Source organism: Nycticebus coucang, chromosome 9 (assembly GCF_027406575.1).
Source record: "Nycticebus coucang isolate mNycCou1 chromosome 9, mNycCou1.pri, whole genome shotgun sequence".
NCBI lineage: Eukaryota > Metazoa > Chordata > Mammalia > Primates > Lorisidae > Nycticebus > Nycticebus coucang.
In genome coordinates this window covers 146,698-267,573 of record NC_069788.1, presented here as the reverse complement: position 1 = coordinate 267,573, position 120,876 = coordinate 146,698, and the positions used below count along the sequence as shown (strand labels likewise).

The window sequence follows — 120,876 nt, the reverse complement described above, 5'->3', positions numbered from 1 at the left end:
CTGTTTCCTTGTTAGCTCCTGTTGTAACAGTGAGTTTAATGGTAAAAACAAGCTGTCTCTCTCTCTCTCTTTCTTGCACCACCCACATGCCTTTGACAAGTCAGGGACAAGCTGCAGTGCGCAATGGACGAGGTCAGAGGCTGCTAACATCGGACAAGGGACAGGAGAGAAAGGAAAGGAAAACAGGACACCAGGACTGATTTACACTATAAAAGAGAAAAAGCTAAAGAGTAGTTAGCCAGAAATGTGTTCAGAGCAGCAACACTAGCCCCTGACACACAGCGTGGCCATTCCTGTTTCCTGAGATGACTCTGGATCTGCCTCTGTGCTCTTCTTCCCAATACGAAGGTGTCACGAGATGAGCATCTTCTAAGGTAAGCTCTAATTCTAAACCTGCACCTGCTTCTCCCCAGCAATATTCTAGTTACACTACACACACCCAGCTATGGAAAACACAGTGTCCTGGAAGACAGGAATTGATTGTAAGTGGTAAACACAGGACATGTGACATCACTCCGCCTTCAATTCTGAACAATCACAGTAAATCATTCTGAAGTCCAGGCATAAGAACTGCCAGGGAATGAGACAAACCCATACTCCTGAAATTACTGACTCCCAAAGAACAAATATTTAAGGCAATAGTGGGACCATGTGAGCCTTCTCAGCCTCGTCTAAGGAATTTCAACAAAAAATGAGGGCTTTCCAGGGTGTCCAACCTGTAGCCCACGCGGCCATATGCAGAATATCTGAGAACTGTTGTGCTTATCTATGGTGTTGGATATTGCAGAAAGTCTGCACAGACCTTTTCTTGTGCTTGTCAGCTCTCGTCAGTGTCCATGCATTCACTTGTGTGGTCCAAGACAATTCTTATTCTTACAACGTGTAGCAGAGAAGAAAAAAGGTTGGACACCTCTGAGTGAGCAAACAGCAGCTGGAGGTTTGGAGAGGAGTATGTTTGTTTCTTAATGTTTGCAAATACTAAGTACTTGTGATACAAAACATACTTTTAACTTCATAAGATTCCTTTTTTCTTTTCTTTTTTTTTTTTTTTGAGACAGTCTCACTATGTTGCCCACAGCTCACAGCAACCTGAAACTCTTGGGCATAAGCGATTCTCTTGCCTCAACCTCCCAAGTAGCTGGGACTATAGGCGCCCGCCACAACACCCAGCTATTTTTCTGTTGTAGTTGTCATTGTTGCTTAACTGGCCTGGGTTGGGTTTGAGCTCACCAGCCTCAGTGTTATGTGGCTGGCACCGTAACCACTGTGTTAAGAGTGCTGAGCCTAAACTTCGTAACGTTTTTATCAAGGTTGTTGCAGAAAATAATGTCCTCAGTTCTATGCATATATAGATTAGCTACTAAAAAAAAAAAAAAAAAAAACAAGAATGTCAATAAGATTGCATAAGGAAAATTAAAGAAGGTGCATTTGGGCTACTTTTTTATGCTTGGCCAGTAAAATAGGGTAACTCCTATTAGAGCATAATGTTTTAAAAAACATTTTTTGTAAATTTTTTAATTACATGTGTATGTGTTATGCAGTGGTATGAGAAATGACCTTGAGCCACTCTGCAATTATAGATTCCAAACAATAAAACTGAAGACAAGCTCTCTGATCTTTGATCATTGCTGCTTCTCTCAAACACCTGTCACTTAGGACAGTGTGGCGACAGGAGGGAAAGTGATCGTTTCACTGGTGTCCTTGATCATAACCCCTTAACATATGATAACCCTCCACCCTTTCATCTCCAAAATGAGAAGAAAAAAGAGTACTAAATTTCCTGGCTTTGATACACAGCATTTCATGTAGAACTGGTTTTGAGACCTGTACTGGTTTTCTAAACTAAATATGTCAAAGTTAGTGCTATTTTAGTTATCTGGCCTGGTTGTGTGCCCTGACTCTTCCCCAAGGTTACTGATAACACAGTAGGCCAGTTTTGTTACACCTTGATCAATCAGACACATGAAGACCATCTGGTAGCTGTCTCTCTCTGCATGGGCTGCTGTAAGAGAAGTTCACTTCTCACAGTCCTGAATGATGAAGGCTGCAGCATTGGGGCAGAGTCTGGCGAGGCCAGCTTCAAGGTTTACAGACGGCACCTACTGCTGTGTCCTCACACCATGGACACAGCAAGATGGCTTGGGGAGACTCTTATAGCACTAACCTCATTTCAGCCCTCAGGAGCCAGTCACCTCCCAGAGACACAACATAGCTTTTAACACAGGAATTTTGAGGGGATATGAACATTCAGGTCATAGCAGTAGCCACCTTCAACAGTTTGCTACAAATATGGGCTAGTTTCTTTGAAGGAAATTTAGGCTGCTAATAATAGTTGTCTGCTAGAAAAAGTTGCTCCCTCAGAGAGTGTTAGTTCCATGTGCTTGTGGCCTACAAATAAGTCTCTACCACGTACACCATCAGGAGGGATGCCCACGTCAGTATTGGTGTCCTGGGACTGCTGCAACAAAGAGCCACAGACTGGGTGGCTTAAGTGACAATTGACTCACAGTCCTGGAGGCTGGAAATTTGCCATCAGGTTGGCAAGGATGGTTCCTTTTGGGAGTGGAAAGCAGTCTGCTGCTATCCCTTTCCTGGCACCTGAGGGATTTTACATGCTTGACTCATACCTGGTATTATCTCCATGTTGTTACACCCTTGTCCCTTTGTATAATCTGTCCCTAGGTTCAAGTTTCTCCTTTTTTTATTCCTGAGATGAGTCTCACTTTGTCACCATCAGTAGAGTTTGTGGTATCATAGCTCACAGCAACCTCAAACTCTTGGGCTCAAGTGATCCTCTTGCCTCAGCTTCCCGAGTAGCTGGGATTATAGGCTCCTACCACAACTGGCTATTTTTAGAGACCGTGTCTGCCTCTTGCTCAGGCAGGTCTCTAACCCGTGAGCTCAAGCAGTCCACCTGCATCAACCTCCCAGAGTACTAGGATTACAGGTGTGAGCCACCACACCCGGCCTCCAAGTTTCTCCTTTTTGGAAGGCCATCAGGTCCACTCCATAATGACTTCATCATAATTGTCTGTGAAAACCTGTTTCCAAATAAGGTCACACTGAGCCACAGAGAGTTAGTGCCTGTCCTGCTGCAGAACTTTGAGCCTTAACACTCGGCTGATCTCCAACATCAGCAGCAACAGTCCTGAGGTAACCACAGTTCCTGTGTCCTACATATTTTGCTCAAGAAAGCTTATAATTAATGTTGTGTGTGTGGTGCGTATGTGTGTGTGTGCTGGCAAATAGGATACATTTTAAATTCCTTTGGCTCCATTACTGAAAAATGAAAGGAACCAGTTTTCCTTTCTGATACAGTCCAAATGAGGAGTTTAGACTTTTATAACAAATTAGGGGATCTCAAATCTCTAGTGAATAGTAAGTACCTCTGAAGTCTGTAAGAACATACATTAAATAACTTCATGAAAAACACTCAGTTAACAAATAAGCTGGCTGGGCAGGCTTACCATTTAACTCTGATCCATGACAAGGATGCTTAGCATACAAAAAACAGCAATGAATCAAATGCAAAAAAAGTGCCTGGGGAAAAAACCCCACAGCAATAACAATTATACAGGCTCTTTTTTTATTAGGATACTTAGTTGCAAAAAACCCAAAAACCAAACCAAAAAAAAAAAACCTCTGTAAGCAGAAACATCATCAAAATGGTTAGCTGGCTCCCACAATCACCCAGAAACCTAAGGGTTTCTTAGACAGCAAGAAAGCAAAGTGGGTCAGGACTGAAACCTGCCTTGGGTGTCTCAGTACAGGGACCTGGAGCTGCAAGCCAGGCTGGATTGGGTCACCTCTCCCACAGTTCCACCCACAAGGGCCTGGAGCTGTTTTTGTGCCTTGGTACCTGCCTCCATTTGGTAAGGCCTAATTAATGAAACCTGGTTCTACCCCAGGTTGTCTTTACAAAGATGGAAGGCTGAGTGAGGCATTTATCCAGCCTTTAAACAGTGTCCTCATTCACAAGTAAGAGGATCTAGGTCTGGGTAGTCAAGAATGTGAAAGTGCCCCTATGAATAATCTGAGAATTTCCATGTGCCAAAAAATGTATGAAATATTAAAAATAAATTGTTAGCTTCTAAGTATCTACAACACTATAAGAAGTCCTTAGTGTCCCCCGACGACACACATTCATATTTGTGACATTCAGATTTTTATGAAAGCCAAAAATGCCAGGGAAGTGAACAAAATTGTAGGCTTTTTTTGGTAAGACAGTGAGTAATGAAATCAGCTCCTCAGATATTTTAAGGTATTATTTTGTTTTTCCCCAGAGTGCTAGGATTATAGGCATGAGCCACCACACCTGGCTTTACATGCTTTTTTTTTTTTTTTTAAATGTTAATCTCACTCATCTACTTATTTTTATTTATTTTAAAATTTTTTTTTTGTTTTTTTTTAGAGGCAGGATCTTGCTCTGTTGTGTACACTGGCGTGCAAGAGCCCAATCATAATTCATTATAACCTCAAATTTGTGGGCTCAAGTGGTCCTGGCTCCGCCTCTCGAGTAGCTGGGACTACAGGGACTCGCCACCTAAGGTATTCTTTAATAAAAAATAAATATAACTAATGAAATGATTAACTGAGCTTGATGTTTTTAACTGGATCTTAATGTTTTTCAGATCTAGACTCCCACAGATGAAATAAGGAAATCTATACAATTGAAAGATAAACATATGCTTTATGTTACTGGTAAATGTGAAATGCGTAGAGTTTATATATTGGCATTAATAGTGTTTCTGCAGATTTCACTAACTGATCACCTTGTGAAACTTTGATTTTGTGTTGTAACCAAGAAATGCTTCTAGCATCACTTCTGCTCTTGCACCACACAGATGTGTTATAAAATTACCCTGCCTAAGGTTTCTTCATCTAGCCTTGTCATAGCCCTCATCGAAAATCTATCTCTGAATAAAACTGAAAACACAGAGCTACAAAATCACAGATCCCAGACACTACTGCATAATAAAGGCCATAATGAACACACTAGTAACGTCCACCTCAGTAACTGCTATGGTCTACAACTAGCCCCGGTGACATGCTGCTGTGATCAAGCCTACCCTCCCTACCCTGTTCAGTAAAGCTCATACACCACAAGTGAGGAGGGCTTTAGAAGCCACTATGGAGGATGATGTAATTCACATTTGAAATAAACTTCAAAAACAAACCACACAGAAACTACAGTATAAATCACCTGTGAGAGATTACTTGCCACCCTCTTTGAAGCTGATCGAGAGATGCCGAGAGTGCTCAGTGTCAGAGCTCAGACAACTGCTACTCTCTATTCAGTACAAGCCATGAGCTGAACACCAGAGGTGCCAAGAGAAAGGAAAAGAGTTTAACCATTAAATAAATTCTAAAAATTAACGCAAATCCTCACCAACTGTGAAAGGACATTATTCTTACAGCAACACCTTACCTTCTCATCAGTATAGAAAATGCAAACACAGAATAATCATGAGCACTTGGTGCAGGTCCATAGCCACGATGCTTCCATGACACTTGTCTACCCCCCACACATTCTCAGCTCCCCTGACAGCTCACCTTGTGCTACTCAGACAGATCTGACAAACTATAGAAAAGGACTCATACATGTTTCCTCATAAGTGAAATTTCAAAGGCATCTATTTTTTCAAACCTTTTAGCTACTTTTAGAAATTAAATCTCCAGTCTTGGCACCCGTAGCACAGCACCAAGCACATGCACCGAGGCTGGCGGGTTTGAAACCTGGCCAGGGCCAGCTAAAACAACAATGACAACTATAACCAAAACATAGCCGGGCTTTATGGTGGGCGCTTGTAGTCCCAGCTACTTGGGAGGCTGAGGCAAGAGAATCGCTTATGCCTAAGAGGTTGAGGTTGCTGTGAGGTATGACACCATGACACTCTACCCAGGGCAAAAGCTTAAGACTGCGTCTTAAAAAATAATAATAATAATACACTTGCCTATTCAGCACATCTAGTTGGGATGTTTAATAGGTATGTTAGACAATTACATGTTCTAAAATGATTATTGATCCTTTTTTATTATTAAATCATAGCTGTGCACATTAATGTGATCATGGGGCACCATACACAGGTTTTATAGACCGTTTGACACATTTTCATCACACTGGTTAACATAGCCTTCCTGGCATTTTCTTATTGTGTTGAGACATTTACATTCTACATTTACTAAGTTTCACATATACCCTTATAAGATGCACCGCAGGTGTAATGCCACCAATCACCCTCCCTCCGCCTACCTCCCCCCTTCCACCCTCCCTCTCATCCTTCCCCCTATTCTTAGGTTATAATTGGGTTATACCTTTCACGTGAAAGCCATAAATTAGTTTCATAGTAGGGCTGAGTACATTGGATACTTTTTCTTCCATTCTTGACATACTTTACTAAGAAGAATATGTTCCAGCTCCATCCATGTAAACATGAAAGAGGTAAAGTCTCCATCTTTCTTTAAGGCTGCATAATATTCCATGGTGTACATATACCACAATTTATTAATCCATTCGTGGATCGATGGGCACTTGGGCTTTTTCCATGACTTAGCAATTATGAATGGGGCTGCAATAAACATTCTGGTACAAATATCTTTGTTATGATGTGATTTTTGGTTTTCTGGGTATATGCCTAGTAGAGGAATTATAGGATTGAATGGCAGATCTACTTTTAGATCTCTAAGTTTTCTCCAAACACCTTTCCAAAAGGAATGTATTAATTTGCATTCCCACCAGCAGTGTAGAAGTGTTCCCTTTTCTCCACATCCACGCCAACATCTCTGGTCTTGGGATTTTGTGATATGGGCTAATCTTACTGGAGTTAGATGATATCTCAAAGTAGTTTTGATTTGCATTTCTCAGATGGTTAAAGATGATGAGCATTTTTTCATATGTCTGTAGGCCATGCGCCTGTCTTCTTTAGAGAAGTTTCTCTTCAAGTCTCTTACCCAGGCTGCGATGGGATCACTTGTTCTTTTCTTGCCTATACGTTTGAGTTCTCTGTGGATTCTGGTTATTAAACCTTTGTCGGAGACATAATCTGCAAATATCTTCTCCCATCCTGAAGGCTGTTTGCTTACTTTACTTTACTGTGTTCTTGGCTGTGCAGAGGCTTTTTAGTTTGATCAGGTCCCAGTAGTGTATTTTTGAAGCTGCTTCAATTGCCTGGGGAGTCCTCCTCATAAAATACTCGCCCAGACCAATTCCTTCAAGGGTTTTTTCCTGCACTCTTCTAGTACTTTTATAGTTTCATGTCTGAAGTTTAAATCTTTAATCCAGTGAGAGTCTATCTTAGTTAATGGTGAAAGGTGTGGGTCCAGTTTCAGTCTTCTACAGGTTGCCAGCCAGTTCACCCAGCACCATTTGTTAAATAGGGAATCTTTTCCCCACTGAATGTTTTTAATTGGCTTGTCAAAGAACAGATAACAGTAAGTAGCTATGTTCATCTCTTGGTTCTCCATTCTGTTCCAGACATCTACTTCTCTGTTTTTGTGCCAGTACTATGCTGTTTTGATCACTATCGATTTATAGTAAAGTCTGAGGTCTGGTAGTGTGATTCCTCCCACTTTGTTTTTATTTCTGAGTAATGTGTTGGCTATTCGAGGTTTTTTCTGATTCCATATACAACTAAGTATTATTTTTTCAAGATCTTTGAAGTATGACAGTGGAGCTTTAATAGGGATTGCATTAAACTTGTATATTGCTTTGGGTAGTATGGACATTTTAACAATGTTGATTCTTCCCAGCCATAAGCATGGTATGTTTTTCCATTTGTTAACATTTTCAGCTATTTCTTTTCTTAGAGTTTCATAGTTCTCTTTATAGAGATCTTTCACGTCCTTTGTTAGATAATCTCCCAAATATTTCATCTTCGTTGGCACTACTGTGAATGGAATAGAGTCCTTAACTGTTTTTTCAGCTTGACTATTGTTGGTATATATAAAGGTTACCAATTTATGAATGTTGATTTTGTAACCTGAGACGCTGCTGTATTCCTTGATCACTTCTAAGAGTTTTGTAGTAGAATCCTTGGTGTTTTCCAGATATACAATCATATCATCTGCGAAGAGTGAAAGTTTGATCTCTTCTGACCCTATATGGATACCCTTGATTGCCTTTTCTTCCCTAATTGCGGTGGCTAAAACTTCCATTACAATGTTAAAGAGCAGTGGAGACAATGGGCAGCCTTGTCTGGTTCCTGATCTGAGTGAAAATGATTTGAATTTAACTCCATTCAATATGATATTGGCTGTGGGTTTGCTGTAGATGGCCTCTATCAGTTTAAGTAATGTCCCTTCTACACCAATTTTCTTAAGTGTTCTGATCATGAAGGGATGCTGGATATTATCAAAAGCTTTTTCTGCATCAATTGAGAGAATCATATGGTCTTTGTTTTTTCATTTGTTTATGTGCGGAATTATACTTACAGATTTATGTATATTGAACTAGCCTTGAGACCCTGGGATCAAACCAACTTGGTCATGATGTATAATTTGTTTAATGTGTTGCTGGATTCTGTTTGTTAGGATCTTGTTGAATATTTTTGCATCTATATTCATTAGTGATATTGGTCTATAATTTTCTTTTCTTGTTGGGTCTTTTCCCGGTTTGGGGATCAGGGTGATGTTTGCTTCATAGAACGTGTTGGGTAGTCTTCCTTCTTTTTCTGTATTTTGGAACAGGTTGAGTAATATAGGTAGTAGTTCCTCCTTAAAGGTTTGGTAGAATTCTGACGTGAAGCCATCTGGTCCTGGGCTTTTTTTTTTTTTTTTTAAGAGAGATTTTGTATGGTTGATGCTATTTCAGAACTTGATATGGGCCTATTCAACATTTCCACTTGATTCTGGCTAAGTCTTGGAAGGTGACATGCTTCCAAGTATTGGTCAATTTCCTTCAGATTTTGGTATTTCTGAGAATAAAGTTTCTTGTAATATTCATTAAGGATTTTTTGAATTTCCGAGGAGTCTGTTTTTATTTTGTCTTTGTCGTTTCTGATTGATGAGATTAGAGATTTTACTATTTTTTTCCTGGTTAGGTTAACCAAAGGTTTATCTATTTTATTGACCTTTTCAAAAAGCCAACTTTTTGATTTATTGATTTGTTGTATAATTCTTTTGTTTTCAATTTCATTTAATTCCTTTCTAATTTTGGTTATTTCTTTTCTTCAACTGAGTTTGGGGTTGGAATGTTCTTCCTTTTCCAGTTGCTTGAGATGTCCCATTAAGTCGTTAACCTCCTCTCTTTCCGTTCTTTTGAGGAAGGTTTGCAGTGCTATAAATTTCGCTCTTAGGACTGCCTTTGCGGTATCCCAGAGGTTCTGATAATTCGTGTCTTCATTGTCATTTTGTTCCAAGAATTTGGCAATTTCCTTCTTAATCTCATCTGTGACCCAGCTATCATTCAGCATAAGGTTATTTAACTTCCATGTTTTTGTATGTGTATGCAGATTCCCTTTGTTATTGAGTTCAACTTTTATGCCACGGTGGTCCAAAAGATGCAAGGAATAATTTCTATTCCTTTAAATTTACTGAGGTTAGACTTGTGACCTAAGATGTGATCGATTTTGGAGTATGTTCCGTGGGCTGATGAGAAGTATGTGTATTCAGTTTGGTTGGGATGAAATGTTCTGTAGATGTCTGCTAAATCCAAATGTTGGATGCTTAGGTTTAAATCTAAAATTTCTTTGCTCAGCTTCTTCTTGGAGGATCGATCCAACACTGCCAAAGGAGTGTTAAAATCTCCACCTATTATGGAGCTGGAGGAAATCAAGTTGCTCATGTCTGTTAGAGTTTCTCTTATAAATTGAGGTGCATTCTGGTTGGGTGCATAGATATTAATAATTGAAATCTCATCATATTGAGTATTACCCTTAACAAATATGAAGTGACCATTCTTATCCTTCCTTACTTTTGATGGTTTAAAGCCTATTGTGTCTGCAAATAGAATCGCAACACCTGCTTTTTTTCTGATTACCATTTGCTGAAATATGGACGACCATCCTTTCACCCTGAGTCTATATTTATCTTTTAAGGTAAGACGTGACTCTTGTATGCAGCAGAAATCTGGCCTGAGTTTTTGTATCCAGTCAGCTAACCTGTGCCTCTTTAGAGGACAGTTTAAGCCATTCACATTAATGGAGAATATTGATAAGTCTGGTAAAATTTTGGGTATCAAATTTTTTGTAAATCCAGTGGACATTTTTAATCCTTTCGACGCTGTGGAAGTTTGAGTTTGATCAAAAGTTTCTGAGTGAGTTTACTTTTGTGGTAGAGGATTGGGCTGGTCATTATGGAGGATATGTCTGAGAATATCCTGAAGAGCTGGTTTTGTTATGGCAAATTTCTTCAACATATGAATGTCATTAAAGTATTTAATTTCTCCATCATAAATGAAACTCAGTTTTGCTGGATACAGGATCCGCTGTTGAAAGTTATTTTACTTTAGGAGATTAAAAGTCGATGACCACCCTCTTCTGGCTTGAAAAGTTTTAGCAGAGAGATCTGCAGTCATTCTAAAATTCTTCCCTTTGTAGGTAATGGATTTCTTACGTCTGGCTGCTTTCAGAATTTTCTCCTTCATATTAACTTTAGTGAAGTTAATTATGATATGCCTGGGTGATATCTTATTCGGATTGAGTTGTGCTGTGATTCTGAAACTGGTATCTGAATTTCAGAATCTCTTGGCATGTCTGGAAAATTCTCTTTCATAATTGCATGGAGAAGGGCCACTGTGCCTTGCAAGGCCACTTCATCACTCTCAGGGATTCCAATGAGGCGGATATTAGCCTTCTTCGAATTATCCCAGAGCTCTCTGAGAGAATGATCCATTTTTGCTCTCCATTTCTCTTCCTCTTTGAGAGTTTGGGAGCATGCAAAGGTTTTGTCTTCAATGTCAGAAATCTTTTCTTCTGCTTGCTCCACTCTGTTACGGAGGGATTCTACTGTATTTTTCAGATCTTTGAGGGCTGCAAATTCTTGCTTCAGAGCATCAAAATCTTTGGTGGTTTTGTCTTTAAATTTGTTAAATTCTTGAGACTTTTGAATTTCTCCTCGAATTTCTAATTCTGACTTTTGAATTGCTCCTCAAATTTCTAATTCCAAATTTTCCTCCATTCTATTAATCTTGTTTGCATTCCAAATCCTGAATTCGATTTCTGACATCTTGGTCAGCTGTTTATGAATGGGATCTTCAGTTACATCTACCATATCTTTCTTTGGGGGGGGGGGTTTGACCTATTCTGGTTATTCATGTTACCAGAGTTTTTCCACTGATTCCGCCCCATGATTGTTTTATACTGTTTGATTTTTCCCCTGGAGCTCTGTCGAGGACCCATACAGTGCTATGGCCTGAAAAACTGGCAACCTGTTTGGTGTAGTGGGGCTAAGTGGTTCTGTCTTGTTTTCAGCTGGTCTCTGTTCGACCCTAGTGAAATAGTTATTCTGGGTTGAAGTCTCAGCTGTAGAGAAATACCAGCTATTAAGTCACCCCCGCCCCCCACAGGCAACAATTGGAAAAGGAAAATCAAACCGTCATACAACCACATACCCAGGGCACCACCTGCATAGTCCTCGGGCGAATGGCTCAGTTGAAAAGGTCCAAATCAACTGTCTCAGTCAGCACCTGCCTCAGGTGGGAGAGTTTAAAAGGTCTCTGGCAACTGGATCACAGGGGTCTGGTGACAACTCAAATATGGCTTGCTCTGGTGCTCCATGGAGTTAGGAGGACCCATGTAGCAAATAGATCAGTCTGGGAAGGTTGATGCCTCCTTCCCCACCTTGCACCTCTGTCACACCCAGTCACTGATATCCCCGCAGGGCTGTGATCCATTTGCCTGTAGTGAACAGATACTCCAGTGGGTTGCACCTGCCTGAATCACAAGGAAATCTATTTCTGCTCAGCCAGGCTGCTGTGGTCTGCCTCTATCTAGCAGGGGGAGGTAAGGCCTGACCACCTCGGGCACTTGATGGAGGCTAGTGGGTGTTCACTCAGTTCCAGCCCCGCCCCTGATTGATGTTACTGACACAACAGAACAGAACAACTTTGCAGGGATTTGTTTCTCTCCCTGTTAAATTCCCCTGCAGAAGAGAAACTGTTTTGAGTTCCCAGAACCTGCGCTTTAGGCCCTGTCTTTGCTCCTGCAGGTTTGTATTCGGTTAGCTGTCAGTTCTTGCCTCGTGTCTTCCTTTGTCTATAGGCTGATGATCCCCTGAGAGCTGGGTGCATCTTAGGCTCAGTAAAACGGTCCTCTGGCTCAGCCCCACCCTGGGAACTTCCTGGCTCTGCATGTGCATTTGTAGTCCCCGCACTCCACCCAGGCCGGTACTGCCTCAGGAAAACCCTTTAGTCCTGGGGCCTGTGTTCCCATCCCAGATATGTTCCGTGGTGGTTGCCATCTGAGTAGATGCCCGGCCTCCTCTGGTTGCCCAGGGAGACAGGGTGTGTGGCTTTGGAATATCCTGGAGTGAGCCCTATTGTAGCCAAAAACGGCTGTTGCTGTGTGCCTCGGGGCACCACCACTCTGGTGTCATTCCCTCTCAGCCAACTGTCCTCTCCTAACTCCCATTTAGGTCCTGTCCACACCCCTTGAGAAATCGCCCAAGAATCTGGACTCCTGGGGGACAGGCCTCCAGACATCAGAGTGAGAGTGGAGGGGAGTGCTGGGAGCTCAGAGTTGCAGGTAGAGAATACATACAGTTTTATGCCTGGCAGGAGAATGCCGTGGCACCCTAGTAGGGGAGGTAGGTCCAGTTTTTAGAGGGTCTCTCCCATGAAGTGGAGTGGACCTTTGAACTCTGTTTGTTTGTGGGGCACTCCGAGCCATTCTCATGGGGGAAGGGACTTGGTGATGGATTTTGTACCTTTTGTTTGTATCCTTGGGCTCGCGGCTGGCCTAGCAGGGTTGATGTGCATTCTTCAACCTTCTCTTTTGGTGCAGCTCTAATCCACCAGGTTAGTTGCTAAATTTCTGTCCTTTAACTCTCCTTCTGGACATGAGCCTCTTTGGAAAGGTGGCTTCAGTCAGCCATCTTGTCTCTGCCCCCCTGAATTATTGATCTTAATCTTCATCCCATCCATCGGACCCGTTATCCTTCCCATTGCTCAGGACAAACTTTGGGTCATCCCTGCTGCTCAATTTTTCTCAAACTCAAGTCCTGACCATTGGTAAATCCTGTTGCCTTATTTTAAAAAGTAATAATACTTCGTGGGTTGGAGATGGTGACTTGTGCATATAATATTGGTGCACTGCAAGGCCAATGAGGAAGGATCACTTGAGGTCAGGAGTTTGAGACCAGCCTGGGCAACACATCAAAACCCTGTATTTATAAAAATTAGAAAAAAACCATAAAAGTAGCTAGGTATAGTACAGGTACCTTTACTCCCAGCTTCTCGGATGGTGGAAGTGGGAGGGTCCTCTGAGGTCAGTAATTCAAACAGTGAACTGTGACTGCACCACTGCACTCCAGCTTGGGTGATGAAACAAGACCCTGTCTCTGAAAAACAAAACCAGAAGCCCCAGTGCAGCTGGACCTGCACTTCTCAACAACTCCGCAAATACTAATTCAAATTGCTGTAATCTCCCCCCGAATCACTCCAACAGCTCTCTACAGGGGCTCCTCGCCTCCACTTTCATTCCACCTTAGTCTATTTCCCCTCAATGTTCTCAGTATAGCACACATTGTGATTTGTTAAATACATCATGTTAGCAGCTCAGTGTGGTGGCTCATGCCTTTTGTCCCAGCAGTCTGGGAGGCCAAGGCAGGTGGATGCCTGGACCTCAGGACTTTGAGACCAGCCTGAGCAAGAAAGAGCAAGACCCCTTGTCTACCAAAAATAGTAAAAACAAACAGGGTGGTGGTGGTGGGTGCCTGTAGTCCCAGCTGCTCAGGAAGGTAAGGCAGGAGGATCACTTGAGCCCAGGAGTTTGAGGTTTCTGTGAGCTATGATGACACCACTCACTCTAACCAGTACAAGACTGAGACTCTGTCTCAAAAAACAAAACAAAATAAAAAGCCTAGGTATCACAAGGGCCTCCAAGGCTCTCTGTTCTGGCTTTTGATGACCTGACACTTTGTCTCCACACTAGGAGCTGGCTACACCCCACCACACCCACTTCTGCACCTGCCTCTCCTCTACAGAGAACACTCCTGATTCGACTAGTCTGCTTTCTCACCTCCTTCAGATCTTTTTTTCATTGTTCGAAACTACTAAAATATACCCTCGCCCATACCACATGGTTCCCTTCCTCCGTGTGTTTCTTCTGAGCATTTATCACTTCCTAACATACTGCTGATTTCAAGATTTTTTTTCTTTTTTGAGATAGGCTCCCTGGTGTCAGCACCAAAGGAGATAAGGAAAGCTTCACCTTTCTTTGCTGCCCACCTTTGTTTTTTTAATTTTTGAGACAGAGTCTCAAGCTGTTGCCCTGGGTAGAGTGCCATGGTGTCATAGCTCACAGCAACCTCAAACTTTTGGGCTCAAGCCATCCTCTTGGCTCAATTTTTCTCTTTTTAAAGACAGGGTCTCGCTTTGCTCAAGCTGGTCTTGAACTCGTGAGCTCACCTCACCTGCCTTGGCCTCCCAGTGCACTAGGATTACAGGTTGAACCACCACACTCTCTGCTGCCCCCTTTTAATAGAAGGATGTATTCTGTAAAATTTGGATTCAGTCAAAAGGTGCACAAATACTACATGTATCCCTAGCATTTAAAATTGCTTGGTACATAGTGAATGCTCAATACTTTTTGAATACAATGAAAAAAAAGTATGCATAATTCCTCCTCTCATACCTCTCTACCACTGTCCTCAGTTCTCAAGTCCCAAAGTCCCTTCTCCAGTATCACTCCCTGCAGAGAAAATGATCAACTAAGGAATAACTTTGCTACCTAAACAAAATACCCTTTATTTCATCATGCTCGAGTTTGACTCTTTATTCTAACCCTTCTGCAACCAAAAAGATATTTCCAACAAGGATGGCTGCCTTCCCTCTCCTTCCTAATATGAAGGTGACTGCAATTTTTCTGAAGTATCTCTTCTCTCTCTCTTTTCTGTCATTCTATGTCAGGGCTTAGCAAACTACAGCCTGAGGGCCAAATTCTGCCTGCCACTGCTTTAGGTAAATAAGGTTTTGTTAGAACACAACATGTACTACTTGGAATAAGATAATATTTCAATAATAAAACTTAATGAAAAAAATCAAATAATATCAAACTAACAAAGAAAAAATAATAGGGAACCCTGATGGGGAAGAAGATTGTCCCAAACGAATGGAAGCCCCACAAGAGACTATCCCAAATGAAAACTTCCCAAGTCTTACTAAAGACTCCAACACAATCCTTTAAGATAGATATTGAACCCCAGGTCATCTCAACTCAAACAGAGCTTCTCCAAGACACCTTGTAATGAATCTGTCCAAAGTCAAGATGAAAGAAAAAATTCTGCAAGCAACCAGTAGTTAGCACCAACTCCTCTACAGAGGCAGAGCCATTAGGATGGGATGACAGCACTTTCTAAATGAAACTTTCCAACCCTTCTTAAGAGAATGGTCATTCACCTTCAACCTTCTTACAAAAAAAAAAAAAAAATTTATGCCCAGAATTCTGACTTCTGCTAAACTAAGCTTCAAAATTGATAGAAAAATCAAATCATTTGCAGATATATAAACACTGAGGAAATTTGCTACAAGACCAGTTCTATAGGAAATACTTAAGACTTACTCTCTTTTTTAAAAAAATTGAGACAGAGTCTCACTTTGTTGCCTCTGTAGAGTGCTGTAGTGTCATAGCTCACAGCAACCCCCAACTCCTGGGCTTAAGCAATTCTCTTGCCTCAGCTTCCCTAGTAGCTGGGACTACAGGTGCCTGCCACAATGCCCAGCTATTTTTGTTTGTTTGTTTGTTTAGCAGGCCCGGGCTGGGTTTGAACCCCTTAGCCCCGGTGCATGTGGCTGGTGCCCTTCCTAACTACTGTGCTAAGGGCACCCCTTAAAACTTATTCTCAACACTGACCATCACAATGGACCACCATCAAAGTAAACACTCAAAACATAGCTTCCACAATGGCACAAAGGATAAAATTTCACAAAATAAGATGAACAGAACTCCACCACAGTTATCAATTCTCTCAATAAATGTCAATGGATTGAATTCACCACTGAAGAGGCATAGATTGGCTGATGGGATAAAAAAGCACAAGCCAAACTTATGCTGTCTCCGGGAAACACACCTGGCTTTGAAGAACAAATCAAGACCCAGAGTTAAGGGATGGAAAACAGTATTTCCAACAAATGGAAATCAGAAGAAAGGAGGGGTTGCAATCTTATTTTCAGATACAAGTGGATTTAAAGCAGCTAAAGTTAAGAAAGATAATGATGGACACTTTATAGTGGTCAAAGGAACAATATAACAAGAAGACATTTCAATTTTCAATATATATGCACCCAACTTAAATGCTCCTAGATTTATGAAACAGACCTTGATGGGTCTGAGCAATATGATATCCCGTAACACCATAATACTGGGAACTTTAACATCCCTCTGACAGAACAGGACAGATCCTCTAAACAAAAACTAAACAAAGATACAAAGGACTTAAATGTGACTCTACAACAAATGGGATAATAGAGATATACAGAACACACCATCCTAAAGCTAAAGAATATACATTTTTTCTCATGAGCCCACGGTACATACTCCAAAATAGATCATGTCCTAGGATACAAATCAAACCTCAACAAAATTTAAAGAATAGAAATTATACCTTGTATCTTCTCAGATCACAAGCCAATAAAGGTGGAATTCAACTCCACAAAAATGTTCATCCCCACACAAAGACATGGAACCTCATGCTGAATGATAGCTGGGTTCAGGAAGAGATAAAAGAGGAAATTGTTAAAATCCTCAAATATAACAACAATGAAGACACAAGTTACCAAACCCTATGGGACATAACAAAAGCAGTCTTAACAGGTAAATTTATCACATTATAGATGCCTACATTCAAAAAAACAGAAAGAGGGCGGCGCCTGTGGCTCAGTCAGTAGGGCGCCGGCCCCATATACCGAGGGTGGCGGGTTTAAGCCCGGCCCCGGCTGAACTACAACCAAAAAAAATAGCTGGGCGTTGTGGCGGGCGCCTGTAGTCCCAGCTACTCAGGAGGCTGAGGCAAGAGAATTGCTTAAGCCCGGGAGTTGGAGGTTGCTGTGAGCTGTGTGATGCCATGGCACGCTACCGAGGGCCATAAAGTGAGACCCTGTCTCTACAAAAAAAAAAAAAAACAGAAAGAGAGAGCATCAACAAACCCATGAACCATCTTATGGAATTGGAAAAAGAAGAACAATCTAATCCTAAACCCAGCAGAAGAAAATAAATAATCAAAATTAAATTAAGAGATTAACAAAATTGAAAACAAAAGAATCATTCAGAAAATTAATGATACTTGGTTGGTTGATTTTTTGAAAAAAATAAATGAAATCGACAAACCTTTGAACAGATTAACTAGAAACAAAAAAATAAAATCTCTAATAATCTTAATCAGAAACAATAAAGGGGAAATAACAAGAGATGCCACAGAGATACAAGAGGTCAAGTCTGAGTACTACCAGAAACTCTATGCCCAGAAATTTGAAAATGTGGAGGAAATGGATCAATATCTGGAATTGCACACTCTCTCTCTCTAGACTTAACCAAGAAGAAACAGATCTCTTGAACAGATCAATTACAAAAATTTATGTTGAAGATACAATGAAAAATCTCCCAACAAAAAAAATGCCCTGGTCCAGATGGCTTCACACCAGAATTCTATCAAACCTTCAAAGAGCTTATTTATACCCATGCTTCAGAAATTATTCCAAAAAATTGAGAAGGAAGAAATCTTCTCCAACACGTTTTACGAAGCAAACATCACCCTGATACCAAAACCAGGAAAAGACCCACCTAAAAAGGAGAACTTTAGACCAATTTCACTAATGAATATAGATGTAAAAATTCTCAATAAAATCCTAGCCAACAGATTAGAGCTACACATTAAAAAAATCATTCATCATGATCAAGTAGGTTTCATCCCAGGGATGCAAGGCTGGTTTAACATACATAAGTCCATAAATGTAATTCACCTTATCAATAGAAGCACAAAGACCATATGACCCTCTTAGTTGATGCAATACAATCAGGCAAGAGAAGGAAATAAAGGGCATAATGGAGGCAGAGGAGGTCAAACTCTTGCTCTTTGCTGATGATTTGATCTTACATTAGAGAAACCCAAACACTCAACCACAAGACTCCTGGAAGTGATAAAAAAATACAGTAATGTCTCAGGATATAAAATCAATGTCCACAAATCAGTAGCCTTTGTATATGTCAATAACAGCCTAAATGAGAAGCTAATCAAGGACACAATTCTAGCCCCTGTAAAATGGAGTACTCAGGAATATGCCTAATAAAAGAGGTGAAAGACCTCTATAAAGAAAATTACAAAACCCTAAGAAAAGAAATAGATACTATTTCTATTCAGTTAGATACTATTTCTATCAGAAGATACTAACAAATGGAAGAATATACCATGCTCATGGCTGGGAAGAATCAATACTGTCAAAATGTTTATACTTCCCAAAGCAATGTCAGATTTATTACAATCCCCATTAAAATACCATCATCATACTTTCAAGATTTGGAAAAAAACAATTCTTCTTTTTGTATGGAACCAGGAAAATACCCATATTACCAAGGCAATTCTTACTTCAAAACCAGGAGTATCACCCTACCATACTTCAGGGTGTACTACAAAGCCATAGTGCTCAAAACAGCCTGGTATTGGCACAAAAAGAGACATTGACATTTGGAACCAAATAGAAAACCATGAGATGAAATTAACGTCTTACAGCCACCTGTTCTTTGATAAACCAAATAAGAATACACACATTTACTGAATCCCTATTCAATAAATGGTGTTGGGAGAATTGGATAACCACTGAAACTGGACTCGCACCTCTTACCACTTACAAAAAAATTGACTCAAGATGGATAAAAAATTTAAATCTAAGGCATGAAACAATAAAAATCCTCAAAGAAAGTGTGGGGGAAACACTTGAAGATATCAGCGTGGGGAAAGATTTTATGAAGACTTCCATGGCAATTAGAACAAAAATAAACAGTTGGGACTTAATTAAACTGAATAACTTCTGTACAGCTAAGGAAACAACCAAAGCAAAAAGACAACCATAAGAATGGGAAAAGATACTTGCATATTATGAATTGGAGAAAAGCTTGATAGTGGAATCTACAGAGAATTCAATTTAATCAACAAAAATGAGCCAACAATTCCACGTATCACTGGGCATGAGACATGAACAGACCTTTTCTAAAGAAGACGAATGGCTAACAAACATGAAAAAATGCTCATTGTCCCTAACCATCAGAGAAATACAAACCAAAACCACCCTGAAATATCACCTACCTCCAGTGAAAACGGCCTACATCACAAAGTCTCAAAGCTGCAGATGCTGCCATGGATGTGGAGAGAAGGAAACACTTTTACACTGCTGGTGGGACTGCAAACTAATACAATCTTTCTGGAAAGAAGTATGGAGAATCCTCAACTCAAATTAGACCTCCCATTTCATCCTGCAATCCCATTACCGGGCATCTACTCAAAGAAAAAAAGTCATTTCCTTGTGAGAACATTTGCACTAGACTGTTTATCTCAGCTCAAGTTACAATTGCCAAAATGTGAGAACAGCTTAAATGCCCACCAACCCAGGAATGGATTAACAAGCTGTGGCATATGTAAAACTATGGAAAACTATTCAGCCATTAAAAAGATGGAGACTTTACATCTTTTGTATTAACCCAGATGGAGGTGGGACACATTCTTCTTAGTAAAGCATCACAAGCATAGAGAACCAAGAATTGAATATACTCAATTCTAATATGAAGGTAGTAGATGAGCTAATACAAGGGGTGGGGTAGGGGAATGAAGGAGTGGGGAGTGGGGAGAAGGGAGAGAGGAGGAGGGAGATGGGGTGGCCACGGTGTATGGCACATCACTTAGGGGCAGGACACAATTATAATAGGGACTTTTATCTAAATGCAATTAGTATAACCTAATTCTTTGTACCCTCAACGAACCCCAAACAACAATTAATATATCAATCAATCAATCAGTTAATCCCAGTGTCACTACATATGAGGACAGAGCCTTTAGGAGATAATTTAGGTTAAATAAGGTCATAAGGATAAGACACTAATCCAGTAGGACTGGTAGCCTTTCAAAAAAAGATCAAGTGATGGTCTGGGGAAAGACGCCTGTGTTGTTGAACCTGGCCAATTGTGGGTAAATTGTACCCACAGAGTTGTGGCAACTTTGTACCAGATAGCACAATTCTGACCTAAAGAAAATTCCCAGAAGTTTCCTGGGATGTGAATTTGTAGTAACAGGTGTGAGCATTCTAGCAGCAGTTTGATGATCAGGTATGATACTGCAAATAAGGCAAATAAAACAAAAAAAAAGAGCAAGTGCACCAAGAAGTCATCTGTGCACACAGAAGGAGTTGGCCACCTACAAGCTGAGAAAACAGGCCTCAGAATAAAATTTGACTTGCTGGCATACTGATCTTAGACTCCCCAGCTTCCAGAACTGTGAGAGCTGAATCTCTGGCTGTGTTAGCTACCATTCTACAGTATTTTGTTTTGGCAATCCAGAGAGACTTGACCCACCCATTACTTGTTTTCATCTAAGTAAACAGAATATCGCAATTCAAAGAATAGGTTAAGGATGGCATAAGCAGGGATGTAAAACATTTTATTTTTCCAGTTCACCAGTAACATTTTAAATAATGTTCAAATTGCTATGGATTTAAATTAGCCTGGTTAATTTTCTACCTGCCCCTGAGAAGTTAGTAAATGTGTAAGGCTTGGTATTAAATTACTAATCACAAAAAAACTCATACATATTCTAGAAACTTCAATCATTTTAAAACAGAAATGCTAACTAAACCTTTTCAAAATTGTGTAGCACATAAGGACCATTTTTTTGAAACCCTGGAAAGAAAATTAACAAATAGTGTTAATAATGTGTTAGCTTTCCAAATTATATTCAGAGTTCTCACATTACAGAGCTTAGCATCTAATATACGGCTGAAGCACAGTAAACACTCTCTGAACAAACACTATACCTAGTGACCAGATGCAAAACATCCAACACTGACAGACATTATTTTAAGGAGAAATGCATGGTGAGGAATACCAAGAATTCTAAATAATGAATCCTTAAAAAATAATCTTTTAAAATTAACTTTCAAGAAATACAGTTGGGTGGCGCCTGTGGCTCAAGGAGTAGGGCGCCGGTCCCATATGCCGGAGGTGGCGGGTTCAAACCCAGCCCCAGCCAAAAAAAAAAAAAAAAAAGAAGTTATTTAAGGGTGGCGCCTGTGGCTCAAGGAGTAGGGCACTGGTCCCATATGCCAGAGGTGGCAGGTTCAAACCCAGCCCCGGCCAAAACCCACAAAAAACAAACAAACAAACAAAAAAAGAATTACAGTTAATCTATGTTTTTCTCTTAAAACATAAACCAAAAATTTACTTATCTAAATTATTTAAATGAGCTTTAGGAAGACAGTTAACACACAATTCAGGAAAACACAGTTGCAATTACGCAATCACAAAATATCTGTTCATAGTTTTCACACCCAATGTCTATCACCTGTCAGTCATCCACCAAGAGTAGGAAAAAATCTCGTTTATTATGAAAAATTCATATTACATGTTTTTTGGGGTTTTTTTTTGTGGTTTTTGGCCAGGGCTGGGTTTGAACCCGCCACCTCCGGCATATGGGACCAGCGCCCTACTCCTTGAGCCACAGGCGCCGCCCCATATTACATGTTTTATAGATACAATTATCTATGTACAAAATGAAAAAAAGAAAACAAATATACTGAAATGTATCAACTCTACATAAGAAAAATCACACCTTACTGTTCCTCCACACTAAACATAATTTTCAAAGTGATACATGTACGATACACAAAGGCTATGAAATTCAACCACTTTTAATCATTATTAAATTTGTATAAGTCTTTATTAAAACCAAAAAAAATCAAAATTTTAGCCACTGAAGTACATGATATATATATATATATAATATATAAACGTAAAAGAAAAATGTACATTTCTATTACACTAGCAGAAACAGCAGAAATTTCAATGGATGATTCTATACCAAATCCAAATGTTTATATCCAGGATGACACAGAGGTAACTTCTTTTTGTACCTAAAGTAAAAATAAATCTATTTAATAAAGACAGTAAGATAAAGGTTCACTTGTGAGTTGCCTAATAGCTCTAATGTATTACAAGTCTAACCCTAAGAAACAGGTTTTTTTTTGTTGTTGTTTGTTTTTTTTGTGGTTTTTGGCCGGGGCTGGGTTTGAACCCGCCACCTCCGGCATATGGGACCAGCGCCTTACTCCTTGAGCCACAGGCCACCGCCAAGAAACAGGTTTTGTAAACCAAATAAAGTGGTCGGCATAGGCAGCATATGATGTCTGTATTAGGGACAGTGACAGACCTTACAAAGTCTCAGAGGTGAAAGTGTACTGGAGTTGATTCCCACCTGAATTGAACATAAAATGTCTGTAATTGCCAGTCTGTTTTAATATACCCTTACAGCCCAAATCTGATTTCCTCACTCCATAAAAGTGATACTTCATGGTGATACCACAGCCTCGAACAGTATTTTTTTTATCTAAGAGGATTAGTCAAAAAATGAAATGGAAAATAATGACACTTCAGCTCAAAACTCAAAATCCTCAAGATTCAATACAGTAATAATATTGCTGTACTCTAATTTTAATTCATTTGTGCTTCTGGGTTTATATAAACTCAACTGCTTCCAAAACTACATCTGACTTACACAGTGTACAGCACTGCAGACTCAGATTCACAATTCTCTCTCGAGGGGACTGTAAGGGGACCCCATGTGCTCATAGGAAGGAAGGGATGGATTCAAAGCAGAGGCTACTCAGCTCCTGTCCCCCCAGATCCACTCTATGTTTGGGTACACTGAATAAAGAATTATTTAAAAAGCCATTTGTTGAGGCTGTTCATTTTCGAAAGGATCATAGAAACAAGAGTTTCCTTTTGTGTCCCTAATTAAAATAAATGCCAGCACACCATTAAGAGAGTAACAAAAATTTTTCAGTTACCTTGGTCAGTTCTGGAAACAGCTCCTGTATCACAATGTCCAATAACACATAAGTAAGCTAAAGCACCAAAATAATAATAAATTTTAAGGCACTAAACATAAAAACCACTAAAATAACCAATTTTTAAATGATAAACCATAAAAATGATGAAAATGTAGGATGGTGGTAACCTCTAAATAAAAAGGCAGGAAATATTACTGACAATGTAAAACAAGCACAAAAGTAGCTTCAAATAGTATTCATAATGTTCTATTCTTAAAATGGGCCCTGGCACAGTGGCTCACACCTGTAATCCCAGCATATTAGGATGCTGAGGCAGGTGAATTGCTTGAGCTCAGGAGTTTAAGACCAGCCTGAGCAAGAGCAAGACCCCATTTCTACTAAAAATCAAAAAATTATGTGGGCGTGATGTAGTCCCAGATGCATGTGAACATTTTACTATTATACCTAGTAACTCATTTTTATGTTGACTATTTTATATGTAACAAAAATTTTTATAGAAACAAGCAGAATACAAAATTGCAACTGCATTAAGATCTCAACATTACAGACTATAAACATAAAAATGTTAATTGTAGTTATTCTGTGACTTGAATGATAGAAAACAATTTTTAATTTTTTACTGTATTTTAAGAACTTGCAATATATTCCAAATTTTCTACAATATCCAGGGTGGCCATAAAATTTCTGTGCCATTTGATGTAATTATTTAATATAACTATTTAAATTGTATGTGAACTTTATGGGCACACGGAATATTAATTTTATTTTAATTTTTTTTTCTCGAGATAGTCTTACTTTGTTGCCTTCGGTAGAGTGCTGTAGCGTCACAGCTCATAGCAACCTCAAACTCTTGGGCTCAAGCAATTCTCTTGCTTCAGCCTCCCAAGTAGCTGGGACTACAGGCACCTGGCTATTTCTTTTTTCAAGTAAACCACCCACCTCAGCCTTCCAGAGTGCTAGGATTATAGGCGTGAGCCAGCGTACTCAGCCCTGTATATTAATTTTAAATGAAAACAATTCATGTGTTACTAAGAAAAAGGAAATCAGCAAAAGAGTAATACAAATAAAAACCATCATCTGAATGTCTAGATTATGCTGCGTTGATGCAGTACAGCACCACTTCACAGTTAACCCTAATGGTTAGATGGCCTTCACCAATCCCAGTCAACACTCACCTCCCAGCACCAATGAATTTTACCTGCTTGTTGAGTACTGGCTGCTGGAAGCCATCAAATAGAAGTCTGATGCTTTCATACTTGGTTTCTTCACCAATACACTTGACTATCACATCTGAACAACAATAAACAAACCACACGTGGAACAACTTTTATCATAAAGTGATTCATCATTAACTAGATCATAAAGCAAAATCTCCACCCTGTTTCCCAGATATTATGCAAAAACTATAATCAGTGTTTCCAAAACAGTGTCTTCTGCAAAAGGCTCCTGGAAAAATAGGTTCTACGGTTGAGAAATAACAATATCACGTAACCCATTTTTGGAGACTTCACAATACAGAAAATACACTGAAGCTCTATGGAACGTTGCAGTAAAGAAATCTGCTTATTGGCTCGGCACCCATAGCACAGTGGTTATAGCGCCAGCCACATATACGCCAAGGGTGGTGGGTTCGAACCCGGCCTGGGCCAGTTGAACAACGACAACTGCAACAAAAGATGGCCAGGCACCTATAGTCCCAGCTACTTGGGAAGCTGGGGCAAGAGAATCACTTAAGCCCAAGAATTTGAGGTTGCTGTGAGCTGTGACACCACAGCACACCACTGACAGCAACATTATGAGACTGTCTCAAAAAAAAAATAATAATAATTAAAATGTTTAAAAAACTGCTTACGCTATTACGTGGTAAAATAGAGTTAGAAAATAATACAAACCATATTATTCTATTAGGGGAAAAATTATTTATCCATTCACTTAATAAAGGGTGTCTTGCTTGGCTCCAAATCTTGGTAATTCTGAATGAAATTGTTATGAACACACGTGTTTCAGTGAACATGTTTTCCTCCTGTGGATGAATACAAGCAGCACGACTGCTGGCTCTTACAGTGAGAGTACATTTAGTTTTGTAGGAAACCAGCAAGTCATCCTCCCAAGTGGCAACACAATTTTGCACTCATGCTGACAAACAGTGAAGAGCTCTTACTACTTCAGACCTTCTCCAGCAAAGTGGTGTTGGTGTTCTAGACTTTAGCCATTCTAACAGGTTTGCAGTGCTATGTCGTTACTGTTTTAATTCATGTTTCTCTGATGACATATTAGAACATCTTTTCATATGCTTACTTGCAATCTGTATATCTTCTTTCATGAGGTGTCAAGGTAATTGGCTCATTTTTGTATCAGGTTGTGTTCCTTTTTTTTTTTTTCAGACAGAGTCTCAAGCTGTTGCCCTCAGTAGAGTGCTGTAGCATCGCAGCTCAGAGCAACCTCAAACTCACAGCCTTAAGTGATTCTCTTGCCTCAGCCTCCCAAGTAGCTGGGACTACAGGCACCTGACACAACACCTGGCTCTTTTTTTTTTTTTTTATTGTTGTCATTATTGTTTAGCAGGCCTTGGCCGGGTTCGGACCCACCAGCCCCTGTGAATGTGGCCGGTGCCCTAATCACTGAGCTGTGGGTGCCAAGCCAGGTAGTGTTCTTATTGTAGACTTGTGAGATTTCTTTTTTTTTTTTTTTTTTGTAGAGACAGAGTCTCACTGTACCGCCCTCGGGTAGAGTGCCGTGGCGTCACACAGCTCACAGCAACCTCTAACTCTTGGGCTTCCGCGATTCTCCTGCCTCAGCCTCCCGAGCAGCTGGGACTACAGGCGCCCGCCACAACGCCCGGCTATTTTTTGGTTGCAGTTTGGCCGGGGCTGGGTTTGAACCCGCCACCCTCGGCATATGGGGCCAGCGCCCTACTCACTGAGCCACAGGCGCCGCCGGGATTTCTTTGTATATTTTGGGTAATAGTCCTTTACCTGGTATGTCTTTTTGCAAATATCTTTTCCTAGTGGCTTCTCTTTTAATTCTCTTGATATTATCTTTCACAAAGCAAAACTTTAATTTTTATGAAGTTTATCAAATTCTCTCTTTCACAGGCCATGCCTTTGGTGTAGCAACTTACGGTCATCTACATTTTTTCCTATGTTACCCTCTTATACTCTATGAGTTTTATAGTATTTTTTTTTAATAGTTAGGTCTATAATAGATTTTGAGTTAAATTTTTTGAAGAATGAAGAAAGGTCTGTGTTTGGATCTTGGATCATTTTTTCTGCATGTGGATAGCCAGTTGTTCCAGAACTATTTGTTGATAAGACTGTCTTTTGTATTGTCTTTGCAACTTTGTCAGGGATCAGGTGACATTATTTATGTGGGTCTATTTCTGGGCTGAGTTTCCTGGATTTACCTGATAGTCTTTTGCCAATGTTACGTTGTCTTGATTACTGTAGCTTTAGGGTACAGCGAAGCAGTGTCAATCCTCTGACTTTGTTCTCCTCGACTCAGTACTGAGATGGCTATGCTGGGTCCTTCTGCCTCTCCATACAGACTTTAACATGTTTGTCGATAACCACAAAATAACTTACTAGGATTGGAGTTGGTACAGCACTGAGTCTCTAAGTTAGCTGCAAAGACACTAAGTCTTCCTATCCATAAACATAAAATCTCTCTCCATTTATTTAGTTCTTGTTTCCTTTCATCAGTTTCGTGGTTTCCCTCATATAGATTTTATATATTGTTAGATTTTTACCTGTCTCATTTTTACAAGTGCTAATGCAAATGGTTTTATGTTTCATTTCAAATTCCACTTGTTCAACTACTGATATAAAGAGAAGTGACTGACTCTTTTTGTGTGTGAACCTTGTATCCTACAACCTTGCTATGACTGATTACTTCTAAGAGTGTTTTTATTGATTTTTTTGGATTTTCTACACAATCTTGTCATTTCTAAACAAAGACAGTTTTGTTTCTTCCTTCTCCAATCAGTACTTTTTCCTTTCCTTGTCTTACTGCATTAGCAATGACTTCTAGTACAATGTTGGAAAGTAAGTGGTGAGAGGGGACATTGTTGCCACATTTCTGATCTTAGTGGGAAACCCTCAGGTTTCTCATCATTAAAGTACAATGTTAGCTATGGTAATTTTTGCAGATTGTCAAGCTGAGGAAATTCCTTTCTATTCCTAGAGATTATTTTTTAAATTAGGTGTTACACTTTATCAAATGCTTTTTCTGCTTCTATTGTGATAATCTCATGCTTTTTCTTCTTTAGCCTGCTGGTGTATGGACTACATTAACTGATTTCTGAGTAAGTGTTGAACCACCCTTGAACATCTAGGATAAATTCACTTGGTCTGGTGTGTAATTCTAACAAACATTCCGGCTCTAAGTCTAGTTCTGACACTTGGTCTTTCTCTCCACTATGTTTGCCTTTAGCATGCCCATAATTTTCTCATGACTGCTGGACATGATGCACTGGGTAGAAGAACCTGCTGTGAATAGGACCTTAGGAACATGGTGGTAAGGTGTGCAGGGCAAGGAGAATTTCTATAGCCCTTAGGGTGGTCTCAGTCTTTCAGTGAGCCTGTACCACTGGACTGTGAGCTCCACACACGCGTCAGGAGTCCACACACTTCTTTAGGTCAGGATGGCTGAAGTGGACTGGAGTTGGGCATTTCCCTTCCCTGATGTCAGTTAGGCTCTGGATAGTTTCTTCCAAGGGCAAGTCTTGGTAAGAACAGAGTACTCTGATGTTTTCAAAATGGCTCCTTTCCCCCCTTCTGTGTTTGAAACAAGAGGGGACTTTTCTCCAATATTCACCTTGAGAACTTGCCAAACCTTTGGAGGTAAACTCACAAAAGTGTGGCAGGCCCTCATGACTTGGTTCCCCTAGAGTTTTTAATCTCTCACATTTATGTCCACGTTGAACCTGCAGAAATTCATCAAAGTTTCCCCACATAGGTTTGAGGTCATGGACCTCTGCTTCAGCTGTGACTCTGTTATTTGCCTACTTATTTTTCCCCTGTAGGAAGCAGTGATTTGACCAGTGACTCTACCACTCCAATGATCTAAAAGTAGTTGATTTTTTTAACTTTTCCAGGTTTTTACTTACTACTAGGATGGAGTAGAGATTTCCAGCTTCTTATGTGGTAGACCAGAAACTGGAAGTCATCCTCTTCTTACTCTGTCTTTTCTCATTAGTATCCATTCACATGTGGTCAGAGTTCACCTAATCTACCCAGTACCACCTTTCCTCTAACTTTCACGTCTAGATACACAATTGCTTATCAGACATTTCCTCCTAAATAATTTATAGGCACTTCACATTCAAAATACCCTAAACTAATTATCCTAGGATTTGATCCTTATATTTTCACCATTCATTCACTTATTGGTCCAAACCTAACAACTCTACAAGACAGGTAACCACCTCCCTCCTTTGTGATGCCTCTGCAACCTAAGGCTCCATCAGTACATGTATGTCTTATCTACAGGTCTCTCTTCCTGCCAGACTAAGCTACTTAAGCACGTTTTTTATATCCCTTGGACTTTTTGAATAGTGCTTGGAACATGGAAGGTGCTCGATAAATTCGGAATGAATAAATGAATTCTGATGTTTTAGTCGCACACACTAACACAGCTGTTCTGATGGTGCAGCAGGTGTAGAACTCCATTAACTGTTCCATAACATGTCACTCTGATCAATATGATCCTAAGTTACTGCTGAAAGAATGTGGCTATTGTGAGTAGAAACTGCTTTGCCTTACAATTCGTAGGGCTAGCATGAGAAAGAAACAAATTTTATTTAACTAATGAGTTAATTTTAATTAACTATTACAACTATTCCTAAAATGAAAATCCACAGTAAAAAATCAGCTTCAATAATGACTATATATTGTGACCTCAAAGGGATGCTAATCTGTATGAAATTAAGTCTGAAATATTACACCTGGAATATAATTCATCATTTCTTCAAAAGTCTGCTTTGCTCCTTTTTGCTTTTCCTGGGGAGAGCGAGGCTCAGTGTTTTCACAGAATATAGCATCTAAAAAAAGAGTAAAAAGAAATATTTCTGGGACTTTCACTTATTTATATATAAACTATTTACTTATAATACAAGTACTAATAAACCAAAGAAAAACAAGACTTCTTAGTCTCTTAAATCCAATTAAAATCATGAAGTACATAAAACATAAACACATGAGAAAACACAAACCTCTGAGAAGTGTTATAAGTGAGACCAAACGGTGCTCCTGAAAGAGCTGTTCTAATTTACACTGAAGATAGTAGTCAGTGTACATTTCTAACGTGTTTTTGAAGAGGATTCGTGTTCCCATTAAGAGATGATGAAGCCAGTCAGGAACCTGGAAAACCACCCGTCCTGAAATGGATCAAATGGAATTCCTGTTGTACTAAATCAATTGTTATTTTGAACATCTTCCAATACAGAATATACTAATGACAACAGTCAGTCTTTTATCGTAAATGCTAGCAACTTTAATATGTTTAAGACCAATTATATTGCATTCTTATAAAAGAAGTACCTTTAATAAAAAATAACTAGGATGGAATGACATTCCAGATCATCATTTACATCACAGAAATCAGACAGATGAAAGAAAAACAAGTGTTTACACAAACCACTTAGCTCTTACCTACATACATCAGGTAATCGTAGACTCCTTCTATAGTCATCACCTCCATAAAATAATTCTGATTTTGCTTTCTCTCCGTATTGTCAGCACGATTTGCATTATTCTTAAACAGATCATTGAAAAGCTAAGATGAAATAATAAAGACATAATTACCTGCTGTTGATAATCACTAGATAGACATGGAACAAAGGCATTTTAACCTTTTCCAATCAAAACAGAGTAACAGAATATGTTTCCAAAACTCTACATTTACACTCAAAATTACATTAAGAAATACATGTTACCCCCCCAAAAAAAATGTTATATAAAAACCTACATTCATTTTAGACACAACAGATAATACATTATATATAAAGAACCACTCCTTTGTTTTTATATACAAAAAGAAACAAAATAACATATACAAATATATAAATATACTATGGACAGTTAATTCTAAAACTAACATGACCTAAAAAATGTTCAATTACTACTTAATTAGTAATTCAGTTGGGGTGAAAATTCAGCTTAAAGCCAAGTTTATCTGGACAATAATGTCCAAAACCCAGAAAGGTCTAATTAAGGTAAACAAAAAACGGATAATGAAGAATTAATAATACTAAATATTATGAAATGTAACTAATTCTCACCTCTACTTACCCCAAAACTATGCAAAAAGAATCTACTATCAATAATAATAACGAAATATATCTTAGGTAACTAATTAACCAAAGCACTATTTTATTCATTCGTTCATTCACACATCCATTCAATAAGCACTAAGTAATTTCTATATGGCCAGGCTCAGTGGCTCACACCTATAATCCCAGCACTCTGGGAGCCTGAGACAAGAGGAGCCCTTTAGCTCAAGAGTTCCAGCTCTAGGCTGAGCAAGAACAAGATCCTGTCTCTACTAAAAATAGAAAAAACTAGCCTGGTGTTGTGGTAGGCACCTGTAGTCCCAGCTACTTAGGAGGCTGAGGCAGGAGGATCACTTGAGCACAGGAGTCTGAGGTTGCTGTGAGCTAGGTTGAGGCCACAGCACTCTACCCAGGGTGAGAGTGACAACAGAGTGAAGAGTCCATCTCAAAAAAAAAAAAAAAAAAGTAATTTCTACATGCCAGATGAGATAGTGTGCCAAGGACAAGGAATACAAAAAGGGTCTCTGTTCTCCAAAATATTTAACGTCTAATAGAAATAGGTCAAAAACAAATGAAATGATTTAAGATAGACACTATGAAAGAAGCAAAGCACAGAGGACTGTGGAAGAAAGTATGTTCAATTTTATCTGAAGATGAATGTTTTGAAAGCTTCCTAGAAAACGAAGAGAACAAAGACCATAATTCTTTTGTCAGACTGTCTCAATGTGGAGGCATAAGTTAAAAGCATTTTTCTCCAACCAAAGAAATATGAAAAGGGCCCTCACTCCTGATACATTCCCCACATTCTTCTACATTCTTATTTTTTCATTAAAAAATAGTACAGTAAGTCTTGAAAAGAAATACAACTCAACCACCTAATAGAACTATTACACTTTTGTATATGCTCTTCTACTTTCTATGTATGCTACAATCAATGGGGTTCAAAATTTCTCTATTTAGCACATCAAGTATCGTTGTGTTGCTTCATTGTTTTCGTAAGCAGACTTACAGACTGTAATATATTCCCTGAGCAGATGTTACTTAAAATAATTGATCCTTCTTATAATGTTAAGAGTTTTAAGTTGTTTCTAATTTTTTCATTTCTATAAACAATACTTTAATGAACATATTCATATGTTATAGACCAGCAGTTCTCAACCTGTGGGTCACGACCTACAAGAACTGTATTAAAGGGCCATGGCAATAGGAAGGTTGAGAACCACTGTTAGAGGCATTAGGAAGGTTGAGAACCACTGTTATAGGCTCTTCTATTATTTTCTTCTAAAACATTACCAGATTCAGGTTGTGAGGTCAAAGAGCATAAACACCTGACGGATTTTGTTATATAGTACTAAACTCCTTTCCAAGAGATCCCAGAAAGTAATTTTTGTGTTTGACCAAACTTTCTTTTTTTTTTTTTTGCAGTTTTTGGCTGGGGCTGGGGCTGGGGCTGGGGCTGGGTTTGAACCCACCACCTCTGGCATATGGAGCCAGCGCCCTACCCCTTTGAGCCACAGGCGCCGCCCTGACCAAACTTTCATAAACTATTTGGCAGACATGTGCCCTATGTACTAAGATTCATGCTACAGTATAATGACTCTTTCCTTAAGTATGTTCCCCTAGAAACAACATTAACATAAAACTAAGTTTTCAGCCACTACCTTCTTTAGAAGAATAGTTGACAGATTAGCATCTGCTCCTCCCACCACTGTCTATGTTCTAAGCAGGGTTTATAGCACAATAAACTCAATTCCTGTTTTGCCTGAAAATGCTGGTAGGGAATAGTAAACCATTATTGAAAAACAGTAGACTTGGGGGGTGGGGGGAGGAGGAATCAAACAAACTCTAAAAACAAAAATCACAATTTTTTAAAAGTTTGGATAGGTTTACAAATTGGGGGGGGGAGGAATCAAACAAACTCTAAAAACAAAAATCACAATTTTTTAAAAATTTGGATAGGTTTAAAAAGCAGATCAGGCATCACTAAAGAGGTAGAATTAGAAGACAGATCAGAAAAAATACAGTCCGGAAACAAAAAAGATAGAAAATATGAGGGAATAGTTAAGAAATCTGGGAAACAGAAAGAAAAATAAATTAGTATTCCAGAAGTACTTAAGAAAGAGAATAAAGAAAAGGCAATATCTAAAGAGACAATAGCTGAGAGTTTTTCAAAACTGGAAAGAACTGTGGTAGGCTGTGAAAGTAATAGCTCCAATGACCATGCCTCTCTGTAGCTGCACTTTTATGCAATCCCCTCCCACGTCAACTCTGGACTTGACTGAAAGGATGGTCTTGCTAATAAATGATTTTTTTTTTTTTTTGTAGAGACAGAGTCTCACTATACCGCCCTCGGGTAGAGTGCTGGCGTCACACGGCTCACAGCAACCTCTACTCTTGGGCTTAGGCGATTCTCCTGCCTCAGCCTCCCGAGCAGCTGGGACTACAGGCGCCCGCCACAATGCCTGGCTATTTTTTTGTTGCAGTTTGGCCGGGGCTGGGTTTGAACCCGCCACCCTCGGCATATGGGGCCGGCACCCTACTCACTGAGCCACAGGCGCCGCCTGCTAATAAATGATTTAATGTAGAAAAATAAACTAATAGAAAAAAAAAGAGAGAAAACTCACAATGTATAATTGCCCTCTTGAAGAAAATGATCACAAAGTACAATTGCCCTTCATGTGATTAACCACCTGGGGCTTAACTCATTGTCTTTATTTTTATTGTTATTTTTTGAGACAGAGCCTCAAGCTGTCACCCTGAGTAGAGTACTATGGCGTCACAGGTCATAGTAACCTCCAACTCCTGGGCTTAAGCGATTCTCTTGCCTCAGCCTCCCAAGTAGCTGGGACTACAGGCACCCTCCACAATGCCCAACTATTTATTTTGGCAGGCCTGGGCTGGATGTGAACCTGCCAGCTTTGGTGTATGTTGCTAGCGCCTTAGTAACTTGAGCTACAGGCAGTGAGCCAACTCATTGTCTTTATGATTAACCACTTAAGTAAGGGTTTGTCTTCAGCACTTGGAAAGAAATGAGAAGACAGAAGGAAAACAACCCTTCCTCAGCTCACACCCTCACTTTCCAAGGGCTCTGATAAAACAGCCTCATAGAGAAGAGGAAAAAAAAAATAAGAAGGAAAAAACAGATGCAGCTGCTTCACAGCTGCCTTATTGCTATCAGCTGGCAACAATCTTTTTGTTTGTTTGGAGACTTAAGTCTCACTCTGTTACCTTGGGTAGACTGCTGTGACATCATAGCTCACAGCAACCTCAAACTCTTGGGCTCAAGTGATTCTCCTGCCTCAGCCTCCCAAGTAGCTGGAACTAAAGGCTCCAGCCATGACACCCGGCTAATTTTTCTATTTTTAGTAGAGACAGGCCTCACTTTTGCTCATGCTGGTTTCTAACTCCTGAGCTCAGGTGATCCTCCTACCTCAGCCTCCCAGAGTACTAGGATTATAGGCATGAGCCACCGTACCCAACAATAATTTTTTTTTTCTTTTGAACTGGAGGTTGCTGTGAGCTGTGTGATGCCATGGCACTCTACCAAGGGTGACAGGGTAAGACTATCTCTACCAAAAAAACAAACAAACAAAAAACCAAAATAGAGTCTGATAGAAAACATCAACAAAGCCAAAAGATATTATAAAACAGATGAAATCCTGGCAATGCTGATCAAACTAAAAAAAAAAAAAAAAAAAAGAAAGAAAAAACAGAAAACAATGCTAGGAATAAAAGGAGACATAATAAGAAATGTCAGAGACAATAAAGGGAGATTTTATTGACAACTTCACTCCAATAAATTTTCAGATTTAGGTAAAATGAAAATTTATCAAAAATTATAACATCAAAATTGACACACAAAATAATAGAGGAAAAATTTTATAATTGTTAGGGAAATTATATTGGCTGTTAATGTAAATCTTCCCCTATGGGGCAGAGCCTGTGGCTTAGTGGGTAGGGCGCCAACCCTATATACCGAGGGTGGTGGGTTCAAACCCAGCCCTGGCCAAACTGCAACAACAAAAAAATAGCCGGGCATTGGGGCAGGTGCCTGTAGTCCCAGCTACTTGGGAGGCTGAGGCAGGACAATCACATAAGCCCAGGAGTTGGAGGCTGCTGTGAGCTGTGTGATGCCATGGCACTCTACCGAGGGCGATAAAGTGAGACTCTGTCTGTACCAAAAAAAATCTTCCCCCAAATAAAATTAAAAGCCTAGATGACTTTGCCAACAAATTCTATCAAATATTTGAAGAACTAATAATTTCAATTATAAAAATGTACCAGAAAATAGAAAAGGCTAAGATAAATTTGATATCAGAACCTACCAAAATATGGATAGAATGAAAAAGAAAATTTATAGGGCTATTTCTACCCATAAATATTAATATGAATGTAAGTCTGTGTAACCTTATAAAAAACATCCACCAAAGTTACACTATACTACTTAGTGTTAAAACAAAGAAACAATTTCCTTTATATAATAGGTCCTAGTCAGGAATGAAATAAAACTGCCATGATTTAGAGGTAATTGTGCAAATCTAAAAGATTTAGCAATAATACAAGTCTAACAAGACTGCTGAATAAAAATTAACTATTTCTGTTTACCAACAATAAAGTTATAAAATGAGAAAATACATAATATTAAAGGTACTATTCATAGTAATAATAAAGATAAAGGTGGGGGGGTGCCTGTCCCAGGAGCTCCCACAGCTCCCTGTGCAGGGCCCTGCACTGGCACTAAGCAACTTTTTGAGGACGAAGAACATGTCTTTATGTCCCTAGAGCCTAGTACTCAATAGGAGGCACACAATGTCTGTTTAATGAATGGATGAAATATTTTATAGACCATTAAAATTAGGTAATAGCATCAAATAAACATAAACTACAATAATTATGCCCTTAATTTTTGGAAGTTGGTGATTTATAAACAAAGAAAAACTAAGAAAACCACTTTTAAAAATCTCTCAAATACAGAAATGATAGATGTAAATACAATATCTAAAGAAACATTTAACACATTAAAGAAAAAAAACAAGTAATTGCACGCAATTACCCCTGTATTCTGTGCAACTGATCTCCATATAAAGGAAATGCACAGTCCAATCCATTTCATTAATAAGAGATTCATTCTCTATATAATTGAAAAATCATCTCAAGTGGGGCAATTTTAAAATTAATGGCTCTTTATTGTAATATGCAGTACCTTCTTGTTGTTTTCGGAAGTGGGGCTGAGAATGGTCAGTTCTGGTCTACTTGGTTTAGGCTTTGGAGATTCACAAGAATTAATGAAATTCATGATAAAAGGTTCCAAATGCTGACCTTTCTGTGGTGATACAGAGATCATTTTAAGAAAATTAAAAATCAAGATAATTTTGAATATAATACAATCCATCAAAATACATTTATATTTAAATATGGTTAAGAGTATCTTTTATAAAATACACATAAATCAGTTATTCACCTCTTTCATTAGTTTTCCAGGAACAGATTTTATAATTTTTCCTGCAATTAGAAAAGTAAAAATTATTTTTATGAAGGCATAATATACTTCATAATTGCTCATATTTCACTAGTTAATGGAAAATACTACTTACTTAATAGCCAAGTAACAACAGTATGAAGCATTTATGATTAACTATTTCACACCCAACAGAATTTTTTTTTTTTTTTTTGCAGTTTTTGGTCAGGGCTGGTTTTAAACCCACCACCTCTGGCATACGGGGCTGGTGCCCTATCCCTTTGAGCCACAGGCACCGCCCTATAAATTTTTAATAAATATGGTATTCTGACCTATTTATAGATATGCTTTAGAATAATCCAGGAAGGTAGGAGGTAGGCAAGAGATAGAACAAAGTGTTGATAACTTTGAAACAGAGTGAAAAGTTTATATACAGTTTTCTGTACTTTTGTGTTTACTTGAAATTTCTATAAGAAGTTTTGTCATAAGATTTTAAACAATGGTAAATATGTACTGGTTTATAAAGATTGGCAAAAGAAAAAGTTTTAAGAATTGCTACAACATTTAAATTATTTGAATAATTTATACTCTAAATTTTAGATTAAGAATTTCTAGTCTAATCCTATGTTTGCCTAAATTACTTCTTAGTTTTACCTCCAGGTTCCCTTACTGTGAATTATCAAACACCTTGAGATCTCCTCAAACATTTAGAAGTGACTTTTAAAAATTAATCAAAATTGACAGATATTACTTAAATTTCTGTCAGGTCAATTTAGAAAAAAGAGTCAGGGCAATAGCAGGAGACATTAATAATACTAATAAATGAAAATAGAGATTATTCGATGACAAACAGAAAAATGTAAACTACCCAACCTTCCCACCTCATTATGTCAGGTTCGTGTGCCTCTGGTAACATCCTACCCCACTCCTTAGAACGTTCCCAAGTTCCTTAACTACAGGGCTTGTTGTGCTGTGCTTTTCTCTTCTATGTGTTCTTCAGGAGCCAAACTATTTGCTCAATCTGATTTCAAATAAAACTCAAATTTCTAATTCTTACCAGTCCCTTGGGTTCTCCTACCTAATAAAATTTCTTCAGCTGGATTTTATAAATTCAAAACTGCTCTCTATTTATTCCCCTTTCCCCAAAAGTAATAGCATTCATCTAGTTATTTAAACATACATTTTTTTCTCCTCCAGTCAAACCTAGTCAGTAACCAGATCTACCCAACTCTATCTCCTAAACACCACGCATGACCAAATATAAAATGTCCTCACATTTTTCTTCTCCTCAAGACCCATATACACCAAATATTTTGGCTCTACTATATGTATTAATGTTGGGTAATATAAACAGAAGCCAAATATCTACTTGTAATATTTAATAGTTCCACACATATATGATTATTACATAAAATTTAGAAATATTGTTTTTACCCCATATTATTTTCAATAATTTCATTCTAGCTTGTATCAGTTAGGTTTGCTTTGAAGTTTATATAAAAAAGAATCATGCTGGATGGATTATTTTGTGTCTTGCTTCTTTCATTCAACATTGTGACACTTAACAGTAGCTTTCTGCTATAGGCATTCTTTGCCATAGGTATTCAGTGTTACAAATCTATTAGTTTATTTGTCCATTCTATGGCTGAACAACATCTGTGCTTTTTCTAATTCTGGCTATTAAAAACAATGCTGCAGGCCAGGCATGATGGCTCATGCCTGTAATCCCCTCCCTGTGGGAGGCCAACGTGGTAGGATCCCTTGAGGTCAGGAGTTCAAGACCAGCCTGAGCAAGAGCCAGACCACATTTCTACAAAAAAAGAAAATAGAAAAATTAGCTAGGCATGATGATATGCTTCTGTAGTCCCAGCTACTCAGAAGGCTGAGGTAGGAGGATTTCTTGAGCCCAGAAGTTTGAGGTTGCTGTGAGCTGTGCTAATGCCACTGCACTCTGCCTGGGGCAACAGAGCGAAATTCTGCCTCAAAACAAAACAAAGTAATACTGCTATAAACATTCTTAAAAATGGATATGCAATTATCCTGAGTATCTAGCTCAGAGAAAAAGTCCTGAGTCGTTCAGTTTTTATACCAAACCAGTTTTTCACAGTAACTTTCCAATTTACAGTCCTACTAACTGTACTTGAGGTATAAGAGCAATATGGAAGAGCTCCTATTTATTATCTACATAAACACCAGCACTTGGCACTTGAGATTATCAGACTTTCTAAATCTTTGATCAATATGGTATTACGTCAGTATAATTTTAATTTGCACTTCCTTGATTATTAATGTAATTAAGCACTTTTTTCACATATTGGCAATCTAAACTTCCTCTTCTATAAAGTGCCTTTTCTTCTATTTTTCTATTGTAATGTATTCTTATTGAATTTAGAATATTTCCAAATATTTTCTCCCTTTCTACAGATTGTTTCTTCATTCTGTTGCTTGTTTCCTTTGCTGTGTAGAAGGCTTTTCATTTAATACAGCCCCATTTGTCTATTTTTCTTTTTGTTGCCTGTGCTTTTGAAGTCTCAACCATAAAATCTTTTTTTTTGAGACAGAGTCTCACTATGTCACCCTTGGTAGAGTGCCATGGCATCACTGCTCACAGCAACCTCAAAATCTTGGGCTTAAGCAATTCTCTTACCTCAGACTCCCAAGTAGCTGAGACTACAGGTGCCTACCACAATGCCTGGCTATTTTTTTTGTTGTTGTTGCAGTTGTCATTGCTGTTTAGCTGGCCCAGGCCAGATTTGAACCCACCAGCCTGGGTGCATGTGGCTGGTGCCATAACCACTTTGCTACGGGCACCGAGCCTCAGCCATAAAATGTCTGCCTTAACCAATGTCCTGAAGTGTTTAGACCTTACATTCAGGTTTTAATCTGTTTGGGGTTGATTTTTGTATATGATGATAGACATGGATCTAGTTGCTTCTTCTGCATATTGACACCCAGTCTTCCCAGCATTAGTTATTGAAGAGGGTACCCTTTCCCCAATGCATTTTCTTGGCAACATGGTCAAAAATTAGTTGGCTAAACAGCTGGGTTTATTTCAGCAATTTCCCAAAATCTTCATAGGACTCTAATTCACTTACATTGTTTTTCTGTCAGAGTTCAAATGTATACCCACTGACCCAGCAGCATTTCTTCAAAAGCCAGTGCCCTTCCCTCTCTGCACAACCTTGCTCACAAGTGTCCTCAGACACACAGATCTGTTTTGGGCCCTCTGTTCTGCTCCATGGGTCTAACTGATTAATACAGTGTTTAAGTCAAAATATATGACAGAGTTCTCTCTGTTCCTCTAAAGTGTATTAGCTATTTGGTCCAATGCATGTTCATATAAATGACAGATTCAGCTTGTCAAGACACACACACACACACACACACACACACACACACACACACACACACACTCTCTCTCTCTCTCTCTCTCTCTGTTTGATCTTGATTGGCATTGTATCTAGAAATCAACCCAGGGGAAAATTTTAATCTTTACTATATTGTGGCTTTTAAATAATGAGTATAATTTTTCTCTATTTACTTGGGTCTTCGTTAATACCTCTCAATAAAAGTTTATACTTTTCTCTGTAAGGGTCTTACACATACATACTCCAGGTTTATTCCCAGATATTGATTCTAAATGCCTTCAGTATTGTCCTCTAATCTCCTGGCAGGGGGGTACTGCTAAAACCCAAATCTAACTGGATGATTCCATTATTAAAAACCTACCAATGGCTCTTCCTCCTTATTTGTAGAGGATCAAGTCCATATGTCATCATGACACATCTAGCCATAAGTTATCTGTCTAGCCTCACTCTCTTACATGCTGTCCCTCCAAAATAATCTCATCTATTTATATCTACTGATCAAGATGTAGACAAATGTTATTCCCTGATTTGCTGAGCAGAACCAAGTGTTCCTTTCTTTCAGCTCAATCTTCAAAGATGAGTAGTTGTAAACATACAGCTACAGTGGAAAAGCATTTAATGTGGAAACATACAAAAGTACTGGCGCAAAAGGAACATAAAGGTTCAGCTTTGCTACAAAGTGTGAAAGAAGTAGTAAGATGTACTGGTATCAAAACACATAGTGATTGTCAAAGGATTTCAGATTAGGTAATAAAGACTTTCTATGCTAACAGAAAGCTATACTTTACCTGTTAATCTGGCTGTGTCAGGTGAGATAATATGGGTGAGAACAGTAGAACAGTGAGCATCTAGGAGACTGGTCAGAAAAGTTAGTGAAGTTCAAGTAAGAGGCAGTGACAGGCTGGGCATAGTGGCTCATGGTTATAATCACAACACTTTGGGAGACTAAAGCAGGAGGATCACTTAAGGCCAGGAGTTCAAGACCAGACTGGGCAACACAACAAGATGCTGCTATCTCTCCCCAAAATTTTGAAAATTATCTGGGCATGGTGGCACACACCTGTACTCCCAGCTACTTGGGAGGCTGAGGCAGGAAGATTGCCTGAGTCCAGGCATTTGAGGTTGAAGTGAGTTATGATCATGCCACTGCATGCCACCCTGGGTGAAAGAGAAAGATCCTGCCTCTTTCATTAAAAAAAAAAAGCACTGAAAACCTGAATTAAGGAAATGGTAAAGGGTACAAACAAGATAATGTGAGTTAGATACCAAAGAGATAAAACTAGCAGAATTTGGGAACTAAAAAGACGAAAATCCAAAGTAATGCTAAACGTTTCCAGCATGACTGAGGTGACTGCATTACCATTTATAGAATTAGCTTTCTCAATAGGTAGCAAGAGATCAGGTGGTGATGTACAGATGGTTATGGAAATAATGTAACTAAAGGTCAGACTGCATTTGGAAACATAAATGGGTAGGTAGGCACTGAAGTAATACATGATGCTGAGACCAGGAGGAGAAAACTGAAGACACACCCTTGGGAAACACCAACACTACTACTTAGGTGCTGGGAACAGAGAGGGATTGTGCAGGATCAAAATGGAGGAACAGAAAGAGTAGTAAGCTGGTTAAGAACAGCATGCACTAATGACTGCAGAGAAGGTCCATAAAAGAGGGTAAGAAAATGCCTCTGCCTTTGGTAGCAATAAGGTCACCAATTGTCAGCATGTGTGATGGAGATTAGGAACAATTTTAAGCTAAGAGTCTCCAAAGCAGAATGTGTACACTCCAGGGCCTCTATGAGGTAATTCTCTGGAAAATTCTAGAACCATTATTTATTTAATTGAATCTTTTTTTTATATTTTTACTTTTGATGTATACTTACAATGTACGGAATATATTAATGGTTAGAGAAGACAATCTATCTGGATTTCTGTTGACCTCACTGCTATTTAGACAAAGTATAATAAATAATACATCCAAAAGTGACAGCTGGAATTAGGTTCAAATATTACAACACAAAAATTATTTTTTTGAAACATTATCTTTAGATAGCAATTTCAGTCTCTAATAGTAAAAATTAAAATGTCTTCAGATTCCAAAGACTGTGTTTTGACTATGAATTTTATATCTGTCACAATAAAAATTAAGTAACTTTTTTTTTTTGAGATGGAGTCTCACTTTGTTGCCCCCAGTAGAATGGTGTGGCATCATAGCTCATAGCAACCTCAAACTCTTGGGCTCAAGAGATTCTCTTGCCTAAACTTCCCAAGTACCTGGGACTATAGGGCCCACCACAATGCCCCGCCATTTTTAGAAAAGGTGTCTACTCTTGCTCAGTCTGGTCTCGAACCCGTGAGTTCAGGCAATCCACCTGCCTCAGCCTCCCAGAGTGCTAGGATTATAGGTGTGAGCCACCATGTCCAGCCTTAAGAAGTATGTTTTAAAAGAGAACTAATTTCTTTCTGATGCATCTTTAATTTCCTTTAAAATAACACACATTGAAAATAAAGCAATCTACTTACTGAGAAATGGTTTTACTAATTACAAAGTTACCTTGAAACAAAAGATCAAGATTTTCATTTACCTAAATTATTTTCTTCCCCCCCATCCCCCCCCCCAGTGGTAAGATAGGACTTTTATTATAAGTTTGAAAGGAATACAGAAGAAGTAAAAAAGCACCAGATTTTCTGGAAGGGGAAAGAACTGAAGAACTCCCTTGGGAGTCTCCACATGGACTCTTTTATCTAGGGGTTTTAAGTCTAGAGGATTACACATGGCTGGCATTTGGTCCTTTATAGTCTTTGTATTTTTCTAAATTATTAATGAAAAAAATCAAAACAGGCTTGGCACCTGTAGTTCAAGTGGCTAAGGCACCAGCCACATACACCAGAGCTGGCGGGTTCAAATCCAGCCTGGGCCTGCCAAACAATAATGACAACTACAACCAAATAATAGCCAGGCATTGTAGCAGGTGCATGTAATACCAGCTACTTGGGAGGCTGAGGAAAGAGAATCACTTAAGCCCAGGAGTTGGAGGTTGCTGTGAGATGTGATGCCACGGCACTCTACCCAGGGCAACAGCTTGAGGCTCTGTCTCAAAAAAAGAAAAAAAAAAATCAAAACAGTCAATGCAGTGACTCACACTCGTAATCCTAGCACTCTGGGAGAACGAGGCAGGTGGATGGCTTGAGCTCATGAGTTCAAGACCAGCCTGAGAAAAAGTAAGACCCCATCTCTACTAAAAATAGCCAGGCTTGTGGCAGGCACCTGTAGTTTCAGCTACTCAGGAGGCTGAGGCTGAGGCAAGAGGATCATTTGAACCCAAGAGTATGAGGCTGCTGTGAGCTATGATGCCATAGCACTCTACTGAGGGTGGCAAAGTAAGACTCTGTCTAAAAAAAATAAAAACGAATAAAAAACACTGAGATTCAAAGTGGTATTTTCCTGTATAGGATATCTCATGTATATATTCCATGTCAGAGTTTTATAGCCAATAATTAAACTTTAAATTAAAAAAAATCATGTATGAAAGTACCATAAAATGAAATTTGTTCAGAATGCTATTAAGATTAATTGAAGTTAAGTCAGTTTATACAAAGTTTACTTATCTGAATTACTACTATAAGCTATCCAAAGAAAATCAGGCTTCAAGGAATATTTATAATGCTAAGAATACAAAATAAGGAAATATCATATAACTTAAAGATTAAGGAAACAACAGCTAAGCCTTAAACAGCCAAATGTCAATAGATCTGGTCTTTTTTGAGGTATTTTATGAGAAATTCAAATATCATAACTATTCATATATGCTGAAAAGACATGTTCATATATGCTAAAAATGCCATCCCTACTTAATATTTAAGTTTACAAAATAAGGGAATTTAAATAAAATGAATAAATAAAAAGTGCATTGGCTAATGTAACGTAACTTTTCGTGATGGGACATACGGCTAGAAGTGACTGCTTAAATAATCATTACTCACAAAATGGACGGGTTAAAGTTGTCATGGAACCCTGACTCTGAATGTATGAGGTCCTTGAAGCTCACCACACGGTTATACCATCTAAACTATTTTTCTAAACTAATCTGAAAATGCTGATTCTTTTCAGTATTTCCTTTTATATATGATTCTTTAAATTGACTTACCAAGATTTACATCTGGTAATATCTTATCGAGAAATTGTGTCTCCCCACCATTAGGGGAGAGAAAGTCAGCTAGAAGTTGACTATTACTTAGTTCTGGATGCTGCAGAAGTTTCTTGAATGAACAAAAAAAGAAAAACAGTTCAGAACTCTCTAAGAATAAATCAAAACTATCTTAAAATGATTTTTAAAAAATCTTAAATCCCCCAAAGCTATTTTATAGTTAGAATAACAACAAAGAACTATATTTATAGAGGGAATAGTAAGGGTAAGAACTTTTCAGCCCTTACAGTCAGACATGTATGAATTTGAATTTTGGCTCTTTTATAGGCTAGTAGGTGACCCAAGAGAAGATCCTATATTGCCCAAAAGTCTGTTTTCTCATGTATAAAATGAAGATAACAACACTACCTACTTTATAACATTGTTATATAAAGCATTTTACACAGTATCTGATATACAGGAAGTAAGAGTAACCATTAGCTAATAATTTATTTTCTAGTTTCTCAACATTATATAATACATATAAAATATTATATAACTTCCTTGATAATTTTTAAAGGTCAGCATAAAGAGTTTTGCAGTAAACTGAATGTAAATTTTTGAAATAATTTGGAAAATCTGTCGTCTGTTCTTACAACACTACTTTCTAACAAGACAAACTGACTTTTAAAAGTCAAAATTAAACTAGCCTTATCTAATCTTCTTTCTTCTTTTTTTTTTTTTTGAGACAGAGTTTTACTTTCCCACCCTCAGTAGAGTGCCATGGCATCATAGATCACAGCAATCTCAAAGTCTTGGGCTCAAATGATTCTCTTGCCTTAACCTCCCATGTAGCTGGGACTACAGGCGCCTGCCACAAGGCCTGGCTACTTTTAGAGTCGAGGTCTTGCTTTAGCTCAGGCTGATCTGGAACCTGTAACCTCAGACAATCCACCTGCCTCAGCCTCCCAGACTGTTAGGCCGACATGAAATAGTTACGAAAGTTTAAGAGCAGAAATCAACATAAAATACCAGTAGAACAATCTCTAATGTAAATCCATATTACCAGAAAATATCTGTTCTAGAATGAGGTACTCTAGTTTTTAAAAAGAGTCAGTTAGGGTTAGGGTTAGATGGATCAACAAAGAAACAAGTTTATATTATATATCCAAACATCCCTACACCAATTAAGTTATTTTATATTTCAATCTTTGTACCACCTAAAAGCTATACAGAAAATACCTTACGTTGAAAGCAATCAATAGTTCAGCTAGAGGAAATAAAATGCAAACTTGTTTACATTGCTGAATACTTTTAATTTAAAAAGGACTTATTTTTGTCTAGAAGGCATCCAAATTTAACTGAAACTAAAATAAAAAGCTGTAAAATTCCATGTTCAAATAAAAGAGACTTTTTAAAAAAAGCAAATAAGGCTTGGTGCCTGTGGCTCAAGCAGCTAAGGCACCAGCCACATACACCTGAGCTGGTGGGTTCAAATCCAGCCCAGGTCCACCAAACAATAATGATAGCTGCAGCCAGGTGTTGTGGCAGGCGCCTGTAATCCCAGCTACTTGGGAGGCAGAGGCAGGAGAATCGCTTGAGCCCAGGAACTGGAGGTTGCTGTAAGCTGTGATGCCACAGCACTCTATCCAGAGCTTAAGGCTCAGTCTCAAAAAAAAAAAAAAAAAAAAGCAAGTAAAATCCTCCTCTTTGGTCTCATACACTTGATAAAGAGAACCAGATGTCTCAAGTAAGTAACTTTTATGCTGACCATACCATCTGTTGAAATAATATAACCAATTACATTTTAACATAATGTAATGTGCACACACTCAGGAAAACAGAACTCAATTCCAAGTGGCAAATGAGAGATAGCTGATCCCTCTCCCAGGAAACTGAAAAAGCATGAGAACTGCAAAAGAAAAGGTACTGAAGAATAGAATAGGAGGAAAGATTCCAAAAGTACAGAAAGTGCTAAACACAAAACCAAACAAAGGAAACAAAAACCACCCAATATTCTTATACTGCATTTCATCTTTTACACTGAAGTTTTAACTTCCCATACCAAACTTTAATTAGCTTACAATTAAGAAACTTTTTTCCCCAATAAAATGTTTTTTATTGGTTATCAACAAAGTATACTCTTTTTTTTTTTGAGACAAGAGTCTCACTTTTTCACCCTCGGTAGAGTGCTGTGGTGTCACACAGCTCACAGCAACCTCCAACTCCTGGGCTTAGGCGATTCTCTTGCCTCAGCCTCCCGAGTAGCTGGGACTACAGGCGTCTGCCACAACGCCCGGCTATTTTTTTGTTGTTGCAGTTTAGCCGGGGCTAGGTTTGAACCCCCACCACCCTCGGTATATGGGGCCGGCGTCCTATCCACTGAGCCATAGGCACCGCCCCCAAAGTATACTCTTAACAAAAATTCATTTTAAAATCCACATGGAAAAAGCTGTTTTAAATTAAAAACAAAAAAACAACTAAGTCCACATGGACAGGTTATTTATAAAGCAAAGCATAAACATGTAGGAGAAAAAGAGACAAATGAGAGACTACAACAATTACCAAAGTTTTAAATTAATATAGTTGGTGCTATACCTGTAGATATTCCTGAAATTCTTCTCTCTTTGACTTTAAGAATTCATAGTTTTTGGGGCCAATAATCCTCTTAGAAGGAAGCTGAGCATCAGGAAATGTGCCTGAAATAAGTATATACTTATAAGTTATTACTGTATTTCCTACTATTTTTAAAACCTAATACAAACTCAGATTTACAACACTGCCTTGTAGAGATGTGACGTTATTCTTTAAGTATTCTTCACAAAATCAGAGTTTCAAGCTAGAAGTCCAGACCAAAGAACTTGAGTCTGATATCCCAAACACTACTCTCAACAACTACTCTTTATTGACACAGACTTGTTAGCCTTCAATACTAGCAAAACAACTTTTAAAAGTTATATTATTTTAAAATTAATAGGATATTATAAGATAAAATCTTACAAAGAAGATTGGGCTCAAATGATTCTCTTGACTCAGCCTCCCATGTAGCTGGGACTACAGACGCCCACCACAACATCCAGCTATTTTTAGAGACGAGATCTCACTCTGGCTCAGGCTGATCTCGAACCTGTGAGCTCAGGCAATCCACCCATCTCAGCCTCCCAGAGTGTTAAGATTACAGGTGTGTATACTCTTGACAAAAATTTGAGTTCTATGTGTGTGTTGTGAATCCCTTTTATTTTAGAAAAGTTATTTATTTTAAAAAACCAAATGAAGGCGGGGCGCAGTGGCTCATGCCTGTAATCCCAGCACTTGGGTGGCCAAGGCAGGTGGACTGCCTGAGCTCACAGGTTTAAGATCAGCCTGCACCACAGCGAGACCCTGTCTCTAAAAAAAAAAAAACAAAACCAGCCAGGCACTGTGGTGGGCACCTGTAGTTCCAACTACTTAGGAGGCTGAGGCAAGAGGATCACTTGAATCCAAGAGTTTGAGGTTGCTGTGAGCTAAGATGCCACAGCACTCTGTATCAAAGGTGATCACATAAGACTCTGTCTCAAAGAAAAAAACAACAAAACCCCCCCCACGCACAAATGCAAAAACCACAGATAGGCGTGACTTTGAAAATTTGGCATCAAAAAAAAGAACACTAGCCCAATGCGGTGGCTCACACCTGTAATCACAGCACTCTGGGAGGCCAAAGAAAGTGGATAGCTTTAGCCCACAGCTGAGTGATGGTGAGAGTGAGACAGTCTCTAAAAATAGCCGGGCACATGTAGTCTTAGCTACCTGGGAGGCTGAGGTAAGACAATCACTTGAGCCAAGAGTTTGAGGGTGCTATGAGCTATGATAGTCACAGCACTATACTGAGGGTGACAAAATGAAACTCTATCTCAAAAAAACCCCCCAAAAACAGAAAACAATAATGTTGGGAACCCAATCAACTTTGGTTGATTCCAGAACTTTAAAGCATGGAGATGAATAATCTTCTCTCGGCTTCAAACAAAAGTTTGGATAAAGAATAAGACAAGGATCGTACTGTACCAGATTGGGAGAGAGAAAGAGAAAACTATTTGAAGTAAAAACTCAAAATCTGGGCAGCGCCTGTGGCTCAGTGAGTAGGGCGCTGGCCCCATATGCCGAGGGTGGCGGGTTCAAACTCAGCCCCGGCCAAACTGCAACAAAAAAATAGCCGGGCATTGTGGCGGGCACCTGTAGTGCCAGCTGCTCGGGAGGCTGAGGCAAGAGAATCGCCTAAGCCCAAGAGTTAGAGGTTGCTGTGAGTCGTGTGACGTCATGGCATTCAACCCGAGGGCGGTACAGTGAGACTCTGTCTCTACAAAAAAAAACAAAAAACAAAAAAACAAAAAAAAACTCAAAATCCAGGCAAAAACTATGGAGTGGTGCCTTGCATTCTTGTTTTCCTATAACCATCACCTTATCACAGGCTTTGCTTCACTGCAGGTAAAGAAGGTTTCTTGCCCTTCTCAATTCAGAATCAACCTGAATTTGGATTATGGGACACTCCACAGAGCTTTTCTAAAATAAAAAGGATTCAGAACACACAAATAGACCTCATCAACCTATAAACTAAATGTATGGAAATACTTCATAACTCCTACCCCAACATCAATTAAATAATTGACTAGAGAGTGATAGGAAGAACTAAGAAGACAGCTCTTTTTTCCCAGTGGATTTTCCCTCAAAAAAAAAAAAACGAAACAAAACATTCAGCCAAAAGTTTATTTTACATAAAAATCTAAAAACCAATCAAGATATGTGCCACAATGCAAAGCAAAGTTGTTTACTAAAGAAGGTAGTAAAAGAAAGCAACTCTGATACGTCTGGTTTAAATTCTCTGCCACACCAAGGTAAAAATTAAATATCGTTAAAGAATAGACATTTTTAAAATTTTAATTTAATTTTTAAAAATGTATGAATGTATATTATAAAAACTTTAAAAATATAGATAAGCAAAAATAAGAAGATAAAAATGGTACATTCCTATTAACAGCAAAAGTATACACAATGTCACTGTTAAAATTCTTCGGTATAATTATTTTAAAAAATTGGGCGGCACCTGTGGCTCAAAGGAGTAGGGTGTGGCCCCATATACCGGAGGTGGTGGGTTCAAACCCGGCCCCGGCCAAAAACTGCAAAAAATAAATAAATAAATAATTAACTGATATGACAGCTTCTAAGAATACTAATGCTAAAATGTATGTAATGTTTTACCCAAAACAAACAACGTACCATGAAATTCTGTTAGTTTTGATTCAAGTACATAAAACTCAAGGTATCTTCTATAGACAGACCAATGTTCAGGCTCATGCCCAACTGTAAATTGAACAATTATAGATTGAGTAACAACTTTATAACCCAACAACAAAAGAATGAAGTATTTAAAACATTAAGATATACAATACAAAGCTGGATATTATTCCACAGTCTTAGTAATTTATTATTTTTGGCATCGTGTTACTATATTATTTTATCCCATATTCTAATTACCTAGAAGAGACCGATAAGTTTCACCTATTTATGAAGTCATCTCAGGAAAATATACCTTTTTTTTTTCTTTTTTGAGACACAGTCTCAAGCCATCGCCCTGAGTAGAGTGCTGTGGCATCACAGCTCACAGCAACCTCATCAGCCTCCGAAGTAGCTGGGACTACAGGCGCCTGCCACATGCCCAGCCATTTTTTTTTTTTTTTTGGCAATTGTCATTATTGTTTTAGCTGGCCCGGGCCAAGTTTGAACCCACCAGCCCCAGTGTACATGACTGGCACCCTATCCACTGAGCTACAGGTGCCGAGAAAATATACTTTTAATACAACAGAAAGAGAGCTTCAGAAATTTTAAAAAATTGTGCAATTATGGTTATTTTTTAAATGTCACCAAAATGATGTTTTTCATAAAAATTTGTGATCGATCTTGGGTCTCTCAAGTATTTATCATACTGTCTTGGTCTAATACAGTATCAAGTACGGAGCAGTGTGATCTAATAGACCTTTCTGCCATTACGAAAATGTTTTATCCATCTGAATTAATATAGTAACCACTAGTAAGTATCCTGTTGCTACTGAATGCTTGAAATGTGGCTAGTTGAAATTTTAATATAATTTGACTTAATCTTAATTACCACATGTGGCTAGTAGCTGTCAAGCTGGACGGCACAAGGTAATGGTTTAAAAGAGTGAGTCTGGAGCCAGAGCACTTACCCCAGTCCCAAACCATGTGCTTTGAACAGGTAAGTTCACTAGCTTGCACAGATGTAAAATAATTGTACCTGCCACTATGATAATTCATGTATAACACTTTTGTACAGTGCACAGTAGAGTGAGCATGCCCCAGATGTTAACTGCTCCTGTTAGCACGTCCTATCCCTCTTGTGCAGATGAGAGAGGGCACTGGATCGAGTCAGCCAACACCATAACCACCCCAAATATCATTTCTTTCTGCTCAGAAGAAACATTTGACAATCTATAAAGCAAACCATAGTTTTCTTATTATAAACTGGTCTTAAACCTCTATGCTACATTTGTTTTTAAAATCCTGACATTGCTACTTTGCTAAGTCATAAAATCAGTCTAGTAAATGATACATTTTTTTCCTCCCTCAAAGGCCATGGTCTCCTAAGAACATGTTACACTGACAGAAGTCTGCAACACCACGAAACACTGCGGACAAAAATCTTACCTTTAGAATACAAGTTTTCAGATTGTTTGTAATTTTATGTTTATATTACCAAGCCACAAATTTTACTATCATTTACATTTAAATTATTTATGTCTTAAAGCACAGATATTAAAAGTGGTTGTCCTAAAGTCAAAAATCAAAAGCAGCACTGCCTATAACCTGCACATAGCAAGACCTTGTCTAGTAAGCAGCTACAACAGGAAAATCACAGATAGCTACCCTGGGCACTCTTCTGTCTCCATTCTGTTTTATGTTTTTGAAATAGGATCACAGTTTCTAAGAAAAAAAAAAAAAAAAACAATCAGAAAACTTATTACCATTTGAAAAATAAAAATGATTAGACCTTCACACTACCACTCAGTTACTCTTAGAACCATTTGCTAACATTGTCAGTTTTTTCCTTCTTTCCTCACAGTTATGTCTTCCTAAGCTCAATCATTCCCCAAATGTACACAACTTTTGATTGTGCTTTCCCCACCGAATGCCTGACCTCTTAGACAAAGCCCTGAGTGGTGACTGGTTATGCTGCTACAGAAGCTGAATAACCTTTGTCTCCACCACAGTCCACATCTGAAATAACCAAAGGAAAAAAATACAGAAAAACAAGAAGAAAACTTAAGAGTTGTGTCTGACCACATTTTCACAGATTCTAACTAGTCCACAAAAATAGGGATGGGGAAATTTTGTCTTAATTAAATTGCTATAATACCGCATATAGTCCTATCTGCATTAATGATAGGCAATTAAGCATAATGGCTAATGATGATGGCAACAAAACCATTTTAAAAACATTACATAAAATGCCCTGCTGGACTTGAAGGTGTCTAACAGGCATCTACTTAACAAGTGTTGGCTGAATTAATTAATTAGTTAACTGCTAACACAGATTACCTACGAAATCCTAAGTTTTCATTAATTTTTTGTTCTGGACATTTACCTTTTAGATATATAGTCATATTCTGTGGCCAGCACTTTTGAAGAAAGGGATCCATAAACCTTCTTACCTGCTCTTCTATCGTTTCTTTCAACATCAATACAAAACACAGGAATTCTTTCCTTTTTCTCTTTCCGTTCAGAAGAGGGATCCTCAAAGAAATCTACATATGGAATGCTGATTCTCCAGGCAGCCAAGTTCCGGAGAGTATTAGGTGTGCTCACAGCTTCAACTGGAGAGTCATCTTCCATCACAACAATACCTTCCTCAATCTGGAAAAATATTAGAAGGATTAACATAATATTTCCAGTACCTTTAAGACTACAGCATATGAAATACAACTTTACTATCAAGTAATAAGCCCACATTAAATTTGATAATTTTTAAGACTTTGAAAATTAGGTAATAATGAATTTTCTACTAAAAAAGTAAAGATGAAAAATTAAAAAAATTAACAAGTTACCAGCATCAAATCCAAGTTTTATTATATCACCTATACATGATAATGCAATAAAAAACCCCGAGAACAAACATTTCAAGATTATGAAAAAAAATCAAAAATACACAAATATAGAAAAATGTTCAATCTTCATAAAAAGAAAAAAATTAATGTACTTCTGCCTACTGTCTTTCACTTAAAAAAGGAAACAATTAATGCACTGATATTTTGCCTTTAGAAATGTGTAATTTTATAAATGATAACAGCTACTGATAGAAACTATACAGGTATGTGACACACTACTGGTTACAAGGTACACTGGCACAACTCTTCTGGAAAAGTGTTTTGGCAATACGTACCAAACACAGCCATAAAACAGTTTTCAATAAGTAAAGAAAAACAGTTTTCTATTTCTGAGGTTTATTATAGTCAAAATGTTCACTCTAAAATTTTTTTTCAAACTTTGAAAAAGTCTTAAGTATAAAATACATTCACTGCAGCATTAAATAGTATAAAATTGGGAAAAGGTCTGAAAGGAACCCATCTCTATAGAATTGTTTTTTTATTTCCTCATTTTTAAAGTTTTAGCAACATAAATGCTTGAAACACTAAATATTGTTTCAAAGACAATTATTTTTAAAAAGAAAACTCTATGTTCTAGAAATATATACACCACACAGGAAAAAATGACTCTAATTCTTTAAGTTGGAAGAGATTCTTTCACCCTGACATAATTATAAAAACCTAGACATCTCTTATTCATGTTACAGCAGCCAAAATATTATAGATAGAACACATTCATCTTTAACCACACTTTTTTTTTTTAAGTCAACAGGTCAAGTCAATGAGTCACTCTGTAGCACTTAAGAGAATTCTGAATAGTCTAGTCAGAGCACACCAGTAGTGAGAAGGAATTTATTTCCAGAATTCTAACATCCTACCTGCCTACTGTCTTTCACTTAAAAAAGGAAAAAATTAATGCACTGATATTTTGCCTTTAGAAATGTATAATTTCTTCCTACCCCTAGTACCTACCTCTCTTCTCAGAAAAAAAATCCCTTCCTCCTACCACAAAGCCCCTATTGCTTTCTTTCTGTTCTTGTCCCAAACTGGCCATTCGTAATCCCAAATAAGACTGTTAATGAATTTAGGAGGACTTTGGCTTCCTTTTTTTGAATTTTTTTTTTTTTTTTTTTTTTTTGAGCTAGAGTGTCACTCTGTCACCCTGGGTAGAGTGCCATGGCATCATAACTTACAGCAACCTCAACTCCTGTGCTCAAGAGATCCTCCTGCCTCAGCCTCCCGAGTAGCTAGGACTATAGGCACTTGTCACAACAACCAGCTAGTTTTTTTATTTTTAGTAGAGAAGGGGTCTCGTTCTTGCTTAGGCTGGTCTCGAACTCCCGAGCTAAAGTGATCCACCCACCTCAGCCTCCCAGCGTGCTGGGATTACAGGTGTGACTCACTGTACCCCGCCTGTCAATCAGCTCTGAACTTGGACATGAATGCATTTTCAGACAGATGAAGCCAACCTTATATACTGATTATTGGGCCAGAATTCATACGTTGATTTAATCCAAACTTGCACTCACTTTGTAAGAATCAATGGTACTGTAACACCACATAGTGCCTACAGCACTTACTATGCACAAGGCGCTGTTTTCAGAACTTCACACATATTGTTTAACTCTCCTCACAAAATGCCTCTATAAAGACAGATACCACTATCTCCATCTCACTGTGAGAAAATGAAATCACAAAATAAGACTTCTTGACCAAGTTCACAGAGCAAGTAGGTACTGCTGATAATGATCACAAGGTTTCTGAAAGTCTTCCACATCCCAGTACAGGATCCCAAACCATTTTAGCCCTGGCGGTGAGACTGGCAACTCTTTCCCCTCAACTTCCTAATGGACAAAGAGCATCTCCAAGGTCCCACAGGTTAATAAAAAATGCTTGAAACACTAAATATTGTGGGTTTTTTAAATTTTGATAATATATTTTGTGTAATGCAATATATCAAAAATACCATTTTAATATACAATTGATATAAATATCATAAATGAGATATTTTACTTTTTTTACATATACACGTGTTTATTAGGTTTCCATTTTTTTGCCTTCACAAAATTAAAAAGGCTTAAATTTTATTAACAATAACAATGTTTAAGATAAGGACTAGAAACAAAAACCTCGTAAAGAATGAATGAACATAAACACATTCAGAAAAGGAATCAGACAATTGCTACATTGAAATGTTAAGCGATAATAATAATAATAATGCAAAGAAAGTAACATTCACATTGTGAATATTATTATAAATATTGTGTTTTATATTGGGGATATCCTCAGGGCCTTCTAAACTCCAGATGGCTCCATCTTAGTATCTGACTGCTCCTGCCTTCTCTTTGAGAGTTTGGGTTATATATTAGTTTGCCTGCTTCTCCTACTTTCTGTTGTTGCTATCTTTACTTCTGCTCAAGAATTTCCTTCTTCCTTGGGCCACTACAAAACAGAACTAACACTTTCAGCTTTTTAAAGCTACCTTGCTACTCCTAAAGGAAAAGTACAACTTATATTTTAAGAAACAAAGAAGGCAGAGTGGCGCCTGTGGCTCAGTGAGAAGGGCACCGGCCCCACATACGGAGGGTAGCGGGTTCAAACCCGGCCTCGGCCAAACTGCAAACCAAAAAATAGCCGGGCGTCGTGGCGGGCGCCTGTAGTCCCAACTACTCAGGAGGCTGAGGTAAGAGAATCGCTTAAGCCCAAAAAAGCTTGGAGGTTGCTGTGAGCCATGTGACGTCATGGCACTCTACGGAGGGTGGTAAAGTGAGACTCTGTCTCTACAAAAAAAAAAAAAAAGAAACAAGGAAGGCAAAAAAATAAGTACATCTTCCCCCACAAAATCATGTTCTGAAAGTTCACAATTACATAAGTAAATAAGTACTTTTGTTTATTAGTTTATTGTTATTAATTGGGAAGAAAGCAGGAAAACAAGCTGTATGTATAATATAGTCTAATCTACAGGGGTAAGAAAGATAAAAAAAAGAAAATCACCGAACTATTAACAGAAGTGGTTATTAGGTAATTGGATTGTGAATGGTATTTAAAATTTTTGTCCACTTTTCCACATTATTAAAATATGAGACTATAATAACATGCCTAAAATTAGAAAAGAAGCATTATTTTGGAAAGACTCCTTTCTTTTCTTTCTTTTTTTTTTTTTTTCTTGAGAGAGTCTTACTATATCCCCCTTGGTAGAGTGCCATGGCATCACAGCTCACAGCAACCTCAAACTCTTGGGCTTAAGTGATTGTCTTGCCTCAGCCTCCCAAGTAGCTGGGACTACAGGTGCCCACCACAACATCTGGCTATTTTTCCTCTATAGTTGTCATTGTTGTTTAGCTGACCTGGCCCGGGCCCAAAACCACCAGCCTCGGTATATGTGGCTGGTGCTGCAACCATTGTGCCACAGGTACGGAGCCAAGACTCCTTTCTTTGATCTATTCTTTCTCCTATCCACACTTCTAATGAAAAATAAGGGCATAAAAGAAGAAAAATCCTGTATTCTGATTATCGAAAAAGGGTTTAAATAGGTTCTCTTCCATTTAAATTATTATGAAGAACTGGTGAACCTCCTCAATAAGTTTTCAATGCATGAGGACAGAAGTGAAAGGAAGAGGTAAAGAGGAAAAAGGGATTTGTTCACTCTTCCCTCCCCACCTCTCCTTCTACTTGGCCACTGTCAATCCAATCAGTATTATATATCCCTTTTATACCCAAATTAGTGAATTACTTAACAGTAAGGTCTATGTCATAATCATCTTTTTATCCCCAGTGCCCAGGGTTATTAAAAGGTAAAATGAGAATCCAAAAATCTGTTCAACAAGATTTGTTCAACAAATAAAAAGTACAGCGCAGCGCCTATGGCTCAGTGAGTAGGGCAACGACCCCATATACCGAGGGTGGCGGGTTCAAACCCCGCCTGGCCAAACTGCAACAAAAAAATAGCTGGGCGTGTGGCAGGCGCCTGTAGTCTTAGCTACTCAGAGGCTGAGGCAAAAGAATCACCTAAGCCCAAGAGCTGGAGGTTGCTATGAGCTGTGACGCCACAGCACTCTACCAAGGGTGACAAAGTGAGACGCTGTCTCCAAAAAAAAAAGAAAAGAAAAGTACAAACAAGACATTACCTGCCTTTATGAGACTCATTTTCTCACAGGGGAGAGAGGGCACTCTACTGAGGCTACAAAGTAAAACTCTGTCTCAAAAAAGCCCCCAACCATACCAAACACATGATGGTACATGCCTTAACATACCTCTCGTATGATATAACAGGGGCACAAATAGAGGAAATGTTCAGTTCTACTTGGCACTCAGGTAAGGGTCTTTGGGGAACAGCCGAGTTTAAAAAAATATATATAAATTTTCTAGGTAAATAAGGGAAAGAAAGGCATTTCAAACAGGACAAAATGTACAAAAGCACACAGACATAAAATGTAGCACAGTAAGTGAAATGTGTATATAAATTACTGGAGTCTTTGTTAAAATGCAAACTGAATCGTAAGTCTAGGATGGGGCCTGAGATTCTGTAGTAATACAAGTTCTCAGGTAAAGCCAGTGCTGCTGGTTCACAGACCACAGTCTAAGAAGTAGGGGCTGGGGCCTCTGATAACAACGCTGTATACAGGACATGTGTGTTGGGATAACAGTAGGATATGCAGTCTCTCCAAAGGACAGTAAATTGTTTAACTACTAGAAGTATCTCAGCTTAACAAGGACACTCTGCCTTAATAAGCAATAATGGTGTACTCAGGAATTTTAAGATTAGTACCATAAAACCATGACAACTAATGAAAGAATGAGAAAGATAAAGGAAGTCTGAAGCAAGCAGATAAAATTGGAAAAACAACAAGCGTATCTAATTTTTTATGCTATAGTAAATCTGAAGTTATACATGAATCAAAATGAAGAATTTTTACTTACAAAATCATCTTCACCTTCTGCTAAACCATAATTAGGTAACATAGCTCCCTCCATTGTGGTACTCTTAAACACTCCCTTAATTTTGCTCCCTATTCTGCTGATTCCAAATGATTCTCCTCTTTTCTGTGTGCTCCTAAATATTAAACAAAAATGTATCAAGCACATAGCAAATTATCACAACAGTCCAGTTTATTATAAAAAACCATAAAGAAAGATAAATAGTTTTGAAAATGGTAAACTAACTGTATAGCTAATATAACTTTTGGAGTTTTCAAACAGATTTTTTCAAACATCTCAGAAGTCAAAAAAAAGCATTTAATGTTTAAATTTGGGGAATAAATACATGAAACAATATATTTTTTTTTGGCCGGGCCTGGGTTTGAACCTGCCACCTCTGGTATATGGGGCTGGCGCCCTACTCCTTTGAGCCAGAGGTGCCACCCAATATTTATTAATAAATATTTGAATTTACCTACTATAAACTTCAAAACATTAACTGACCTAAAATTTTTAAAAGGTGAAAGCCCCCTACTGGTATAAAGTTCTTACTGCCATACATATTTTGAAATGCATGTAATGTACAAAATTGTGTAAGAACTGTTCAAAACAGAACATCTATTTAGAAAAACTATACAGCTAATATAACGTAATATAAAAATATACATATAAAACTGATCTTCTCAGTACTTGATTTTCAGATGAAACTAATAAAAACTTTGTTCTCTATAACTGACAAACATTTAAGAAAAATTCAACTTTATAATCACATAAATACTCAAAAGAGGAACAAATATAAAATACATCTTATTTAACTTCAAGGTAATAAAAAAAAGATAAAATGCCAAAGGGAGGGATTGGCAATGAATGTAAGGATAAAAGCAAATGTTGTACAAGGAAACAGCTGACTGTTCCTTAAATATTAAATATCAGCAATTTTTTAAAAAAGTGAATTTCTACAGTCCGAGCTACGCGAGAGGCTGAGGCAAGACAATTGCCTAAGCCCAAGAACTGGAGGTTGCTGTGAGCTATGATGCCACGACACTCTACCGAGGGCAACAAAGTAAAACTCTGTCTAAAAAACAAACAAAAAAAAACCCATGAATTTCTAAAAGCAAAAACAGCTGAAAAACAACAAAATTAAAAGTAACAAAAATTTCCTCCATCAGAGGCTATTGCCTCTTGTTTCAGCAAATAAAACTGTAACATTTATCCAATTTAAAACTCACGTTCACTATGTAATATACTCTTATACAAGCTCTCAGGTAAGCCAATGCTGTAGGTCCACAGACCAGTCTGCGTAGCAGAAGGCCAACACACCTATTAACCTTGTTGTATACCTGTGTGTTTTGAATGCTTTACTTAATATATAGCTATTATTCCTACAAGCAAAATTTAAGATATCTACTGATGTAATACAACAACTACAAAAATGAAACTAAACTGATCAAGTTTCAAATATACCAACTATATAATGATGTGTATTTTACATATGTCTGAGAAACACATCAAACTTACTTTAAAACTGGAAAAACACTAAATAGTTAAGTAGCAAAAAGGGTTATCTAAACAAGCAGAAAAATTTTTTTAATCCACAATTGTAAACACAGTTCTGACAGAAGAAATGTTTCCAAAGACAAGTATGAAAATATCATTAACATCTCTAGAACCAAGAAAGATTATTACAGTCTCTAGAATATAGAGATTACAAAACAATTAGTTTCTAAAATATAACATTTTAAAAATCTCATTTGTGATTATGCCCAGAAATACAGAATCATTATAATGCTTAAGAAAAAAAAAGCTCTTTAAACATAAAAAATTCTAAAAATCCTAAAAATAACTTAGTAAAACCAACAACGAATGAGTCAACAGCCTTGAAAAGATACCAGCAAAATACGTAAAGTATAAGGACGTCCTTATTTTATGATAAACTATATCATGCTATTTCAAAAAGGAAATATCAAGAATCAAAGCAGAGATTTACTCTAAAAGGTCATCCCAAGTAACTGATAGGAAGGGAGTAAACAGTACTCTGTCTTTCCCTTTCTAGTTATAATTAGATTGTCTGGAATGTACTTTCTGGATTTAAACAGATAATACTGAAAAGAATCACATGCTGAAGACTTACCGAAAATCATCCAAACTTAGGCTACCTCTGCAATAACAGATATGTGAAATTATATAAGAAGGGGAAAGAAAACCCAAGTATTAAACAAATTTCACTTTAGAACACAAAATTTAAAAGCTTTACAAGTTACACAGGCTAGCATTCATCTTCGTAAAGGGAAGAAATCCTTAGGAATAACATGATAAAGGTAAGGGAAATCAAGCACACAACAGTTTTTGTGTTTGTGTGTAGGAAGTCTACATTATTAAAAATGTTCTTCAAAATTAAAACAATCGAAATAATTCAGTCATTTTTGTTTTTAGGCATATCATCTGACACAGTGGAAAGTATGAAAGAGAGTTAGCTACCAAAACTTTAGCACAAAAAACAAACCGGTATTTTCCAATATGGAATTCATGTCCATGTTAGATATAATCATCTCAGACTTCACCTTTCTTTTAGGTTCTGGGTTTATTTTTCTGTTTGTGTTTTGTTGTTTTTTGAGACAGGGTCTCACTCTGTTACCCAGACTACAGTACACTGGTACCATCACAGCTCACTGCAATTTCCAACTCCTAGGCTCAAGCAATCTTCCTGTCACAGCCTCCTTAGAATCTGGGACTATCGGCACACACATACCCAGCTACTTTTTACATTTTTTTGTAGAGAAAGATTCTTGTTCTTGCTGACTGGTTCTCAAACTCCTAATCTCAAGCAATCTTCCCACCTCAGCTACCCAAAGTGCTAAGTTTTACAGGCAAGAGCCACTGTGCCTGGCCTATGATTCACATATTAAGAACTGTGTTTTAAACTAAGAAGCAAAGTTAATAAAAGATCCCTAAATATTATTAAAAAAAAAAAAGGTTATGCTTTGGGTATAAAATGAAACAGACAACAAGACAAACAATCTGTATTAAGATTTTACTTTTAAAATATAAACTGTAGATATAAAATGTATGAATAAATTTTATATATCTTAAGTCATCTGACAGCAAACTAGCAAAGCTACTCTAAAATTCCAATTAAAGAGTATTATGAAACTCATTTACTTATTCTATACAGGTAAATGAATCATTCACTATCCCACAAGGAAAGTTTTGACAAGACTGATCATGTTAAAATCAGATCAATACTAAGAAAAAGATACTTTGGGCAGCACTCATAGCTTAGTGGGTAGAGCACTGGACACATACACCCAGGCTGGCAGATTCAAGCCTGGTCAGGGCCAGCGAAACAACAATGACAACTGCAACCAAAAGATAGTTGGGTGTTTGCAGCGGGCACCCGTAGTACCAGCTACTTGGGAGGCTAAGGCAAGAGAATCACTTAAGCCCAAGAGTGTGAGGTTGCTGTGAGCTGTGATGCCACCGCACTCTACTGAGGGCAATAGAGTGGGACTCTGTCTCAAAAAAAAAAAAAGTTATAATCAGCACCCAGAATGAAAAGAACCCATATTTCCTTCCCCTTTTTTTTTACATTTTAAAGCCAACAAAATTAGTGCCTTAACATGCTGAATAGGTGTTCTCAAAGTAGCAAAGAAAGCTTTCCATCTTTGAAGTTACAACCCTGACTTAGATTTAGCCTCTAAGATCGCAGAACCACTTTCCCTCAAACAGTCCTATACAGGTGTTTCATTAAGTTAAATATAAGTGTATGAGACTCCAAAAATCCTAAGTCTATAAGAAAGGATGAAGTCTACCTGCTTCTCAAGTATGCTGAAAAATGTGACAGAAGTCCTTAAAAAGTATTCCAATGAAAGAAGAGGCATATAGACTGGGCAAAGAATGGTATTTTAAATAGCAGGGATATGATTCTTGTTAAAAGTTTATGCTTCACGGCTGTAACCGATACTTAGGGAAAAGCAAAGAAATATTTTCACCGAAAAAATAAGGATATTTTTCATCTTTCAGAAAAGTTAATACATGTATATTTCTACTCAAGCATCAAGAATATTTAACATTCAAAAAAATTCAAGCCAGACATGGTGGCTCATGCCTGTAATCCTAGTACTCTGGGAAGCCAATGTGAGAAGATGACTTGAGGTTAAGAGCTCAAAACCAGCCTGAGCAAGAGCAAGACCCATCTATACTAAAAACAGAAAAAATCAGCCAGACTTGGTGGCAGGCATCTGTAGTCTGAGCTACTCAGGAGGCTCAGGCAGGAGGATCGCTTGAGCTCAGGAGTTTCAGATTACAGTGAGCAATGACGATGCCACTCACTCTAGCTGAAGCAACACAGCAAGACTATCTCAAATTTAAAAAATAAAAAATAAATTTACATCTATTCCTACAATACTTAGTTCTGTAAAAAAAAAAAAAAAAAAAAGAGAAAAAAGAAATCTATTTTCCACGTGCCTACAGTTTTTACACATTTCTTTGTATCACCTATCTAAAATCTGCCCTGTTTTTTGATTTACCTACTTCTCTTTGTACTACACCTCTAATTTATTTACATATGTATCAGATACTTGCTCAAACAGGAAGATGTTGAGAATAATGTGAACATCAATTTTTTTTTTTAACCTGCACTTAATATTTATTGCAGAACAATTCACAATTGCAAGATGTAGAATTAACTCAAATGCCCATCAATTCATGAGTGGATTAACAAGATGTGTTATATGTATACCATGGAGTGCTACTCAGCCATAAATGAACATCAAATTTGTAGATTTACAGATTTGATGTCTTTACCAGTTTTGAACATATAATATTTTAAGACAAATCAGAACACTGATTGCTTAGTTTATAGATCGATAAAGCTTCTCTCTTCTGTTACTTTTCTTTAGGTTAAGTGCACACTTACATTTCCAAGGGGAAAAGGAGAAAAATCTCACCACTTTTATACCCTATAAATATTCTAACAAAAAGTTTCTTCTTCCAGATACTCAGGAGGCTAAGGCAGGAAGATCGTTTGAGCCCATGAATTTGAGTTTGCTGTGAGCTAGGCTGACATCATAGCTCTAGCCTGGGCAACAGAGTAAGAATGTAAAATTAAATTAAATTAAGTTAAATTAAAATTAAAAAAATAAAATAAAATGTTTCCCTTAAAAAGAAAACCACTTTCTTAAATTCTGAGTTATCTTTGGATTTCATTATGTATGTAGTCCCTAAATACTTACTGAAGATAATGCTGTATCATAGAATGATAAGCATCAGCAAATTTAAACAAACACACAACCTACCTGTTGAATTTTGAATTGCGTGTTGGTGATTCTGCACCTCTTAAGAGTTGTCTGAAATACTTCAAAAAGTGAATAATAATTATGGTTTATTAAGTTAGTATTTAAAAATGAAACATGCTACTTTATCTTACTACTTTGCAATTAAAAAAAAAAGATATTTAAATCAAGTGAATACAACCAGAGTCAAATAGGGTAAGGATGAAAATAATGCAAATGGAGATGATGTCCATAGGTCTATAAATAATGTAAGTACAAGAGGAATGGAGTTTCTATATTATTGCAGTACTACAAAGCTACTTGGGCATACAGCAAATCAGGAAGACCAATTTGGTCCCAATCTACCTAGTCACATAAACACAAACATGTTTCTGGTATAGGTATTGATTTTATTAATAACTTGGAATCTCCATTAAATTATAGAGTAGAAAAGAGGATTCACTTTGTTAATAGTTTTTTCTACTTATTTTGTTATTTGAATCATTCATCTAACAAATCAGAGCCACTATTAAATTCTACATGAAAATCCTCAAAGTTAATATTTCAACTTACCTCATCACTGTGGCAGAACATAGGGGTGAACACATTCTCCAAGAGAGAAAGAACATGTTCATATGCTTCAAAAAGACATCTCATTGTTTGAAGTTTCACAACATCTACATACGGACCTTCAGCAACTATTAAAAAAATAATATTGCAGAAATTATTTATAGATAACATATATTATATATTGTTTTGAAATTCATTACAGTGAAAGAGCATAAAAAGAATCTTAAAACTATGTTTTACAAACATCACTATAAGTATACTAGAATGAGAAATTAGAACACAAAGCTCTAGTTCTGACAAACTTTAGTCATGTCAATCATGAGTAAGTTTCTTCCTCAAAACTTTCCTCTTATAAGCAAAATAGCTACCCGTGTAACTCACCCAGCTATTGCAAGGACAGAGAATTTGTGGGTAAACTCTTTGAAAACTGTAAAAGAGCTGAAGAATTCGTTCTCATCATCTTTGACTTACTTCTTTGAATCTCTTCTACAATGAAGGGATCAAATCTAATTTTGTCAATACTTTCATCCAAACAGTAAGTTTTATAAATCTTCTGCAACTCTTCATGAAGAGATAGCATTTCATCATTTGATAACTCTGGTCGCAAAATTCTATCATTAAATTCCTCTAACAGATGAGAGAAAGAATGAGAAAAAATGAATTATTTTAATATAAAGCTATTAATGAAACCTTTACACTCCCATTCTAACTAATAGCAGCAATGAGAAGCAATCTAATTAATTTTAAGTTTTTAAAAAAGATTTGAGTAAAATAACTATTCCAATAATAGAGAAATAGTCAATTTTTAAACAATATGAAAAACCTGAATATATAAATAACAATACAAGTTTGCTAAAATTTAGAATAGTAAACACACTCCAAATAGTTTATTTATTTTTCTGCCCTGGGTAGAATGTCATGGCATCATAGCTCACAACAACCTCAAACTCCTGGGTTCAAACAATCCTCCTGCCTTACCCTCCTGCCACAATGCTTAGCTAGTTTTTCTATTTTTAGTAGACATAGGGTCACACTCTTGCTCAGGTTAGTCTTGAACTCCTGAGCTCAAGCAATCCACACACCTCAGCCTCCTGAGTGCTAAGATTACTGGCATGAGCTACTGCGCCTGGTCTTCACATAACTTCTTTAAAGAACATATTGGATTAATTTCCTTTTTTTTTTTTTTTTTTGTAGAGACAGAGTCTCACTTTATGGCCCTTGGTAGAGTACCGTGGCCTCACACAGCTCACAGCAACCTCCAACTCTTGGGCTTAAGCGATTCTCTTGCCTCAGCCTCCCGAGTAGCTGGGACTACAGGCGCTGGCCACAACGCCCGGCTATTTTTTGGTTGCAGTTTGGCAGGGGCCGGGTTTGAACCCGCCACCCTCGGTATATGGGGCCGGCGCCTTACCGACTGAGCCACAGGCGCCGCCCTGGATTACTTTCTTACACCAAAAACTTTTAATGTTTGAAATTAATTTACTAAATAAAAATGAAGACTTCTTTTAGTTCCTAGTGATGCTTTTTAAACCAGCGGTTCTCAGTTAACCTGTGGGTTACAACCCACAGGAACTGTATTAAAATGCCACGACATTAGGAAGGTTGAGAACCACTGTTTTCAACAATAATTCTATCATGGAAGTTGTAGTTTAGTGTCAGAGCTAAAGAAACTCATTTTTCTAAAATGAGACATGGCAAGCTGAGCATGGTAGCTCACGCCTACAATCCTAGCCCTCTGGGAGGCCAAGGTGGGAGGATCACTTGAGATCGGCCTAGGCAGGAGACCCTATCTCTACTAAAAACAGAAAAAATTAGCCAAGCATAGTGGCAAGTGCCTATCATCCTAGCTACTCAGGAGGCTAAGGCAGGAGGATCACTTAAGCCCAGGAGTTTGAGGTTGCTGTGAGCTAGGTGGATGCCATAGCACTCCACCCTGGGCAACAGAATAAGACTCCTTCTCAAAAATAAAATAAAATAATTAGATACATTTAAACTAATCTTTCACAGACAGTCCATGAAGTTTTCATAAATTCAATAATCCACAATGTTACAGAGTTTATAATCAAAATGAAACATTTTTATATTTGATAATTTTATCAAAATAATCCTTAACAAAAACTACAATAGAATGACGTTGATATGGGCTACTCATTGAGGTCTTTAACAGTCTTTTTTTTTTTTTTTTTGTAGAGACAGAGTCTCACTTTATAGCCCTCGGTAGAGTGCTGTGGCATCACACAGCTCACAGCAACCTCCAACTCCTGGGCTTCAGCAATTCTCTTGCCTCAGCCTCCAGAGTAGCTGGGACTACAGGCGCCCTGCCACAACGCCCGGCTATTTTTTGGTTGCAGTTCAGCCGGGGCCGGGTTTGAACCCACCACCCTCGGTATATGGGGCCGGCGCCTTACCGAATGAGCCACAGGCGCCACCCTTTAACAGTCTTTTAAAACTTTTTTAAAGAGACAAGAGTCTCACTCTGTTACCCACACTGGAATGCAGTGGTACAATTCTAGCTCATTGCACCTCAAATCCCTGAGCTTAAGCAATCCACTGGGCTCATCTTTCAAAGTAGCTAGGACTATAGGCACATTCTGCCACACCCAATTATTTTTCAGTTTTTTGTAGAGGCAGGGCGGGGTTTCACTGTGTTGCCCAGGCTGGTCTCAAACTCTTGGGCTCAAGGAAACCTCCCTCCTTGGCCTCCCAAAGTGGTAGGATTACAGGCATGAACCCCAATGAAGGAGCTATATTCTCATTATGCAAAATTTTTAGATCTCTCTTGCTACCAGAATTTAATCGAAATCAATGAAAGATTATAATCTTTCCCATGGTGGTAAGGAGTGAACACTTGAAAAAAATTCACAGGTGCTCTGATTATCTAACAAATCACTGAAAGATGGCAACCACAATGTTCTGATCTGAACATTCAACTACATTAAAAAGTTTAAAAATTAATTCAGTAGGATTGGTGCCCATAGCTCAGTGGTTAGGGTGCCAGCCACATATACCAGGGCTGGCAGGTTCGAACCTAGCCCAGATCTGCTAAAAATGATAATTACAACAAAAAAAAAAAATAGCTGGGCACTGTGGCAGTTGCCTGTTCTCTCAGCTACTTGGGAGGCTGAGGCAAGAGAATCGCTTAAGCCTAAGAGTTTGAGGTTGCTGTGAGCTGTGATACCACAGCACTCTACCAAGGGTGACAAGAGTGAGACTTTGTCTCAAAAAAAGAAAAAAAATTACTTCAGTAAAATACACAAGTAAGCCTCACCCACAGTCAGACAAAACTGCAGGACGTGAACTGCTCCTTCTTGTTTCAGAAAGTTCATGAAGCGAAACAGAAGATCCTGCTGCTCTCTGATTTGTTTCAGTTCTAACTTTAGCACCTTGACACGTTATGGGAAAAAGAATATGTTGAAGCTATATAAATGCGTTCTAAACTTCTTTATATTAAAAAGAATGTTGCTGAAAATACTTACAGATGGCTTTTTATTTCTAGGTTCGGCAAATTTCTGCAAGAATGGAACCAAAGGAGAAGCTGGTTCAGTTGCTTTTTCAGGCTTTAAAGAAAAGAATTATTCTCTCAATAACATCTCCACTTGATATACAGAATCAAACTGCAACACAATCTTAAGTATCCTCCCATATTTTCAATACTCACTGGACTGTCATCTATGAAGATGATAAGCAAATGATTCACAGTATCCTAATGGAAAACAATAAACTAAAGTCAACGTAATTTCACTACTGTACTCTGCCCAGAGTTCTCAGGACTTTTATCCTATTATGAAAATTTTTAGAAAAACAAAGAAACAAATGGGACAGTGGCAAAGCATCTGCATTTATGTATCACAAAGAGACAAAAACTTTGCAAAAAATCTACAATTCAGGTTCTTAACCTTTGTGGAAGTGTGCAAAAAAAGCTATTCTGATTTTGGCATTTTAAATGTTTATAAATTATTCCTGTTTCTTCACAATCTTATTGGATCAATGGCAGAAGCATCCCAAGTGCCCATGGATGGATAAATGGGTAAGCAAAATGTGGCAGATGCACACAATGGGCTGACGTCCAGCCTTGCCAAGGAAGCCAATTCTGAGGCAGGCTACAGCAGGGACAAACCTTGAGGACATCATACTAAGTGAAATAAGATGTTCACAAAAATACAGATACTATGTGATCCCACTTATATGAGGTGCCTCGGGTAGTCAAATTCCTGGAGACAGAAAGCAGTTGGTGGTCATTAGCTGCTGAAGATGGGATAAGGAATTATTGTATAATGTGTACAGTTTCAGTTCTGTAAGAGTTCTGGAGATGGGTAGTGGTGATGGCTGCAGAACAATATGAATATATTTAATACCACTGAATTTACACACAAAAATGTTTAAGATGGTCAATTTTATGTTAAGTGTATTTTACTACAATATAAAAAAATATTTTTAATCTTACTGGATCAGCTAGGAAATCCAAAGAAGGAAGGAACACAGAACCAGACAGAATCTCTCTTATAAGTAAGGTCAAGGATCTGGAAAAAGACAATAATTATGTGTCTGTATATATATACACATATATAGCAATTTAAATTTGTTCTTCACTTTCTTTATATATGTTATTTTTTTTGAAATAAAATCTTGCTCTGTTGCCCAGGCCAGCATGTAGTAGCATCCTCACAGCTCCCTGCAACTTCCAACTCCTGGGCTCGAGTAATCCTCCTGCCTCAGCCTCCCAATGTGTCGGAATTAGAGGTGTGAGCCACCACACCCAGCCAGTCTTAACTTTTAAGTACACAGGATTTACCCAAGAGTCTTGTTACGATACAGTCTGTAATTCAGTAGGTCTGGGGTAGGCCCTAAGATTCTGCATGGCTGACAAGGTCCCTGGTAACATTCATGCCCTTGGTTTACAGATCACACTTTGAATAGCAAGGACTTAGAATCCTTATATGGCTAAAAAATAATACTATTTTTTTTTTAAGACAGTCTCATACGCTGCCCTCAGTAGAGTGCCGTGCCATCACAGCTCACAGCAATCTCAAACTCTTGGACTAAAGTGATTCTCTTGCCTCAGCCTCCCAAGTTGCTGGTACTACAGGAGCCTGCCACAATGCCCAGCTATTTTTTTTGTTACTGCTATCATTGTTGTTTAGCAGGCCTGGCCGAGGTTTGAACCCGGCAGCCCTAGTGTATGTGGCCAGCACCCTAACCACCGAGCTACGGGTACCAAGCCAAAAATAATACTATTTAAGAGAAAAAAAGTATTCCCCCTATAGGAAAGATTTGAGGGACATTAAAAAAGAATTCCTATCTAAGAATATTTTAAATGTTTAATATATATTTAAATTAATGTTTAAGACTAATATGTTTAGGCCAGGTATAGTGGCTCACATCTATAATTCTAGCACTCTGGGAGACCCAGGCAAGAGGATCCCTTAAGCTCAGGAGTTCAAAACTAACCTGAGCGAGAGCAAGACCCCATCTCTACAAAACCAGAGAAGTTAGCCAGGCATCATAGTGCATGCCTATAGTCCCAGGTACTCCAGAGGCTGACCCTAGGAGTTTGAGGTTGCAGTGAGCTACAATGACACCACTGCACTCTACTCTGGGTCACAAGGTAAGAATTAATCTCAAAAAACAAAACAATAAAATAACTAATATGTTTAATAGTATAATTACAATTGTAATTATAAATATCATAAATTAGGATAATAATCTTTTAATTATTAAAATATTTTTAAAAACAAAATAAAAATTTAAAGTACACCACTAAAGAAAAGCTGTGGCTTCTCCTGCAAGGATTATTAGAGTACGAGCAACAAAGTAACTTCTAGAATAATCTAAATATGCTCCTGCCAGAAAAAGGGAGCAAAGACTAGAATTATTTTTCCTAGTTAAATACCTTGAAACCCAAACTTATCTATATAGTTTGTTCAAAGGTTTTTGCCCTTAACAGTTACAATGTGCAAGCCTTTAAAAAGCAACACTAAAGAAATAAAATATAATGTTCTCAATAAGAAAATCAATTTTAGGCTGGTGTGGTGGCTCAAGCCTATAATCCCAGGAGTTTGGGAGGCCAAGGCGAGTGGATGTCCTGAGCTCAGGAGTTGGAGACCAGTCTAAGAAAAGTGAGACCCTGTCTCTAAAAATAGTGGGCACTGTGGTGGGTGCCTATAGTCCCAGCTACTCAGGAGGCTGAGGCAAGAGAATCACTTGAGTCCAAGTGTTTGAGGTTGCCGTGAGCTATGACACTCCACCGAGGGTGACAAAGTGAAACTCAGTCTCAAAAAATAAGAAAAAATTTAATTTTATTCAAATTTATTGACATCCAAGATCAGTTCTCAAAAAAAAATCTAGGCAACATAGCATACCACAAACACTTAGCACCTCAACTGGCATTTTAAGACCCAATAAATTACTTTTTTCAAATGAATAATTGTTCATATCATAGGCTAACTTCAACTTATAGTGCTCTTCTACCATAGTCAAGAACAGAAGAACAATACTACGGTATCTTCTAGTGTATTTATACCTGCAGTCTGTTGCTTTAGGAGGCAAAATATAAGGAAAAAGTAGTTCAGTAAGTTTCCTTAAATAGTGTAATTCATCTCTTCGACTTCTCAAAGCGACGTGAAGCTCTGGACCATATTCTTCTAAAGCAGCTTGCTGTAAAAACTCTGTATTTTTTACTATAAAAAGAGGTTAAAAATAAACACTGAAAACCTTGTTAATGTTAATGAAGCAACATTAAGTCACTTCAACCATTTCCACCAACAGAGAGAAGAGGATCTAATCTAATCATTCCTTTTCTAGCCCCTTTTGAATATATATTCTACAGGGAAATTTTTCAGAAACAGATTATAAAGAGATTCCTTTGTATTTTGCTTGAGTACATGGACCTTTTCTCCCTTGAAAACAAGAATTTAAACTCATGGTTCCACTTTATAAATTACATAAAATAATAGCAATTTTTTTTTAAATAAAAGAAAATCTAGAAAACATCTTTTAGTATACACAAGGTTTCTGTTACCAAATGTTACAACTTGTTCATCCTCCATAAATACAAAAAGTGCCTACTCAAAATTCTTTAATTATAACTTCTTTCACATCAGTATCATCCAAGTAACTTTTTAAGCAATTACATTAATTGGGTTCTTGGGTTAAGATCTGGATCTTCTGCCCAGAGCACAGAACACAAATATAAAACTATATAAGGCAGAAGTCTGTAAATGAATAGATTTCTTAATAAATATTAACTAATGACAAAAGTTGTATTAATACAAAGTTTTTTAAAAGCCCAGGCATTAAATTAATATTTTGAAACTTAAAAGTAATAGTATTCACTCCTTTTTATATACCTCAAAAGACTAAGTGGAAAGATAAATCATGCTTTCCCTTTTCTGCACTCTGTATCACGTTTTAAGACCATGGAGTCTGTGTAGGGAATCTTAACCCTAATTCGATGGCATTTACTTTAAGACTATTTCCTTCTATTTTATGGAAAAGAAAATGCAAGCATGCTCACACACACAAAAAGTCAATATATGCATTCTGCAGTTGAGTACTAAGAAGGTAATGAAGGCTATCTGTGCTTGCAGTACTAAAGCAGGACTGGCAAAGAATGTAGTTTTTATAAGAAATCTATTTTAGGGCAGTGCCTGTGGCTCAAAGGAGTAGGGTGCCAGCCCCAGCCAAATACTGCAAAAAAAAAAAAGAAAAGAAATCTATTTTAAATTATTTATCAAGTTTTTGTTACCCGCAAGAACATAAGGCCCAGATCTTTTAGTAATTTTTTTTTTTTTTCTGAGACAGTCTCACTTTATTGCCCTCGGTAGAGTACCATGACATCACAGTTCACAGCAACCTTCAACTCCTGGGCTTAGGAAATTCTCTTGCCTCAGCCTCCCAAATAGCTGGGACTACAGGCACCCGCCACAACGCCCAGCTATTCTTTCCTGCAGTTTGGCTGGGGCTGGGTTCAAACCCGCCACCCTTGGTATAGGAGCCCAGCGCCTTACCCACTGAGTCACAGGCGCAGCCTGCATCTTTTAGTAATTTATTGTCATACACATAGGACTTAAAACCAGAAGACTAATCTGTGCTAACTTCCCAGCTCTGCTTCTCTACTGATATGATTTTGAACAAATAACATAATCCCTTTGAGCCTTAGAATCAAAATCAGAAAACAGTTATTAAATAGTTATTAAAACTGAAAAGTCATCATGTAAAATATATAATTATAGTATTTGGTATGATTAAGCATTTATAGATAACAAATTAAACCACTAGAGTGGAATCTATTCAGACATAAGAGATTTTTGTAGTTCTAGGTAAGAAATTAAAGGGATAAGGCTAAACACCAAAAATGTTGGAAGGAGAGAGACATCTTAAGTGGGAATATAAACACAACAGAGACACTGGAATACAGAGTATGGATTAATCCCCACTAAAGACTAGTACATTTAATGCCTATTGGTGACCATAAGAAGAAAGGTACTCAGAATCTATGACAAGGAGGTATCTTTAGGCTGAAAGACTGGGGGGTCCTTCAGCACAATCATTACTAAATCTAAATTAAGCCAATGCCTATACTGTATGTGTGTGTGTGTATTTTTTTTCAACATTTCTAAGAGCCATAGACAGAAAACTTTCATATCCCTATACCCAAGAGGCACATTAAGCAGAGAAATTAAGCGAGTAAGGACAGCAATGTATGAAGAGATGAATGAGCCTTTACCTCCAACTCAGAGCCAAAGAATTTAGGAAACAAATCTATACATTAAAGAAATAAAAAATCCAAAATTTGAGTATCTTTTTTATAAGTCTGTCTAATTCCCTGTCGTAATATTTAGAACACTGGGATCTTAGGATAAAATTGGAGCTCTACTAATTCTTTGGCCTTTTGCTTTTATGGACTTCATTAATTACAATCTTACTTGTAAAACCAATCTAGCATTTTATGGTGATTTTATAATTGAGGATGATTTTTTTTAACATGAATAATAGCAAATTAGCAACTCCATCTTGCAAAGACTCAATAATAAATTTCAATCAAACTAGTCTGCTTATGTTTATCATATTGCTCTCATAGAGATGAAATAATTTAGGGATTTTATTCAACTGATGAGGTAATATTAAAAGATGGTTCTGTCTGGCTTCGTGTCCATAGCACAGTGGTTACAGTGCCAGCCACATACACCAAGGGTGGCAGGTTTGAACCCGGCCCGGGCCAGCTAAACAACTGCAACAAAAAAATACCCAGGAGTTATGGTGAATACCTATAGTCCCAGCTTCTTGGGAGGCTGAGGCAAGAGAATCACTTGAGCCCGTGAGTTGGAGCTGTGAGCTGTGACACCATGGCATTCTACTGAGAGCAACATAGTGTGACTTTGTCTCAAAAAAAAAAAAAAAAGAGAAAGAAAATAGTTCCATCTACTGAAGCCTGAGTGGTGTTTTTTATTTACTTTTTTTGTCTTTAGAACAAAATTAAAACTGTATTTAAAAACTCTTCTTGCACAAAAACTTACCAAAAAAATGTTTATAGCAACTTTATTTGTAATTGCCAAAAACTGGAAGCAACAAAGACACTCTTGAATAGGTAAATGGATGAAAAGTTTGGTGCACATCCATACAGTGGAATGTATTGAGTAATAAAAAGACAGGAGTTCAAACCACAAAAAAGACAGGGAGGGATCCTAAACCCATGTTGCTAAGTGAAAGAAGCCAGCCTAAAACTACATGTACTGGAAAAGTCAAAACTGTGGAGATAGTGAAAAGATCAGTGATTGCCAGGGGTTCTCAGAGGGATGAAAAGCTGAAGCACAGGGGATTTTTAGGGCAATGAAACTATTCAGTAAACCACTGAACTGGTGACTAAATGATCATACATTTGTCAAAACTCACAGGATGTACTATACAACCCAAAGTGAACCCTACTGTAAACCAGGACTTTAGTCAGTAACAACGTGTGAGGTGGTGCCATAGCTCAGTGGGCAGGGCGCCGGACACATACACTGAGGCTCATGGGTTCGAACCCAGCCTAGCCAGCTAAAACAATGACAACTGCAACAAGAAAATAGCCGGGCATTGTGGTGGGTGCCTATAGTCCCAGCTACTTGGGAGGCTGAGGCAAGAGAATAGCTTGAGCCCAAGAGTTTGAGGTTGCTGTGAGCTGTGATGCCAGGGCACTCTACCCAGGGTGACAGCTTGAGACTCTGTCTCAAAAAAAAAAAAAAAAAAAAATGTCAATATCAGTACATCAATTGTAACAAATGCACCAAGTTATACAATATGTGAACACTACGAAAAGGAAGGAGGGTATGAGAATTCTGTGTACCCTCTGCTCAATTTTTCTGTAAAGTTAAAATTGCTCTAACATATAAAATCTAGTAATAAGACACAAAATTTTTCCTATAGTTTCTTCTGACAATAAAGTAGCCATTACAAAAGGACTACAACAAAGATATTACCTTTCTGGTGTGTTTTTGCCAGTGACAAGACAATAATTTTAAAAGTTAGTTTTGTTATTCAACAAGTTAAATGTACTGGAATTCTTCAATGCTCATGTCTTTAACTATATTGAAGATTATTTTTTCTAAGATGAACACAATGTAATTTGACATGCTTCTCATAGCTGAGGAATTATGCATACTGAAGGGCTAATAAACTAAAAATTTCATTTAATTTCAATTCTACCTATGGCATAATTTCCCAAAATGTGCCGATTATTATTATGAGGCAAGAAAAAAATGGTTACCTCCTCAAATGAATTTGAGACAGACTAGATTAAAGCTAAAGCTATTTCTTTGCTGCAAGACTACTCAGAGCTTTTGGTGCACCAGTACTTACTGAGAATGTCCAGAAGGGGAATACAAGAGCAATTACCAAAAAATATGACTATGAAACAACTTCTGGTCATATGGTCATCTATGTAGAGTAGTATTCTTTAGAACAAACTGCAGAAAGCAATTATAAAAAAGAATTCCAAATGCAAACACAAGGAAAATCTCAGTTTCACACAGAACTAAGTACAGAGCATACAGAAGTAATTTTGTTAAAAAGGCATATTTTCACTTGATCAAGAGTAAGGAAAGTCCCTAATGAAGATTTCACATTCAATCTGAAAATAATTGCTCAACATATGCTATGTGTAAATCATGACAGTAAAAAGGCCAGGGCACACATAAGAAAGAGCAAATAGGTCATCCGGGCTAAGTCATAAGACCCATATGTATTAAAAGTCAAGACTAGATCAAAATATGACAAGATAGAAATGAGTTTACACATACAGTTTAGATACCTTGGGCTAAAATAGGTCAAAACTGGAAATCATTAAAGAAAAAGTAGGAAGTGACATGAAAGATACCACAAAGAAACTATCCCACCGATGATGAGTCTTCAATTATGGATCTAAAAGCTAACTATATTTAATTTTCAAAGATTTTTGAGTTTTCACAATTAACAAACTATTGAAAGGGATTGCGGTTTAAAAGAATAGTCTCACAGTATTTGTGAATGTATCAGTTAATGTACCAGTACTCACATTTTTAGGTGAAAAGTTGATGTATAAAAGCAAAATCACCAAAACTGTAATAAAGAAAACTATATTACCTTTCTGTCTGGCTTTAACTATTACTTCTATATGCTTCATTGTTGCTTTTAATAGTTTCTTGGTTATAATAGACGGAATATCCACCTAGAAAAATTCAACATAAAAGTTTTAAAGTAATTATTACTCTATGGAATATCTTAAAAATTACAAGTATTATGCAAAATCTTTCAAAATATAACTTACAAACTTTATATTCTTAGATCATACAACTGTAACATGAGTTTTTTTTATCAAAGTATTGAAAATTTATCTGAAATGCCCATTTTATATATTTTATTATTTTTTTCTTTAATTTCAGAGTATTAACAGGGCTACAAATGTTTTGGCTACATGAATTGCTTTTGTGAAGTTTGAGTGAAAGATGTTAAGTGTGCCCAACATCCACATAGTGTGCACTGTACTCATCAAGATGTGATTTTACTCATTCTCTCCTCACCTTCTCACCTGTCTGATAGCTGTGGAAATTTGTGCACCTAAGCGTTGATCAGTTAGTTCCAATTTAACAGTGAGAACATGTGGTGTTTGCTTTTCTATTTCTCATAATACTTCACTTAGAAGAATGGTCTCCAGTTCCATCCAATATGCATACTCTAAAAACTAAATTTTCCCCACAAAATAATGTCTTTATTCCTAGCTTATTTTTTAAGTGTTCTTTGTGTTAAATGCATGCAAGGAAAACTCCAGTAACTTATCATCTTGATATTGCAAATTCTGTTGGTAAGATGCTAGTTGAAAATGAACTTTTTCCTTTAGCTTACAAGATAAATTCTGGATTTAAATTCTCTGGAAGCATCCTATTTTATAATAATATTAAGTTTCATCATTTCCTACCAACATCTTTCAACCTGAAAGTTAGATTCTGTAGCAGTAATAGGAGGTCAGTGAGGGAGAACTGAGGACTTATATACATACCCAGAAAAGCAGCAAAAAATAACTAAAATTACAAATAAAATCACCAAAAAGAAAATTTATTGGACTTTAACAGGCTCATCTTCCACCATATAACCTAACACCTTTATAACTTCCCATTATCAAAGGCATGAGAAAATTCCATCATAATAGTGTTAACTTCCTAATTCTCTTTAAATTTCTTATTAGAGAACAAAATTCCAGGGTGCAAAGTCTAGCAACTATGATACATTACAATTCCTCACATCCTAGTGACTTGCTGAAAACCCAGAACAAAGATCAATCACGTTCACTAAGAAAGAATTTTGTTTTTCTTTTTGAGACAGTCTCACTATGTCACCCTGGGCAGAGTACCCTGGTGTCACAGCTCACAGCAACCTCAAACTCTTGGGCTTAAGTGATTCTCTTGCCTCAGCCTCCCAAGTAGCTGGGACTACAGGCACCCACCACAATGCTCAGCCATTTCTTGGTTGCAGTTGTCATTGTTTTAGCAGGCCTGGATTGGGCTTGAACTGGCCAGCACCCTACTCACCAAGCCAAGAGAGAACATTCTTGCTAGTACTATGCCTCGTTGCAAAGTAACTCATGGGCATACAGTAATCGATGATTATAATTACTCTCGTATTTATCAAATAAGCTGTTTTAGTTTTGAAATATTTTATGTAATCTTTTCTTCTGAGAATACTTATGAACACTTTCAGTTACAAGCTCCAATTTCAGGACTTCAGGTCAGAATTAAAATGGTAAAATATGGCAGCACCTGTAGCTCAGTGGGTAGGGCGCCGGCTACATACACCCAGGCTGGTAGGTTTGAATCAGGCCCAGGCCAGCTAAACAACGATGACAACTGCAACCAAAAACAAACAAACAAACAAACAAAAAAAATAGCTGGGTGTAGTGGCAGGTGCCTATAATCCCAGCTACTTGGGAGGCTGAGGCAAGAGAATTGCTTAAGCCCAAGAGTTTTAGGTTGCTGTGAGCTGTGATGCCAAGGCACTCTACCAAGAGTGACACAGTGAGGCTCTGTCTCAAAAAAATAAAATAAATAAAAATAAAACGGTAAAGTAACAGGTCCCTCAATAAACTGATTTAAAAAAAAAAAACAAAAAAACTGTTGACCTTAAAAAAAATCTTTATTTTCACTATTCCCAAACTTCCAATTTACATTATTCAAGCAACAGTCTCAAGGACAGAACACTGTAGGTAATATAAGATGACCCAGGCCTAATTCACCACCCATTAACTACCTCTGACACTTTGACATTTCTAACTTTCTTTAAAAAGAGTATAATGACTGATTTATCTCCTAGGACATTGATGCAGATAAATGAGAAGAATATATAGCATAATAACCCAGAGACTGGAAGAAAATATTTGCAAATCATTTATTTGATAAAAGAGTTGTATCTAGGATAGATAAAGAACTCAGTAATAAAAAGGCCAGATGCAATGGCTCACACGTGTGATCCTACCAACTCTGGGAGGCCAAAGAGAGAGGATCCCTTGTGGTCAGGAGCCTCAGACAAGTCTGAGTAAGAGCAAGATCCCATCTCTACCCAAAACAGAAAAAATTAGCCAGGCATGCTGGTATACACCTGTAGTCCCAAGTACTCAGGAGGCTGAGGCAAAAGACCAGGCTTACACATACATAGACATGCACGCCAACATACACTGATGTGCGCGCGCACACACAACAAACAAAAAAGTGAGGTAATAACTAGCTCTGGCAAAGATGTGGAGAAACTGGAATCCTCATACGCTGCTGGTGGGAATATAAATGATGGAGCTACTTTGGAAACAGTCTAGCAGCTCCTCCAAGAGTTAAACACAGAGGTACCATTGGATCATGTAATTATACCCCTAGACCTAAGCCCAAATAAATAAAAATTTGTATTCAACAAAAAAACTTACACACAAAAGCGCATATATGAATAATAGCAAAATGTTCCTCAACTGATGAACAGACAAATGTTAGTATAGCCATACAGCAGAATATTAATCAGCCATAGAAAAGGATGGAGTGCTGATACATGCTAATATATGCTACAACATGCTAGGATGAATGAGCCGTGAGAACATCAAGCTATGTGGAAGAGGCCAGTGACAAAAGGCCACATACTGTACGATTCCACTTATGTGCAATGTTCAGAAGAGACATAAAATTCATAGAGACAGAAAGCAGACCTGTGGCTGGACATGGGTGAAGGGGCAGGAGGTGCTACTACTCTGAAACTTGGTAAGCTACCTCAAAGCCTAACACAGCAGAATTGTTCTATTAACTAATGCCTTTTCTAATTCAATGTACTAAGGCAAACAAAATTAATTTTAACAAATTAATTTTATTTGACTTATCCCAAGTTGGAATTTAAATGGTTTATCATCAACAAATTGATATTTCTTCCTAAATCTTTTATTCCACTTAGTCTATTGAAACTGCCCCACAACCAATTTTTAAGCAATACCATGTGTATCAATCTCCAAAAATGATAAACGCTCAATGCAAAAAAAAAAAAAAGACAAATAGAAGTAACTGGAAAGAACTAAAATTCAGCATCAGCCCACCACCACAATAAGAGTTAATAGTGATAATGATGTATATAATCTTAACATATGTATTAATGTGCTTCATTATATAAACTTTGTTTTCAAAGTGGAAAAATACCATATATTATTTTCTAGCCCCTTCCACTTGACTCTTTAAGATAAATATTTTCACATGAAAATAAGTACTACCCTATAAAATGTTTTTCATAGCTGTTTAGAATTCCATAGTTAAGATGTACTATATATACTCAACACACAATCCTATCACTAGACATCAGTTTTTCTTTTCAGTTTTATTATAGTGTAATAAATCTCTGTACATAAATTTTTAAATATATCTTTGATCATTTCCTTAAAATATATACCAAAAATTGGAATTAAATTTGGAGTATAGACATTAAGTTTTTTTTTTTTTTTAATTTCAGGTTAATGTGAGGGTACAAGGAACTAGGTTACAATATGTGCATATCTTAGGTAGAGTCCCCTTGTAGTTATGTACCACACCCAAAAGGTGTGCCATATACCCTAACGTTGTCCCCGTTAAGTGGCAGCACACCAATCCCCTACCTACCTCTGCTCTCCCTCTCCCCTCCCCCAACTTGAATTGCGTTTTTCTCCCATATGGGCCATGTATTAGATCGTTTAAGGGCCTCATATTAGTATTAAGTACACCGGATATTTCCTTTTCCATATTTTTGATACTTTACTAAGAAGAATGTGTTTCAACTCCATCCAGGTTAATACAAAAGATGTAACATTTCCATCTTTTTTATGGCTGCATATTTTTAAGACTTAATAAAGATTACTAAACTGCCCCCAAGTGTAAGAATTATACCAATCTGGATTTGCACTTGTTTTGCCTATTTCCACACAACCACCATTATTGGATAATAACGTTCTTTTTCACCTTTCCCAATTTGATAAAATAATATTTCATTAAAAATTTTTATGGGCTCGGCGCCTGTGGCTCAAGCGGCTAAGGCGCCAGCGGCTCAAGCGGCTAAGGCGCCAGCCACATACACCTGAGCTGGCAGGTTCGAATCCAGCCCAGGCCCGCCAAACAACAATGACGGCTGCAACCAAAAAATAGCCAGGCATTGTGGCAGGTGCCTGTAGTCCCAGCTACTTGGGAGGTGGAGGCAGGAGAATCGCTTGAGCCCAGGAGTTGGAGGTTGCTGTGAGCTGTGATGCCACGGCACCCTACCCAGGGTGACAGCTAGAGGCTCTGTCTCAAAAAAAAAAATTTTATGTACTTAATATATTTAAGTGCTCATTGGCCATTATATTTTTCTTTTGTGAACTGCTCATTTGTATTTTTTGCATATATTTTCTGTAGTGTCTGACTGTACTGTTCATTTTTTAAATAGGTACAGATACATTTAACAACATTTATTTTATTACTAATGGCAGAGATATATACAGGGGTGTCAAAAATAACGTATATGCATTGTAAGAGATCTTGTCAGAAGGAAAATCCATCATTCCCCAAAGTGCACAAATTAGAGGTAAAATGGTTGTACACAGCATGTCTAGGTATACTTGACCAGTAATGGTACCTTCAATTCAACTTTGAAAAGTAATATATAGGGCGGCGCCTGTGGCTCAGTGAGTAGGGTGCCGGCCCCATATGCTGAGGGTGGTGGGTTCAAACCCAGCCCCGGCCAAACTGCAACAAAAAAATAGCTGGGCGTTGTGGCGGGCGCCTGTAGTCCCAGCTGCTCGGGAGGCTGAGGCAAGAGAATCAGGTAAGCCCAAGAGTTAGAGGTTGCTGTGAGCTGTGTGATGCCACGGCACTCTACCTGAGGGTGGTACAGTGAGACTCTGTCTCTACAAAAAAAAAAAAAAAAAAAAAAAAAGAAAAGTAATATATAGATAACATCACTTAAAATGGGTATACATTGGCTTGGTGCCCATAGCACAGTGGTTATGGTGCCAGTCATATACACCACGGGTGGAGGTTCAAACCTGGCCCAGGCCAGCTAAAACTACAATGACAACTGCAACAAAAAATAGCCAGGTGTTGTGGCAGGCGCCTGTAGTCCCAGCTACTTGGGAGGCTGAGGCAAGAGAATCGTTTAAGCCCAAGAGTTTCAGGTTGTTGTGAGTTGTGACGCCATAGCACTCTGAGGGTGACATAGTGAGACAGAGACAAAAAAAATGTGTATATATTTTCTAACACCCTCTGTATATAACACTAATTCACTGTCAATATGTTCAATCCTACTCACAAAGCAGTAGACAATGTCTACAGCCAACATACTACATTATGTATATGGCCAAAGACCCAAATATATACAAAATATGGCTCAAAAAAAATTTTTTTTAAGTAGATCAAACTAAAATTGGGCAAGGTAGCTCACACTTAAAACCCTAGCACACCCTGGATGGAAGTGGAAGACATTATTCTTAGTAAAGCATCACAAGAATGGAGAAGCATGAATCCTATGTACTCAATCTTGATATGAGGACAATTAATGACAATTAAGGTTATGGGGGGGGGAAGCAGAAAGAGAGAGGGAGGGAGTGGGGTGGGGCCTTAGTGTGTGTCACACTTTATGGGGGCAGGACATGATTGCAAGAGGGACTTTACCTAGCAATTGCAATCAGTGTAACTGGCTTATTGTACCCTCAATGAATCCCCAACAATAAAAAAAAAAAAAAAAAAAAAAAAAAAAAAAAACCCTAGCACACTGTGAGGCCCAGGATCCTTTGAGCTCAGGAGTTCAAGACCAGCCTAAGCAAGAGCAAGACCCATCCCTATTAAAAACAGTCAAGTGGGGCGGCGCCTGTGGCTCAGTCGGTAAGGCGCCAGCCCCATATACCGAGGGTGACGGGTTCAAACCCGGCCCCGGCCAAACTGCAACCAAAAAATAGCCGGACGTTGTGGCGGGCGCCTGTAGTCCCAGCTACTCGGGAGGCTGAGGCAAGAGAATCGCTTAAGCCCAGGAGTTGGAGGTTGCTGTGAGCTATGTGAGGCCACGGCACTCTACCGAGGGCCATAAAAGTGAGACCCTGTCTCTACAAAAAAAAAAACAAAAAAAACAGTCAAGTGTTGGCACAGGTGCCTGTAGTCCAGCTACTCAGGAGGATGAGACAGGAAGATAACTTACACCCAGGAGTTTGAGGTTGCTGTGAGTGAGGTTAATGCCATAGCACTCTAGCCTGGGCAACAGAGTAAAGTAAATAAGTAAGTAAGTAAGTAAGTAAATAAATAAATAAATAAATAAAGTAAATCAAACTCATTGCCATTTACTCAATAAATTCATGTACCTGGAATATGACTTTTTTCTATCGTTGCCTTTTTGTTTCTAATTTTCACAACCCCAGATAACCAAACATTAACATTTAAAAAAGCAAAACTGATCAATGAATAATAGTGATTCAATAATTTTTTAGCCAAAAAACCCCCCAAAATGAAGAGAAAATACATGTGATAAAAGAGAAAGTAAAAATAAGATTTAAAATAATCTTTCATAATGAGAAAGCCCCAGCTTCCCAAATTTCTCATTACAAATACATACCTTGTGAATTCTTCGTATTAAAACAGATGCAAAAAACCGTAATGTTATTCTCAATTCATCAACAAAGGACTCATCATCTGTCACATCCCTTCAATTGAAGAGAAAAGCAAACATTCAAAAGCTTAAAGAAATACAGTTTGCACCTTTTAAGAACCAAGGGAAAAATTTTCTTTTCTTCTATATTTAACTATTTTTCTGTTTATTTATAATGCATTTTATGCAGAACAAAATACATAAAAAGGCATAATAAGTATTAACTAAACTGCAGTATATATTTTCCTGCAGATATACATATGTACATAGTCCCATTTGTACAATATTAAGATCGTTTTCTATGCATCATTAAAGAAACTTCAAAGAAACAAAAAAATGAATAATTTTGGAGAAACAGGACACAAAATTTTAAATTAGTTTAAAATGTTTACAAAACAGCAACATAAACTAATTCTAAGATTTAAAAGGTGTTCTACTTGAAAGAGAAAATGAACTGAAACACAATTTTTAATAGAAGTTTTGACACTCTTCATGTGAAGGGCTACTTTTCGTTTTCCTCTTATTTTAAGGTTCCCAGAATTAGGACACTTTCCTAATAAAAGGCAAGAAAGAAAGGTATGTACAATGGACCTTAAAGATGATGCTGACTGTTATGTCCCTTGGCAGAGTAAAGAAGATAATTGTACCAACCATGCATCCTATCATTAACCCCAGGGAAGGGAATATTATAGGATCAGTAACTAGACTAAGGAGAAAACACACACTTCAACACTTAGAAATAAAGCAAGATTTTATGTCTGAAGTGTCATAATATAGAGGTAGGAGAAGGTAAAGGAGTCTTTACAAAAGGATTTATTTTACAAGTGGCTTCACCATCAGCTTTACCTAAAAGGCAAATGTGGCTGGGCACAATGGCTCATGCCTGTAATCCTAGCACTTTGCAAGGTCAAGGTGGAAGGATCACCTGAGCACAGGAGTTCAAGACCATCCTGGGCAACATAGTGATACTGTATCTCTATAAAAATTAGCCAGGCATAGTAACATGCCCCTATACTCCTAGCTACTCAGGAATCTGAAGCAGGAGGATCACGGGAGTCCAGGAGTTACAAGTTGCAGTGAGCTATGATGACACTGCACTCTAGTCCAGGCAACAGACCAAGAGCTGTCTCAAAACAAAAAAGACAAAACAACAAAAAACTTTAAATAAAAATGGCAAATGCAGCTAGGTACAGTGGCTCACGCCTATAATCCTAGCATTCTGGGAGGCTGAAGCAGATGGACTGCTTGAGCTCAGGAGCTTGAGCAGCCTGGGCAATAGTGAGACATAGTCTCAACTGAAGATAGAAAAACTAGGCAGGCATCATGCAGGCGTCTGTAGTTCCTGCTACTCAGGAAGCTGAGGCAAGAGAATCACTTGAACCCCAGAGTTCGAGGTTGGTGTTCGAGGTTGCTGTGAGGTATGATGCAACTATCTCCAAAAAAAAAAAAAAAGAAAGAAAGAAAACAAATGCCTGACATTTAAGACAGAACACAATATAAAAAAATTAATTTACACAGCTTTTCAGGAAAATATGGTATATAAACTGGATATCAAATCTGTTAACACAGTCTGGATGAACACAACTAGTGTATTTTTCTTAATTAAAAAACACAAAATTAGAGCAGTGTCATTAAACATACCTTTAAGTCATATAGGTGTAAGTGTTCAAACATACATTAATGATGCTTAAAGGAAATAGGTTTTGATTAAATGATGTAAGTTGTATCTCTCATCAATTCTCAAGCCAGATGTTTTTTGAGATCTTTACAGAGATTGTACACCTTTACAAAATGCCTTCAGAGCATTTCTGTATCTGGAAGGCACAGGGCACTGTAGGTACATGGGGTGTACTTAAAACAAAATTACTTTGGAAAAAAAAGGTATTAATTTTCTAGGAAAACTATTGAAGTTACCTTTCCATTTAATGAAACATCTGAATATAGATTTTTTTACCCCAAAGGTATAATGATTTCAAATATGAAAATTGTGTATGAAATTAATAAGTCACTAATAAGTCACTACATTTAGAGATGACAATTTCTAGAAGTTATTTCTCTTTCAAAAAACAGCCTAGGTTTTCTTCCTCTTTGCTATCACTCAATTACCTACATCACTGGTTCTAACTGGGGCCAATTATGCCTTCCAGATATCATCTGGCAAGCTCTGAAGATCTTCTTAGTATTTACAACTGGGGGGTGAAGCGGGGTAAATGTGTGCCTACTACTAGTATCTAATAAGCAGCAGCCAGGATGCTGTTAAATATCCTATAATCAAAGTATAGCACTCCACAACAAAGAATTATTTGACCTAAAATGTCAATAGTAACAAAGTTGAGAAATCTTGGCCTATACTAAAAACACATCATTAGCATGCTTAGCTTAAAAGATCTTATAGAAAGAACATACCTGTACCATGGATAAACAAAGTTTTCCAACACTAATTCAAGAACCTGTGCAAAAATGATTTTTAAAGAAAAATAAAATTAATTCTGGGGAAATAAACTGTACTACTTGGTTATATATAATATTATCAAGAACCAATTTTATAACAAATAATAGTAAAGTCATACTTTCACATTACATCTTGAGATATATCCTCACATATACAATTGTGAGGATCAAAGAGAACATGTGAGAAAACACTTGGAAAATCATCAAACTTCACAAAAAGGAAAAATTATTATTGAAACACACATACATATTTCTAAATATTCCCATAATCAGACAAAAAACTTCAATAAACTATTCCTGACTCTGAAGCATCAATGAACCCAAAAAGATCTAGGAGAGGAGGAAAATAATAAACTAGTCTTTTGCATTCCTAACTTTTAATAAGTCAGTATTCCCAGAACAAAATAAAGAAACAAATAGGGGGTCAATTTTAGGTGTTAGTGGTTACCTTTGAAGGGAGGATAGTATCTTGGAGGGGACTGAGAAGGGGAGTTCTGGAACACTGATAATTTTTTAAATGTGGATACTGGTTGTATAGATATGTTCACTTTATAAAAATGTTACCTGTACACTTAAAACCAGTATATACCTTATATGTTAAAAAGTAACAAAACTAAACAAATGCTGGGTGTTACACTTTCCATTTCTTGGGTCTGAGTGTAGCAGTATGTTATAATTTTTAAAAGAGTTGCAGCAGTGGACCATAACTTAAAAAAGCAAAAAGTAGTAGGGCGCAATCAGACCATGTATCTTCTGGCAAAAATTACAAAGGTTGGGCGACGCCTCTGGCTCAGTGAGTAGGGTGCCACTCATACCCCATATACCAAGGGTGGCGAGTTCGAACCCGGCCCCAGCCAAACTGCAACAAAAAATAGCCGGGCACCTGTAGTCCCAGCAACTCGGGAGGCTGAGGCAAGAGAATCACCTAAGCCCAAGAGCTGGAGGTTGCTGTGAGCTGTGATGCCATGGCATCCTACCAAGGGCGACAAAGTGAGACTCTGTCTCTAAAAAAAAGTTACAAAGGTTATGAAGTCCCTAGTTTGAATATTAAAGCAACAGTAACTTGAATTTTTTACTACAAAAACCAAGCATTAGTTATATTAGCTGGGAAATGAAGATGCATATAAAACAGCCATATCAATGAATAGGATAGACAGGAAACTAGAGATTATTGTTAAAACATATGCTCTGCTTTTATTCCCCACATTCAGTTACTCACCAAATCTGACTGATTTTACACCCTAAGTAGGTTTCTTCTACAACACAATTGTTAGGGTCCTCATCTTCTTATCCCTATATTGCAGCAATACCCTCTAAATCAGTGTTTTTTAACCTTTTTAAAAATCTCATAGCACACTTGAAGGTGTAGTTAAACTTCTGCGGCACACTTAAATTACATTGATCGAAAAAAAAGAGCGAAAGAAAGAATATACTTAACTGCGGTTTGAACTTGTTTTGAAAATAATTTAATGATCTTTCAAAATCTGCGCAGCACACCTAAGATCTCATGGCACACCTGTTTTAAATCACTACTCTAACTTGGTATCTCTGCTTCTAAGCTCACACCCTTTCAGCCTCCATAGCGCTGCCAAAGTGATCTACAACATGTTTGACCACAGGGCTTCCCCGAATGCAATCCTCCATATATCAAAGCACAAAACATGAAAAAGGTGAAGCTGCACTGATTTTGAAAGGGAGCTGCTAGCATGCAGCAGCTGTGACCACTTAACTTCCTTTTCACTCCCCACTGCATCCTGTGAGTCACATCTGAAAGCTCAAATTACACAGGTTGAAATCACTGTTTTCCAGGATTAATTAATCTAAACTCTATTAGTATAGCCTTTGAAATCATTTGATGATCTGATATGTAAAGAACCGGTTCTAAGCAAGACCCGTTTTTGACTGAGTTCTGCAATCAGATATGAAACTTGAGAAAATTATTTAAACTTTCTACACTTCTAAATTTTACCTTTGTAAAATTGTCAATAGCAACCACTTAGTAGATTATGTACAGATCATACAAATAATGTAATTTGTAGGTAGCCACACTGCCTAACATACAGCATATCATTAAACCATAACTACTAGGATGTAGTTTCTTCATTGACATCCTCCCTCACATTTTCCCCTCCCGTTTACTGAACATCCCACCTTATTTCAAGCTTTTTTTTCCTTTCAAAATACCCTTTCCCACACCATTATTAGCTTGGCAAACTTCTAGTTGTCCAATCTTGACTGCTCCTCTCCACAGTTGTACACTTCCTCCTCTATACCAATTCTATACACCTTGTACATTTTTTCCAATAATGCCTGTATTACATTACATTGTAATTATCTACTTATATGTACACCTCTCCTACTAATCTGAAGTTCTTAGTAAAGAAGGAACTTAGTTCTCTCTTAATCCCTTAGGGATAGCCTGCCTATAGCAAGATCTCAAAACATTTTTTAGTGTAATTCTAGTTTTACTGATGCTTTATTTTTCACAAAGTACAGTAAACAAAATAAAATAAAAAAGCTTTGAAAATGTGTATATATTTCTGAGATTAAGATAAGTTACTGATGGGCGGCGCCTGTGGCTCAGTCAGTAAGGCGCCGGCCCCATATACCGAGGGTGGGCAGCCCCTCTTCTCATCCACCGTGGAGTTCAGTATGGGGGTCCTGCCTTGATCTGCTTTGGGGTCTGCTAATATAGTGTACAGGTTTTTCTGTTTTGGGTAGGGAAATAGTCATGGGATGTGTACCACTATAAGCACATGAAATATCCACTGCATCTAAAGAAGTAATGTTCATTCTGGATGGTTCTGAGTTATTGGATGCATTAATATGACTGTTAAAAAACTTTAAAAAACTACAGCATTTCTTTTAGAGGTTAACATTTTCAACACCTCCAAAGGAGCTAACAATTTTTTGGTTACTGTCTTGGACAACAACAGGATTCGCAACACCTTTTGGAAAGGTATTTTCTTAGCAGTTTAGCAACACATTAATTACATCTTCAATATTTGATTCTTCAAAAGAGGTTTCTTTGATGCTTTTATCTGGATCTAAGAATTGCCCTTTTTGTTTGTTTGTTTAGCAGCCCTGGAGCATGTGGCTGGCGCCCTAACCACTGACCTATGTATGGGTGCCCAGACTAAGAATTGCCTTTCTAATAAACTTTGCATTATAGAAATTCCAGGAAAAGATGAATCAGAGTTCATAAGTACTTGCAGAAGCTCTATCATCACCAGAACATGGAAAACTGGAACTTAAGTTGTCCTTATTATTCTTTTCACAATCTTCACCCAGTTCACACGTGGAGTTTTGCTATCATTGGTATAGGTATTTTCTGTTGTTTGCTATTTATCAATAAGAAAATAACAATGCCTTTATTAGCAGTCACTTCGTTGACTTCTATTTGCTGACAGCTCATGTTCCTGAACACCAGCTGTTAAGCCTGTACTTAGATTTGTATTAACAGTCTACCATTTCATTACTATTCTTACATTCTACACAATTTTTTTAATTCTGCATGATTTCCTGACAAGGACTAGAGTCAAGCAACTCAAAATTTCTTTTTAAACTTCTTTTCCCAAGATGCTCTTCAGACACCTCAGCAGAATCTACAGCCCACTGATATGCCTGATGTAAACCAGACTGTTTTGTGTCAGTGGCTGTTATTTATTCTCATGTTATTTACTTACATCTAGTTTTCTTGCTTCACAAGAAACCTCCAGAAGATTTTTTAGCAAGATTTATACAAGAGCTTCCATCAGCAGGAATGGCACTGCTGTTATGAATGCGAGAAAGGGCTAACTCAAGATCCTTTTTTATTGAAACTTTTGGTTTCCATGGCATTTGTAGATTTTGCACATAGCTTGTCAACTATATTCAAACCCATCATTGTAGAGCCCAATGTCTCGTCACTTTCTTGGTAATCCTTTTCCAATCTGGGACTGCAATGGCATTCTGATTCCACACTGGATATGAAGATGCAGGACTAACTACTGGCACTGGATGCAGCCAGCCTTTTCCTATACTGGAGTAGATTAAAAATTAGACATTTCACAGGTATTCCTGGGTTAGAGGCAAGTGTTTCAGGACATGATTTCAGTAGTTTGCTAGAATAAGGAGTTGTGTGCTTTTCATTTATAGACATTGGACAAATGGCTCCTTGAGAAAACTAATGTTTCAGATAAATGGGTTGAAAGGATATCTGCAGAGTCTTGATTTTTTTCTGTGACTAGTATATTAAATTCTAAAGAGCTAATGAGAAATAATACTTGTCCTGTGGTTCTTGAATAATCTTGTCTAGGTTTCACGATCGCCAGTGTTGTAAGGATATCCATCATATTAATTTCTCTGTTCAGATTAACTTTTGGAAAGGCCCAAATCTGTCAGTTTAATACAGCGGTTCTCAACCTGTGGGTCACGACCCCTTTGGAGGTCGAACGACCCTTTCACAGGGGTCACCTAAAACTATCACATACATCCTGTACAAATACAGGTGTATGAAAATAATTTTATGGTTGGGGGTCACCATAACATGAGGAACTGTGTTAAAGGGTCACGGCATTAGGAAGGTTAAGAACCACTGGTTTAATATAACCCTCATGGCCAGGTATGTTGGCTCACGCCTGTAATCTTAGCACTGGGAGGCCGAGGCAGACAGACTACTTGAGCTCAGGAGTTGGAGATTAGCCTGAGCAAAAAGAGTGAGACCCCATCTCTACTAAAAATAGAAAAACTAGCCCAGCATTGTGGCGGGCGCCTGTAGTCCCAGCTACTCAGGAGGTTGATGTAACAGGATCATTTGAGCCCAGGAATTTGAGGTTGCTATGAGCTATGATGCCACAGCACTCTAGTCTGGGGCAACAACAACAGGACCCTCATTAGATATAAGCATGTTGTCTGATTTCAAGTCTCTATGGATGATTCCACGCCCATGAAGTAGTCTACAGCCAATGCTTCAGAAATGTATTTCAAAGCCATCTCTTCATCAAAATAACCATATATATGTAGGAGAGACTTGATATCTCCGCCAATAAGATACTCCATTATCAGGACTCTGGGAGGCCAAGGCAAGTGGACTGTTTGAGTTCAAGACCAGCCTTAGCAAGAGTGGGACCTGTTTCTAAAAACAGCCAGGCATTGTGGCAGGTGCTTGTAGTCCCAGCTATTCTGGAGGCTAAGGCAGAGGATGGCTTAAGCCCAAGAGTATAAGGTTGCTGTGAGCTATATAACCCTGTGACACTCCACCAAGGGTAACAAAGTGAGACTGTCTCAAAAAAAAAAAAAAAAAAAAAAAGATACTCCATTATCAACCAGGCATTGCTTGCCAAATGCAATAAATAATACAAATGAACAATGAACAGGCTTTTGCTTAGCGCTACTGCATCTCTCTCAGCTTGCACCTGATGAGTCATATTTTTATTGATCAGGTCTGTTTTGACAACCTCCTTTCTTCAAGAAAACTAAGGAGAACTGATAAAGAAAGTCTGAAATATATTTTACCCATCTTCCACTGGGTGTGAGGACATGTTTGTTTTGTCTACCACTGTTCCTCAGATCCTGAGGTTGGGGGTATTCAGACGGGAGGGACTGAAAATGGCCAGGAGAGATCTTTCCTGAACTATGGAAATATTCTTCACTGCATACAACTTGCTGCCTTTCTGCCCCAGATACAATTCCCTGAAGGTGCCCTGGGCTACTGGGCTTCACTATGGTGAATTCTTCAATAGAAGGCTGTCTTGGCACTGGGATCCTATTCACACATACCCATGTTGCCACACCTCTTCCACTCTCCTTCTTGAGGGCCCCATCGCTGGACAGCTCAGATGGAAGCCTGCAACAGGCCAGAGGCCCAAACCCCTTTTAAGATATCAGAACTTTCGGGCGGCGCCTGTGGCTCAGTCGGTAAGGTGCCGGCCCCATATACCGAGGGTGACGGGTTCAAGCCCGGCCCCAGTCAAACTGAAACCAAAAAATAGCCGGGTGTTGTGGCGGGCACCTGTAGTCCCAGCTACTTGGGAGGCTGAGGCAAGAGAATCGCTTAAGCCCAGGAGTTGGAGGTTGCTGTGAGCTGTGTGAGGCCACGGCACTCTACCGAGGGCCATAAAGTGAGACCCTGTCTCTACAAAAAAAAAAAAAAAAAAAGATATCAGAACTTTCTAATTATTTATTGAGCATGAATATATGCCAGGCCCTAAGCCAAAAAACTTTACACAAGTTAGTTCTTTTTTTTTTTTGAAGAAATGAATGACATGTCAAAGTCACAAATAATACTCTTGCTAGAGATTTTCCTCAACAGACTTCAAATGATCACTCTCCAAAAGAAATATAAGGTAAGCCACACATTAATTTTAAATTTTCTAGTAGCTACATTTCTCAAAAAATAAAATGAAAAGACCAAAAAAAGGCCAGGTGCAGTGGTTCACACCTGTAATCTTAGTACTCTGAGAGGCTGAGGCAGGAAGATCCCTTCAGCTCAGGAGTTCAAGACCAGCCTGAGCAAAAGCTAGATGTGGCAGATGGCTGCAATGCCAGCTACTTGGGAGGCTGAGGGAAGAGGATCACTTGTACCCAAGAGTTTGAGGTTGCTGTGAGCTATAACACCATAGCACTCTAGCCTGAGTGACAGAGTAAGACACTGTTACAAAAAAAAAGTGAAATTAATTTTATTTAACCCAGTATATACAAAATATTATCATTTCAACATGCAATCAAAATAAAAAATGAGTTATTTAAACTCTTTTTTCTTAATAAGTTTTCAAAGTCCCAGTATAGATTTTATATTTGTAGTATATCTCAATTTGGACTAGCACATTTTAACTGATTATTAATAGCCACATGTGGCTGGTGCCTACCATATTAGACTGCATAGTTTTTTGTGTTTTTTTTTTTTTGTAGAGACAGAGTCTCACTCTATGGCCCTCGGTAGAGTGCCATGGCATCACACAGCTCACAGCAACCTCCAACTCCTGGGCTTAAGCAATTCTCTTGCCTCAGCCTCCCGAATAACTGGGACTACAGGCGCCTGCCACACGCCCGGCTATTTTTTGGTTGCAGTTTGGCCGGGGCCGGGTTTGAACTCGCCACCCTCGGTATATGGGGCTGGCGCCTTACCTACTGAGCCACAGGCGCTGCCTAGACTGCATAGTTTTAATCAGGGAATCCTGAACATGAAAAAGGCCTTAGAAAAGAAATAAATAAGAAAACTGTCAAGAGTTTGAATGGCATTTTATACAGATTACTGTTAGTCAAAGGAGGATACAAACTAGGATAAATTAGGCAAGAGTTAGATACCTAATGCTATTCCTTAATTAATTAGCATCCAAGTTAATCCAGTACATTTCTAGCAGCTACCAACAATATATGTGACCCCAAGTTGGTGCTGGGAACAAATAAGACCCAATTTCCTGCCTTTAAAGACTTTACCATTTCCTCACATCCACTGAGAAGACAAGTCTCTAGAACAGATATGTATGGTACTAAAAATGTACATGTAAAATGTGACTATGCACAGATAAGAGAGAACATGCTTTCTATTCCTATATTATGCAGAAATGTGAAAATTATCCCATTCTCTACTCTACCCTTCAGTTAGTGTCAAAACTGGGGTCATAATTCAATAAACTATACATCTGCTTCTGGTAGTCCAGGGCTCCTTTCAGAATTTTAAAATGATTATTTCTACTATCCTATTATAAAGATGACTGTTTTTATACAAGGTAAGAAATAACCACATAAAACAGATCTTTTTCATTGCTAAAATGTCTATTTAAATTAAACATGAGATCCAAAAACATTCAAGTTACTATTCAAGTTGCTTAGTTTGTAATAATCAACTACTCAGTCCAGAATTGATTGGGTGGCATATACGGAGATGCTCCACAAAAAAAAAAAAAAAAAAAAAATTTTTTTTTTTTTAATGACGGAGTCTCACTTCGTCACCCTCTACTAGAGTGTCATGGCGTCATAGCTCATAGTAACTTCAAACTCTTGGGGTTATGGGATCCTCTTGTCTCAGCTTCCCCAGTAGGTGGGACTACAGGCACCCACCACAATGCCCAGCTATTTTTAGAGAGAGCAGGGTCTCCCTCTTGCTCAGCCTGGACTCAAACCTGTGAGCTCAAGCAATTTACCGGCCTCGGCCTCCCAGACTGCGAGGATTACAGGCATGAGCCACTGTGCCCCATGAACCAATTTTCTGATGAAAATATCTGGAAAAATGTTTCATAGGTATTGAATATTTTCTGTTAATAATACTAAATCAGATACCTCTGAGAGAGATGCATCAACCTTGGAAGGAATTTTCAGGTCTAGCCATGGCTGGTAGTTTTCAAGCAGCAAGGATGGCCTAAAGAAAAAAAAAATCATACAATTAAATCACTTGAAATCCAAAATATAATTAGAAGAATGAACAAATAAAAATTATTTAACTTACCTATGTCGTTTACATTTCACTTTACCACAAACAGCACAGCTATGACCTTGAGGAAATAATTCTTGAAGTGCTAACTGTTAAAAAGGAAAATAGGAATGGGGGTGAGATTGTCCTTACTTTACATCTTTACTAAAAACCATTAATCAATTTGTTAAAGTTTTTTTTATCAATGTATGAATTCAGAAGACATTTTTTAGTCTGTTGTAACAGCAAAACCATTCTTGGTAATAATACTTGCTAAAATCCCAATTAAGAGAGTAAAAAAATAACCTGATGAAATACTTCCAAATACCTAAGTCAAATTTCCAAGCTTAAAGTTAAAATCAATTGTTATCATCACTTATAAAAAAATAAATCTACATTTCAAAGTGATACTCTACCAAAAAGGTATAAGAAAAATTATTTTCTATTTTTCCAAAACCTTGAATTCAACTAAAAAGAAATGTGATAACTATTATAGTAAGATTCCCGACCAAATATGGAATACCACTTTCCCTTGTCTTTCCTCTGAGTAGAAATACCAACAAATCTGATACACAGGGGACTGTATCAACTTAAAAGAAGACTTCAGAATGTCCCACTAAACCCTAATTTATAGACCAAAACCCAGCCTTACAGAGGTAGACTCAATACAATACCACTTTCATTACATTTCAGAAATACAAATTACTTGGTTATATAAGCTACCTAAGTAGTTCTTTCTATGGAGCACAGATATTTAATAATTTAACACGGTTAAATCATTTAATCCAGAGTTCCCTAACTGTATCTGTGCCTTAGAATCACCTTAAAGCTTTTGTCTTTTTCTTTCTTTTTTCTGAGACAGGATGCTGCTTTGTCACCCAGGGTGAAGTGCCGTGGCAACATCAATGCTTACTGCAGCCTTAAAACTTCCAGGCTCAAGTGCTCCTCCAGCCTCAGCTTCCTGAGTAGCTGGGACTAGAGGCAGGTGACACCATGCCTGGCTAATTATTCTTATTTTTTTTGTCAAGACAAGGTCTTACTCTGCCACACAGGCTGGGCTTGAACTCCTGGGCTCAAGTAATCTTCCTACCTCTGCTTCCCAAAGTGCTGGAATTACAGGTGTAATCTGGAATTATCTATTCTAGAATTTCAAAAATTCCCCCAGGAGATTCACTGCACAACCAGCTTTGAGAACCTCTTCTTTTTATTTATTTATTTTTTGAGACAGAGTCTCACTGTCGCCCCCAGTAGAGTGCCACAGCGTCATAGCTCACAGCAACCTCAAACTCTTTGGCTCAAGTGATTTTCTTGCCTCAGCCTCCCAAGTAGCTGGGATTATAGGAACCCGCCACAACGCCTGGCTACTTTTAGAGATGGGGTCTAGCTCAGGCTGATCTCTACACTGGTAAGCTTAAGCAATCCACGTACCTCGGCCTCCTAGAGTTCTGGGATTATAGGCGTGAGCCACCACCCCCCCAGGCTGAGGACTTGTTTTAATTTATTGTCCTCTCAGTTAAGATGCAGTTAGAGGATATCATAAAATCATGAATCCCAACTTTCTGAAAATTACATCCTTTATTTTCTTTTTACAGCTCCTCCTAGGAGAACTGTATACCTTAAATATATATATATATAAGTAAATTTCATTTTGCAAATTTTCTGACCAACTTCTTATCTTCCATTATTAAATCATATTAAACAACTTTTTAAAAAGTCACTGCTTTAACATGCTTTCAATAATAAATATTAAAACAACATGGGGCATCCATATGACTCTTAAAAATAAGAACACATAATTTTACCTTGGGTTTGTATTTTATTGTGAAGAATATGTTTGGTAAGAGAGAATCAGGTCCAAATGAGCAGTAGAATGTGACGACTCCAGCAACAAATGACCAGAAGATCATTAAAACATGAAGATACCTTAGAAACAAATTAATCATTAGAACTGAAGAAAATGTATAAATTATCCTTTCATTAAGTTAACAAGTATTTGTTAATCACCTAACATAACAGAATGAAGAAATTTTTCCAATCATGATTAATTTTATGAAATGTTTATTAAATATAAGGAATCAAAAATGTGTGCTATCAAATGTGTATTTCATTTAAAGTGTAAGGGGTATAAATTCTCAGAATTTCATCATTTGGTACCTATGTGTTTTTTTTTTTTAATAACAATATTTAATATAAGGACTAGAAACAAAAACCTCATAAAGAATGAACAAACATAAATACATTCAGAAATCAGAGAATTGCCGCATCAAAATATTAAGCAATAATAACAATAATGCAAAGAAAGTAACATTCACATTGTCAAATATGAGTATGTCTATTATAGAATGCTTTGACTCTGAGATTCAGTATGGAGTCATCAGTTAACGTCTTATATTTTTTTAAGTCTCAAAAAATAGACAACTAATATTTATAAAGAAAAGTAAAAGACAATTTCAAAAAACAGATCATGCCAAATCTTATAGACAATAGAAAAAGAAGGAATACTTCAAAATCATTCTACTTGATCTGGGTACACCTGATATTAAAATCGGAGAGACTATTATTATTATAAAGGGGAAATTACAAACATATTTCACTTATAAATGAGGATGCAGTATCCCAAACAACATATTAACAAGGTAAATTAAAAATTAATGTTTAAGTAATGTACTTTGGTCAAAATTAAATCCAATTTATGTGAGAATTAGTCACTATTTTCTTGTCTTTTGTTCTTTCTTCCTTTCCCTCACCCACTCCCTCCTTCTCTGTCTGGTCTCCCCTTCCCCCATACCCCACTGTGTCATTAATTGTCCTCATGTCAAAATTGAATACATAGGATTCATACTTCTCCATTCCTGTAATGCTTCACTAAAAATAATGTGTTCCACCTCCATCAAGGTTAGTACAAATGCTGCAAAATCTCCATTTTTTATGGCTGAATAATATTCCATGGTATACATATACCACAGCTTACCAATCCATTCCTGGGTTGGACATTTAGGTTGTTTCCACATTTTAGCAACTGTAATTTGGGCTACGATAAACAGCCTAGTAAAGTGTCTTCATAGTAAAAGGTTTTTTCCTGGATAGATGCCCAGTAATGGGATTGCAGGATCAAATGGGAGGTCTGGGTTGAGTTCTTTGAGGTTTCTCCATACTTCTTTCTAAAAAGGTTGTATTAATTTGCAGTCCTACTAGCAGTGTAAAAGTGTTCCTTTCTCTCCACATCCAGGCCAGCATTTGCAGTTTTGAGATTTTTGTGATCTAGGCCATTCTCACTGGAGTTAGATGGTATCTCAGGGTGATATTTGCATTTCTCTAATAATGAGGGATGATGAACATTTTTTTCATTTGTTTGCTGGCCATTCGTCTGTTGTCTTTAGAGAAGATTCTATTCATCTCTCTCCCCCATTAATGTATGGGATTGTTGGTTTTTTTCTTATGGATTAATTGAAGTTCTGTATAGATGCTGCTTATTAAGCATTTGTCTGATTCAAAATACGCAAATATCCTTTCCCTTTGGGTAGGTTGTCTATTTGTCTCCTTGGCTGTACGGAAGCTTTTCAGTTTAATTAAATCCCATTTGTTTATTATTGCTGTTGTTGCAATTGCCATGGCAGTCTTCCTCATAAAGTCTTTCCCCAGGACAATATCTTCCAGTGTTTTTCTTATTCTTTGAGAATTTTTATTGTTTCATGCCTTAAATTTAAGTCCTTTATCCATCTTGAATCAATTTTAATGAGTGGAGAAAGGTGTGGGTCCAGTTTCAGTCTTTTACATGTGGATATCCAGTTCTCCTAGCACCATTTATTGAATAGGGAGTCTTTCCCCCAGTGGACGCTTATGTTTGGTTTATCAAAGATTAGGTGGCTGTAAGTTGTTGGTTTCATTTCCTGGTTTTCTATTTGATTCCAAACGTCTATGTCTATTTTTGTGCCAGTACCATGCTGTCTTGACCACTATGGCCTTGTAATACAGCCTGAAATCTGGTATGGTGACACCCCCGGCTTTGTCTTTATTACTAAGAACTGCATTAGTTATGCAGGGTTTTTTCTTGGTCTATACAAAATGCAGAATCATTTTTTCCAAATCTTGAAAGTAGGATGTTGGTATTTTAATAGGGATGGCACTGAATCGGTAAATTGCTCTGGGAAGTATAGACATTTTAACAATGTTGATTCTTCCCAGCCTTGAGCATGGTATGTTCTTCCATTTGTTAATGTCCTCTGCTATTTCCTTTCTTAGGGTTTCCTAATTTTCTTTATAGAGGTTCTTCACCTCTTTTGTTAGGTATATTCCTAAGTATTTCATTTTCTTTGGGGCTATGGTGAAGGGAGTTGAGTTCTTAATTAACCTCTCATCTTGGCTGTTGTTGGCGTATAGAAAGACTACTGACTTGTGGACACTGATTTTATATCCTGAGACATTATTGTATTTTTTGATGACTTCCAAAGTCTTGTGGTTGAGTCTTTAGGGTTCTCTTAAGTATAAGATCATATCATCAAGAAAAAAGGGAGTGTTTGACCTCCTCTGCTCCCATTTGGATGCCCTTTATTTTCTTGTCTTGTCTAATTGTATTGGCTAGAACTTTCAGGACTATGTTGAATAGTAATGGTAACAGAGGACAACCTTGTCTGGTTCCAGTTCTAAGAGGAAAAACTTTCAGTTTTACTCCATTCAGTAAAATATTAGTTGTGGGTTTGTCATAGATAGCTTCGATCAGTTTCAGAAATGTGCCACCTATGCCTATCCTCCTCAGTGTTCTAATTAGAAAAGGATACTGGATTTTATCGAATGCTTTTTCTCCATCTATTGAGAGGATCATATAGTCTTTGGTTTTGCTACTTCTGATATGGTGAATAACGTTTATAGACTGGTGTATATTAAACCAGCCTTGCATCCCTGGGATGAAACCTACTTGATTGTGATGTGTGACTTTTTTGATGATAAGCTGTAATCTATTGGCTAAGATTTTGTTGAGAATTTTTGCATCTATATTCATTAGTGAAATTGGTCTGAAATTCTCCTTTTTAGCTGGGTCTTTTCCTGGTTTTGGTACTATGTGGTTATTTTTAACTAGCCTCACCATATTCTTCCAGAATACCTTCTAAACACAGTGTAGTATTTACATCCACCATAAATTTTTCATTCAATCAAAACAAATTTACTAAGTGCTTATTTTTGCACTAGATAGTGCTAGGCTCTGGGAGTACTATAGGGAATAGCACTGCTATGTTCTTTACTTGCATGGAAATACTGTCTAGTAAAGGTTAACAGGTAAGTAAATGAGCATGATTTAATATGATTATGTGTTTTATATTATGACAAAGTACCCATGATAGGGGAACACCACAGACTGACTACTGAAAACAAATTTAAAAGGACAAAAAAGCATTTTTCAGAAAAAGTAATGTCTACAAGAAAACTTAAAGCGTAAGTAGGAGTAAAGAAACAGAAGAGGATAGTATAGAGAAATGGGGCTCTGGAGAAGAGGTAGAGGAATTCAAACTTGAGAGAAACACATGGCCTAATTGTTAGGTAGTCAATTAGACATGAGCAAGGGAATGCCAAATGTGGTTAGGCCATTTTAGACTTGTCTGGGTCAAGTTGACCTGACCTACTACATGAATGGGGCCAGTCAGGATCTTGCAAGTAGAATGCCTTGACATAGAGGCTGATTAACCTCCTAGGGATTTTCTGATATTTTCAGATGCAGTCATGCTGACCTATGCTATTTTGGAAACAGAGTTGATTAAGATACTGAGAGATGGAGGCGGAGCAAGATGGCAACCGAGTAACAGCTTCCTTGCATCTGGGCACCGTGAGTCTGGGGAGATAGGACTCCAGGCATCTCTGGCTGGTGGGATCTGCCTATCATCACCCCTGAGAGGATACAGGGAGTCAGTGAGAGACTTCTGGACCCCAAAGGAGGACTAAAACAGTGGAAAACCGGCAAGTGGTTGCGTGTGTTCAATCCGTCTAAACCCGCCCGCAACTTCCACAGGCACGAGAACTTAAAGAGCAAGAGGAAGTGAAAGGAAAATTAGGGCAAGGAAACAGATAAAAGAAATCACTCATGAGGAAGAATCAGCAGAAAACTCCAGGCAACATGAAGAACCAGTCCAGAACAACCCCGCCAAGGGACCATGAGGTAGCTACTGCAGAGGATTCCACCTATAAAGAAATGATAGGAATGACAGAAAGGGAATTTAGAATACACATGTTGAAAACAATGAAAGAAATGATGGAAACAATGAAGGAAACTGCTAATAAAGTGGAAATTAACCAAAAGGAAATTCAAAAACAGAATCAAATAAGAGATGAACCACATGAAGAATACAAAAAGGATATAGCAGAGCTGAAGGAAATGAAACAGTCAATCAGGGAACTTAAAGATGCAATGGAAAGTATCAGCAACAGGTTAGACCATGCAGAAGAAAGAATTTCAGAGGTAGAAGACAAAGTTTTTGAGATAACTCAGATAGTAAAAGAGGCAGAAAAGAAGAGAGAGAAAGCAGAACGTTCACTGTCAGAATTATGGGACTTTATGAAGCGTTCCAACATATGAGTTATAGGAATTCCAGAAGGGGAAGAAGAATGCCCCAGAGGAATGGAAGCCGTACTAGAGAATATTATAAAAGAAAATTTTCCAAATATCACCGAAGATTCTAACACACTGCTTTCAGAGGGATATCGGACCCCAGGTCGCCTCAACTCTAACCGAGCTTCTCCAAGACACATTGTGATGGACCTGTCCAAAGTCAAGACAAAAGAAAAGATTCTGCAAGCTGCCAGGAGTAAGCGCCAGTTGACCTACAGGGGCAAATCCATCAGAGTGACCGCAGACTTCTCTAATGAAACTTTCCAAGCAAGAAGACAATGGTCATCTACCTTTAATCTACTTAAACAGAACAATTTCCAGCCCAGAATTCTGTACCCTGCTAAGCTAAGCTTCAAAATTGATGGAGAAATCAAACCATTTACGGATATACAAACATTCAGGAAATTCGCCACAACAAGACCAGCCCTACAGGAAATACTTCAACCTGTTCTGCACACTGACCACCACAATGGATCAGCAGCAAAGTAAGAACTCAGAAATTAAAGGACAGAACCTAACCTCCACACTGTTGCAAAAGATAAAACTAAGCAATGGACTCTCACAAAATAAGACGAATAGAATACTACCACACTTATCAATTATCTCAATAAATGTTAATGGCTTGAATTCCCCACTGAAGAGACATAGATTGGTTGACTGGATTAAAAAACACAAGCCATCCATTTGCTGTCTGCAAGAAACACACCTGGCTTCAAAAGACAAATTAAAGCTCCGAGTCAAGGGTTGGAAGACAATTTTTCAGGCAAATGGAATTCAGAAGAAAAGAGGAGTTGCAATCTTATTTTCAGATACATGTGGATTTAAAGCAACTAAAGTCAAAAAAGACAAAGATGGTCACTTTATATTGGTCAAGGGAAAAATACAACAAGAAGACATTTCAATTCTAAATATCTATGCAACCAATTTAAATGCTACCAGATTCTTGAAACAGACCTTACTCAGTCTGAGCAATATGATATCTGATAATACCATAATAACAGGGGACCTTAACACTCCTCTTACAGAGCTGGAATAGATCCTCTAAACAGAAATTAAGCAAGGATATAAGAGATTTAAATAAGACCCTAGCACAACTGTGCTTGATAGACGCATACAGAACACTCCATCCCAAAGATAAAGAATATACATTCTTCTCATCACCCCATGGAACATTCTCCAAAATTGATTATATCCTGGGACACAAAACAAATATCAACAGAATCAAAAGAATTGAAATTGTACCTTGTATCTTCTCAGACCAAAAGGCACTAAAGGTGGAACTCAACTCTAACAAAAATGCTCGACCCCACCCAAAGGCATGGAAATTAAACAATCTTCTGTTGAATAACAGATGGGTGCAGGAAGAAATAAAACAGGAAATCATTAATTTCCTTGAGCATAACAACAATGAAGACACAAGCTACCAAAACCTGTGGGATACTGCAAAAGCAGTTTTGAGAGGAAAATTCATCGCTTTAGATGCCTACATTCGAAAAACAGAAAGAGAGCACATCAACAATCTCACAAGAGATCTTATGGATTTGGAAAAAAAAGAACAATCTAAGCCTAAACTCAGTAGAAGAAAAGAAATAATCCAAAATCAAATCAGAGATCAATGAAATTGAAAACAAAAGAATCATTCAGAAAATTAATGAAACAAGGAGTTGGTTTTTTGAAAAAATAAATAAAATAGATAAACCATTGGCCAGACTAACGAGGAATAGAAAAGTAAAATCTCTAGTAACCTCAGTCAGAAATGATAAAGGGGAAATAACAACTGATCCCACAGAGATACAAGAGATCATCTCTGAATACTACCAGAAACTCTATGCCCAGAAATTGGACAATGTGAAAGAAATGGATCAATATTTGGAATCACACCCTCTCCCTAGACTCAGCCAGGAAGAAATAGAGCTCCTGAACAGACCAATTTCAAGCACTGAGATCAAAGAAACAATAAAAAATCTTCCAACCAAAAAATGCCCTGGTCCAGATGGCTTCACTCCAGAATTCTATCAAACCTTCAAGGAAGAGCTTATTCCTGTACTGCAGAAATTATTCCAAAAAATTGAGGAAGAAGGAATCTTCCCCAACACATTCTATGAAGCAAACATCACCCTGATACCAAAACCAGGAAAAGACCCAAATAAAAAGGAGAATTTCAGACCAATCTCACTCATGAACATAGACGCAAAAATTCTCAACAAAATCCTAGCCAATAGATTACAGCTTATCATCAAAAAAGTCATTCATCATGATCAAGTAGGCTTCATCCGAGGGATGCAAGGCTGGTTTAACATACGCAAGTCTATAAACGTTATCCACCATATTAACAGAGGCAAAAATAAAGATCACATGATCCTCTCAATAGATGCAGAAAAAGCATTTGATAAAATCCAGCATCCTTTGCTAATTAGAACACACTAAAGAGTATAGGCATAGGTGGCACATTTCTAAAACTGATTGAAGCTATCTATGACAAACCCACAGCCAATATTTTACTGAATGGAGTAAAACTGAAAGCTTTTCCTCTTAGAACTGGAACCAGACAAGGTTGTCCTCTGTCACCTTTACTATTCAACGTAGTGCTAGAAGTTCTAGCCAATACAATTAGGCAAGACAAGGATATTAAGGGAATCCAAATGGGAGCAGAGGAGGTCAAACTCTCCCTCTTTGCTGACGACACGATCTTATACTTAGAGAACCCCAAAGACTCAACCACAAGACTCCTAGAAGTCATCAAAAAATACAGTAATGTTTCAGGATATAAAATCAATGTCCACAAGTCAGTAGCCTTTGTGTACACCAATAACAGTCAAGATGAGAAGCTGATTAAGGACACAACTCCCTTCACCATAGTCTCAAAGAAAATGAAATACCTAGGAATATACCTAACGAAGGAGGTGAAGGACCTCTATAAAGAAAACTATGAAATCCTCAGTAAGGAAATAGCAGAGGATATTAACAAATGGAAGAACATACCATGCTCATGGATGGGAAGAATCAACATTGTTAAAATGTCTATACTTCCCAAAGCAATCTACCTATTCAATGCCATTCCTATCAAAATACCAACATCGTACTTTCAAGATTTGGAAAAAATGATTCTGCGTATTGTATGGAACCGGAAAAAAACCCCTATAGCTAAGGCAGTTCTCTGTAACAAAAATGAAGCTGGGGGCATCAGCGTACCAGATTTTAGACTGTACTACAAAGCCATAGTGCTCAAGACAGCATGGTACTGGCACAAAAACAGAGACATAGACACTTGGAATTGAATTGAAAACCAAGAAATAAAACTAACATTTTACAACCACCTAATCTTTGATAAACCAAACAAGAACATACCTTGGGGGAAAGACTCCCTATTCAACAAATGGTGTTGGGAGAACTGGATGTCTACATGTAAAAGACTGAAACTGGACCCACACCTTTCCCCACTCACAAAAATTGATTCAAGATGGATAAAGGACTTAAACTTAAGGCATGAAACAATAAAAATCCTCCAAGAAAGCATAGGAAAAACACTGGAAGATATTGGCCTGGGGAAAGACTTCATGAAGAAGACTGCCATGGCAATTGCAACAACAACAAAAATAAAAAAATGGGACTTCATTAAACTGAAAAGCTTCTGTACAGCTAAGGACACAATAACCAAAGCAAAGAGACAACCTACACAATGGGAAAGGATATTTGCATATTTTCAATCAGACAAAAGCTTGATAACTAGGATCTATAGAGAACTCAAATTAATCCACATGAAAAAAGCCAACAATCCCATATATCAATGGGCAAGAGACATGAATAGAACTTTCTCTAAAGATGACAGTCGAATGGCTAACAAACACATGAAAAAATGTTCATCATCTCTATATATTAGAGAAATGCAAATCAAAACAACCCTGAGACATCATCTAACCCCAGTGAGAATGGCCCACATCACAAAATCTCAAAACTGCAGATGCTGGCGTGGATGTGGAGAGAAGGGAACACTTTTACACTGCTGGAGGGCCTGCAAACTAGTACAACCTTTCTGGAAGGAAGTATGGAGAAACCTCAAAGCACTCAAGCTAGACCTCCCATTTGATCCTGCAATCCCATTACTGGGCATCTACCCAGAAGGAAAAAAATCCTTTTATCATAAGGACACTTGTACTAGACTGTTTATTGCAGCTCAATTTACAATCGCCAAAATGTGGAAACAGCCTAAATGCCCACCAACCCAGGAATGGATTAACAAGCTGTGGTATATGTATACCATGGAATACTATTCAGCCATTAAAAAAAATGGAGACTTTACATCCTTCGTATTAAGCTGGATGGACGTGGAAGACATTATTCTTAGTAAAGCATCACAAGAATGGAGAAGCATGAATCCTATGTACTCAATTTTGATATGAGGACAATTAATGACAATTATGGTTATGGGGGGGGAAACAGAAAGAGGGAAGGAGGGAGGGGAGTGGGGCCTTGGTGTGTGTCACACTTTATGGGGGCAAGACATGATTGCAAGAGGGACTTTACCTAACAATTGCAATCAGTGTAACCTGGCTTATTGTACCCTCAATGAATCCCCAACAATAAAAAAAAAAAAAAGAAAAAAAAAGATACTGAGAGATTTCCAAGAAGTAGGTGGCATCCTCTAAGTTGTGTATAAAATCTCATAATTGTGCCTTCCACAGAGCCTGCAGTCACTAGGGCAGGGCCTGGGTTGTTGTACAAACCATTAATAGTTAATAAACCTTTCTTTACTTGCTAAAACTTTACTTATTCTTTTCTATTATTTTGGCAACTACCCTAAATCATCATTGTGCCACTCTAACACAAAGTCTAATCATAGCTCCAAGAAGAAGTAGTCTTGAGATTAATCTTAAAAAGCAAGCCGAGGTCAAATAATAAAGTGACACATAAAGGGTCATGTTAAAGTGTCTTTACACAGGCAGTCCTCTGATGTGCAAAATTTTCATTCACCATTAAGTAACACTAGTTTCCCACAACACAGTTTAAATTCCAATGAGCACAGTATCTTTATTAACTATGAATAGCTGCATAAAGTACACATTTTTGTTAACTCTTCAGTCCACAAATTACTACTGTTTCCCCGAAAATAAGACAGTGTCTTATTTTAAGGTGTGCTCCCAAAGATGCACTAGGTCTTATTTTCAGGAGACGTCTTATCTTTCCTGTAAGTAGGTCTTATTTTCGGAGGATGTGTTATTTTCGGGGAAACAGGGTATATAACAGACATGTATCACTATCAGTGACCAATCACATGACTTCTGTCAGTGACTGGTCAGTCACTCACTGAACACCTGTTGTCATTCAGTTCATGGACAGCAAAGCATTAACTTGTGTTACCTCCTTGTCCTCCAGTAAAAAAAGCCACATGACATTTCACAAAAAAGGATAATTTAAAGAAGAAATAGGCCCACAAGCAAGAAAGTACAACAAAGGAATAAACAGTGATAATACGAGAAATGAAATTCAAATCAAATGTAAATGAGTTAAGAAGAAATTGGTAACTGTGGGGATAATGCCAAAGCTGCTGTTTACCAGACTCTAGATATGCAGCCAAACTTAGTGAAGGGAACTTATCAACATCAGTGAGGAAAATGGTTGTGACAAAAAGGATAAAGATGTCCCAGAGGAAGTGACAACAGCCAAAATTCTCACATTAAAGGAATTCTTGGAGATTTCGTAACATTAGATAAAACACTGAAAGCTGATCCAAACTTAGAAGATGGAAATTCACCTAGGTACAGAAAATATACTCCATATCCTATATTGTACAATGAGAAGATTAAGATCACTTTGCAGTTTCTACTTACATTTTTTACAGCTCCATACTACAGACAAAACGGGGATTGCCTTGCATTATATTACAAGAAAGTAAGATAAGTGCACTGTAGAGATCTAATAATTTGTAGACTCAGTGGAACTACTTCTGCAAAATGTCCTTTCTTCCTACCCAGCGCGAAGATCAAATGGGAAGAGGAGCTGCACCTCCTTACAGATTCTATCTCCTTCACTCAAAACTAGATTAAGAATGAACATAAAACCCCAAATGAACCAATCACAGCATCCTCTTCACGGACAACTACATAAGGCAAAGGGTGACCGGTCGCCTGTCTCAAGCTACAGAAGGAACGACCTGCAGACGACAAACCTGAGAATAATTACGGAGGAAAGTTCTCAACTACCTACCACATCTCTGTCATCTATTGTAGCAAAAATGAGAGAAATCTACAAGTTTCTTTCAGAGGCAGAACCTTCCAATTTCAAATGCCAATAGAATTTAACAATTTTATCCTTTCAGAATATTCCAGCTTTTCCTACTGGGGGTGAGGGGAGAAGGAAAGAGAAAACATGCTCGTGCTATAGTGAGGAGAATTTGCCTAAAATTGCGGTTGCGACCGGACCTTAACCCAACTTCCCCCCCACCCCCCGTCAGCTGACTGGACTGCCCGCGCGGCCTCGCACTGAGCCCGTCGCTCGGACTTCACTGTTTCGGAAAACATCCGCCAAGAACCCTTTCTGAGAAGTGGTGAAAAGAAGGTAAGAATCGGCGCGGGCCTTTTCTGAGACGGAGCCTCGGGAAAGCGACACTTCCCCTCCCACCGACCGCTGCACCCGGCGCCCGCTTCCTCCCGGGGGCGCCGTCCCCCATGAAGCCCCTTGGCCCCCACCTCAGGCTCCTCCACACTGAGAACCCCAGTATCCCCAGGTTTCTCCCCTCCAGGGAGCCCTTCCCGTAGCCTAGAGGCTCCCTGACCTCCCCCAGGCATCCTTCCCATAAGGTCCTCTTGCCGCCGAAGTCCCCCTTCCTCTGCGGGCTCGCTCCCCGCCCCGCCGAGACCGCACCAACCCCAAACTCCCGTCCCTGCAGCCCGGAAGGGACCTCCACACAGCTTCGGAAACGCCGCCGCCCCGCCTGGCGGCCTCACCTGTGGAGAAGCAGGGAGGCGGCGCTGAGGCCAAGCAGCAGGAAGCAGAACAGCGGGTACTGGCGGCAGAGCTCGCGCCCTGCGTCCAGCCGCAGTCGCTGCCTCAGCCTCTCGCCCACCGCCCGCGCGCGGGGAAGCATCTCTGTGCGGGCGGCGAGCGCTCGAGGCGACCCCACCGACCTCCTGTCGGCGCGCCCGTGGGCCCCACCGCGCGTGCGCAGCCCAGCCCCGGCCGGAAGGAAGTCCGCTGCCGCCCCCAGCCCCGCCCCCGGCGAGAGCGGCTCGCAGTCCACGGCGCGGCCGGAACTCGGACAGCCTCGGTGCCCGGCAGCCGCCTGCATCGCGGAGGACAAGGATAAGGCGGTGCTCGAGCGCAGCCGGAGCCCCGGAATACGCGGAGCCTGCTGAGGGCGGAAGGCGGCGGGCGGCCTGCACCACCCTCTCCGCGCGCTCTCTAGGGGGCGGGCCCGGCCTCTCAGTGGACGCGCGAGCGAGGGGAGGACGCGCGCGGGGCCCTGGTTTTTCTGGGGCAGGTAGAGGCCGCGGACGCAGCCGCGGAGCCCTCGGTCCGTTGAGTTCGATCCTGCGAGGCGGAGGTCTGGTCACGGCTCCCCGAAGCCTGACCAAGTGCAGGGGTTTGGATGAGGCAGCTTGGTTTAAGTCTCTCTTGTAAGATTTCTTGGGCTTCCCTTTTACTAATTCTTCACATTTCTAAATTTTATTGTTTATATATTTTATTTGGTGTGGCATCACAGCAACGCATCAGACTCTTGGGTTCAAGCGATTCTCTTGCTTCAGCCTCCCAAGTAGCTGAGACTACAGACGCCCGCCACAACGCCCGGCTATTTTATTTTTTTTTGTATACTGGGCCCAGGTCGCATTCGAACCCAGCAGCCCCGGAACATGTGGCCGGCGCCCTAACCATTGAGCCACAAATTTTAATTTCTATATTCTCTGCCACTCAGAGAGATGCAGGAAGACGTTGTAATAGCTAAAGTTGTAGGCGGCGCGGTAGCACTTTGATTTAACCTTCACACGTTCACCAGTACTCCAGTTACAACCGTTTTATGCCTAGTTTGCCAAGACATAACTTAATCAGCATCATGCAGCTAACGAAGCCCGGATTCTACATGGTCTTAACTCCAGAGCTGTGCTTACGCGGCCAAGTCTGTCTCCATACGCGCTTACACTCTAAAGTGGGGGCACAAACTAGCTTCAAACGGTGTACGCGGTTTCATGGACCTTTGCCCAAGCTGTCCTGAAATCACATATCATCTTTAATGATTCCTATCTTCCTTTATCAGAATGCACCATCCTTTATTCCACTTTTAGGTACAGGGTCACGCTGTCGCCCCGGCTGGAGTGCAGCGGCGTGAACCACAGCTATCTGCAGCCTCAAACTCCTGGGCTTGGCGATGCTCCCATCTAGCCCTCTAAAGTAGCTGGGACTACAGGGGTGCACAACCTGCTCAGCTAATTTTCTAATTTTTTGTAAAGACAGAAGTCTTGCTAAATCGGCCAAGCAGTTCTCAAAAACCTAGCCTGAAGCCATCCTCCTCCCTTAGCCTCACAAAGTTCAGACATTACAAGTTTCAGCCACTGCACAGGAGCTTCCTTTATTCCATTATTGCTAATCACTTAACTGCACTGATGCTATGACCACAAATCTATGCAGCCCATTTCTAATTATTTCTTTAGGATCAACTTAAGTTACTGGGTCAAAGGGCAAGAATATTAACATTCTTGGTACATACCGATAAATTTGTTTAATCCTTGTACCAGTTCACATTGGTAGTGAAAAGTGAACATTTTGCAGATCCTCCCCATTAGGTATTACTGTTTAACATCACAAATATACTCACACTTTTCCATTTGTGATTAAACCACTTAAAATACTAAGTGCAAAAGTCATTGGAAAGTTAGCACTTTTTAAAAATGTTTTGAGGTACTTATTAAAGTTATTTCACTTTTGAGTTAAACATCTTTGAGTTATCTATTAACATACTGAAGTATAGAAGGTATATATTGATCTATATGTATCAAGTGCCTACTGGGGACTTGAGTACTTTATACTTTCCTAAGTTACTTTATTAACTTTGGGTGGTAAGTTATGTTGCCTCTCTTTTATTCTGTTTAAAACTTGCTTCCTTAAAGGTTTATTCTGAAAGTACTGTTCAACTTTTCACCAAGACCCACTATATTTTATTGACAAAATATTTTCAGTTCTGTTCAAATTAGACATCTTTACATCCAATTTTAAAACTCATTATTTATTTATTTTGGAGAGTCTCATTATGTCGCCCCCGGTAGAGTGCCATGGCGTCGCAGCTCACAGCAACCTCAAACTCTTGGGCTTAAACGATTCTCTTGCCTCAGCCTCCCAAGTAGCTGGGACTACAGGTGCCCGCCACAATGTCTGGCCTGTTTTTTGGTTGTAGTTGTCATTGTTGTTTGGCAGGCCAGGCCGGATTCAAACCCACCAGCTCAGAAGTATATGGTCGGTGCCCTAGCCGCTGAGCTACAAGCACTGAGCCTCATTATGATTTTCTTAGCAGAGGCAATTACAGTAAGCTAACTAAAAAACAGATCATTTAAACTTCCATATTGCTCATTATCAGAAAAGGAAAAACAGTGATAAATTTTTGCCATAAGAAATTTTTTGAAAATCCACACCTAAAGCAAGACTTAAATTTCTCTTACTACAGACCTCATCTAAGGAAATAAAATGACCTGTATTTTCATCAAATGTTCTCTCTTTAACCTTATAGTCTTGTTTTCACTTTTGCAATGCCAGAGCTTGAACTTTTTTCCAACCTTGTGATTAGATTTTGAGCTTCCTAAAGAGGACTATGGGATTTCACTATCACAATCCTGGTACTACACCCAACTCCACCTCCTACTAGCAATGTCCTTGAGCAAGGTTAACTTGATCTCACTCCTGCCCCAACTCTAAAAAACAGAGCTACTTTCGAAAAAAAAAAAAATCTTTGGCTTAATACATATTTTTTTTCCAAGTTTGACTGACTTATGAACATGGAAAGAAAAACTGCTAAACCAATTAGATTTTATTTGTATTATAATAATAAAAAATGAAAATAACATGAAATCAAAGCTGTAAAGATACCTTACAGGAAACTGAGGCCTGGAGAGGTTTATTTCCTACCCTAACTTCTAGACCTGCACTACCCACTGCAATAGCCACTAGCCATATGTGGCTTACTGACCACTTGAAATATTACTCATTTGAATAGATGTACTATAAATAGACATGATATGTAAAATACACACAGATTTTCAAGACTTAGCATGAAAACTATCAATTTAAAATAGATTACATATTATTTTGGAAATAATGGGCTAAAAATACTTTTATCTGTTTATAATTTAATGTGGCTAGAAAATTTGAAATTATACATGTGGCATTATATTTCTACTATACAGCACTGTCTAGATCAGCAGTGCTCAACCTGTGGGTCATGACCCACAGGAACTATATTAAAGGGCTGTGGCATTAGGAAGGTTGAGAACCACAGGTCTAGATGTTAAATGTGGAGAACCTATACACTTAAATATGTAAATTTTTGATAAATGCTACAATTATCATATGTGCTAGGGGTACATTTACTTATAAATGTAACAAAAATTTACATTGCATTCATCTAAAGGGCTCATAGACATCAAACCACAGTCCAATAATATGTCCATTATTTTAATAAATATTTATTGAATAGCAAATAAGTGTAAGGCACTGTGCTAGATGTGATGGCAGATACAATGAATTCAAGTGCATTCTTTTTTTCTGACCTCCAAAGGCTTACAATCTAGTGAAGGAGACAAGTCACACATAGAAAAAAATGTATAAAAGGGTGGATTTATATATAAAGACTAATAGAGTTTTTTTTTTTTTTCTTAATGATAGATAATGGAGAAAGGGAAACTTTGAACTGGTAGGATCTGAAAAGAACTGTGAGAAGACAATTTGAGCACAGAGGACTCGTTTCTGCTTTCACTTAATTTTCAAAAGTCACACAGCACCAGGCAAACGCTTGCACTTAATCCCATTCTCCCCCACCCTACCAGGAAACTGTTTTTTTATGTTGGTACAGGAATTTTGCAAGGTAATGTTGAATACCTGTTCCCAATATTTAGGTCTACTTAACTCTGATGACCCTGAATGTAAACCACATTTCAACATGTTGAGGGCCATGACTGTGTGTGTGGGGCGGGGGGGAAGGGTATGAGACAGAACAGATACGCTACCCTGGAAACCATTTTAGTTCCTCCCTCCCTCTCACATATGCCTCCTGTAACTTGGAGCTCTCCTCTTGACAGGATAAGCATTTTCAGAGTCCTCATTCCCCAACCCACCTCAAATAATCATGGTTTATATTTACCTTTTTAGTATCCCTGATGTTATTTTTACAGTTTAATTTTATTTTTCATAATACCTTCTTTTTCCCACAGTCCATCACTATGTATCAACTTCTGGATATATTGCCTGTTTAAGAGACCCTGACATTTAAAATCCAGTTATTTTTACATTTACCCCGCTTATTTTTATGGCCATGAGGTAAAACCTCTGATCGGGAGATAACTACAGCTTTATAGAGCCAGCAGCTCAACTATAGATACTCCCTGGGTAAAAGCTATGACCAAAAAATTCTGGATAGTCTCATTATCTTAGCACCAAAAAATTCAGCATTTCGGGCGGCACCTGTGGCTCAAAGGAGTGGGGTGCCGGCCCCATATACCACAGGTGGCAGGTTCAAATCCAGCCCCGGCCAAAAACTGCAAAAAAAAAAAAAAAAAAATATATATATATATATATATAATAATAAGCATTTCATATTTATCATCTTATTTCTAAGTTATGATGGAATAACCATCCCTTTAAAAACACGTTCATGGAACTTCTAGTTGGTCTTAACTTTAGAAAATGTAAATGAATTTAGTAACTGCTTGGAAAATATACTTATTTGATAAATATTAAAGACTGAAGAAGGCACTTACAATCTAACCATTATCTTGTATAAGATGGTCAATGCTTTTCTCTACATTTTAAGTTATTCCTTAAAAATAAGTAAATCGCTCTATCTTATTTCTTAGGTTAACTAGAGACAATGGCTTTCTTTTATACAAATGTTGTATCACTTTTGATAGTTTTCAGATAGCTTTCAAATGACTTCAGTAACTTTAGAAAACATCTTAGAAAGGCTATGCAATCCTTAATTTTCACTAGCTATTTCCTAAAACATGAAAATTCAAGCGTTTAACATATTACTATGAACTACCATGCTTAGTTCAGAATTTTGAAAATTACTAATATTGTGACTTCAGTTGTAATACTACTAGTAAGGTTGCTACCAAATAATTAAAATCAGTCTTTTCTTTCAATAAAAAGAAACTTTTCCCATTTTGATAAGTGATTCTGGAAAATAAACTCAATGTACTCTAATTAGAAATCTTCAATAACTTTGGAAATTTTCATTGAAAAATTTCCCCTGTGGATTCAAAGACAGTTGCCATTTACTTTTATTTTAGACAGAGTCTCTGTTACCCTGGGTAGAGTGCCATGGTGTCACAGCTCACAACCTCAAACTCCTGGGCTCACAAGTGATCATCCTACCTCAGCCTCCCAAATAGCTGGGACAATAGCTGTTGTGCTTGCCACACATCTGGCCAGATTTTCTAATTTTAATAGAGACAGATGGAGTCTCCCTCTTGCTCAGACTGGTCTTGAACTCAGGGATCTTCCTGCCTCTGCCTCCCAGAATGCTAGCATTACAGGCAGTACAGACAGGAGCCACCGTGCCCAGCCCCTGAATATTATTGTAAAGCATAGAAATATCAGACATTCAAATGTTGCCAGATGTTTTAAAACTATAAGGTTTTACTCATAAAGCTGCCTTTAAATAGAGGTTGATAAATTTTACTTTATGACCCCTATAGCTAAATTACAAACCTACAGGACAAATAATACAAGAAAATCAAGCTTATACCCTTACTTATCCCCAGAAGCAAAGCCAGGACATCCATCTTGATATTCTCCAAAGTGTGTATGTGTTCCTCAGGAATATGATGTTGATAGTGTTAATGGCAAGGAAATTTTACTTATTGTAGTTGAAGATTTTTGCTTGAGGTGTTGGGTAAGGTATAACTAATTCCAAGATACCAGAAATGTTGAGGTGAGCCAAAGAAACTTAAGGGAAGTGGTTGGTTTAAAGACAATAATTAATTGAAGATAAGGGTAGAAGGATGAGTGGGCACCAAATTATGAAACTTTAAATTATGTAAGTGCATTGCATTTTATTTCTATTGGACAGTGCTGTTGTAGACTCTAGAGCTAGATGTGGAGAACAAGTAAAATTAACTGTGCTACTTAAAATTTTGGTCTTTAGAAACCACTTATTTGAAAATATGGAGTTTAGCCAGATCTGAACTTCCTAAACTCAGTATTCAGGAGGTTGAGATGGAAAGATGGCTTGAGCCCAAGAGTTTGAAGTTACTGTGAGCTAAGACACCACAGAACTCTAGCAAGGGGGACAAAGTGAGACTCTGTCCCAAAAAAAAAAAAAAAAAGAAAAACTAGAAGGACACCTGCTGACAGAGAAAAGCACCCTGATGTGTAACACCTAACTGCAGAAAACAGAAATCAAGCATGCCAGACATTTCACCAGGAGTCCACACAGAAGTGACATGAGGCTATCATATAGATAAATTCAAGGAGACAAATACGGACAGGAAAAGAGAAATAAAGACAGGTAAGAATGTAGTAGTCAGAGATTAGAGAACTAGCAAACTGCCAAGGAGACTTTTCAAGAAGACAGTCAATGTAATAAATGCCACAGTGGTTAAAACTTTGAAAAATATCTCATTTTCATGTAAGGACACTTGTATACTGTGAATATCTCCTGAAAATAGAGGGGAAAGGAAAACCCACTTAAAAGGGGCCTCATTCCAAAACCACAAGCTCATTAGAAAAGGTGCAATCAAATGGCTTCACACTTAGAATCAGGTAGGGTTTCAACCTAAAGACAGTTGGGAGGGAGTGCAGAGACAGAAATTACTGGTACTTACGAAAACACTCAGGCTATTATGAATTATATGCTGGCCCTGTATTTTGAAGAACAATTATGAACATCACATAAAATTTAAGAAGTTAATAATAGCCGGGCGTTGTGGCGGGCGCCTGTAGTCCCAGCTACTCGGGAGGCTGAGGCAAGAGAATCGCTTAAGCCCAGGAGTTGGAGGTTGCTGTGAGCTGTGTGAGGCCACGGCACTCTACCGAGGGCCATAAAGTGAGACTCTGTCTCTACAAAAAAAAAAAAAAAATTTAAGCAGTTACTTTAACAGTTAAAAACTGCTTTGTATGCCCTTATCAGGTTAATATAGTCACATAACACTAAATGAGAACTGACTAGAACTTTAAAACTAAGACTTGGAATAAATGAGCACTTATTCCAAAAACTCTACAAGGTAGTTACCACCACACACCTAGTGCAGTAACACAGTAATTTTGGGAATTTGGGAATAAATTGAAATAAAGCTTTGAGGACTATCTAATGAGGGCTTACTTTCTTCCTCAAAATGTAAAGTTCTCCAGTATTAGCTTAACTATAAGAGAACTAATTCAACGTACTGTCTTTCTCTAGAAAGATAGAATAACTATCACAGAAACAAAAAATCCTCCAGGCAGAATTTTACTAAAAGCACAAGCCGTATGTCATAGGATGTGGAGAACTAGAAAAATACCAGGATGTCAGTCTTTTACAAGTAAAGAAACTCAGGCCAAGAGAAGTTAAATACATATTAGGTTATTAAGTAAAAAATGTATAATTTCCTTAAGTGCTAAGCTTGAGAGTTGTTATCTCTCACATTTCACTTTGACATTTCTTGGTATTTATTATTATAAAGGTCCATCTCCAGTCTTTCAAATTCATGTTTCGGCTTGTCATCTTTCAAAATTCTTTTTACAGCTATTTTTGTGAAACTATGAATAAGTCAAAAACTTGTGTTATTTTTGAGTATGAGTTGTCATTAAACAAATACAGCACAGTTTCAAATATCAACAAAGTGTTTGGTAAAGATGTGGCTAATGAAGTTTGAGAAGTTCATTCTAGTGACTTTAATCTTGAAAATGAGCCACATGGGTGACCTGAGACCAAGATGGATCATGATGAGCTGAAAGCTGTAGTGAAAGCAAATCCATCTCACCCTGCTGAATTGGCAGCAAGGCCTGACGTTACTATTCCCAGTAGTAGACCATTTGAAACAAACTGGCCAGGTAAAGCAGCTGGATAGATGGGTTGGTTCCAAATGAATTACAAGCGTCAGAGGAGAAATACTATTGAAGCTTGCCGTTTTTTGCCTTCATGACATAAAGATGAACTATTTCTACACCTCATTGCACGTGATGAAAAATGGTTTCTTTTTGATAATTACAACCGTTTGGCACAATGGTTAGATAAGGAAGTGCTGAAACAGTTCAAAAAAAAAAAAAAAGCTAATTCATAAAAAAAGCTAATAGTGTATGTCTGGGGGACCAGGGCTAGTATTACCCACCACAGCTTCACAAAGCATGGTCAACGGATCACAGTGAATGTCCATTACAACCAGGTGGATGACATGATGAGGATGCTTGTGCTTAAGCAGCTGAAACTTGGTCAATAGGACAAGCTGATCCTCTTTCAAGACAATGCTCAACCTTGCTCGTCACACAAACAACGCTGCTTATTCTACAGAGGGTGGACTTGGACACTCTCTGTCATCCACCGTAGTCACCAAACCTTGCTCCAACTGACACTTCCTCCAGGCTTTAGACCACTTGTTGCAAGAAAAAATATTCAAATCTCAACAAACTGTGGGAAACGCCTCTTGTGATTTCATTGCCACCCGCACTCCAGGATTCTTTATTGCTGGCTACACAAAATTGTGTCAGTAGTTAAGGCACATACTTTGATCTATTATGCTGCTTGAGACAGAATAAGCTATTGATTGGAAATCAGATATTTCATATTTAATGACCTAACATGTTTGTATAGTTCCTTCCATGAAATTCTTCAATGACTTAGGAAAAAATATTTTTACTGTTTTTCACCTAGACTATTAGAAAAAAGGGAATTTTCCCAGCCTTGAGCAAAAGTGAGACCTCATCTCTATAATTAGCTGGGTGTGGTGGTGGGTGCCTGTGGGTGGCCGAGGCAAGAAGATTGATCTCTTGAGCCTAGGAGTTTGAGGCAGCTGTGAGCTGTGACACCACTGCACTCTACCGAGGGTACTTGATAAATATGACTCAGTTTCCTGGAGGGGTGTATACATTTGTGTACACATGTATAAATACTATTACCATTAAAAACTTAGCCAAGGCTCGGTGCCTACTGTAGCTCAGCAGCTAGGGTGCCAGCCACATGCATTGGGGCCGACGGGTTCGAACCCAGCACAGGCCTGCCAAACAATAAGAACTACAATAAAAAAAAAAAAAATAGCTGGGTGATGTGGTGGATGCCTGTAGTCCCAGCTCCTTGGGAGACTGAGGCAAAAGAATCGCATAAGCCCAAGAGTTTGAGGTTGCTGTGAGCTGTGATGCTACAGCACTCTACTGAGGGCGACATGGTGAGATTGTCTCAAAAAAATAAATAAAAACTTAGCCAAGATTTTTGGTACCAAAAACTGTGAAAGTCAGTTTCCCTCTTGACAGGCAATTAGTATTTAGTATCATAAAACCTCATTACAAACTGTTTTAATATCTGGACGAGATCCACAACAGCCCAGATGGCCCAAGAAATTTTTATTTATCTTTACATAGAAAAATTTAAAGGATTTAGATTCCTCTAATCGGCAAAGAGAGCTTATGACAAAAGTATAAAAGAAGGTATTCCATAGTAGATCAGTAAAGGACTCTCACCAGATCCCAGAACATCATTCTGAAAGGTAGGTTTGAGAGTTCCCTACCACAGTAAGAATTAAGTCTCCTTACCCGGTTAAAAAAAAAAAAAAAAAAAAAGGACCAAGACATGAATGAAGATTAGCTTTCAAATGTAAATGGGAAAAACCAAAAACTCAAGTTTTCTCTTTTTTTTTTTTTTTTTGCAACATAGTCTCACTTTGTTGCCCTGGGTAGAGTGCTGTGCAACATAACTCACAGCAATCTCAAACTCTTGGGCTAAGAGATCCTCTTGCCTCAGCCTCCTGAGTAGCTGGGACTACAAAAGCCCACCATGACACCTAAGTATTCTTTTAGAGATGAGGCCTGGGTTTTTGCTTAGGCTTGTTTGAACTTCTGAGCTCAAGCAATCCACCTGCCTTGGATTTCCAGAGTGCTGGGATTACAGGCGTGAGCCACTAAGCCAGCCAATTTCTTTCTCTCTTTTTTTTTTTTTTTTTTTTTGAGACACAGCCTCAAGCTGTCACCCTGAGTAGAGTGCTGTGGCATCACAGCAACCTCCAACTCCTGGGCTCAAGCGAGTCTCCTGCCTCTGTCTCCCAAGTAGCTGGGACTACAGGCGCCCGCCACAACACCCGGCTATTTTTTGGTTGCAGGCGTCATTGTTGTTTGGCGGGCCCACGCTGGATTTAAACCCACCAGCTCAGGTGTACGTGGCTGGCACCTTAGCCGCTTGAGCCACAGGGGCTGAGCCCAAATTTCTTTTTAAACGTTTTGAAATCATATGCTCAACATTCTCTGGACCTGTTGCACTATTCCCAAAGAGGCCTTTCAAAATAATTTGCTTTGCCCAATGAAGAGTGTCACTAAATTTGCATGCTTAGTCACGAAATGTCTTCTTTGTACTCACTAGCATTCTGGATGCTATTCTCTTCCAAGACAGACTTATTCAGACTTTTCTTAGATGATTTCATTTATTTATTTATTTGGGGGGAGACAAAAGTCTCACTTTGTTGCCCTCAGTAGAATGCCATGACATCATAGTTCACACCAACCTCAAACTCCTGGGCTCAAGCGATTCTCTTGCCTCAGCCTCCCAAGTAGCTGGGACTATAGGCACCCACCACAACACCCAGCTATTTTTAGACAGGGTCTAAGGATCTTGCTCTTACTCAGGTTGGTCTCAAACCTGTGAGCTCAAGCAATCCACCCACCTCAGCCTCCCAGAGTACTAGGATTACAGGCATGAGCCACCTTGCTGGCCTAAATGATTTTAAATAAGCAGTGACATGGAAGTGACACTGAAGACTAAAATAACTTCTAATAAACCCAAAATAATGTGCCCTCCAGTATTACATTTTGCTAACATTTCTACTTTAAAATTAGCACCTCTTATACTAAATTGCACAATTTAGGTATGAAAGATACATATTCCTTCATATACAATAGAAGGGGGGGGACACTGGAAAAAGAGAGGCTCGTGTTAATTTTGCATTCACAACGCTACAAAGAACAGGAGCTATTTCCATGCGAGGGATAAACTGAAAAAAGGCAAGAACTCCTGGTTCACAGGAGTGAAAGTCAAAGAAATGTATGTGACTGATGGTTCAAAAACTGCTTGTAGGGTCCAGCTCCCTCCTCAAAGTGGGAGGAGTCAGAGCCCCAGCAATTAGGCAATCTTCTGGCACTGAAGATGGTGCCCTCTACTACCTGCTCCCAAGAAAGCTAGAAGGAAAGCCTGTTCTTTGTTTTCTCACACTCGTAAAACTTGCAGGCACCCATTTCAGGAGATAGCTCCAGTAACACCAGACTTCTCAATGGAAGAAACAGTGCACAAATGAAATAAAAACTGCTGTGCTGCTTAAAGTCAACACATGTACTGAAAAGCGAAAAAATAAACATTTACTACCAAGTGTAAGCCAGAGGCAGTGACAGGACAGATGAGTAATTAGAAGTTACAAATGCTTTGGTTATCTGGTGTAAGACAATCAGTATATACCTGAAAACAGAAAAGTTAAAAACAGCTGATCAGTGGAAAAGGAAACTGAGCATTGAGTGTGCAATGCTCTCTACTTTTTATGGTTAAGAAAAAAACATTCTAGAGCATTATAAAAGCTATCCATGTATCAAAAACGTTATGTACTCCTTAATATTTTGAAATAAACCCCCTGCCCACAAAATTTGGCAATTAAAAAAGAGGTGCAAAAGACAACCACCATCAGAACTAAAGACTTACACGTGTCACTACGAAAGTTTTGAGACAGACTGCGTTATGCTCCATTATTTCACTTCCAACAAACACAGCTGACAGCATCCTGGTACACCTGACCAAGTTCAACTTGCTCAGCTTATTAGTGTTTCTAGAAGACTTCATTCACTACTCTTTGCATGGATTTTGTTTTATTTTTGTGTATCTCAAAACTTCTGTAATGACCCACATATCTCTTAAGAGCAGACTAGACTTTCATATCCTGTGCTATCTGAATGTTTTCCATATACAGATATTCTTACATTTCTTAAAATGTAAACTAAGGATAAAGAAGTATAAACAGCAAATTAACCTATCACTACTGAATCTTACATGAACAGTGAAAAAATGCCTGAATTCAGAGCCTCTATTCCCAGGGTACTGAATTTCAACCACCTACCAATTGGTAGTTATAAATAGAAGGCCACTCAAATGGATATTAACCATTTGTGTTTTAAAATATAGTAAGCAATATGGATTACTCTTAAAAACAGCTGTTTTCGGCTTAGCACCCATAGCACAGTGGTTACGGTGCCAGCCACGTGCACTGAGGCTATTGGGTTCAAGCCCTGCCTGGGCCAGCTAAACAACAACTGCAACAAGAAAATAGCCAGTTGGCCTCCCAGAGTGCTGAGATTACAGGCATGAGCCACTACACCCAGCCTCTAAAGACAATTTTTTAAAATGTCAGACATTTAAACGTGGATCTTCATGACGTAACTAATTTACTTAAAACATTACTATTTTGTGGTGTCATAGCTCACAGTAACCTCAAACTCTTCGGCTCAAGCAATTCTCTTGCCTCAGCCTCCTGAGTAGCTGGGACTACAGGTGCCCGCCACAAAGTCCGGCTATGGACTTTGTGGTGGGCACCTGGCTCACGCTGGTCTCCAACCCACAAGTTCAGGTGATCTGCCCACCTGGGCCTCCCAGAGTGCTGGGATTCCAGGCATGAGCCACCACACCCAGCCTCTAAAGACAATTTTTTAAAATGTCACATTGACATTTAAATGTGGATCTTCATGATCTAATTTACTTAAAACATTATTATTTTGTGTTAATTTTGTAAGCTTTCCATATTATAAGTTAAGTGGTTCAAAATATTTAATTACCCTTTTCAAGTATGGCACAAGTCTAATTCAGCAAATAAACTAAATTGCCACCAAAATGAACATTGTATTTTCTTTCTTTCTTTCTTTTTTTAAATCAGTTTTATTTTAGCAGGCCCTGGCTAGGCCCAAACCCGCCAGCCTCAGTGTATGTGGCCGGTGCCCTACCCACTGAGCTACAAGCACTGCCTGGAGACTATTTTCTGAATGTTTATCTAACATCATTCAGATTTCCCTGCCCTCGCGGGGCTTCCATTCTAAAAGGCAGCAATAGAATTATATAGAATAGCAGTTCTCAACCTATGGGTTGCGATCCCTTTGGGGTTAAACGACCCTTTCACAGGGGTCGCCTAAATACATCCTGTATATCAGGTATTTACATTACGATTCATAACAGTAGCAAAATTACAGTTATGAAGTAGCAATGAAAATAATTTTATGGCTGGGGGTCACCACAACATGAGGAACTGTATTAAAGGGTCGTGGCATTAGGAAGGTTGAGAACCACTGATATAGAAGTTGACAATAAAATGTAAATAAGGAAAGGAAAAACCTGATTAACTGCAGTAGCTGCTGACTCTGCCCTATTCTCCTAAATGCTAAGTGGGTCTTCAGGAAATCAAGAGATCAACTATGATTCGTTATGTAATTTCAAAATAAGGGCCTTCTTATTTTAGTTGTATGTGTAAGTGAACATGAGGCGAGGCAGCGTGCCTAAAGGGAAACACGCTAGTCCTCAACGACGCGGAGAGTCCTAAGAAGTCAGTTTGTGCAGATTCACGTGAACTTTTACTACTCAAAGAAAAAAAGCAAAGTATGAACTAAATTTGCTGAAACCACACACTGTAGAACAGAAATAAAAAATGCATTCCACTAATTTTTGTAGATGACTTGACGTATAGCTCATTTTTTGTTTTCCAAATATTAACAGGGAACCAAAATCTGTACATGTTCTTTTCTAACTTTTCATGACATGTTAAAACAAGTTGAAAAAATTGTAGAAGCCCAATTCCTGAGTCTTCCAAATAAAGCAACCAATTAATATAAATACTAATATACTGAAGATAGTCTCTTAAAAATGAAATCATAAAGGTTTCTTTAGTTATGTGATGGAGACACATCTAGCTTCAGCAATTTTTGTTCACACAACGCAGTACTTGTCACAGATTTCACCTTCTTTAAAGTGAAAGCCACTATGAGTCACAAACAACAGTGTGTGGGACTGTGTCCTGGTACTCTGACTTACCATGTGAAAGCTATAAAACTCTTTCCCACAGATTTTATATTATTGTCAACAAGCCCTAGGCTTTCTCTTTAATGTGTGGTAAAAAGCGTTCAATGTTGTGAAATTAATTGGTCCATCCAAATAAATCCTTTGCCCTTTTGCCCCGAAAAACCAAAAACTGGCTGTAGTTCACAAATGATGTAAGAAGCCAACTCCCTTAGGTATGCTCAAATTCCCTCCAAAGCAAGTAAAAATTGTCACAAGAATCTCCTTTTCAGAACACAGCTGGAAAGCCTAAAAAAGGCAAGAAATGACAATCCATAACATTACAGATAAGTATAACACCCTTCCGATCAGAACTTGTATAAACCCGTTTACAGACAGGAAATCAGTTATCAAAACTTCTATTACTCTAAAATGGCCTTATCTCGAAGCTTCAAGGGTTACTGCTTGTGTCAGAAGCACACTTTAGGAAGCTGTTAACACTGGGAGACACTAATTTCCAAAACAGTTTATGAGGCCTTCTCCCACATCCAAAAGAAGTCTTAATCGAACTTCCCAAATAGAAGTGCAGTCTACACTAAGTGATCTGAACGTAGTCTTCTCTTCAAGTGGTAAAAACTGTTCCCCCTACTCCCTCCCTCCAAGAAATCCTAGGGCTATGAACTAAAGCAGCAAATGTATGATAGTCTCCCGTTCTTTGCAAATTACCACTAACTTCACAAAATCCAATGGCATGTGTGTGACCAGAGAGTATTTCCACCAACAATTAAAATGAAGACCAACCCAATACATTTATTCTATACATCTTCCAGTCATGTGATTGCAACTAGGGATATCAAATTGGGGGATTTTTTACCATTGGCTAGTTACTTTGAATGTATGGATAATCAAAGGACAATAGATCTCTAAAGATCCCAAGTAACTACTCAGAGACTGTTAAGTGAAAAATGAGGAAATGGAGGACACCCAGAATAAAACTCTTGGACTCTTGGAGACCCTAAGACATGCTACAAAAATAGGTCTTTATTCTTAGGAAAATATAGTCAGAGCTAGCTTCCTTATGCTATACATAAAATCTTAACATCAGAGGCAGTACAGATAGTACAGAG

At 38.2% G+C, this 120,876-nt stretch overlaps 1 protein-coding gene and 2 pseudogenes across 6 annotated transcripts; 1 reads left to right on the top strand and 2 right to left on the bottom strand.

The window, feature by feature from the left end:
- The first annotated feature begins 20,281 nt into the window (after nucleotides 1-20,281).
- Nucleotides 20,282-20,485, top strand: LOC128595215 (uncharacterized; annotated as a pseudogene).
- A 294-nt stretch (nucleotides 20,486-20,779) lies between these two features.
- SNX14 (sorting nexin 14) lies at nucleotides 20,780-105,777 on the bottom strand. 6 transcript variants are annotated; one of them, XM_053601650.1, is made up of 30 exons: nucleotides 105,300-105,772; nucleotides 93,560-93,680; nucleotides 91,794-91,867; nucleotides 91,628-91,706; nucleotides 83,321-83,364; nucleotides 80,882-80,969; nucleotides 73,907-73,991; nucleotides 68,829-68,985; nucleotides 66,753-66,828; nucleotides 65,967-66,011; nucleotides 65,785-65,817; nucleotides 65,577-65,691; nucleotides 62,780-62,935; nucleotides 62,312-62,436; nucleotides 61,763-61,821; nucleotides 58,600-58,626; nucleotides 56,472-56,604; nucleotides 51,120-51,321; nucleotides 50,335-50,391; nucleotides 48,670-48,753; nucleotides 46,018-46,118; nucleotides 43,441-43,552; nucleotides 35,929-35,969; nucleotides 35,671-35,790; nucleotides 29,848-29,971; nucleotides 29,409-29,573; nucleotides 29,142-29,237; nucleotides 24,399-24,490; nucleotides 23,198-23,254; nucleotides 20,780-22,264 (listed from the first exon to the last, which is right to left on the bottom strand). In XM_053601650.1, the coding sequence occupies exons 1-30, from the start codon at nucleotides 105,638-105,640 to the stop codon at nucleotides 22,226-22,228; spliced, it is 3,048 nt and encodes a 1,015-aa protein (XP_053457625.1). In that variant the 5' UTR covers nucleotides 105,641-105,772; the 3' UTR covers nucleotides 20,780-22,225. The 6 variants fall into 6 exon arrangements, with proteins under 6 accessions (XP_053457625.1, XP_053457623.1, XP_053457626.1 ...); XM_053601648.1 differs by having other exon boundaries at nucleotides 65,785-65,865; nucleotides 105,300-105,771; XM_053601651.1 differs by lacking the exon at nucleotides 50,335-50,391 and having other exon boundaries at nucleotides 65,785-65,865; nucleotides 105,300-105,770.
- Nucleotides 85,247-90,971, bottom strand: LOC128593167 (serine/threonine-protein kinase greatwall-like; annotated as a pseudogene).
- Nucleotides 105,778-120,876: the final 15,099 nt, after the last annotated feature.

Coding starts and splice junctions, on each gene's coding strand:
- SNX14 (XM_053601648.1), bottom strand. CDS start 105,640: ATGCAGGCGGCTGCCGGGCACCGAGGCTGTCCGAGTTCCGGCCGCGCC. Junction 66,012..66,752: donor TGGATTTCCTAGCTGATCCA/GTAAGATTAAAA, acceptor GTTTTCCATTAG/GATACTGTGAATCATTTGCT. Junction 29,574..29,847: donor CGATTACCTGATGTATGTAG/GTAAGAGCTAAG, acceptor GATCCATTTCAG/GACGGGTGGTTTTCCAGGTT.